Source organism: Lacerta agilis, chromosome 5, assembly GCF_009819535.1.
Source record: "Lacerta agilis isolate rLacAgi1 chromosome 5, rLacAgi1.pri, whole genome shotgun sequence".
Lineage (NCBI taxonomy): Eukaryota > Metazoa > Chordata > Lepidosauria > Squamata > Lacertidae > Lacerta > Lacerta agilis.
The window spans coordinates 86,586,312-86,730,490 of record NC_046316.1 but is presented as its reverse complement, the minus strand read 5'-3'; the positions used below and the strand labels follow the sequence as shown (position 1 = coordinate 86,730,490).

Sequence of the window (144,179 nt, the reverse complement as noted above, 5' to 3'; positions counted from 1 at the left end):
TGGCCATCCAACCTCTGCTTAAACACCTTCAAGGAAAGAGAGTCTACCACCTTAATCATGCTGGCCTCATGACCCGGAAGCTGTCTGCGGACAAACGCCGGCTCCCTCGGCCTATAGAGCGAGATGAGCGCTGCGACTCCAGAGTCGTCCGCGACTGGACCTAATGGTCAGGGGTACCTTTGTTGTTGTTCAGTCGTTCAGTCGCGTCCGACTCTTCGTGATCCCATGGACCAGAGCACGGGGTACCTTTACCTTTACCTTAAAGTTTATGGCTGCAGGCAAGAAGTGCATTGTGGCAGGGGTGCAGGGGCACATTGTATGGGAGCTCATGAATTTGGCTGCGATTGCCATAAACCAGGCAGCTACAGTTTTTCAGCTCTGTTGGCAAATCCCTTCATAAATAAATAAATAAAAAGTCCCTGTAATTCCTTATAAGCCCTGTCTTCACTCGAAGCACAGAGAACTGCTGTGCAGGACTAGTAATTATCAGTGGCTAAGACAGAGTGGCCGAAAAGAAGAAGAAAAAACAGAATGAAGATACACGATGCAATTATATATCCAAAGCTAATCAAATTCAGTCCCTGTAGGTGCAAACCATATATATATAAGCTGCTTGTTCTACACTCCCTGCAGGAGGAACAAGGCATAATTCTCATTAGCACTCTCTCCCATCTGCAATATGGGTACAATAATTGTGACCAACCTTGCAGGACTGGCTTTGGGATTATTGGGGTATGAAATGCTTTGAACACTTGAAATGCACTATATAAATGCTAGGCATTATGATGGTGTAGTTTCATCATAGTTTCAGTGTTGGCTATCTGACTGTGGAATGCTCGCTTCACATCAACATTATCAGCCTTTAGGCTCCAGGCAAAAACAGTATTTTTTTATCTTAATATGTTCATAATGTGGTGTGATTCTGGTGTGTTTGGGGGATAGTCTCTTTAGTGGGGTGGGCGAACACTTTGGATGAATGAGCCCCTTTATCATTATTGTGTTTTATTTTGCGTCTTCTGTTTTAAATGTTGGGTACGTTATTCTGCATTTTGGTATTTTGCAGATCACTTTGAGATGTCTTATAAAAAGCAATGAATAATAAGGTTGTTGCTGCTGCTGCTGCTGCCACCACTGTATTCCAAAGGGGGTGTACAGAAATTTCCTTCCCATTCCAGAATGCAGATCAGAAGGGAAACATTTTTCTCTTGAGAGCCACATTCCCTGGAGGTTAACCAGAACAGGTGGAGAGAGAGAGCCAAAAATGAGCAGGACCAAAGCAAAAGATGAGTGGTGCTTTCTCTGCCACCCTTTTCTCTCCACCCCCCTCTTTCTGACACCCCTTTTCCACCTTGTTGCTAGATGCATGAAATACGCAAGTTAATTAGAGAGCTAAGAGGCATGAATATGAGTGAATGTGTGTAATTCTGTAAATAGGAGGGGTGATGCAGAAATCTGCCTTGTGCTAAGCTGTGCCATTGTTCTATCTAGTTCAGTAATGTTTACACTGACCAGTAGCAGCTAGAGATGTCAGGGATTCAACCTGGGACCTTCTGCATGCAAAGGAGCTGATCTATCCCTGAGCTACAGCCTTTGCCCATCATCGCCATGTGCTGTGCTTTCAAAGGTACAGTTATCACCCCCACTTAGGGCAGTGCTTGCCCAGCCACTTATCCTTAACCCCACCCCCGGCAAGGATTTACTTACGGAAACAAAACAACTTAAGCATAATTATTACAGACCACGGAGAACCTATTTTATGTGCATTAATGCTCTTCGAGGTGTGTGATCTGATTATGTACCCAAGAGGTCCCACTCATCGTAAATGTAGGTCTGATTATTCACAACACCTGTTAATGCCCACTCACCCCCTTTTCTTATTTCTTCGGGGGATATTTTTCATTTTTGATGAGCACCGCTAACCACGTTACTTTCTGCGATGCTCCTGGCTTCTGTCTGTACTGTTTCATAAAACCTGCTGATTGATTTACTTCAAGCATTTGTCTTTTAGCAGGCTTTTGGTTAGCAGGTGCACAGTGGTGGAACAACCAAAGAGACAGACAGACAGACAGACAGACAGACAGACAGACAGACAGACAGACAGACAGACAGACCTGGCTGCTAAAGAGTTCAATGGGAGCCCCCTTCCAGTCCCATAAAAAACTGCAGGAGTCATAGAACTGTAAGCAATCTTGGTAAACAACCATTGGTAGACCAATCTTCCATGAATTTAATGCACATGAACAACAGGCTTGATTCAAACAGAAATCCAAGCACTGTAGCCCTCAATATACCTGTTCCCTGGGGGTTGCAGTGGCTCCCTATTTAATACTGGGCTCAATTCAGTTTATACAATTCATACGTTAGTTTGACCTTGAACCAACTTCATGCTGAACTTTAGCTTTGCTGATCTCATCCCGGCAAGTCTTAAATTACTCATCTTCTCCTCATCCTGCTGGGACCTGCTGGGGAAGGGCAAGAGCAAAGCGCAGGTCATGTGACTCACCTGGGAGCATGTCCTGGAAGATGTGCATCCCAATTTTGGCTGTCCAAAAATTGAATGGTATCAGACCCTGCAAGTGTCCCTATTTTCCAGGGACAGTCCTGGATTTACAGAAACCGTCCCAGATTCTGATTTAACCCCAGAATGTTCTGTTTTTCCTTAGGACATCCCTATTTTCATCAGAGAAATGTTGGAGGGTTTGGAGTTATGCGACCCCTGAACCAAGGAGATAAGTATATACAACCTTTAGAAGACATCTGAAGGCGGCCCTGTATAGGTTTTTTAACATTTAATGTTTTATTATGTTTTATATATGTTGGAAGCCGCCCAGTGTGGCTGGAGCAACCCAGTCAAAGGGGTGAGGTATAAGAATAATGAAGAAGGCTGATCGCCGAAGAATTGATGCTTTTGAATTACGGTGCTGGAGGAGACTCTTGAGATTCCCATGGACTGCAAGAAGATCAAACCTATCCATTCTGAAGGAAATCACCCCTGAGTCCTGGAAGGACAGATCCTGAAGTTGAGGCTCCAGTACTTTGGCCACCTCATGAGAAGAGAAGACTCCCTGCAAAAGACCCTGATGTTGGGAAAGATGGAGGGCACAAGGAGAAGGGGACGGCAGAGGACGAGATGGATGGACAGTGTTCTCGAAGCTACCAACATGAGTCTGACCAAACTGCGGGAGGAAGTGGAAGTCAGAAGTGCCTGGCGTGCTCTGGTCCATGGGGTCATGAAAAGTCAGACACGACTAAACGACTAAACAACAACAACAACAACAACAACAACATAATAATAATAATAATAATAATAATAATAATAATAATAATAATAATACCTGAAGGAGCGTCTCCACCCCACCCCACCCCCATCGTTCAACCCAGACACTGAGATCCAGCTCCAAGGGCCTCCTGACGGTTCCATCACTGTGAGAAGTGAGGTTACAGGGAACCAGGCAGTGGGCCTTCTGGGTAGTGGAGCCTGCCCTGTGGAACGCCCTCCCATCAGATGTCAAGGAAATAAACAACTATCTGGCTTTTATAAGACATCTGAAGGCAACCCTGTTTAAGGAAGCTTTTAATGTCTGGTGTTTTATCGTGTTTTTAATATTCTGTTGGAAGCCGCCCAGAGTGGCTGGGGAAACCCAACCAGATGGGCGGGGTATAAATAATAAAATTGTTGTTGTTGTTGCTGCTGCTGCTGCTGTTGAATAGGGTGTCCCTATTTTCATTGGAGAAAAATTGGAGGGTGTGCAGTATGCAAAACATAATTTAAAACCTCAATAAAGCAGCAAAATATATGGGCTGCTTAAAAAGTAAAATGCACGTTGCAAAGGTGCCATCTTCAAGAGACATCTGAAGGAAGCCAGTGATGGTTCCTGCTAAACCTCCAGAGGCAGGGACTTCCACAGGGCAGGGCCTGTCACCCTAAAGGCTCGGTTCCTATTGAAGGCCAAATGAACCTCAGGGTTGTGGGCAGCCAGCGACAGTCCCCCATCAGAGGATCTCAGTGATTTAGGTGGAGTATAAGGGATCAGGCAGTCCTTAAGGTATTTTGTGCCCAAGTTATTTATACAGGATCAGGCCTCTGTTGAAATGTGCATCTGGCTAAGTCCTTGAAAATAACCACCAAAGCACACCCACAAATGCACATTTTACAAACGTCTTACCCCTCTGATTTTTTGTTCACTTCCAAAACCTGATTACCTGAACTTCTGAATTTTGATAACTTCGTCAGCTTAAGGAGGACTAGTGCTTATATTTCCGTGAATTGTTTTGCCCGGGGCTGCAAGCTGCATCATGCTGGAGCCGGGAGATCCTTTTAGATATTATAAATGTTCAGACACTTAAATTCCTAAAGCAAACATTGCCAGTGAACATGGCAGCCCACACACCTGAAGGACACCTACGTTACTGTCTTCTAAACATGTCAAAAAAGGTTTAAGGGGGGATCAGATAAATAGGCACAGGTTTCAAACCTAACATGTTTTTCCTCTTTCCCATTACTTTGAAAAACAACTTCGGGGAAAGGGGGGGTGCAGTCATGAGAGGCATTTTCCACAAGCCAAAGACTGAGGGTGATTTACAAACCGTGAATCAACCTAATTCTACAAGTCGTTTGCAAGTTATTCTTTGTTCACTTAATATTGTGGATGTGTACTGTGTAATTGGGCCTTTAACAAGTCAGATGGCTTGGATTTGATGGGCAGTACCAGGCCCAAATGGTTGATCCTAGCTCAGGGGAACCTGTGCCCACCCTGCAACAATGTCGTTAGACTCCAGCTCCCATCAAGCCCAGCCAGTTGTCAGGGATGATGGGAGTTCAAATCCAACAGTGTCTGGTTCTACACCCCTCTTCTAAAGGCTTTGAAATCGGGTCCTCCCTCAAAGAGGGCACGTGTTGCGGTGCAACCTGGCAACCAATCCCTGTGTTGTGGGTGGGATCATTTGGATAGCCACAACACCCTATTGGTAGGTTCCTCGATGCTGGGAGCAATCTGACCAATGAGACGCAAGAAAAGGACATTGAGGGACCTATTTAAGCCTATGCACATGTACCTGAGCTTCCTCTTTGGGCTAGTGCATTGGAACACCCACCCACCTCTCCCTATATTTAGGGCTTGTGCTTGACCTTGCTATGCCATCGTGTGTCGCCTGTCATTGGGACAGGGGCACAGCAGGAATTTTCCCCACTTGGCTGATTGGCTGTTGCCACTTGGGTTTCGCCTGCTGCGTAGCAAATCGTCATAACTTGTAAGGTTGCGGATAGGTGATGGGGTGGCAGAAGGGTCTTGCCATCCCTATGTGAAGGGTATTCCGTTAAAGGAATCCAGGGACTCAATGGTTTGGTCAACCCTGAGAGGGGTTGTGCCCGTGCCCAAGTCCAGGGGACATCAGGGTGGGGTCCCGCTTTCCGCTGTCCCTGGTGTTCACCTTTGGCTGACCTACGATAGAGCTCTGGGTCAGCGCTGCCTGCAAGGGTGCAGGGAGCTAGGCAAACCAGAGCTCACTTGATTGTAATCAATAAAGTTGTGGCCTAAATTCTGCCAAAAACCAAATATCTGAGTCATGTGTGAATTTATTTAGGGGGTGGGTAAAAGGTCTAAACACACAAATCTTCCCCCAATCACACGCACACACACACACACAGAGAGAGAGAGAGAGAGAGAGAGAGAGAGAGAGAACAAAATGGTCTCCATGGCCTCTCACTGCGTTCAGTATACATAAAAGTCATCAGTCTAGCACACATCAAGTTTCTTCATATAATCCCAAAACCAAACACACTATATATATATATATATATATATATATATATATATATATATATATATATATATATATATATATATATATATATATATATATATATATATATTACACATAATCACAGACCCTCCAAGAGTCCCTATTTCCCAGGGACAGTCCTGGATTTACAGAAGCCATCCCGGTTTCTGATTTGATCCTGGAATGTCCTGCTTTTCCTTAGGACGTCCCTATTTTCATTGGAGAAGTGTTGCAGGGCATGGAATCCGTTTCAAACATTATCCTTATACGCAGATGTCTGCCAGGACAGGCATGCCCTCACATCCCCACCACGCATAAGACAAAATTGGGGAGAAAGTACCACCTGATCCAGATCTCAGTGATGGGAACAAGTGACATATATAGCAAGAAATGCCTTAGGTTAATACAATGGCATATGAAAAACATCATAGAACGGTTTGACTGTATTAGAGGTGATGCTTAATGCTTGCCAAGAAAAGCATGGGTTTGCTCCAACTACTCAATCAGCAGACATTCAGTCATCTATATGGATGATTAAGTGGATCTCCCGCAAAATCCCGATCTCCACCCCACTTTTCTTCCTGGAAAATTGTGGGCGAGGCATTTCTTACAGCAGACTTCTGCTTTCTTTTAGTATGCATGTCTGAACTTAAACATAGTGTGGGTCAGCATGGCATCACCCTTCAGGTTTGGCAATATCTTTTAAACCCCAAAAATTTTTATTTATCCTGTTTGGACATACGAACCTGCCTTTGATCTATCTAGCGCTGCACTATTTATACCAGGGTTCACCATCCTGGCTGGAGCTGATGGAAGTTGCTGGTCAAGACATCTGCAGGGCACTAGGTTGGTGAATCCTGATCTGTACCTACGCTCTCCAGTTGAAGGACCCCAACTTGGGGCAGGCTGCCCTGCTCTGATAAGCAACAGCCTGAGGTACAGCAGTCCCAAGCATGCCTCCTGAGATCTCTTCAACAGAAAACAGGCACCTTCTGCATGCAAAGCTACCAGTATTCAATGTCATGCATGCTTGTTTAATGGCGCAACGAGAAATAAGCAAACAAAACTAACAAGCAGCCCCCGAAAATTTGGAGTGATTTTTTATTATTATTGGAAACTTTGAGTTCCTTAAAGCACGTCAATGTCCATGTCTACGGATGAGAAAGAAGTCCAGTCCCCTCCAGGATTAGCTGTTCCAGTTCTCAGAAAACTCCGTAATGATTGGAAATCTGAAGCTGTACTTGAACTTTTCTACTAATTCAGTAATTACTGCTCTGCCTGAAATGGGCCCCTTTCCTGCAATTACTCAACAGGCGCTTTCAGTCAAAGAGGTTAGCACCTGAATCTAGATTCTAATTAACACCTCAGGTAGACTTTTTTTTTTTTTTGGTTTTTGTTTATAGCTTAATGGAACGAGGACTTTTCTGGGCATAAGATTTCACCTGCTGCCCCAGGTAAACACCAGGCCTCTTCCCTTCACCTTGAAATGTGGCAAAGATCCAATGTGAGGCGCTCCAAGTGACACATCCATTTGATTATAAACTGTCATCCAGGTGATAACACTTTCACAAGCAGCTCGAGATTTCTGCTGTCCGTTCAGGTTCATGTTTCTTATGAATGGGACATACTTTCCTTTTCCCAATGGAAAACACATTGCCAATTGAGAATTAAAATGCACAGGAGCACCGGTGTGGGCCCTGCTGCCTGTACATGCTCATTCCATACATGTGAGAGCATTCTTAAAACAACATTGACCTATTATCTAGGCCAGGGAAACTCTGCTTAAATCAGGGGTGGGGAGTCTCAGCTTCCAAATGAGCTGTGATAGCTAGGAAAGAAACAGTTCAATGCTCAACAAACATCCACTTACGCAAATGGGACTTCCCCCGTCTCTCCTCCATAGCCCTCCATGCACCTCCAAAATCTGCCTGGGAGGTTGGGGGACCCCCTGGAACAGATTGGGGGGTGCTGGGGCTGCAGGAAGGGGGAGAGGGAAAGGAATTTGTAGTGTCTGCTGATGGATTAGGACAGTGATGGCCAAACTTGTCCCTCCAGCTGTTTTGGGACTACAATACCCATCATCCCTGACCACTGGTCCTGTTAGCTAGGGATGGTGGGAGTTGTAGTCCCAAAACAGCTGGAGGGTCAAGTTTGGCCATCACTGGATTAGGAGGTGGCACAATGGGTCTGTGCATCTGGCTGTTGACCAGAAGTGTTGGTGGTTTGAGCCCACCCAGGGACAGCTGTGGGCAGGATTCTTGCATTGCAGGGGGCTGGACTAGATGACACTTGGGTCCCTTCCAACTCTATGATTCTATTATTCTATCTCAACACATCCACTGAGTCTACTGAACACCATCTAAATTCAAAGAAAGCCTCTTTTAGAAGAGACAGAAATGTAGGCAGGTGCCTTATTAAACTATTTCTCCATACGCTCCAAAACGTTTAATTACGGCTTGACCATGTTCTCTCATCGGAAGCTGGTGAAGACATTTTAAAAAATAAAATCCTACTGATTTTACTTGGGAATCAGATGCAAGAGCATTTCATAAATGCAAAAATGGTGTGTTGCATCCAACAAAGACCTACTCAGAGAAAACCCATTGAAATTAATGCACCTAAGTTAGCCCTGTCCATTAATTTCAATGGCTTCTACTGTGAGTAGGGATAAGTTCAGATACCACCCCATTGCTTCAATTGTTTGCTGACTGGATTTATTCTACATTATTTACAAAGATTATCTGTGAACATTTTTGCTGGAAGACACACTGAAATATTGCTCATTGATAAATGAGAGGCATTTTATGTAAGCCGCTTAGAGATATTTCTTTGATCAGGCATTATATAAATCTTGTTAAATAAATAAATACTAAATCTATGGAAGCTGTCGTAGGACCATACACTATTGGGCAAGGGTATTACTGGAAGGTGGGTGAGTTCCCCATATTTCATTGGAATAAGCCATCAGTCTTTGGCTGTGGTTTCTAATAAGTCTTAATTTGCTGAAGCTTAGCTGTGATGTTTTTGAGTCAGCCAGAAGCAACGTAATCATCTGCTCCCAGAAACAGAGCCTTTTGGAATGATGGTGCTGGACGGAACTATGCAAACTTTTTTTGGAAACAAATAAAAGGAAAAAAACATCTTCTGGAATCATGCAGGTCACATGTTTACAACGCTGTTAGACCACTTTAACAGAATCCTGGGAAGTGTAGTATGTTATGGGTGCTGAGAGTTGTTAGGAATCACCTATACAATTCTCAATCAACCCATCTCCCCCAGGGAAGTTTGGAAGTTGTGGCCCTGTGAGGGGAATATCGGACTCAATACGACTCTCAGTCAGCACCCTTAACAAACTACAGTTCCCAGAATTCTTGGCGGAGGGGAGCTACGGCTGTTGAAGTGGTCATAATAGTGCTTTAAATGGATGGTGTGGGTGTGGCCTCAGCATCGAGGTAGCAATCAGATTGTTGCAAAAAGAAATATTATATCCATACTGAATGGGATGCACCACCCAATGGGATTGGAAAGGACTAATTGACAGCTGTCTGCATTGCATGCTTATGTAAAAGAGGCTGGTTTTCAGCTGGGTTGCGTGTGTTTTAAAATGGGATGCAGAAACATGAAGGGGAAAGACAAGAGGAGGGTAAACCAATTCCCAGAGAGCTGACACAGTGGCAGCTCAGGATGAAATTTAAACTCACTTAGCACTAATTGTCAGGAAATGGATGAGATCCGTTTATGAACCGAGAGTCAAAAGTTACAATCCTGAGTTGTTGCCACAGAGTAGCTGAAAGGCTTTTCTTTTCAAAAGATTAAGACTTCAAAGAATTGTAGAATAAGATACACAAGAGGTGGCATGTGCTTTGGCTTGATACCGTTTGATTTCTATTCTCCCCCCCCCCTTTTCTTTTTTTTTAAAGAGTAACCGCTCTGCACCCTCCCCACTTTCACCCCCGTCTTGCTTCCTTCATTTCCCATCCATCTCAGGGCAAATTCTTAACACTAAAGTTGCGACTAAGTAGCTGTTGTAGAAGATAAATGGGTCGGGTATGAAAGATTTTGCACACATACAAAAAATTTGGGGGGGGGCGCAAAGAAAAGAAAAGGGGAGGCCGGCATAAAATGGATTGAAATAAACATGAATAGCAGCGAGCATTAACCCATCTTTTCAGTTATTTTTCAGAACACCAACTTGACCAGAGAAGGTAAAACACACATGTCTGAGCTCTGTTTGGTCATAGCAGCCATGCAGAAGCCTACAAGGTTCCATCAAAGGGGGGGGGGAATAACAAAATATAAAACGAAAGGGGGTTTATCAGAAAATTATAACCTATTGATGGATATGAGATGGGGGGGAAATGACTAGCATTTTTGGTCGTAAAACTGGAGGACGGACAGGATGCAAACAAAATACTATCTAACAGGGCAGAGATCTGTGCACATCATTTTGGGTGGCAAGCAAACATTCGGCCATTGGCTATAAACAATAAAACCTACTGACTAATTTGACTCTAAGCAACCTAGCTCCTGCCAACCTAGCAGTTCAAAAGCATGCCAGTGCAAGTAGATAAATAGGTAACACTGCGGCAGGAAGGTAAACAGTGTTTCCATGCAGTAGAAGCAGGTTAGTCATGCAGGTCACATGACCCAGAAAAGCTGTCTGTGGACAAACGTCGGCTCCCTCGGCCAAAGGGTCCATCAAGGCCAGGGTTTCCCAAACTTTGGTCTCCAGCTGTTTTTGGACTACAATTCCCATCAACCCTGACCACTTGTCCTGTTAGCTAGGGATGATGGGAGTTGTAGTCCAAAAGCAGCTGGAGACCCAAGTTTGGGAAACCCTGATGTAGTCCAACACTTCCTTCTCACACTGATCAACCAGGTACCTGTGGAAAGTCTGCAAGCATGACGGACAGCTAGGGCACCAAAGAGTTGTTGCCAGTTTTGTGACTGTGCTGTGGTTTTTGAAATTCTAATGTTGTTATATGTGTGTTTTATTTATTTCGGTTGAAATCTATTGTTTTGAATTTTTATTGTATACCACTCTCAGCTCCTTTTAGTGAAAGAGAGAAACAACAATGTGATAAATAAATCCCACACTTTTTATTGAAATCATTCTTCCACTTTATTGATAATATGAACAGCAAACATGTTCTAAGGCCAGATGATAAGATACTTAGCTGTGGAAGAAGGATTAATAGATGGTTGGATCTGGCTGAGATTAAAAAACATGGTATGGATAAATTGAAAAGACAACACAAGCCTTCCAGGCTGCAACTCAGATCTGCAGAGAACAAGGTCAGAATGAGATTTTATTTCTTTTCGGGAGAACTGGTCCAAACAGGATTACAGTAGATATCTTCCCATATACATAATAATGTAAGGTTGTCATCATGCTGCAGTTCAGGCTCTTTGACCTTCTAGCTCGGAATTCTCAACACTAAGGAGCAGCGGCTCTCCAGGTTATCGAATAGGCAACATCCCAAGCCCAACCAGGAGACCTTCTTCATGCAAATGCAAAATTCAACTGTGAATTTAAAATTTTGCCTTCAGAAACTGAATAGTGAGTTTGAACACTTTTGAAAATCCTGAATATTTGTTAACATTTATTTAACTCTTGCCAACTTTACCAATTAATTAAAAAGAGTGCTAAAACTTCCCAGGGTGATTTTAGCTCTACAAGGGATATTAAAAAAAAACATATTTAATTGTCACTTGAAGTATTCCAATATCATAGTGATGGGTGTGGTATGAAGCTTTTGATAATCAGGCAGTTTCAAATTACCAGTGACAATTGCAAATGATAAAATGTGTCTGAGGTGGGATAGGGAGCTGGAGTGAAATACAATTAAAAATTATTATTATGCAGTATAAGATTGCAATTAGACATAGGTATCATTTCAATACCTAATTTCACCCATGGAGAATTTGGAAAATTAAATACTCTTGTTACCCAAAAAATAATAATAATAAAATTCCCCTCACTTTTTAGAATCATGATAACTACTTAAGGTTTCAGATGCTGCACTGAGTTTTCATCATGGAAAGGGTTCGAAGTGAACACGACTTGCTACAACGTATCTTTGCAAAATGACAGATTGAAGGGCAGGTTTTCATGGAGCTGGTAAAACTGGGCAGCTCACTTCATTGAGTAATAAACCCTGTACCTAGAAAAAAAGCGTGTCAGGGAACTAATTTCCTATGTGCATAGAACCTGTTTAGACTGCAGCATGAAGGCTCTGGCAGAATCTTATCTGAGTCCTCACGCTCTGGTTCATGGTGATGATGTCACAGCTTGGACAATAGCCTAAGGCACTCCAGAGTTGCACAGAGGCCTAATTCACTTCTAATTCAGAGACCAATTAAATCATGGACACCCTGTGAAATAAATACAGATTATTTCCAAAATGGATGTTGAGTAGACTGCTTAATTGTCAGATTGGCTTCCTTGTGGTTAACTAATAATAATAATAATAATAATAATAATAATAATAATAATAATAATTTATTATTTATACCCCAGCCACTCTGGGCGGCTTCCCAAAAAAAATTAAAATACAATAGTCTGTTAAACATTAAAAGTTTCCATAAACAAGGCTGCCTTCAGATGTCTTCTAAAAGTCTGGTAGTTGTTTTTCTCTTTGACATCTGGTGGGAGGGTGTTCCACAGGGTGGGTGCCCCCACCGAGAAGGCCCTCTGCCTGGTTCCCTGTAACTTGGCTTCTCGCAGTGAGGGAAGTGCCAGAAGGCCCTCGGAGCTGGACCTCAGTGTCCAGCAGAACGATGGGGGTGGAGATGCTCCTTCAGGTATACTGGGCTGTTTAGGGCTTTAAAGGTCAGCACCAACACTTTGAATTGTGCTCGGAAACATACTGGGAGCCAATGTAGATCTTCCAAGACCGGTGTTATGTGGTCTCGGTGGCCGCTCCCAGTCACCAGTCTAGCTGCCACATTCTGGATTAGTTGTAGTTTCCGGGTCACCTTCAAAGGTAAGCCCCACATAGAGCGCATTGCAGTAGTCCAAGTTTAAATCAGATTGCAAAGATGAAAACACATGTAATTGAAATGCACGACAATATAATTCCACAGAAATATTAAAATAAACACTTGCCATTAGCATGTGCAATAAAACAAGCCTGTTAAAATGCAACAACAATTAAAACAGTTCAAACAGCAATTAAAGGAGCAATCGTATAGCAAGTTCTGCCAGGATGATAGGGTTAGGATCCAGCAGATCACTAGCTGAGCCGGAAAGTTCCCTGTGTAGCCTGGCTACTCCCATTTAACTCATCCTTGGTGCAGTAGGAGTTAGGACAACAGTCGTATGACCCAGCAACTTGGCATGAATTAAGCTGCCAAATTGGGTGGTGTAATTCAAGGCTTGTTTTCCCTGCCAAGCTCTGGCTGAGTGGCGTATCATACCTTCCAACTTTTCTGATCCAAAATTGGGATGCGCGTCTTCTAGGATATGCTCCTGGGCAAATCATATGAGCCCCGCCTGGCGAAATTTCACGCGGCACCCAAAAAGTGCTTTTTGGGGTCAATAGTGCAGCGCACGAGAGCGCAACACCCAAAATGGCCCCCGAGATCTCGTGAGATAACACAGGATGTCTCATTTTTTCCAGGGCACTTGGAAGTTATGGAGTATGGATCTGGCCTAACATTATGGCAGCTTAATTTACACCAGCATGCTTTGCACCAGATTGTTGTGCATCGGATTACTCTTTTGAACGGGAGCTTCAGGTCAGGAGATCAGGGGCCTCTCCTATTTTGGAAGAGAGAACATTCTGCAACACTGGTGTCACCAGTGCAAACATCAACTTCTGTATCAACTGGCCATGCCATGGCAAAATCAACTGGCTTCCATTTGCTGGTGTGTGGATGGGGCTTGTTTGGCCAGCCTTAATGGCTGCAGCAGAATAATTATGAGAAAGTGTTTTGTTGAAATAAAAATTCAGCATGAATTTTGCAGGAGAAAATCTGGGAAATCCACTTGGCTGTTTGTGGTGGAATTGGCCCAAAAACATCATTTTAACTCATTTGCACATGAACAGGACCATCATATCCCCAGTGTGAAGAGCAGGAGAAGCTCCTTAATGAATGAAAAAAATTAGTTATTAAGCAATGGAAGAAATAATTGCATAGCAATTAAGTTATGATCAGGACCTATTAGTCATAAGGAAGCTGAGGAACATCCAGGGCTTAGAAAGTGGCTTACACATTCAGGGTATTTTTTTTTTTTTTTGTTGACAGACTGCCATTCCTCATCTCCAGTTCTGCATCCTGGCTCCAAAGGAAATTATGACAAGTTTGTTTCTGATCCACACATCAAATGTGAATATTCATGTACCTGCAAGTATGTGTCAGTAATCAATGCGCTTCATTTACAATATTATTATTTTTACCCAAATGATCTGGAATTCAAAAAGAATCTACAAACACTCATTTGAAGTAATTCAATCTGGGGGCAGAAGTGATGGAATATACATAATATTTTATGAATTTGGGTTTGTGGGGGGCCCGATTCTCCTAAATTCCTGAGTGTCAGATCCTCTCCATAATTCCTGGATTTAGTAAAAGTTTGAATTCATCAGTGTTTGATTAAACTTCACCAAACATGGAACCCCCCTGGATTTAGTTATACTAAGAAGCCAAGCCAGTTAAGCATAGGATGTGAATTATCTGTAAAAGCCTGCATCTAGCTTCAGGTTGCCTATATGTGTAAATAAAACCATACATCATAAAGACACCACAGTCTCTGTTGTGTTTTTATATTTTGCTGGAAGCTGCCCAGAGCTCAATGAGGATCCACAGGAGTTAATGGGCATCTGTGCTGACCCCAGTTACAATCTCTGTATAGTTGTACCCTAGTAGCACAACCAGTAACCCATAATGCAATTTTTTTGTAATTGTTTAAACACTAAATTGGAGTCATTATCGAATCCTATTTTTAAAGAAAGATTATAACAAAATTGATGTCTATTTGACCTCAGCGTCTGATTAGCTGAGTGCCAGGGTTAATTCAATATATAGCATTTGTGCAAAATGGCATTTAGAGTGGATACACTTAGAAAAATGTGAGGTGTGGTTAGATTCCTGCCTGGGGCACAACTCATGAATCACCATGTTGAACACAGTGTGGTTATGGAATATGGCACCTATCAGGGCTCATTAAACCTGTTTTTTCAGCCTAGTCGAGATTGAAAAACAAATGGTGGGGGAGACTGCCAAGCATCTGGGAACCTAAAATAGATATCTGGTGGTCTACCTCTGGGATGGTGACCTCCTTGGACATCAGTGTGCCTCTCTGGTGGCAGCCATTTTTTCAAATTTCCAACAGTGCAAAGAATGACAAATACAACATCACTCGTGGACATTGCAGGAAATTCAAAATGGTGTCTCATAGGCCATACTCACACCATACATTTAAAGCACTAGGATACCACTTCATGGCTTCCTCCCACAAATAATGCTGGGAGCTGTAGTTTGTTATGGGTGTTGAGAGTTGTTAGGAGACCAAAATTCCTTACACAGGGTGACAGTTCAGAGTGGTTTAACAGTCAATCCCTCTTTACAGGAATTGTAGTTCTGCGAGGGGAACCCTGAAATCTGAGGAGCCACCACTGAGAAGGCCCTTTCCTGGGCCTTCACAACATGTGCCTCACACTGAGGGAGGGACCACCAGGAGGGCCCCATCCACTGGGTTCCAAGCTGTCTAGGTCTGCATAATTTTATTTGTTTATTTATTAAAATATTTATATACCACTGGTTCATAAGAAAAATACTTTTTTTTTTAGAAAAAGGACAGGCAACTCCCCATATGCAAACTTTTGAGTCATGTGCAACCGCTGATGCAGGCACCATTTTCAGCACCGGAAGGGAGTAGGGTGGGCTTTTGTTCATCCCGCCAACATGTGTGGTGCCTTAGAACGCAACCAACATGCAAATAGGGAATTGCCTGTACAATAGAAACCACGTTTACAAGTTAAAAATCAGGTTGCTATTGTGGGAAGATGCATCCTTAGCTGCCCGCATAAGTGTGACAGAATGGAAAAGTCTTCAGCAGGCATTTAGAAGTTGAAACAGAAGACACCTACTGAATCTCTATTGGCAGATACTGGGTCAATAACACTAAAGGCTCAGTCTCTTGTTATGGTCAAGTGAGCCTCACCAACCCTGGGAACGACCAGCGGTGCTCCTGCAGATGATCTCAGTGATCCAGCTGGAATATAAGGGTCCAGGCAGTCCCTGAACCCAAGAACGCCCAAGGGATAGGATAGAAAACATAATACAGGCCATAGAACAGTATTAAAAGGTTAAAAACCAGCAAGAATTAAAAACTGCATAAATAAAAATAACTACCAGAGCAATCCAAACATACTTTACACCGGAACAAGGTGTGCATGGAGTATTCTCTGCTCCAGCCCTGCCAGCTTCCATCCACTGGGCACTGCCTGCGGAGGGATATCAGCAGCAACCAGAACTCCATCTGTCCCCATCTTCCACCTCAGCTGCATCTTTGACTGCTCTCTATAGCCCTGCTGGGCTGGTGGGGAGATAAACTATAACTATAACCTTGCAACCTGAATTTGACGGTATCAAATGGAATGCCACCCGGAAACAGCAAGAGTCTGGAGGCTCCCCATCTTTCTTGCACACAATTTGGCCTTCTCTATTACGAGGCATGTGCGTGCACGATCAAATGAATACACACACAAATGAAGAAAAACAAAAAGACACATATACTAAGCTTGGTGTAAGAAAGAAGATCTTGCTTTGAGAGAGGCAGAAATCAACCTGACTTTCTGAACTTGCCAGACGCATGAAAGCTTGCATGAAATTTAGCAATTTTAAGCCACTGTCTTCATGGATCATGTTGGAGCATCATTGCAGAAGTGAAATCTTTGTGGACCACGCCTCCCCATTAAAGACTCGGGTGGCCTTGGCTACAATTTCGAGATCTCCGTGGGCTGCTTCTGGCTCCCTCCATCATCTGACGTGGCCTTCTTAATACACTTTTAATTCCGACCTGTTAATTTCTACGGTTAGCTTTGCTGGTGGTGCTTGCCAAACGCAGCTCAAGTTCGTTCTTGTCTCAGAACTAAGCACCCCATCCAGGTGTGGCCTTGGCAAAGCTGATAATAATTATACACTTTCCCTGACCTTTTCCCCAAACCCTTCCTGTAAATAAGTCTGATGCTCATTCAGTCTGCCCACCCCTCTCCCCAAGAAAAAAAAAATGGGTAACATAATACACTTCCAGTTTTGTGGGGGTGGTTGTTGTGCTGGTCCTTCGTGTCGCTAGGAATGCTGTCTATTATTACCGCCTTGTTTTGGCATCCAAGAAAAAGACTGTAACTCCCAGCCTGTAAGAACCAAGAGTGGGGACTGCAGCTCTCCCTGTGATCGGAAGAGCAGAACTCAACAGTGTCTCTGCTCCTTTCCCCATTTGTTCAGTTCTCTAATCATAGAAAGTTTGGAAGCGGATGGTTTAAACCAGTGCTTTTCCCTCCTCTCATTTTCCTACTCATATATAAATATTGCCTCTCAATGAGGCCAAACTTAGATTCACAAAATGTTTAGGGGTATGTGTACCCCTGCGTACCCCCAGTGGGGGAAAAAGCACTGGTTTAAACATTTTTTTAAACCATGTGAAAAATTAAACAGCAAATTGGCTCAGGTTGTTGCACACAGATGTACAGTCCGTGCTCTGTAGCGACAAGCGAAGGTGCATAAATGAGCCATTAAACATCAAATAGCACTTCTGGGCATTCCCCCCCTCTCCCCACCCTAGATGTAATTCTCTTCAATGGAGTTGGTCCATATAATAGATCCCTTAAGGATGGAATAATTGTGGTTTTTATTCATGCTTGTGTGAGCGGGCTCTCATTTGTTCTTCAGCATTTCTAACCAAGCCACTGTTGGCTGGAACATCTGAGAACTGAGGTGGGGGAGGAGGTTGTATCATTTATGTGCTTATATAAGAAAGTACTTACACAGCACATAGTTGAACTATGGAACTCACTTCCACAGGAGGTCATGATGACCACCAACTTGAATGGCTTTAAGAGAGGACTGGACAGATTCATGGAAGAGAAGGCTCTCAGTGACTACTAGCCATGATGACATTGATCCACCTCCATGTTTGAAGGCAGTAACACTTCTGAATACCAGTTGCTGCAAGCCGCAGGACTTTCGTCTGAGTCCTGCTTGAAGGTCTCCCACCGGTATCTGGTTGGCCGCTGCAAGAACAGGATGTTGGAGGCCATTGGCTGCTTCGAGGCCCTTCAACAATCCGTTCTAGGCCTAAAACTAGCACGGGGACAAACAGGAGAAGATACCTTCACCCCCATATGGTCCCCCTTCATCACAAACACAGCTCAACAAGATAATGACAAAAATCTACTGGCAGCATACAAATCAATATGGCTAACCTGATCCAAAACACCCACCCACCCCACTCACACAGAAAACCAAAGATCACCACAGCCAACCACAAAGGAACAAGCACACCCTACGCCAATCGCGACCTCTCACCGCCAAGAAAACACAAGCGAACAACAGAGAACCAACACAAACGATGCTGACACCAAATCCTACATATACTAAGGAAAAAAGAAACATCACCCCCCACCCCACCCTCCCCCCTATCCCACCCACCTCCTCCCCCCCCTCTCTGCCTAATGTCTCAACAACCAAAATTGATCTGTAAAAATGTTACATGGAAAAATGTGAGAGACATTGTACACTTGTAAACCAAGAAAATCTCTAATAAAAAAAAAAATCCGTTCTAGGCTGAGGGACACAGTGGCAGAATGACAGTTGTTGGAACATCACAGAACAAGGGGTGGTAGGGAAACCAATCTACGCCTTTGCCCTGCTGTAGTAATTAATGTATTGTTGTCTATTTAACATATTTAAAATATATTGCAAGCTGCCATGAGAACTTTGCTGAATAGGTAAGGTATAAACACTCCCAAATAAAGTAGCTTTGTGGTCCTTAATTTGTTTTTGTTTTTCTCCTGCCATTACCTGGCCTGGGAAGGGTCATAGCAAACAGAGATGCCGTTAGGGCTTCTCTCAGCAGAATGAGCAGGAGAGCCCCTAAACGCTCCTCTGTAGTTTCAAGACCCGCCTTATTTCTGTAATTTAAAGTCGTTTTAAACTTTTTAAAAAAAATATTGTGTAAATACCATGTTTTAACGTTAATGTTGTATTTTGTATCCCCCTGGGACCTTAGGGTGAAGGGAAGGTGATTAACAACAACAGTAATATCACCAACCACATAAAATGCCTGTGGGGGATTTTAGCCCACCCTTCTCCCTGCTGTAACTTTCAGTGGAAAAGAAATCTCTTGTTGCAAGGTGGATAATTCAGTCATTGAAACATTGTCTGTTCAGTGCAGAGAGTGAGACACAATTTTGCCACTACCCTATTGAGAACTACCCTCAGAACTATCAAGAAGGGCAGCCACAGATGCGTTGACCAAAAAGAGGAGCGTTGGTTTGCATAAAATCTACATGTGTTGATTTGTACCTAGAGATGCAGGCTTAGAAACAATTGCTATAATGTAAATAGAAACACATCTCACCCTGCTGAGGAAGACCGCAACCAGGTGTGCTGTGTGCCTGCCTTCCCAGTTGGATGTCTGGTGATGAGTCACTTCAAGGTTCTGTTGCTTGCCCTTCTTGGGGTTATTTGTCTTTAAACTGGACAAAAAGAAGTCTTTGTCTAATAGAGGACTGTCCTCTGTAAAGTAGGATGCAGTGCATCATGTCACAGACTGAAATTCAGACTAGTACAATTCACACTATTCACAGAGGTTATCAGAATGCACTCTTTTTGTTATTAAAAACCCATTTTGATAAGGGGATAGATGTTAGATGATAGATAGAAAGATGATGATATAGATGATAGATAGATAGATAGATAGATAGATAGATAGATAGATAATAGATAGATGATAGATAGATAGATAGATAGATAGATAGATAGATAGATAGATAGATAGATAGATAGATAATAGATAGATAATAGATAGATATTTGTTGCAAACAAACACATCAAAAAAGTTATAGGGGCAAAATAGCTCCACTGCCAGGGAGGTGGGGGGGTGAGCTTGCTCCTCTCGTCCAGTCTCAGGGGGTTGTCTTAGATGCTGCAACCCAGACCACCTGAGGATCCCCTGCCTTTAGCCCAGCTGTGTGCTGCAAGGTGCACCGAAGAAAGAGCTCCATTGTGAGAAAGTAATAGGGCATAGCCCAATCTTGCCACAGAAATGAGCAAAATCAAAAGTGAGCCATTGCAAAAGGCCATCCTCTGATGTGCTCAATTTTTCCCCCTGTGGATCCAGACGCTACAGCTGGCAGGCAGAATCACTCACTTCATTGATCCCTGATGGCGCCACAGCCAGGGGCGAATCCTGTTTTGGAACATCCAGGACTAAAGAGGCATTGGCCCCGCATGAAATGATCAAGGAAAACATTTTGGTTTTATTTCATTGACATCTATTTTATTTTTTCATCTCAGCTGCATTTAAGTGTATGTGGAGCAGCAGGCAAGGAAGGTGCCGGATTCATAACAGGGAAAACTGGAGTCTTCCAGGAAGAAAAAGTATAACTCAAGCAGGGCTGTGTGTGTGTGTGTGTGTGTGTGTGTGTGTGTTGCGATATATTCCACACAAGCACAGCAGCACAGTGCTGGGTGGACTATTCACCTTCCAAGGAATCAGAGGCATTGGCCACAGAACTTGGCGCTCCCTTGGCAAGTTAGACACCTCCAGCTGTAGCAGTACAGCAGAGGCTTCACATTGTGAAAAGAGAAACCCAGATTCAATCACAGGCAGATAAAGTTGCAGAGAACTCAAGCAGTGGAGCCAGAAAAGGCTACCGGTGGAAGGTTTGGAGAGCTGCTACCAGTCAGTGCGCCATGGCACCAAGCTAGGGGAACCAATAGAGATAGTACGGCTCATTACAAAGCAGCTGTAGCTACAATTCTGCAGATGAGGAAAATGCCATTACAGAATAAATTTCACATAGTAGTGAATGCCAACTTTGGCAGGGAACTCCCTCAGTGATGATCGCTGAGTCATGCTGTCAGATCTGTTCCCTCAGGAAAAGACCACATTCCCTCAGAATAACCTGATCAGGCCCAGCGGTGGATCTGCTATGAAACTAACGAAGCTTAAGTTTAGGGGCCTCTAATCCCAGAGGGGCCCCAGAAGTTACGTTAGTCCACATTGCTTTAAATAAATTGTGTCTAGCAGACCCAATTTGAGTCACACAACTCAAACTGAATTTTTTGTTGTTGCATGTATTTCAACAATCCCAGAGTTTGAGAGTCAGTAAAAGTGTAGAACAATCCTGGTTCTGAGGTGGGGCCCATGACAGTTCAAGCTCCAGGGACCCAAAAATGTAGTTCCACCACTGCTCATGTCGAAGTGGGTGGGGCTGCCCCCCTTTCCTCTAGCCGCAACCAACAACCATAAAAACAAGGTAGATCCACTCACCTGGAACACACATTTTTCAGGGCTTATTCTGGGTTAAGTTCCACAGGGCTCAGGTCAACCAGGAACCAAAGTTGGGGCTTCAGACAGTGTAGCCCAGATGAGCTGGAGACCTGGCAGACCCTAACTTACCCATCCTGGCAGATCTAGAGTTAAGATTGCACGCTTATCCCACAAAGTAAGAAATTGTAGCTGATTAATCCAGTAGGTTAAGAACTATGGACAGCAAGCACCCATATTAGAATTGGTGTGTCCCTTTCTCATATTCAAGGGATGGCTTCTTGACATATATCTGTCTGCTTGACATATATCTGTCCGTGCGCTCTAGTTTCCATCATGGTGTTCTGTTGTGCCGGAAGCAGTTTAGTCATGCTGGCCACATGACCCAGAAAGCTGTCTGTGGACAAACGCCGGCTCTCTTGGACTGAAGCGAGATGAGTGCCACAACCCCATAGTCGCCTTTGACTGGACTTAACCGTCCAGGAGTCCTTTACCTTTTTACATTTACCTCTATCTATGCACATCATCTTAAAATAAATGTTGTGCTACTTATGCAAATTTATGCAGCTATGCAGCACAATCCTAGTTGTGCTTACTAGTTGTGCTTACTCCTAGAATCATAGAATCATAGAGTTGGAAGAGACCACAAGGGCCATCCAGTCCAACCCCCTGCCAAGCAGGAAACACCATCAAAGCATTCCTGACAGATGGCTGTCAAGAAGAACTTAGTGAGGCTTATGCCCAAGAACGTGTGCATAATGCTGGGACCTTAATTAATCAAGCAATGGAAATATAATTAATAATAATAATAATAATCCTTTAATTTTTGAGACAGCCCTAAAATTTTGTACTGAAGCCTCAATACTGAAACCTTTTTGAAATGCTGAAAAACCTGTTGGATAATTTACAGTTTAATCAACAAAAGCTGCTACTTGTTTTCAGAAAAGAAAGCCTTCCTTTATACTTTCAGCTTTGTTCCCTACTGTATTAACACGACAGAACTGCAAAATACACACACACACACACGAGCTTGTCTATAACTCACAGCACTGCTGATTAAACTTCACCTTCTCCAATTCAAATTGGCTTCCAGCGATTAATCAAGTTAAACTGCAATTTGATTGATTTTCTGATTAAAGCTTACAGCCCTAATTTTTAAGGCCACAAAGTTCAGTACCGACTTAAACTCAATCATTCCCTCAATTTCCGGTGTTCAGGGGTGCACAGTTACTTTGCATAGCCAAAACAGCACAAGCCAACACACAAAAGGGAGGTCTCTGTAGACTTGGAGAAATCTCAAGGTTTGCGAAAGTACACCCCCCCCAAAAAAAAAAAAATCTTTAGGAGAAACAGCCCTAAGGGATTGGTAACCCCAAAACCACCAATAAGAACTGAGAATGCTTAGTGCCCAGCGAATGCTGATTGGCTTTGCAGGGGCGTGAGGCCACAGAAAACTGGGGGGGGGGGGCATCATGGCAGAAAGTGCCTGACTGGCACCATGAAGAGAAGCATCTCACAGCGCAACCTTTGCACTTTTTAACCCTCTAAATTCACCAGCATTCAGAAACAGGCATGTGGAGCAGGGCAGAGGGCAGAAAACCAGGAATGTGTTTTACTTTTCTTTTTGCAAACAACCAAGGGCAGGAAAATTCACTTGAGAGTCCCTCCCATGCAAACCAACATTGCTGGTGCAGATAGGGACACTCTTCCAGCTCCCCTCCCCGCCTAAATAATTTTATTGGATTATCGATTTCAAATATCGGACTCACAACGTTGTTAATAGTAATAAAAATAGTATTAAAATGCATGACAAAGGCAACAACAATACTAACAAAATAACTACAGTGGGAGGGGGAACCAGAGCTTGAAACAAAGAAAAAGCAAGCGGGTGAGTGTTGCCCCATCCCATAATTCTATGTGGAATTGGATTTGAAAGAATCAGATTTCTCCAAAGTGAGATGTGGGTGACAGGACAATTTATTGATCCTAAGGGACCCCCCAGGATCATCTAGTACACCACCCCCTGCAACCAGAACTAAATAATCCATGGTAGATGGTGATCAAAACTTTATTTAAAAACTTCCAGTGAAGGAGAGTCCATCACCTTCATTCCTGTTGGTGCAAAAATATATATAGGAAGGATAATTCCTGGATGCCAGGTACCAAGTTTGGGGCAAGTATTATTTGGTGAGAGCAGAGTTTTAAAGTCACAAAATATGTGGCAAAGTAAAGTAAAATATAGGCTATTAGACTTTTAAAATATGCCTTTCCAAGTGCGTTTTAAAATTGTCCCCTTTAAAAGTTTATTTCCAAAGTTTCCCTGTTTCCCCCAGCATAGGAAGAAGACCACACATTTGGCAAGTTAAATAATGGTTTACTTACAAACTCCCCAAAGGTCAGATTCATGTGCTTTTTCCATACATCAGTCAAAAAAGTTTCATAGGCAGTAAAACTTAGCGTAGTTATCTAATTTTAGTGGTAAAATTTCCTAGATTATTGGTATAGGTACTCAAGAGTGGCTGGTGAGAGCCATGTGGTTGAGCTGGAGCAACCAGTTCAAACCTCTTCACACTCTGAGCTTCTCAGGTAGACTGAGGGGGGAAATTGATTACCTATTTCCTCCAAAGGTAAGGGAAGTAACATAGCTAAGCCTGGCAGGACAGCTTACTCTATTGCATTAACCCCTTTGCACATTAATTAGACTTAAGTATATAGGTTATATTAAGCTGATTATTCCACAGCTCTCATCATCAGGAAATTATTTCAGATGTTTAATTGGAATCTCCTTTCTTGTAATTTGAAACCATTGGTTCAGGTCCTACCCACTGGAGCATCAGAAAACAAGCTTGCTCCATCTCCATGTGACAGCCCTTCGGGTATTTGAAGTTGGCTATCAGGTCATCTTTCAGTCTTCATTTCTCCAGGTTAAACCTACCCAGCTCCTTCAACTGTTTCTCATAAGGTCTGGCTCCCAGATTACATCAATAGGTTGAAGCTTGGATTGACATTAGTCACATTTGAATCCTCCTTATAATTTTGCACCACACATCTCTACACTAATGAAGAATTTCCTTAAGGACTTTTGGGGGGGGGAATGTAATTTCTGCAGAAAGTGGAAAACTAAGATTGTGTGTGTGTGTGTGTGTGTGAGAGAGAGAGAGAGAGAGAGAGAGAGAGAGAGAGAGAGAGAGATTAGTAACCAAAATTGACAGATCCTTCCATCCCTAAAAATAGTAGGTGAATGTAACCATAAATACATGATTTGAAGCACCTGCATGACCCAGATTTAGATGATGCTGAACAAGGGTTGTAGTTCTCATTCACTATATATATATATATATATATATATATATATATATATATATATATATCTTCTGTTTTACAATTTAAAATACTCATTCAAAAATCCTTTATATATTTAAGACTTCCCTTCTTCTCTTTCCATGGTTCATTTTGCATATCATAAATCCCTGCATATTTTACAAAAACTAAACCATTCAGTATTTCATTATTGCATCCATCAAAACTTATTTACACTATTGAATTTATCTTAATGCTGCCAACGTTTTCAGGTGTACACGATTTCCCCCCCCCCCCATATATTCAATAAACATTTTCCAATCTTCTCTATGGTTCTTGGTGGTGGTTCTTGATTTTAACGCATCGGCAGTTGGGTTGCTAATCATGAATAGTAAGCTACAGGTCTCTGAAGTATCTCTTCCCTCATTTTTCCTGAGACATGTTGATTTCCTCCACAAGCAAACCGGTTATAAGGGAAGCATCCTTTCTCTCCACCAGACAGTAGCTGTCAGAAAGATAAAATCTTCCAATGAGCTCAAGAGGAGGAAAGGCCAATCCTTCCTACTTATCCGGCTGTGATTTACATCAGGATAATTATATCTTCATTGCTGTGGGAAATTGACTCCCCCTCCTGGGAAATGTTACATGAGCATCAGAAGTTTCTTTCTTAGTTGTGCGCGTGGTTGTGTTGTGTGTGTGTTTTTAATTACTGTAAAATCTGCTGCTATAGCAGCAGGCCAATTGCTTCAGACTGGGACCAATCATGATTAATTCAAAAGAAAAGTTCCACTGCAGTTTGGGGTTTCAGAAATGAAATTCATTATGCAAAAGTAATCTCACCAATTTTGATGGGCTTCTTCTAGGAATGGGATGGAGACTCTCCTTTTTTCCCCCTTTTTTCTTTTTTGCACAAATGGAATGCCATTCTGACATTTTATCCCACTTCAGTACAAAATCCCTTTAATACACAAAAATCAAATGAAAAGCAGTACAATCTGATTGGGTCATAGTCAACATAGTTCCAAGCAGATTGTCCTATCGGCACAAGGATTTCTCCTCGCCCAATGGAACCATATTCCACCAAATGCTCTCTAGTTCTACTTTGGAGCTTCCCCCAATCCTCTGGAGAATATCTAGGGCCTGTGCAGGTGGAGGAAAGTGGATAAACTTCTTGCAGTTCCCAGGAACCCTTGTCTCTCCACTATCCACATCATTCAAAAGGATCCACACGAAAAAGAACATAGCTAGCTATAGCAATGAGTGTATTATTACCACTATGGTAATGGTGATGATTAAAAAGTAGCCCCTTATTTAACTGTCGAGTATATGTTCTACAATCAAATAGCCAGTACAGTTAGTACTGCTTTGCAGGAGATGGCAGTATTCAATTTCATGACATTTCTGTATCACAATAGTTGAGGAACGTACTCAGCCAAGTGTTTTCGTGAAACTTGAGTGTTCTCCAGGACCAGATAAGTTATTATATGTTCCCACCTTTCTTAAAGTCAAAATATCACCCATCATGCCTCCAAACTACTCAGCGATACCTGCTTTCAGGTGCAAGAGGAGGCTGGTCTGCTGACCCATTCTAAAGCAGATCTTCATCAGATGATAGCAAGTATTAGATATGATTATCTGAACCTCCAAATAGACCTGTTAAGCACGGTCAGTATTACCTGGGAATCATCTTCATGTCAGAACAGAACATGTGTACTGAATGTGTGTGCTCTGTATTGAAACCCACAATGAATTTCCCCGTGCAGTCTTAAGGGAATGCCATATGGCCAGCATCTCTTGCAGCAAGAAAACAAAATACTAACGGAATAAATTAGACTGCATAAGAAATGTGCAGCTGATTCACTGGGAAACAGTTTTATCTTTAATGCCAATCAGTGCTGGGATTGGCCCTTTGGGTCGCTGGGATTTCCCAGATTCAATCAATCAAGTCAGAGCTGCAATCGTCCGAAGGGAAATGTAATGTATTAACTCCCCATGAGTAGGCTATGAGCCGCTGCAATGGGGAAATGAAAGAAACTACTTTGGTTTTACCAAACTGAATATAAGGACACCGTCCATGCATGCAAATACAGCTCAGTTGGAAATTAGTTTTATTACAATGAAATCCATTAAAGTCAATTAAACAATGCTGGACTTTTCAAGGAAAGGAAGTCAAAGTAGCAATTCACATGTTGCTTTTTGACACAGTAAAGAGAGTCATCAGAGGAGATGATTTTGCTTTGTCAGTGCCACATGGCAAGTGTTCCTTAATAGTATGCCCCGAGGTGGTGGGAGCTGGTATTTAACTCAGAGCAGAGCCTGTTAGTTCTCCTCAAGCCTATCCTGGTGTGTCAAACTCCAACTGCTGCCATGTAGGGGCAAATACATCAGAAATATTCCCTGCATGGAAGCAAAATGCTGAAAGCATCTCGTGATGGCTCTGCCATACCAAAATATAACAAATGAGTCAGCCCACCCTTCTCAAAAGGCAAGCAGTTGGGTGCAAAAATTCAATGAAGGACACAAACAGACAAATTCAAAAAGGCCACTGTTTATTTCTGTTGACACATTACACAGGGGTGTATGCACAGGAGTTTATTTATTGGTTAATTTTTTTTAGTTGCTTTTTATTTATTTATTTTTAAAAAGTCTCCAAGTGACTTGACAAGATATAATACCAACAGATCAAATCAATTAAATGCCAAAAAAGGCAAAGATTTCAATGTACAATGCAAATGGACAATACTAAATTCCTAAAATGTTCATCCAACAACACAGTAAGGAGAAGTCCTGCTCATCGGGAAGAAGTACAGGGAAATAAATTTACAAAATCAAAAATGGCCCATGCAAAGCAACTTTTGGTACTTAAGTATTTTTGGTACAACCAAATACCTCTTACCTTCATGTCCAGCTCTTCTTCTAATGAAAAAACAGAGGCTTGCAAGATGTTTTCCATCAGGCCAGACTCATAGCTGGTTTGATTCAGAATCCAAAATCCTGCACCTTCAGACTATGCCCCTTCTATATCTGGAAAGGGGTCTCAAGCCAGGTACGTCTCGGTCTATACCAAGGATTAGTAAATGAATGGCCATGATTTTTAAAAAATTTCAGTTATTTTTAAAAATAATGGGTTCTTCCAAACTAAGGCCTGTTCAGAGTAGACCCACTGAAATCAATGAACCTAAGTTAGTCAGGTCCACTAATTTCAGTGGTTCTACTCTGCAATAGAACTAACATTGCATACAACCCAATTTTTATCATTATCCTACTATTTGTATCCCATCCTTCATCTGCTACTATTTGTATCCCACTATTTGTATCCCATCCTTCAGCTCAGGCTAACATATGTGGATGTGGGTTATTAATATATAAGCTCTCAGAACAAGTTACCCTATTTTATCTTCTTCATAGCATGGGAGGGAGAGAGAGGGAGAGGGGGGGGGAGAGAAGAGAAGAAGAGAGCAAGCCATCATGGAGTAATCAGTTGGCTTGAATAGTGGTTAACATGTTAGCCTTTGGCTAGTGAGACCTCTGTTCACATCTCAGAATACAACCCCCAAAAGGTTACATCAATGGTTCCCAAAGTGGGTGGTACCTCCCCCAAGAGATGGTGGGGTTACCTAGGGGGATGCTAACAGGCGCAGGATGTATAAATGACTATCAGACTTTAAGAACTACTCTCACTGGATCAAGTTAATCCAGTGGTTTTCAACCAGTGTGTCATGGCACCCTGGGGTGCCTTGACTGATGGTCAGGAGTTCCGCGGAGAACACTGACCTCTGTCCCTCCTTCATACACCTACTGGTATAGTGGTTAAGAGCGGTAGACTCGTAATCTGGGGAACCGGGTTCGCGTCTCCGCTCCTCCACATGCAGCTGCTGGGTGACCTTGGGCTAGTCTCCCAGCCCCACACACCTCACAGATTGTTTGTTGTGGGGGAGGAAGGGAAAGGAGAATGTTAGCCACTTTGAGACTCCTTTGGGTAGTGGTAAAGCGGGATATCAAATCCAAACTCTTCTTCTTCTTCCTTCACAAAGGCTTGCAGAGCTGTTTGTCGCAGCAGCTCTGGCTACAAGCTCCCCAGGAAAATGCTGCCTCTGGGGCTGGCCAGGGGATGCTGGTTGCCAGGAGCTGAGATGGCTCAGACACCGGGGGTGGGGAGCTGCGGCGGCTGCCTGGAATAGAGCGGAGAGGAGAGGAGGCTGAGGGAACCCTCCACAAGGGAGTGTGTTCAAAAAGGGTGAGAGGCTGCCAGCTCTGCAGGCAAGGGGTGACATAACTGGGCCCCTGGGCCCCACAGGGGTGCCGCAGAAAGAATGTAGTTGGTCAAGGGAACCATGGACTCAAAACGGTTGAGTTAATCAATTATGTTGAATTAAGTAAACAAAATAGTTTTAATTCGATTTTGAGTATTTGTGCAATTAATTGTTACTGTTTTGAATTTTATCGTGCTATTAACTTCCTCAGTGAGTTATGCAAACTGCTATTCCGAATAATGCTTTTTATAGGGTGGAATAGGTGTCACTGGGGATGAGTTTGAGAACCGCTGGATTACATCCTCACTCCTTCGATGAAGAAAAGTTCCAGATCTGCACTCCATTAGCATCCACCTCCACTAGACCACCAGCAAAAATAACCCAGCAAATTTCCTGGCAGACTGGAGATTTGAACTCTGATCACCTTGGTTGAAGTTTGGTTCTCTAAACACTAGGCCACACTGACCCTCCTTATGCTACTGTTGATTTGTGGCTATTAAGCAGTGGGTGGACATAGCAGACAACACAGTGATTCTCCAAGCAGCTCTCTTTATTCTCAGGCTGGAACAGAACTGGACTGAAGGGCTGAGCCAGCCTGCTTATATAGTACTCAGTAACATGCAACAGTAACAACTCTCTCTAGCTACCCAATCCGTGAACGGCACTCTCAATCCTTCATTTGCATGTTGTGGACCTGAGTGAGAACTGCAGTCACGGTGGGCAGAGGGAAACTATATACGCAACACCCCTAGTGGCCTAGGGTGAGAACTTCAATACATAACAGTGGCTCATCTTGCAAACAAGTTAATTTAGATTGTACATGATTTGGATTTAAAGAGGTCACTTATCAGCCACTTGTTGGTGTGAATGAGAAGGGTTGTGTTTTTTTTTAACAAACAAACAAACCTTAAACACTTCTCTCTGCAGTCCAAAATGTCCCAAGGATGAACTAACACAGTCACAGAACTCTCTGTATAAGGAACAAAGAATGATAGCTCATTAAAGGCTGGACTGTGCTCCCCCATCCATCGCTGCAGTGAGGAATTGCCCACACATTCATTACTCACCATAGAGGCATGCCTAACTGCTCACCTCTCTGCAATTCCTTGATTAAACCTTGCAAATCATGTCAGTTACTATGGTAATGATCTTCCTTGCCCCTTAAACAGTGCTTAGAGCCTTCCCCCATTTACGTTGTTTTTTGCCAAGGGGTAGTTGGTCAGAATGGACAATAAACACACCAAAACCAACCCCCTCCCTCAATCTCTCAGGACATTTCACCACCTCTTGCCCCCAACCCCAACCCATCAACCTGTTTTTGTTTGATGAGCCAAGGCTGCAATCCTAAACACAAACTTACTGGCAATCGTCTTTTTCTGCTTTTGGTTTTATTGTATGAAACTGATTTTCGTAATTTCACTGTGTGCTATGTATACTTTTATCATTATATTATTTTATTTTATATGACAATTGATCCTGGCCGCCTACAAGAAATAAAACACAATTAAGAACAGTGTCATAAAATAATAATTTCCAGCATTTTTTTAACAAGATGCTTTGAGTTTACTTTTGAAAGAAAAACAGGATAAACATTTCTGAATGTATGAATGAATGTATAAACAAATAAATAAAAACAGTCCCCAGTGGGCACAGTTGGACTTACTTCTGAGTAAACAGGCACAGGACTGCAAGACATGAGAAGTTCTTGAACCTAGTACAGAAAGAAATCTGATATTGCTGTTGTTGTTGTTGTTCCCCCCAAACCACTGTCCTGTTTATTAAGAGAACAACAGCTTTCTCAGGATAAAGGTTCACTGCCGATACCAAGCAAATGCTTCTCTTTTGTATGGGAGAAGATCAAAAACTCACTCAGTCTCAGGCAGAATCCTGGTTTGCTCTCAAGATTATTATGGCAACTAATGAAAGAAGCTGATTTCCTGCCTTAAACAATTAAGAAATCAGCTGCCTTTGGTTACCCCTAACAACTTACAGAGCCAAGGAGATTACTAAGCAAACAGCCTGCCCAGCTTCAGACACCACAGCCAAGGGGAATGCTAGATATGACCTCAATTCCCAGGGAGTCACTTCCCCTGCAGTTTTAAGGGCTGCTGGGAATTTAATGTTAAAAAGATCTTTAAAGATGGGTTTGGCTAATTGGGGTTCAATTCACATGGAGTATCACCTGCACCAGTCCATTTAGACTGGCCACAGTGTCCTGTTTTTCAGAGCAGTCCGTCCGTCTGAAGGGCTGCCCAGTTCAAGTCTGGTTTAAAGATAAAAGAGCCAGTAGGAGAGGCTTTAGGGGGACGCGGGTGGCGCTGTGGGTTAAACCACAGAGCCTAGGGCTTGCCAATCAGAAGGTCGGCGGTTTGAATCCCCACGATGGGGTGAGCTCCTGTTGCTCGGTCCCAGCTCCTGCCCACCTAGCAGTTCGAAAGCACATCAAAGTGCAAGTAGATAAATAGGTATCGCTCCAGCGGGAAGGTAAACGGCGTTTCCGTGCACTGCTCTGGTTCGCCAGAAGCGGCTTAGTCATGCTGGCCACATGATCCGGAAGCTATACGCCGGCTCCCTCAGCCAGTAACGCAAGATGAGCGCCGCAACCCCAGAGTCGGACACGACTGGACCTAATGGTCAGGGGTCCCTTTACCTTTTTAGAAGAGGCTTTGCAGCTGCCCACCCGGAGTTGGCACCTGGACAGTAGATGGTGAGATGTTCTGTGGCCGCATATGCACTATACCTTTAAATCACATTCAAAGTACATTCTCTCCCTCAAATAATTCTGGGCACTGTACAGAGTTTGTTGAGGGTTGCTAGGAATTGTTAACTCTGTTGGGGGTACAATGCCCAGAACTATTTATGGGGAAATGTACTTTGAATGTGCTTTAAAGGTAATGTATAGTGTGTACGCAGCCATTATTTCTATTTAAATGATAACGATTAGTTCTAAAGTTTGCAAGTTTTATGCAAATCTCTCCCGGTTTTTTTTTTTTTTTTTTTTTGGAGATGCATTTCTGCTGCGAGGAAGGTGCTGCAACATGTGGGCAACCTAGTCCTGTTCAAAAGAAGGGGACACACACAAGAGACCTGCTTCCCCCCTGCCGCCCCCCGGCCGGTCTGCAAATTGATGGCATTTGTCTAAATTTAGATTGCAAACTATGCTTGGCAGTAACTTTTCTGCTTCAGGTATGCCATAAAGTGCCCTCTATACTGCACTGATGGCTTGACCAGCACTCACCTGTGTTGTGAATGGGATGGATGCAAGAAATGGGGAGCTGAAAATCAGCTGGTGCTCAAAGGAGTCAGCAGAGTGGGGGGGCAAAACATCAGTACTAATGCTCAGCATTTGTACAGCATGTTTGAAGCACTTCACACATATTATTGAGACAGGGTACAGGGAACCCCAGAGTACAGACCTGTAAGGTTGGCCAATGTTATTCTCTAGTCACATTATGTGCAGTGAGACTGCAGAGCATCCTTCAGGAGACCTGGGTTCAAATGTCATATCAAACCTGTCGCTCGTCGGAAGACCTTGGACCAGTTGTTCTCCCTTAGTCAAAGCCCACTTTACAGAGTTGCTGTGAGGATTTAAACATTGGGATGTGGGAAGCTCCATGCAAGAACAGCAAGATATAAATGTACAAAGCAAATCTACTGTACATTTTGGAAGTGTTTTTTTGTTTATTTGCAATGCATTTGGACACCCCTTGAAATATACTCATACTGTATTTTGCATGGGGGTTTCTGAGACCAATGAGCAATGTTTTTTTTTTTTTTTTGTCTGTGTCTGGATACAAGTGCATCCCATTTTGAACCAAAACAGGGTACTGAACCTTTCAAAGCTGTACTGGTTTTAACCACTGATTTCAAAACTGAAATGGATTTTTTGTTTGTTTGTTTCCTTAGCATTCCTGAGCAACAGCAGTACAAGACTGCTACTCAGTAATAATCCCACTTGTGATTTGGTGTTGCATGTGTTTTCTACATAATAAACCTGCTTGCCCGCTTTCCCATGTGCTCCTTTGGCCCATCTTAACTCTTTCTCTCCTCTGCATCTTCTTGGGAACATTTTCAGCATTGCTCAGCTGTTTATTTAGCCAGCCTTTAGTGCTTTAGTGGATACCATTTGGAATGGATATTTACCTTCTTTCTCAAGTCCTGACTCAAGAGAACAGTGGATCATTTTACCTTGTCTTTACTTTGGGTGTTCTGTCAGTTTGGGGCAAGACCAAAACTGATGTTTTCTCTCACCCACTCCTCTAAATAGCTTTGTTACCCTGCTGCTCCCGCAAATGCACCAACATTCAAATTTCGGTTGGACACATTTGACTGACAACTTTTAAAAAAAAAACCCAAAACCCTCTGTAAGTACTTTCAAAAAGGGCTACAGAATGCTGAGCAAGACTGGAGGGTGTTGTTACAACGTCTGACATGGATTCCTGACGTCACGCAGACCCTTGCTCCCGTTACTGGTAATCCCTATCGTCCGAAAAATGGGCGCCTGCACCTGTTAGCAGATGAAATGCAACTGCACTGTTCTCAAAGGATTACGTAGTGGAAATAATAATTCCAAAAGTGTTGTTTGCTTTGCTGTGGTATCTGAAGAAGTGTGCATGCACATGAAAGCTCATACCAAGAACAAACTTAGTTGGTCTCTAAGGTGCTACTGGAAGGATTTTTTAAATTTTATTTTGTTTTGACTATGACAGACCAACACAGCTACCTACCTGTAACTTGCTTTGCTGTGTTATGGCAGCCTTTCAGGTGGCAGTGAATGCTCTTTAGCCAACTTGCCCACCACGTTTGTGAATGTATGCCTTTCTGACTGTTCCTCTTGTGCGACTGGTTGGATAGGATAAGCCCTGCATGGGAATGATCTGGTACAGATATGGCACTTACAGGAAAACTTCTACCTCACCTCAAAGCAACATGCTTTGTTTCAATGATGGCAGCCACTGCCACTCATTAAATGTATGGAAACAAGACTATGCCTACAGAAGGGATAATGAACAAGTGAAAGGGGCCATGGGCAATGGGGGCTGGTTGGTCCATTGGGGCTATTAGGGTGCTGCCCCACCAACCTCAGTCTATTCTCACCTAGCCCCCACTTATTAACTATTGGGGCTAATATTAGAACCTGGTATACTAAAGTTTGGAATATTGCTCTTCTGGAGAAATTAATGGGCAAATTAAGAGTTACCAGGGGCCATTACAGTTCATTTTTATTTTAAAGAGGAACACAGTCTAGAACCCCCTCTTGCTTATGAGTGGATTTGGTTAATGAGTTACATATAGCATAAACTTGATGTTGTGATTATGTGGCCACCTTGCAGCCCTCAGAACTACTATACACCTGTGGTTTTTGTGTTCTTACATATGCTTCACAGTTTATTTTGTGTATGGGACACGACTAAACGACAACAACAAAGGACAATTGCTGGTTTGACGATACCCTGGGGCTGAGAACTGTTTTGTAGATTCGAAAAGCTCATAACAAGTATACCGAAACCAGGTGATGCCTGCAGAAGGAATAGAGAACCAGCAGGAGGAGACCTCAACGTGGAGGAGGGTGGGGACAAAATCAGAGTTAGTTGACTCTGCCTGTCATTGGCTCCGGCTCCACGTACCGTTTGGTCTCCCCAACTTCTGCCCAATCATTCTCATTGCTCAACAGCCACCGCTGGCCATAGGTCTGTGGTGGAACATCTGTTCTGCATACATAAGGCCCCAGGTTAAACCCTCGACATCTCCAGGTAGGGTGCCTGGAGCCTTGGGGAGCTGCTGCCTATCAGGTGGATTATTCTGGTCTGATTTCTTAAGTTTCTAAGCCCCTGGTGTTCTCTAAGAAAGCCTATCCAATCTCACTAGCCCCTGGAGAAGGGCAGACTTGTGACCCAGGAAGGAGAGCTAGCTGAGGGAAGCAGTGGTTGCCCGAGACTTGCAAAGCAAAGCAAAACCTTTCAGAGGCTGCCCTGCTTCGAACCCGGAGCAGATGCAAACAGACTGTCAGAAAATGATTGATCAACCTCGTGTGCAATTCACCCGACAGGGATCAGAAGGAGAAAAACTTCAGCAGAGCCACGTAATGTGAGTTAATGAAATCATATTTAACTAAGGGTGTGTATTTAGACTTGATCTTACCTTGGTGACTTAGCCATTAGTAGGAATTCATTGTTTACTTTCAGGATTCTTATCAGGACTTAGCCTGTATTTGCACGTGATCCCTCCTCCTCCTCCTCCTCCTCCAGCTCCCACCACCCCCTGCAAAAAAAAAAAGAGGGAGGGAAGAAGAGAAGAAAGTATTGCTCAACATGCTTCATCTACTCTAGCTCAGAAATAAATGAAAACACAGCACGATCACGGCAGGCAGCAAAGCACAATTATCTAATCTGTTTAAAATGGTTATGATTTCTTTGCTGTTTGAAGCCTGCTTCGTGGTTCCCTCCTTAGGAAAAGTGATAACAACCGTAGTCAAAGCGGAGTGTTTGGCGAGTCCCCGCAAATGACAAAGGGGCATGGGAGGCAGGCTAGAAATTTAGAGGATGTTATGACTTATGCAGACCAATTTGTCTACCCTGTTGGGTTTTGCCCTTCATTTGGATCTCTTAGATTCTAATGGATCACAAAAAGGGCAAAATCACAGAGAACTGTACCCTTCAAAGGAGGTTTGGGGGCAAATTTCTGCAACAGAGGTCTGCCTCTAGTGAGTGGAGATGGACAAATCTGACACTTTTGGTTTCTCCTGAACTTCTTACTCCTCCCGACTTGAGTTTAACTGGCCACATTTCTGCACTAGTTTGTTTTTAAAACTTGTCATTAAAATTTGTTAGTATTTTGGTGCAATTTTCTCCCATTTTCCCCATTGCAATACACTTTGTATCCCATTTTCACCAACTTTTATGAACACTTTCCCTCCAGTATATATGCTGCTGCTTTTCATAGGCACATTTTGGTTGGGGAACCTGCATCAGAAGGTTTGGAGAAGTTTGCGAATTTCAAAGGGAATCTGCATTTCAATCCGCACATTTTTTCTGGAGGTGTGAATTAGGGAGGTTTGCATTGAAATGTGAACTAAATTGAATTCTTCTCCTCGCTACCCCTCACCCCAATCCATACTGGCTACTAGCCAAGGTAGCTTTATGCAGGCCCTGGGATCACAGGCAATATGCCAATGAAGACCAGTTACTAGGGAGCTGCAGGTGGAGAAGCTGTGGTCTTCAGGCCCTGCATGTGGACTTTCCAAAGACAATCGTTTGACTGCTGAGTGAAATAGGGTAGGAGACTACGGGGGGGGGGGGCTGTTGATCTGTCCCAGCAGGGTTCTTGTGGTCTTAAAACAGAAATTTTGAAATATTGGCGACTAAAGAGGCTTGGGGAAAATAGAAAAGCCTTCATCCAGTTCACCAGTCAAAGCTCCCTGGGGAATGAATGCTTGCGGTGTAGGGCAACCCCTAGTGGCAACCAGCACCAATCAGAGCAGCACACTGCTGTCACATGGGTTAAAATATGGCCAACCAAAGGATACTATACCATGGGCTCCCTCAAAGGGGCTAGAGAGTTGAATGGTTTTGTGTTATATATATATATAGAAACGAATAACCCCAGGTAACATATTGTGCTTATTAACAGGGTTCCATACAGCTCCCTGGCCAGGTTATAAAAATGCAAGTCTGCAGCCAGACCCCTAGTCAAGGAAGGGAAACAGGGAAGGGGAAGTCTGAAGGTTCCCATGTTGTTAAACGTGGGGGTAGCACACTTGTACACCCCCAGATCACAACACACAGGGCCTGAGCCTCGGCATGTGTGACGAGCATGATGGAGCCATACTGGTCCACATAGGAACCAACTCCTAGGGCTGAGGTCCCTTCGGGCCCCCCAATAAAATATTTGAGGGGGCTGGGCCCTTCCAAAATTGATGGAAATTGCCATTCAAATGGTATGCATGCACCGTGTATTGTGATCGATTATGCAAGGTGGGGTTTACCTTCCCTCCCCACACACACACACACAAATATTCTGCACCCTTGCTGGTACAGCAGCTGTTTTGAGTGCAGAAGGTTCAACCCCCAGCTTCTCCAGGTAGGGCTAGAAGGGACTTATGCCTTAAACCCTAGAGAGCTGCCAGTGTAGACAATGGTATGATCCATCAGTATTAGGCAGCATGCACAGAATTTCCCTGTTTTCTGAGTCACCCACCCAGTCTCAAGCAGGATCTCGATGAAGAGCTGGAAATCTGTGGAAATCCTACTGGCAGCAGGGATTTCGGACACAATTCTCATGGGTTTCATGTTGCCTGTCCTTTGTGCATGCTCAATTACACCTGAGTTTCGTGCTGAAGAGTCTCGCTCGTAAGTCTGCGGCTGGTCCCCAGAGAATTGTATGATCCTGTTTCTTTTGCTTGAAATGTCAGGGCAGTGTGTTCATAGTTCACATCTCCTTTGCTAACAAACCTCTTGGATGTGGAGTCGTGCGCTGCACAAACGATACAAACAAGAGTCCACGATGATACACACAAACACAGAGGATAAAGGAAACTCAAACACAAAACACGAGGAAAAGAATCTTTTCTCTGCCAACAATGAATGGACGGCCTGACCTATGCAAGGGGACATGTAGAGGAAAACTCCAGCAGATGGCTTAGGAAAACGGACTCAGCAGCAGAGTTTTGTTCATAACTTCTTGATTCTAACTCCTCCAAACACTTGAATTCTAAGCTTCATCCTCTTCAAGTTGCTTTGAAATTCTGAGATGATTCTAATTTTTGTAGCCTAACCCAGCCAAAGGTATGTCTTTCAGATGTGACATATCTGGAATTCAGGTTTTTAATGAGATGCTTTGATATATATATTTAATTGCTTTAGGTTTACTGGCATCTTTCTGCAGTTGGAGAGGCATCAAATATGAAAACTCACAGGCTGTCCCCTATCAAAGACAGCATATAGTGTGACATACCAAGTGTACTAAATACCATTGCATATCATCTATCAATCAATGTCAAGTGGAATGATGTACGTGTTTACTCAGAGGTAAGCCCCATGGAGTGTAAAGGGACCTAATTTCCCAGTTGAGTGGAGAATAGGGCAACAGCTTAAATGCTATGGTATGTTAGTTCTCAGCAAGCAGATGATAAACCATCAGCTTATGAAATAAAATATAACTATAAAATATTCTGTGAGTGCCTGGCTAATATTTATTTCTTCATTTATTTCCCTTTCCTTCCTAACCCGATCGCTCATCCCAGTTGGGTTCCCAAGCTGGCTATCCTCTGAGTACCTGAACACAGAGATGCTATTGATTAGAATTCACAGAGGAGAACTTTCGGGAACAAATCTGCTTCACTTCAAGTAGAAATCCTTGAATAATGGGGTGGTAGTCAACTGTAGACTACTTGTTGTTGTTGTTGTGCAGTCGTTCAGTCGTGTCCGACTCTTCGTGACTCCATGGACCAGAGCACGCCAGGCACGCCTATCCTTCACTGCTTCTCGTAGTTTGGCCAAACTCATGTTAGTAGCTTCGAGAACACTGTCCAACCATCTCATCCTCTGTCGTCCCCTTCTCCTTGTGCCCTCCATCTTTCCCAACATCAGGGTCTTTTCTAGGGAGTCTTCTCTTCTCATGAGGTGGCCAAAGTACTGGAGCCTCAACTACTTAGAGTAGACCCATTGAAATGAATGTATGTGATTACTGCCTCTGACTGTGGAGGCAGAGCAGAGGTGTACTTACTGAACTCAAGGGAGCCTGCTCTTCAGAATAGGCATAGGATTGCACTCATAGCTCTTTGGGATCTTTGAATGATATACGACAAACAGCAGCAGCAGCAGCGAATAGAGCATATACTTCAGAAGGATCGCAAAAACAAGGCAGAATGATGTTACCTGACAAAGGAAAAGATGAATATTGTCTTTAGGCAGACACGCCCTCGAGGGTGTTATCACTCATAAATCAGAAGATAAATCAAATGAACTGCGTGTGCCAGAAGCTGTCAATCACTGCCAGCGAAAATTCTACAGTTACTTGCCAAGTGAAATTCAGAAAGCCAAGGCAGAGAAAAAGAGAGGGGGAAAGAAGGGGCGGATATTCATGCCACCATGCTGAACACAGCTTGCAGTTTGAATCGTCAGTGGTAATGCTTCTACATTGCCAGGGTTTGCCCTTGCTTGGTGGCAGTTCAGTATGCATTTTGTACTGTGTTTGTCTGCTTTTCTTGCTTGTTTTGAAAACTTTTTAATGGTTATTTTAATTGCACTGCTCACCCCTCGAAGGACATCAGTATACAAATGTATTAAATGGAATGAAATGAGCTGGAAGTTCACCTGTGCTGGGAAAGGGGGAGTGGCTCAGGAAGGCAGGTGTGTGAAGTGACAGGCGAATCAATCACACCCCCATATAATTGGCTTTTTAAAAAGGTAAAATGTGAATAAATTGAGGATTCATCTCTTGGAGGTGGGCTCGCTGTGATAACTGGAAGTGCAACCCCCATTTTCTGAGGCATATTCTTTTATCAAATTGTGTTGGTAACAGACAGGTGAGGCTGCATTAATTTTGCGGTGCGTTTTTCAAACTTGTACTGAGGTAATTTAGATCCTGCTGTAAAAGCTAGATTCTGTGCACTGAATAAATTCTGTGCAGTGAATAAATTATGCAGATTAGATGACACTTGCCTATTCATCTTTCCTTCGCATAACGTATTCTGCTTCTGGGCATCATGAAGAGATGGAACAACAGCTTACAGAGCACGGAAACCACACAGGGTGATCCCCCAGAAGTCTAGGAAGTGCAGGGGTGCAGTAGCTTTTTCAGACCAGGGGCCTCATTCCTTTCTGAGCAGCCTCCCAGGGGCCGCATGTGAGTGGTGGGCAGGGCCAAAGAAAAAGAGGAAGGAACAACTGGTGTAAATTTCACCTTTGCACAGTAGGCTAGTTTCTATCTGCACTCAGATGCCCCTCTCTATCCTCTACACAGGCAAGAAAGAGTGCTAGGGTGCATTCCAGCCAAGCAAATATATATATATACACAGGAGGGTGCAAAGCAGGTTCGGTGAGACGATTAGCTTGGAGAAAGTGGGTGTGGCTAAGAAGGAGGTGTGGCCTGGGGAGAGTCGTGAGACCCAGGTGGAGAGGCCTGAAAGGTAGAATTTGGCTCCTGGACCTCGGGTCACACACCTGAGGTTAAAGCCTATTTCTGCAGCCATATGGGCTAGAAACCTATTTCCTAGAAACAAATAGAAGCCGGGATCCTCAGGATGTTGAGTGTCAGATCCAGCGATAAACTGCTGCACCTGCAGATTTCCTGTGGTTGCCAGTCCTGGCAAGAGCGGTTGTATGTCACGACCGTGTCCTGTCAGTGAATGTTCCTGCAAATGACCTCCAATTGCTCAGTATCTACGGTTGAAATGCTGAGTCACTCACCCCATCCGGGCCACTGGTCTCACCCATTCATCCTGGCAAACTAGCACTAGAGATCTAACTTCAGCATCTAATTTATTTACACATGCTCTCCCCCCCCCCCGCAATTTAGCCATCAAAGAGCCATTATCCAAGGCTAGTCAAACAAATTGTCAGGTCATTGATGTACCTGACTTTGTGGAACATCTGCGAATGTGTATTTGGGAAGAGATACAAGCGCCTTTAGGAGTATTTTGAAGTTAGCTGGCAAATCAGCTACCCCAGCCAAAGATATCTCCCATTACAGATGATATAATGACTTTTGGTTTGCTTAAAGCCAAGGAAACATTGACACAGCGATTAAGAGGGGGGAGGGGGGAATAAGTTGTGGAGGGGCAAGGGGGGGAGGAAGCGAGAGGGGGGAGGGAGTTACTTTATACCACCTGAATTCTGGTTGTTCCTGGGGCCTAGACCCTCGTCTTATTTGAGGAAAGATTAGCTTGACAAATTGGATAAACATTTTATGCATGACAGGACGCTGATGGAGAGCCCGTTCTGCAAGCACACCTGTTGGTAGTTTGCTTAGCGTGTGACCAAGGTGTTCAGCTAGCCCTAAGTCCTCCCATGTTGCTCTGTTTACTGTTGGACAGGTATGGGCAGATCCGAGCTCTAGGCCTTAGTAACAGTTGCTGCAATCTTTTGCCAGTGACTTAAAAAAAAAAAACCCACCTCATTTTTAAAAACTAGACTATGCCACAGAAGTTTTCATTTAAGGAGGACTGCTGTCTGATAAGCAGAGAAAATTGCAAATATAATAATAATCATAATGCAATGACATTTGCCACCTCCCAGGGGCCAGGGGGGTTGGCTGCTCGCATGTATATTATCCTCCTTTGGCGCTTGGCCATTCTGCTCAAGAGACACTTAACAAAAGAATGATTCCGTAATTAATTTATGGGATTCACTGCCGCAAGATGTGGCGATATCCACTAATTGAGATGGCTTTAAAAGGGGATTAAAGTAAAATGAGGAGTATAAAGCTAACCATGACTACCCCTCATGATGGCTCCAGAATTCAAAGCATTACCCCTCTGAATACAGTGGTGCCCCGCTAGACGAAAATAATTCGTTCTGCGAAAATTTTCGTCTAGCGGGTTTTTCGTCTTGCGGAGCGGCAATGACAGCCGTGCTCCGCAAAACGGAAAAAAAAGACAAACATTTTTCGTCTTGCGAGGCAGCCCCATAGACTTTTTCGTCTAGCGGGGCAGCCTTCCGCTAGACGAATGCCTTCGTCTAGCGAGGCATTCGTCTAGCGGGGCACCACTGCACTTGGAAAACACCAGTCTGACAAGGCTGTTACTCTCATTTCTTCTCTGCTTACTTCCCGGAGGCATCTGATTGGCCACTGTAGGGAAAAGGATGCTGGACTAGGTGGACCACTGCACTGCTTGGATCCATTGGGGATCTTCTTATATTCTTACAAACTGGATGGAGTGGTTTCATTGATTTCTTTGAGTGACTTTGATGCTGCTTTTCAAGATCATATCCTTCCAAATAAATGCTCTCCCTGTGGAGTTTTGCTCGGTGCCAACCGTTTGGTTTAACATGTTGAGTTAAGGACCTTCCATGTTCACTCAAGCTCCAAAATGCTGGACAATTACATCTGTCAAGGGTCACACCCTTCACAGATGCATTAATTAGACACTAATGATATGATAGGGTGTACAGTCATACCTCTGGTTACGATAGCTGCAGGTTGCGTTCGGCACGGGTTACGAATGCGCCGAACCCAGTAGTACCAGAACGGGTTACTTCCGGGTTCGGCGCTTCATGCATGCGCAGAAGCACCGAATCGCGCCGTGTGCATGTATTAGGTGCTTCATGTTGCATTCTGCTCATGTTGCGAACAGGGATCCAGAACGGATCCCCGTTCGCAACCAGAGGTACTACTGTACTGTGGCTAATTCTACCTTCCCTGCTACCTTGAAGCTGGACAGACGTCAATGTAAGAGTCGTGGACCTAAATCCCAGATTTTTCTATTCACTGTCATACATACTTACCTGCAGTCTGTGCAACTGAAGCTATTGTTTATTTACGCTAGCCCTAGTGATCAGAAAGTGCAAAAAGACTGCCCAGGCAAGAGCAGGAATGGGATGCTATCAAAGAGGTTCATCAGCTTTCAGAAGTAGTTGGCCTCTTACATCCTGGCCTCCAGGCATGATTAGGCACAGCGAGTTGTTCCTACAATATAATCCCCCGACCTTGTGTTTCATTAGTTGAGTGTGCAGTCACTCAATATTCTGCTGGGTGGATTTAAATTTGACTGAACCATTTTACAGAGCTAGATTAGTTCTGCTTTTTAAGAAAAGGCACTGATTTTGTTGTGCTTTTTTGAAATTGCTTTTAATATTTAGGTGGGAAAGTTTCCTGCTTGCATTCCTGTCTCTTTGAAAGATGAGCACAACTCAATGCCAGGCACAATATATATATTTTAATCTGGTACACTCAAGTTGCCCATTTAGTATGAATCTGACCTATGCCATTGGTAGTCCAAATGTTTCACAATGGGTCAGTATGGAAATATTCAGCCCATATGGAAATATTCAGCATGTCCTAGGAAACATTTCATGAATGGAGGGGAGGATCAAGTTGGTGTTGAGTTGTGCTCAGGGACTATTATGGATGAGTTAAGCGGTAAGAACTGCTAAATAAAACAGAGAAATCCAAATCTGCTGTCGAGTCCCAAAATTCATGATTAAAATTTAGCACAGAGTAAAGCCACCTTTCAATGCTAAGTCCCCTTTCAGAAAATTATTTGAAAGTCTGCAATTTCCCTTCAAGATTATATCCATGTTCATCCTTATCAACAGCCTGTGCTGTGAAATCCTGTCCTCAGGTAATGAATGGGGGAGGTGTCAGCCATGCTACACAAGGGGTAGACTTGTGGTGAACACATGGCTGCTTGCCTTTAAAAAAAAATGTAAAAAAGTAGGGTAGACAGCATCCATAGAGGATATCACTCACCAAAAGAGGACAGCAATGTTTTGACAAGAAAAGGATTTACCTAACCAGCACTAGAGTTGTTTTTAAGATCTTGCCAGAGCAGTCTTATAAGTGAGCTCTGTTCAGTTCAGTGGCACAAACTCCCAAGTAAGTGGTGTATAGGTCTACAACCTCAACTCTGGCTGCCCAGGCTACTGATCTGAAACAGTCCCATCAAAGAAGTTAACCTGATGATGGTAAAAAATAATTTTAAAAAATCCTTCCAGTAGCACCTTAGAGACCAACTAAGTAAAGAAGACTGATCACCGAAGAATTGATGCTTTTGAATTATGGTGCTGGAGGAGACTCTTGAGAGTCCCATGGACTGCAAAAAGATCAAACTTATCCATTCTTAAAGAAATCAGCCCTGAGTGCTCACTGGAAGGACAGATCCTGAAGTTGAGGCTCCAGTACCTTGGCCACCTCAATGGAGGGCACAAGGAGAAGGGGACGACAGAGGATGAGATGGTTGGACAGTGTTCTTGAAGTAACTAGCATGAGTTTGACCAAACTGCGGGAGGCAGTGAAAGATAGGCGTGCCTGGCGTGCTCTGGTCCATGGGGTCACGAAGAGTCGGACATGACTGAACGACTGAACAACAAAGTTTGTTTTTGGTATGAGCTTTCACATGTACACGAAAGCTCATACCAAGAACAAACTTAGTTGGTCTCTAAGGTGCTACTGGAAGGATTTTTTTTTGATTTTTTGTTTTGTTTTGACTACGGCAGACCAACACGACTACCTACCTGTAACTGATGATGTTAATTTCCCTGGCCTATCACCCAGGAAAGCTTCAGTGTGCAAACCACTGGTGAGATGATTCGTAGAATGAAATAAAGGAAATATCACACCCATCAGAGACCTCAAAGGTAAGGTAGATGCAGCAGAGACCCTGCACCCCATCCTTGAGGAGCTCATCTATTTTTTCTCTCTCCGTTTCCTTAATTTTTGAATGCAATTTCTTGCCTCATTAGTTGATGGAGAATGGTGAAATAATAGTTTAGTTTTTCTTTCTAGAAACTATCTGTATGTATATATATATATATATATATATATACATACGAAACGGAAAATAAGATGTAATAATATTTTGTGTAAATAATATGTTTACTTGGAAATTTAATTTAAAAAATTCAATAAAAAGAAATATTTTTTCAGGATGAATTTTCAACACAGCACTGTTCAAAACCGTACTGAGCGATTTTGCTGCTGTTATCAGAATTCTTCCTCCTCCCCTTGAAACTCCTCAAATGTTCCACCTGAACAGGAATTGCTTGCATTCACCTCAAAATTTGATTTCAAGTGCAATATGGCTGCATCTCTATTTTATACCTAGGCATGAAATGAACCACTGGAGTCCTGTGGCAACCCAAATCCACACAATTAAATGTCAAACTGTGGATTTGTGGCAAAAGGAAACTCACAAAAAGGCAATGTTTCCATCCCACCTCCAGATAGAAACACTCCTTTTAAAGCACATGTCCTAAAAAAAAATCGTTTAACCAAAGTTTGATGTAATCAACGAAATCACTTCACTTTTTAAAAAATTGTTTTTCTTGTGCATAAGGCTGTGTCTTTCAAATAATCCACAAGCAAATAGCTCTACTCCGTAGATGAGAAATTATAAAAGACCATGTAATCAGCTGACAAAGACACTGAAAACAACTCCAGAGGAAACGCTTAGCTGTTCTTACAAAGTCACAATGCTCCGTTCTGTTTTCTCCGCCTACTCTTTAAGTGTACACTCCTGACATTTCTTGCCTCACAACTGGACTTTATGAATGAGACCCGGGGGATGTTTTCTGGTAAAGAATCATAAAGGGAAGGAATTATAGTATTACTGAGGAGTGAGCTGGTTTTCCAGATCTGAATGAATAAGAAGAGCGTTGGTTTTCTCCCAGTGGCAACAAACGCATGAATCAGTTTCCTAACGCCGAATTGTTACAGAAAGCTTGGATGAGCCAGCCAGCTAAGCTGAAGGAGCTATCAACACCCAAATAAATTGCAGTGTTATATTTAGTGACGCTTTGATGGTTTTTCTGAAGTCCTGTTACGTGCAGCTGAAGGTTTGGGAATTTATCCAAAGTCTATAGAAGCTACTTCAGGCCCAACAATTGATCTGGGAAAATGACAAAATAGGCAGCCTTTGGTTTCCACTTCCAGGTTTGCCAAAGCGGCTGGAACAATCAGCCCTGGTCTATTTGTATTTATGTGAGTATACATGAAGTTTTAAATGTCTCCCTTTTCTTATCCATGTAGCTGCACATATATGAGCATAAAGCAAAATCACATTCTGTTTCTTTAAGATATTTGTTCAAGTATAACATTTTTTTTCCATTTTGAAAAATGTCTAAACTACATAATACAGACAAACCCTTGCATCAATGTACATAAAACAAAATAAAATTACCCATAGCACAGATCAGAAAACAAGCACAGCTAAATTATCCATGTGGATAGGCTTTGCTGAAATGAGAAACACTTTAAAATAGGTTCCTAAAACAACATGGCAAGGGTAGGTTCTCTGGCGGTGTGAATACTTAGACAATATTCAAGCTTCAGCAGCAGCAATTGCCACCATCTGATCTATAGCAGTCAGTATTTTATGATATTGTTAAGTATGAGATGGCATGAAATGTTGACAGTATCTGACAGAAGGGCATTCTGAATCAGCATCCAGCAGCTAGCACAATAGACTTCATTTGTTTGTTTGTTTGTTCGTTCATTCGTAGAAACCAGCAAATAGAGATTTGGGCTTTTCATGTTAAATTTCAGTTCAAAATTTCTGACATCAAAAATCTGGATTTCAAAATCTGGAAAATGCATCTGATTTTTAAGTTTGACCAAAAAAAAAAAAAAAATCATTACAGCTACCCTCTGTTGTGTAAACCAGACCTCAGGGACCAATTTGAGTCACCCTTAATCTATTTTGTGTAGCTGTTTAAATGATGAATTTGGGAGGGGGGTTCCCTAATTTGAATTCTACAGATTCTCAAAGAAGTGGGGGGGAGACCTTACCAAAGATTTCTTCTACAAATCTTCTCAGCAGGGGACACCTTGGGGGGAATTTGCCCTACACACAAAAGATCTCCCACAGTTAAGGAAATCATGCAAATTATTTCTTCTTTTTCACCTCTGTGTGCTGACCTTTTGACCCTCAAACAGAGCACATCTTTGCAAAGCTGCTCTTGTAGATTTACTTATGCTGACTGTTGGTAAAGAGTGGCAATGAAAAAGAGAAAGGGGAGACAGGCACAAAATGCAGTGTGAACATATTATTTCTGGGGGGGGGGACGTGGGAAGACCTAGGAGAAGGTCTCGCACTCTACACAGTCATGGATAATTTGCAGGCAAGTAGACAGGAGATGAGAAAGGCAGGGGATATTCTGTTCTGAGTAATGGCCACTGTACAGTGAAGCCGAAGAAGGAAGAGGGTTGTGCTGATTCCTGTGCGGATCACTTCTCCTGTGCTCAAACATGCTCAAACAGGGAAGGGCTGGAGCTTGGTGGTAGAGCATCTGTTTTGCATGCAGAAGGTCCCAGGTTCAACCCTGAGCATCTCCAGGTAGGGCTGGGAATTACTTGCACCTGAAACCCTAGAGACAACCCTGCCGTCAGTCAGTGTAGACAATGGCCTGACTTGTGTAAGTCCTACATTGCTATGCCCTTAGGAGAATGGATCATACCCATCAAAGATGCTTTTATTGTCATCTGTGAAAACTCTCCCAGACTTGCAAACTGAAAGTGTGCCTAGCGCCATTACTCTCTGGCTTTACAATAATCCCACAAACTTGCTGGATCACTTTGGCAGTGACGAAAGAGAGGGTAAGAGGATCTGGGTTGGCCCTGGTGGTTTGATCAAGGCTTCTGCAGCTGCCGTTGGTGACTCATTCAAATGCTGTGCAGCAGTAACAAAGAGGATAGGAAACTAAAGGGGAACTCTCCGAAAAGCAAGGAATATTTGGAAGGGCAGTTTTTATTCTAAAAAAAATCAGGAGTTCTCCTGCCATATCGCTGCCTTTTTGCTACCTTCCTCTGATGTGCTATTCATCAACACTGTGCACACATGTAGGCGTGCATGTTTAGCCTGTTCCTAGTCCACAAATACATGCCTGTGCACCTGGATGCCTTCAGAGAAGCAGGTGAACCCTTTCCAAACATTTGGCACAGAAGTTAAGCTTATCGTGGTTATCATCATGACCCTGAATAGGTGTTCAAACACTGAGGCTTTGGGTGTCTCCACAGTGATGTGCGACTCAGCGTGCGGAGGGAGACACAGCTGTAATCAAGAACCAAGCAAAGCCCTGTCATTGCAACGTGTTTAATGAAAATGATCCTAAACCATATCTATACATAACAGTGGCAGCGAGGCTTCTGGTAGCAAAGAACTGGAAGAGTGTCCTGATACCAACTAAAATGGAATGGTTAGCGAACTTAATAGAATATTATAATATGGTGAGATTGATGGAGAAGGTTGGAAGGATCACAGAGGGAAAAGTGGAGACGGAATGGAAGGCATTTAGAGAATATTTTAAAAACTATATTGAAAAACCAGAATTGATATCAGATTAAGGTGAGTTCCAGAATTGGTATAAGGAAGAAATGAAAAATGAAATACTTAATGATAATTAGCTATCATATTTTATATATATAATATTGGAATTTGGAGGAATAAGAAATATATAAGGTTATTAATATGCAAGGGAAATTAACAGAGACTAAAAGATACCACAATTTACGTGATTGGAAGTCTATCACAACAGGGGGGCAAGGTGGAGGGTGGCGGTGGGTATTGAAGATATGTAAGATGTGTTATTGTAAAGTTGATAATGTAAGTGTATGTGTATATATGAATGTATGTAAGAATGTATGTAAGAATTAGTATGTAAGCGTGTCAAATTTTTCAATAAAAAAATGATTCTAAACCAAATATAAGATACAGTACATAGGCTCTGAAGATGACCATTCCTTAAATCTGGCATGAATTAGGCATTACAAGAATAAACCAATTGCCTTTCAGAATCCATGTTAACAGCCAAATCGATGGTTAGAGAAGAAAGCTGGACTGGGAAGACCTGGTGTCAAGTCCCTGCTCAAGTAGAAAATGCCAGGGCCAGCTCAATTATTGGGTAGAATAAATCAGTGCCTCAAGCAGTTGATACTGGCACCCTTAAAGGTTCTCAGTTATTGAATTCAATTTATATATGTGTGTGTTGGAAGCCACTGAGAGTGGCTGGGGCAACCCAGTCAGATGGGAGGCATTTAAATAATAAACTATTAATGTTGTTGTGTGCACATGCATGCACACACACATTTGGGTGTGCATGCAGAGACAACTCAATAAATTTTCATGCTTTAGGCAGACTATTCGAATGGCATCCCACTTCTTCATATTGGTGATATTAAAACTCTATTCCAGGGATGTGGACTCTCAAGCCTGGGGATGAAATGCGGCCCTCTGTGTCTCTCCATCTGGCCCTTGGAATGCTCCCCAAGCCACATGCCTCCATAGCCCTGTTTCGCAGCCCAAACAGTGTAGTCTGGCTGAAATTTCTCTTTGATCTCTAATAATGCCTCTTGCTTGCCTGGATGGAAGCTTTGGGCAGGGAGGGGGTGCAAGAGCATGTGTAGAAACTAGCCTATACTACAAAAGTGAAATTTGCATTCATCGCTCCTCCCATTTTTCGTCTTGCCCTGCCTGCCACCGGCTTGTGGCCACTGGAAGGTTGCTCAGAAGGGAATACGGACCCATTCAGTCACTCATTCCCTCCTCACAGTACCACTGCTTACTGCCCCTGACCCACCTCTCATCGCCCTCTCTGCTCTTCACACGTTAGAGGAGCTCTGGAGCTCTGCTGCCTTCATGCCAATCGGTGTAGACAATACTGAGCAAGGTGAACCCACAGCCTGTTGCAGGACAGAGAACTTCCTGTGCTTGCACCAGTGTTCCAGTTCTGAAGTTGATGTGACAGCTATTCATTCATTCAATGAAATTTATATGCCACAAGTTTGGGGGGCGGGGACTGTTCTTAAAGCACTAAAAATGTGTTTGGGTTCAATAAGAAAGTAAGTATTGTAGTATATATATATTTCACATTTCCCCCAAATTTCCATTTATTGATTTCTTTCTGGGGGGGGGGAGGAATGAGTTGGGTTTTTTGCTTGCATAGCGTCAGAATGCCTGGAAATTCTACCTCTCCAAGTTCTGAGGCTAGTCCTGGGTAGTTCACTACCCTCCCTAGTACCACCCTTCTGAGTAATACCCCCCTCACTCTCTCTCACTATATATAAGGGTCTGTCTGGTGACTTCTATTTCAGTGTATCTGAAGAAGTGTGCATGCACACAAAAGCTCATACCAAGAACAAACTTAGTTGGTCTCTAAGGTGCTACTGGAAGGAATTTTATTATTATTATTGTGTTTTTACCCTCCCTAGTGCCAGGCTTGCAACTAGACTGGTTGGCAACTTCAGCCTGTGATAGCTCCAACAAAGCAGGACAATGGTCGGGAGTAAGGGGAGTGGTGGCCCAAAATATCTGGTTGAGGAAGGCTGGCCTAGGAGGGTCCTTGATCAAGTCTTGGAGCCCCTTCTATGGGCACAATATCAATGGGTTGTGCTCAGACGTGACATGTCTGAAGTTCATTTCACGAGGTTTTCATCCACCCAAAATTAGGCAGTGCATTGTTACTTCGTTTTTATTTTTATTTTTTTTATTAAAGATTTTCAAAGGTAGTACAATGTCTCTCTCAGGTTTTTCCATATAACAATTTTATAAGTCAGTGTTGGTGAGACATTAGAAAAGAAAGGGGGGAAGGGGGGAAGAAGTGGGTGGGATGGGGAGGTAGGTGGGGTGGGGTGACTGTGCTTCTTTTTTACTTGATATGAGTAGGGTTTGGTGTCAGCATTGTTTATGTAGGTTCTCTGTTGTTTGCTTGTGCTCGTTTGGCGGTGAGAGAGGTCGGAGTTGGCTTGGGATGTGTTTGTTCGTTTGTGGTTGGCTGTGGTGATCTTTGGTTTCCTGTGTGAGTGGGGTTGGTGGGTATTTTGGGTCAGGTTAGCCATATTGATTTGTATGCTGTCAGTAGATTTTTTTCGTTGTCTTGTTGGGCTGTGTATGTGATGAAGGAGAACCATACCGGGGTGAAGGTGTCTTCTTCACTTTGTCCCCGTGTCAGTTTCAGCTTACTGGTTAGTTTTTCTAGTAGGGCTGTTTCCCATACTGCTTGGTACCATTGGTCCATGTTTACTCCTGACAGGTCTTTCCAGTGTCTGGTTATGATGTTTTTGGATGCTGAGAGTAGATGGATTATGAGTTCTTTGTGTTGTAAGTGGCCATTATTGTCTTGGAAGATGTTTAGTAAGATCAATTCTGGGGTGATTTCTAACACTTGCTTGGTTATTTTACATATTTCTCGTGTGGTTGTTGTCCAGAATGTTTGGATTTTGGGGCACTCCCACCACATGTGGAAGTATGTGCCTGTGGAGGTGCACCCTCTCCAGCATTTTGGTGAGGTTCCTGGGCGTATTAGCACTAGTTTTCTAGGCGTTAGATACCACCTGTAGGTTAGTTTTAGGGTGAGTTCTCTTCTTTTTGTTGATATGGATTTGAAGGGGGGTTTAGACCACATTCTGGTCCATTGGGTGGGGTTGATTTCGTATCCTATGTCATCCTCCCACAGTGCATTGTTACTTAATCCATTTATATGCCTCTTGATTGCAGGAAAGCCTCTATGCGGTTTACGAGAAATATTAACATTATCGATAAAAAAACCAGTTCAAAACAATGAGAAGCATTTAGAATTAACAGCAAAAGAGATTGAAACAATGTCAGCACCTACATATCTGGATAGCCTCGCCAAAGCAAAAATGTTTCAAGCAGGCGCCAAAAGGAGTACATTGAAGGGTCCTGCCTGAACTCAATAGGCAGGGAGTTCCAAAGTTTAGGGGCCATTTGAAGAAAAGATTGATTTTGTACAGCTGCGGAACGCATGGCTCCTGTAACAGGGCTATTTCCTCAGACCAAAGCAGTCAAGTGGGCACATATGGAATTAGGCCAGGCATGCCCAAAGTCCATCTCGGGGGCCTAATCCAGCCCACTGGTCAATTTAATCCGGCCTCCATGGCAGTATATGTCCTGGGCTCAACAATTTCGGTCAGTCCTCATGCATGTTCACTTCATCAAATCTGGCCTTCTTTGAAAAAAGTTTGGGCACCCCTGAATTAGGCAATGTTTGCTCAGAAAAATGGCCAATTGCTCCCAATAAGTGTATGTACAGTTGCAGGTTTAGCATATAGAAGTCATTCAAATCACCCTGCAGATATCTGTTTTTAAAAAATAAATTTCATTAATGTTTGAAAAGGAATACAAAAATTAATATCAGAAACCTTTTTCTCAAGGATAAAAAAAAAACTAATCTAAAGAAAAACACAGACCCAAAAGGAAAAAAGAGGGGGGAAAGAACCCTACAAGTATCTCAAGGGAGTTCCCCTGCCTGCTCTTGCTCTCTTCTTGTGAATATAATTGTGGGCCAGGTGGTGCAAGTTCCTCAGAAATGGGTTGATCATTATATACCTCTCCAGAGTTCAAGTGTTGGGGGGTGGGGGTGGCTTCAGGTAGCACCTGAAAGGGGTAGGAGATGAGCTGAAAGATTACACATCAAAAGTTGGATGCCTTTCGTACAGCAAATGGTTGAAACTATATGTAGTTACATGTCAAGTGTGGAATGTTTTGTTTGGCTATCCTTTAGGAAAAGGGAGGGGGGAGGGAAGGAAGGAAGGAAGGAAGGAAGGAAGGAAGGAAGGAAGGAAGGAAAAGAAGAAGAAGAAGAAGAAGAAGAAGAAGAAGAAGAAGAAGAAGAAGAAGAAGAAGAAGAAGAAGAAGAACTTCCCCTGCAGAAGTCAGGCTGGGATCAATAAAAAGCACTCATTTCTTTTTTTGTAACCAGCCTGTTCATATCTTGTTTAGTTTGAGGTCAGTGACCAGAGGCATCTGACCTACAGAAGTTAATTCTACAGAACAATAGGCAAGAGTTTCCGAGGCCTTATCCTATTACCTTTTGATACCAAATTAATTGTGTTTTTTCCACTCTCACAATGATTCCCTGACCCTCTCAGCTATGTGTGCTGCTGGCAAAGAATGGCAGATTAAATTTAAGTGAGGAGAGAGAGAGAGATCAGTTTTTCATCTGCTGGAGTTCCTTTATTATTAAAGGGATCTGGAAACCAGCTATTAATAGCAGGAATCTAGGCTTGAGCAATAGGCTCTGGCGCAGCTATCAGAATTCTAAGGATCTCCTGTCTATTTTAGAAATAAATGAACTTAAGTTTTGTCTGTAGGCTACTATAAACCTGAATTGGTCATGGCTTCCCCTGCCAGGGATCCTGGGGGCTGCAGTTCCATTTCACACATGCATAGTTGGAGTAGCAGGATCAATGTTAGGCAAAAGAGATCAGATCTCATGAAGGACTAAAGTGAGGAGAGAGAGAGAGAAAGAGAGAGAGAAATGGAGGAGGGTTGAGCAATATGTAGGCTCCATCCCTTCCTTGTTTAGTCTTTCACCCTGTACTAAATTTTAGACTGGGCCTGTCTTTGTAGCTTTGTATAGAATCTAGCTTGATAAAACAATTTGTTTGTGCTTATGTTTCCATTGACATCCCATCTTGCCACCTATCAGATCAGGATCTTCAAGCCAGCTTGCAGGAGAAGCACATCATATCACACCAGTATGGATAACTACCCTGACCCCAAGTTCAATCCCTGGTAGGTTTGTATCTAAAACCCTGGGGAGCTTCTACCAATCAGTGTAGACAATATCAAGCTAGATGGGTTGATGGGCTGGCTTGATATAAGGAAGCTTCCTGTGTTCCTATAAATGGCATCATTTTTTTTTCGAAGCAGTCCTTAAATCTTGAAGGACTGTCCTCTGGACTGAGCAGTATCCAGATGCTCTCTAGGAGAATACAGAAACAAATAGGGACGGTGCTTCCACACAGCAGCTTATAGTGGACTTAGTGCTGCTAAAATTTATACACCACTTGATTGTAAAACAAACCAACCAACCACCCGAAAAGCTGAGAGCAGTTCACATATGACAGCAACTTCCTTGAAATGCCATCTCATTATTCCCCCATGTAATCTGGATTTACCAGTTCTGTAGAAAATCCATTTTTTAAAAAACCAGAATCAGTAATCTCTATTTCCGGGTGGGATAGGGCGGGGAAAAGGGCAGCATTTTGAGGAGGATGGTGATGTGCAGATGCTAATTATCACCCTGGAGTCTACAATAAACTACCATGTAGAAGCACCCCTACCATAGAATCCTAAACAGTTTTGTCAGATCCGATGGGCTTTATTCCCTAGTAAGTACTTGAAGGACTGTCCTCTGGACTGAGCAGCATGCAGTACTTTGGCCACCTCATGAGAAGAGAAGAGTCTCTGGAAAAGACCCTGATGTGGGAAGATGGAGGGCACAAGGAGAAGGGGACGACAGAGGATGAGATGGTTGGACAGTGTTCTCAAAGCGATTGGTATGAATTTGGCCGAAATGCAGGAGGCAGTGGAGGATAGGAGTGCTGGTGTGCTCTGGTCTATGGGGTCACGAAGAGTCGGACACGACTGAATGACTGAACAACAAAGTGTGTTCAGTGTTGCAACCTTTGGTCAGTCGGTAAATCAGCTGTGACATCTCTTCTTGCAACAGTTAAAGAGGAGTCCTACAGAAGATTGCTGATGTGGCATTTTTTATTTTTTTGAAAGGTCAGAACGCAAGGCGACTGCTTGGGCACCTTGGAGGATAATGGCCTCCAGTCTTTGTGTCTTCCTGCAGATACAGAGTCCTAGATCTAAATTGCTACTTTGTGGCATTTGCTGCCTTTGATCCATCTGTGCAGCTTGCCGTTTCTCTATGAAGTTGTTACGACCTCCCTTTCCGAGGCCTGGAGAAGCTCTGGCATATTGCTGGTTATCTCTGCAGAGTCGCCCTTCTGGGCAAAACAATAGCTTTCTTTATACTATGATTAAGTCCAGAAATGTCTTTAAACTCCAGGCAATCAAATGTAAGTGGTATCCCTGCTTTAAGAAAATAAAATAAAACTTGAACCAGAAACAATGAAAAGGCAGAAGTTCAATGGGCAAAGGATTCTTGTATGCCCACAATGTGGTACGAGTTGTGATGGTGCTCCGGCAGAAACACACGTGATTAAAAGGCTACGTGTGCTGGAATGAAACAAGGAAGTCTTTAACTCACAGGAAGGCTTTTAAAATCTTTTATTCAATGCCTCCAGAGATTTAGGCTTCCCCTGATTTCTCACTGCGGAGGACAGTTTGAGCCTTGGTCATACCTTGAAAGACTTTAAACAGCTTGATGCTTGTACTTTGCTACAGGATCTAACAGCAAAGCCATGTGTCTAGGTATTTCAAACCACAAACTGGAGTCTACAGAAGGTTGTTCAAGGAGTCTCAGATGGTGTGGATAAAGGTATTTCAGGGTCATTGTAAACCCTATATATTGAGGCCATACCTTTAAAGTTGATGATGGATTTAATTGAAAGCAGAGGGCTCAGAAAGGCAGCCAGGGAGCAATGGTGGGCGATTTATTTTAAACTGCGTAAGAAGTCATGCCACGAATGTCAAAGGGAGATGCCGTGCTAATAAAATGGCACTGGACAAGCCAGCCAGAAAGACCGAGGAACAGCTCAGATGAAAGAGCTAAGCTACAGATAGTGTGCCTGCCGACAAGCATTTTGGGGTGGTCTAAGGGTGGGGGAGAAATTCAATTCAGTTTGCATTTAAGGGCGAATCTGCCTAAGTTGCATTCAGTGATTCTGCAACCCATAATTTCCATTTCTGGGAATTTCCACCCATAATTTCCATCCTTGGAAATTCACACTTCTCCAAATTTTGCAATGATGTTCTCCAACCAAATAAGCATTTACTGTAGAAAGTGTGGCTAAACAAATATATCATATGTGGAATTCAGTTCTGACAGAGGTCCTTACAGGGTTTTTGGCAAATGCTGATGATGAACCCTGTTCGCTTTGGCTTTTGACACTTGAGATGTATGTTTTTAGAACCCGCCTTATTTTTGCAGTTTTAAGTTATCTTAAGTTTTTAGTACTGTGTGATACTGTATTTTAATTGTTGTAACCCGCACTGAGACCTTAGTGTGAAGGGCAGGTAAATAATAATAATAATAATAATAATAATAATAATATAATAATATGCTTAAATTAACACAAAAAGGCGTTAGAGGACATTGCTTACAAATCTATGCGTATTGGAGAAAATTGCATGCTAACACATGTATATTAGCAGAAAATGCTGACAACCTTGAGGATCTTTAAAAAAAAGTGCAAACATAGGGAAATGTGAAGAATTGAAAATTCGCAAAACGAGAAACTTCCACACAGACTTCTGAAAATGATAGAAAAGGTATGCATGAGTGTTCATCAGATACAATGATGGTTAACAAGTCTTCCAGTTGCTTACAAGGGCTGTAGGGAAAGCTCCATCCAGCTCTATCACTAAGAATGGGAAGAGGTACTTTGAGAATGCAGCTGAGCAATTGTTACCTGCCCACCAGCACTTTGCCTCTGCTATCTTGCTGGGGCTACAATACCTCACCTTTACTCCCATAATTTGAGGATTGCCAAGAACCTTGGATCAATGAGAGCCTCTGATAGGGCAGGTCTGGTGGTTCCCCAGGTCCCTGAAGTTCAGCTGAGCTTAACTAGGGACCAATGGCAACACTCTCCATTCACAGTTCCCAGCAGGTGGTAGACAGAGGCACACTGCCTCTGATCCAAGAGAGAGGCAACATAAAACAAAAGAGCCCTGCTGGAGGAGCCCAAAGACTTCTTCCCATATATACTCAACCTCTTCGATCTGTGGAACTGGCACTGGTACAGGCACCACATAGGTCTTGTTCCACATATGAAAGAAATTGATCTTTTAGTGTGGCAGCACACTTTGGAACTCCTTGCCTATTGAGATCAGGCAGGTACCTTCATTGTACACTCACTAAAAACATTTTAGGCGAGGCTATCTAAACATGTAGAATGGTGGCATGTGTTTTTCAGTTTATGTTTGATCATTCTTTGAACATGTTGAATACCGGTAGCTGTTCTTAACTGTGTTTTTACTGATAATTTGGTTTTAATCTTTTCGTAAACTGCTTGAGGTTGTATTACAATCAAGTGTTATATAAATCTTGTAAAATAAAAAGATTTTTTTAGAAAGAAGAGAGAAAGAAAGAAAGAAAGAAAGAAAGAAAAGAAAGAAAGAAAAGAAAGAAAAGAAAGACAAGAAAGAAAGAAAGGCTCTCCAGTGTGCCCCGACTGAATTAATTCATTGAAACATTTGATATCAAGGAGGCAAAATCAACTTAGGTCCCAAGTGGCTCGCAGACTTCAGCCTAATAACCCCCTGCGAAGGAAGGTAGTTTTGTTTTGTTTTTAAAGCAAGTTCTTCTGACGGTATCAGTAGGGAATAAATCACCAACGATTTCTCTTTGGCTGCGAACACTATACGTTTCCCTTATCCATCAAAACGTTTCTTTCTAACGCATTAGATCCTTGCTCTTTCTTCCGCTAAAGAAAACGTTGCCTTGCAAAATGTTTAATATGTTATCAGCCTTTAGAAGAGAGTGACGGGGTGGTGGTGGGGAGCCCTGCAAACTGATGGGAAAGGAGCCCAGTGGCTCTTGGGTTACCGTTCTCTAAGTCCTGCACTCTGTTCTGTTTGGGGCCTTTGTTCGGAGTCAATCACCCATTGAAAAGCAAGCCCTTCAGCTTATTATGCATTCTGTGTCTGAGGTGACCAGAACTATTTCCTGCATCTGGCTCTGGGTGCTAATTACCAGCTCAGGCACCTTGCAAATACCTCCGAAAACCTGTCACCCAGGAGGAAGAAGCTACCTTCTCAGGCTTACACACTTATTACCTGTTCTCTTTTCAACTTCCTAAGTTTGAGCTGTCTAAAGACAGCATTTTTGTGGTGTTTGCAAGTGACTCTCTCTTTTTTCCTCTCTCTCCTCCATTTATGTCTCCCGCCCCCCCCCCAACCATGCAGAGCACTTTTCTTACCAGCCACACTGGTTGGTAGGCAAAAGAGAAACAAGGGCAGGGAGTGGGGTGGGGGGACTACGCAGTAAACCCGTTTCTCCAGGAGAGGGATTTCATCAACTGAAATTTCCCCGCCCCTTTGTTGCTGGTATTTTCTCTCCTGCACCACAAACCACCCAGCACATATGTATATCTAAACTTTATCTCAAGTTCTGATCTGTTTCTAATGGCTGAGCTTGAGTGATTGCACCCTAAAGCAGCAGCAGCAGCAGCGACAACAGCGACAACAACCACACACACACACACACACACAATTTATTGTACAATAGGATACAATAACCGTTAATTTATTCCTGAGGAATAAAACAGGGTGAAATGGCTTTGCCCCTTCTCAACTTTGCCCCTTAAAGCTATCACACAACCAAGATCTTAACAGTGCTTTCAGATGAACTAGAAGTCAAAATGCCACTGTATATATTCAGAATCACATGGCGAAAGACAGGATCGGGATATCCAGTGGGTTCTTTGTATTTAGTATTAAAATGGGGGGTGGCGGCTACCTGAGGCATGATGAGAGATGGGTTCCCCCCCCCCAAAAGTAATTCCATCCCAATTAAAAACACACATTCAAACACAAAAGCTGCTTTAGGAAAGCAGACATATAGGTACCATATGGCGGGCCACATGTTTAGTGGGGAATGGGTTCAGTTGAGGAAATGTTGCAAGGAAATGGGTTTAAAATTATAATCCTCCATCAGGCAGCATACACGGTATGCAAGTCGCAATGTACCTCCATTTTATCCCCACAGCAACCCTGTGAGGTAGGCTAGACTGAGAAAGAGTGACTGGCTCAAAACACCAAACAAGTTTTCATGGCACAGTGAAAATCTGAACGTGGGTGTTGCCGGTCCTAGTCAGAGGCTATGACCCATGGGTAGGCAAACTAAGGCCTGGGGGCGGATCCGACCCAATCGCCTTCTAAACTGGGCCCACAGCCCGTCCAAGAATCAGCATGTTTTTACATGAGTAGACTGTGTTCTTTATTTAAAGCATCTCTGGGTTATTTGTAGGGCATAGGAATTCGTTCATCCCCCCCCAAATATAGTCTGCCCCCCACAAGGCCTGAGGGACAGTGGACCGGACCCCTTGCTGAAAAGGTTTGCTGACCCCTGCTATGACCACTGTACCACACTGTCTCAGTATCTAACCCAGTGTAGTCTTCTGACCAACAGGGGTATCTGGGATCTCCGAAATGGTTTTTCCCATTACCTAGCACTTGATGGAGATGCCAGGAATTGAACCAGGAACCTTCTATATGCAAAGCAAATGCCATATCGCTAAGCTATCCCCACCCCCACCCCAAGAATGCATTGTTGTTGCTGTTGCTGCTGCTACTGGTGCTTACTGTTATTTCAAACAAATATTCCACCTTGTCCACCCTTGCTGCCCAGGGCAGCAAACACCTGATACTATTTTTTTAAAGTAATTGAAAAACAGTTTAAAACATTCTGAGCTGTATCCAATGGCAGTCCTACTCTGATTATAGTGTAGTGGTTAAGAGCGGTCGACTCGTAATCTGGTGAACCGGGTTCGCGTCTCTGCTCCTCCACATGCAGCTGCTGGGTGACCTTGGGCTAGTCACACTTCTTTGAAGTCTCTCAGCTCCACTCACCTCACAGAGTGTTTGTTGTGGGGGAGGAAGGGAAAGGAGAATGTTACCGATTTGAGACTCCTTCGGGTAGTGATAAAGTTAGAGTAGACCCATCAATTTCAATGGGTCTACTCTAAGTAGGGCCAGCACTGACTACAATCCACTAAAAAGTTTAAAACACTGTCTCAACCAGGGTTTACACTATCCATTAGTAGCTGAATCCCAATTTTCCTCCAATTATACTTTCAGTGGAATTTGGCAACTGCCTTAATTTGCTCAACACAAAAGTCTGCTTTCCAGCATTTGCACACGCAGAACTATGTGACCAACCTTCTAAAGCATGACCTCCTAGTGTATACATCACTTACTTATTGCCAATTTAGTCAGCTGTCATAGGTTCATAAGGCATAGACTAGGGATAAGGAACATGAGGCCTATCTGTTGTTGTTGGACTACAACTCCCAGCATGGCCATGGTCAGGGATGATGGGCATTGTAGTCCAACAAAATCTGGAAGGCCATGAGGGTTCCTCCATCCCTGTTCTAGGCCTTCTGCTCCAAAGAAAGACACATCAGCCCCAAACCGCAGCTCTGATGACACTATGCCACAATCAGGAAGCTAGAACAAAGGACTGATCATTTTCTTAAAACTCAAATCAAATTAATCTTATTAGTTGGGCACGAGGACAGGCAGCTCAAGTATAAACTAGCAACCTTCAAACACAGACTACAGGCATAATCATGCACACATCTAGCCAGAAGCTCATTGAATTCAAAGGGACTTGGTCCCAGGTTACCTTGTGCTGAATTGCTGCTTGAAGTGCACTTAGCTGATTTGAGAATTTTCAGTCACGGTGCTAAAAATAAACATTTATTAATACATAGGGCATGGTCTATCAAAGTTATGCATTCATATCTCATCCACTTCAGTGGAGAGTTAAACACATAGGGAGATGCCCAACTAAGTCTTACTCAGAGTAGACCCTCTGAAATTGAACCTCTGTTAATTTCAATGAGTATCACTAGCATGTTGATGACCTATGTTTGATTCTCTCCTATTGAAATCCAGGTGTTTTCAGTGTTTTATTACTGGCCAGACTATGCCCTCTCTTTTATTTATTTTACGGTATGTATAACAGCATTGAACGAATTAATGGGCAGCATCCAGCCAAGTTAAACCACTTTATACACCACTGATTTCAGTGGTGAAAATGCATTTGGTACTAACAATGCAAACCAATGCATGTTTAATCAGAAGGAAGCCCCTCTGCATTCAGTGGGGCTTACTTGAGCTTTAATCTCTCTTGCTGACATCAGCGGGAATCAGAATGCTTACATTTTGTTGGATTGTAGTTCTCAGGAAAAAAAACCGAAGCTGTAAATTTGTTTGCTGCTGTTGACTGTTAATCCACCATACTTTGGGGTGTCTGGTCTGTTTGCAGCAATTCCCATGTTACTTTCAGGATAGCAAAGTTTTCCATGTACATGTTGGAGAGGTATCTGAAGTTTAAAACAATTTTGAATATCACACCTTTGAAAGCCTGGTCCAAAGTGTTTCACAAGTGTTTGATTACTTTTAGTACAGCCTGCAAACCTGAAAGCATGTGCAAAATGTTGACCTGGATATCTGTGCATGCTTTTTTCTCTCTCTCTCTCTCCCCCATTCCCCCTTTCCTAATATAATTTCTAATTCATCCCTTTTCCCCTAGCTTTGGGGGGTCTTTTTTCCTCTGAACATTACTCGGTGCAAGTGGTACTCCACCACTCTGACGGGGTGCAAGGGAAGAAAAAGAATCCTGATCACAAAGCTTTAAAAAATTGTGCAAAGTGAAACAATCCTCCTGTGGACCCCAGTAAATAAAATAACAGCAGTGGAGTGATTTGCAAGCATGTAACAGGCTTTTTGTCTCTGTCTCTTTCCCGGTGCCTCAAGGGGGTTTCTGAGTTCCTTCTCCACAGGTTCACAATGTTTTGCCTCTTGGCTACAAAGACCCCAAGCTCAAACCCCTCTTTGGAGAGCTCACCTCCCCCTTCAAATCTTTCACATGCTGAGGATCACTAACAGCAGACTGAAATGTTCCAGTGGGGTGCAGGGCATTGGCAATTTAGGATTTCAGCATTGCAGGATGGATTTTCAGAGTGCATCAGTGGTGCTCATGCTGAAATTAAAAACAGCCTTTCATTGTATCTTTAACTCTTTCATCACCAACTCTTCATTAAAAAAAAAAGAATAGGGTATGTAGGGCTGCTCACCAAAGTTTCCTTTGGCAATGACAGAAATAGTGAGAATCTGATTTACAACTTAAATTCAAATCTTAATAGCTTGCCAGCGATATAACAGCTCTAGGAATGATTAGATTTGTTGAGTTTGCCCTGATTTTATTTTATTTTGTGTCTTGCATTTGCATTCTGGAGATCATTCAGTAACTGTGAACGGTTTGTGAAAAGCAAACTTTTAAATGTATGGTATATATTTTAATGTAGGGCCCCGTCTTTCTACAAAACAGCTTCCAGTTCACTCTTTCTGGGTGGCTTGTTAAATTGTTCTGCTGTGGATTCAGTCCACAATTGATTGATCCACAGTGGATTACTGTGAGATTCTGTGCAGTGTTAAGGACAAAGGAGGCAAAGTTTCAATTTCTGGCTCATTAGGAAGCACTCTGCCAGGGATTGAAATGTGGAAAATAGTTTAAAGTGTGTGTGTTTCATTATCAAACATTATCAAAAGAGCAGGCTACTCAAATCAGTTCATAACATGAACAAATGCTATAAAACGAGCTTGCATTTTAAGAAATAAACGCCCCCCCAAAAAATTGTTGTGAAGTTTGAACTATGAAAGATAGTTTTCAAATCCTGAAAGTGAGTTTATTTAGAGGACTTCCTTTTCTAGCAACCTTCTAAAGGCACCGAGTTCTATACACAACTTAATCCCAAGTAGACCAAGTTAGGTTTGTGCTGTAAGTCACACTGTTTGGAAGATCCATTCATCCAGAGCATTTATACCCCATAGTAGCTTACAAATTAATAATAAAAAGTCCCTGCTTTTCTACCTTCAATTTTAAAATGCATGGCACGAAACGTAAAAGGGATGGGAAGGGAAGAAGAACACAAGCAAATTCATCCTGTTCTCCTACTATCTGCTTTGATTCATGGGCATTTAGCAACCAACCCTTAAACTACTGCTTACACTTTCTGCTCATATTAAGTGAAACTTCAATTTGGGGCTTTGATTCTTGTACACACACACACACACACACATAGTATTCTTTGCTCCTCATATTCAATGCATAATCAAGTCATGGTCCCAGGGGCATAGTTAGAGGACACACTTTGCAGCCTTCTTGCTGAAGTTTAATAGATCTGGGCCTGGTCACCACCTGGCTGGGAAATGAGTGGGTCCTGGGAATCTCCCCATGTACACTGCCTTGTGGGATAAGGCCTCCCACTCAGCATGATTCCTCTACTCTCAGGAGAGCAGGCTGAGACGGACCATGCATACAGCCTGATCTCTCAGCATGCTAGGATAACAAAGCAGGCTGCTAGCTGATCACAACTATCTCCCCAAAACCAGGGAGAGAGATTCAATTATAATCTAACAAGGACTTTTACTGATTTATTTATTTTAAAAAAGCAGTGAAAAGAGTTTTGCTGATTGACTAAAGTTGCTCTCATTTGCTGTCCCGAAGAATGGGCTGCTCAGCTGTGTGCCCTGCACAGTGACTGGGCAGCCTTCTGGAGGCAACTTGCCAGTGGGGGGGGGATAGAGGCAATATGGGCAGAGCAATGAATGCAAATTTTCATTTTGTACAGGCTTCTGCACATAGTTGCACAGTCCTCTCTTTTCTCCATCTAGGGAAACATGAAGCACTATCAGAGTTCTAACCAGGCAAACAATGGGTGCAATGGCAGGGAAGTGAGGGCTGTAGCCTGGAGAGAGTCCCAATTGTCCGGAGAGCAGAATCTCAGGGCCTGAGATTCCCCATCCCTACTGTAGGGTCTGCTGTGCTGGGACTGTCTCTTGGGAGTGTTAGCTGACTAGGTATTCAGAGAAGTTGGTACTGATAGTGAGCTTGAATCCCAGAGACTCACATACCCCAGCGGCTTCCACGGCCAGCCAATCAAATGGCTTTTTCTCTTTAAGCCTGTATGCTCAATGATTGATCAACTGACTAATTAAAGAGTCAACTATAGATAAGTCTGCATATTGCTAAACCTCAATATATTTGAGGGTAGCGAAAGAAGCGTGAAGGAAGTTTATTTTCATAAAAGAAAAAGGGGGAGAGACAACCCAAACCCCTGCCATAATTCTCCAACGGAAAATCCATTTTGATCTTGTCTTCTCTGGTCCATATTATGCTAAAATGTGCTGGAGCTAAAAGGGTCTCTGGAAAAACACAAAAGTGTCCCTCAGCCCTGCCAATTAAATCCTCCCCCAAATTATCTGTGAGTGCTTTATTAGATTAATCTGCTGCTTATGTTGACGAAAACTTAGCGCTCTGGTTGATTTTTTTAATTAATCTTTTAAAAACATCTTGTCACCCACATTGAGTCAATGAGACAGCATGATATATTAATCCTCATAGTTTTTTTTAAATACACAGCCTAGATCATTCTCCCCTTCCCCAAAGGCAATTGTCACACTAAAAAGACAAATTGTTTGCAACTTTATTAGAAATCCTGCTACTACTGTGCAGCGTCCGCCAAAAAACAGAAGGCTGTCAGGAGTCATCCAGGATGGTTGGGGTCCAGTAAACTCCAGAGAACAGAGCTATTCTGTTGATGACCTTCGATCAACAGCTCTAGTCACTCCACGTCAGTCAGCCGGACAAACAAACAAACAGCCCGATCATATGCCCAAATGCACATGATGGATGCAGATGTGAGGCTCTGAAAGGACCCCTTTGCATTCAGAAACACCTGCAGGAATTCCAGAAGCACTGGAATGCCTTCTACCCTAATGCATCTGGGGGGGTGGGGATCCTCACACATATCTACACACACACAAAGCACCTCATCCCAGGGGATGCTGCTGAGCATCCCTTGCTCTCCCGTTGAGGTCAGCTGGGTCCAGGCTTGGCTGTGATAGAACAACTCCTGGAATTTGTGCTATCCCATCCCTGTGGTGAAGAACAGTGGGGAAGGGGGGGAGTTCTTCCTGTGGTATTCCCACAATGCCTTGCACCTGCTTGGGAAACCAAGAATGAAAGGATTCTTTTCTAATCTCTCGGCCTAATCCTCAAACCGTGGTTACAGCAGCAATGTCTCCCTCGCCAGAGAGAAAGAAAAGGCCATCCCTGATGTCAGTTTTGTGTGGGCAGTGCATCCAACTAAAAAGTCCGTGAAAGGTGGCGGAGGAGGGTGAAATCGACGAGGGAATTTTACACACCTCCTTTCTGGAAGAGCCCCTGCTTTTTAGGCTGAACAAAAGTGCTGGCATGAAATGGGTGTCCATTGCCACTAACGTCATTGCACAAGCAGTTGCTTGTGGCACCTGCACACTACCATAGCTGTCAACTTTTTTTTTCTTGCGAGGAATCCTATTCGGAATAAGGGAATTTCCCTTAAAAGGGGGGGAAAGTTGACAGCCATGCACTACTGCATATTTCAAGTGTCCTCCTGCTGTTAAAATAACTGCCTTAGTCCAAGCTAGTACATTTTGCTATTTGAGGGTTGGGTACAATGCAATATCTCAAAACTTGCAAGAAACATATTCTCCAGAGGGAAGTCGTCAGGACCCTGAGCTTCACTGAACAATGACTACATGAGCCAATGGTCTGGAATTGCAACCTGTGTCAGTGTTCATGCCATCTGCTCTCTTATAAATCACTAAGCGGTTGCAGAACACATACCTAACTTCAGTAACATAGCAAGGATGGGGAGATGGCAGGACCTGCCCCAGGTGCAACCTGGCTGAGGCACAAAATGGGCATTAAAGGTTATTCATGTAAATATTAATAGTTATCAAAACAAATCTGAATTCTGTTGCATTTTCCCCCTCTTGAGATTGGAATAATGAGGCATGGTGATGGGTGAAAAGCGAGATAATTGCTTTTTCTGAAAAGTTTGGTGCAAGAAACAAAATCTACAATTACTTTTTAACTCACTCCAAATTTTACCAATCACTCTCATTGTGGATCAGTCCAAAGGTAAATCCGGTTTTGGTTTTTACTTTACTCATCACATATAATCCATTGGCTATTTATTTTCAATTTGTGTGGAACTTGGTCCTGGAAAATAAGGACTGTAGGCAGAGGCATAGGAAGGTGAGGTGGTACCCAGTGCAGAAAATTTCTTGTCCCCCCCCCACACATTATTTATTTATTTAAAAAAAATTTAAAAATTGCCTGCAAAAATGGTTTTACGTTATTTCATATTTTCTTACAAAGGAATGTGGATTCTGGGCCTCTGATAACAAGTAGGTGACTATGGACAGATACTTAAATCTACAGGATGGCTTGTGTTTTGGCTTGTGTTATTTATATTTATTTATTGTTTGTTGTTTGTTTGTTTGTTTGTTTTACTAAAATTTATTTTAAAAAACCTGCAAAGTGTTTACCAAAACAAAAAACAAAAAAACCACAGCAGTAAAATCAAGAAAAATTAACAATCCTACTTTAAAACATACAAAAGCTAAAATATTAAGATTAAAATTACTTCAACTTCCTAAGCATCTAGATATGCTTGCCTAAAGAAGAATGCTTTTAGCAGGTGCCTGAAAAGAGTCTAGCAAAGGAACGTGCTTCGTTGCAATAGGCAGGGAGTTCCAAAGTGCAGGTGCTGTCACAGTAAACAATGCAGTACAGATATTATGTGGAACCTGTAGTAGTGCTTGAAACTACTGAAGGGGAGGTTTTATTTATTGTGATTTCACCATGCTCTGTATTACAGTGGTACCTCGGGTTACAGACACTTCAGGTTAGATGCTTCAGGTTACAGACTCTGCTAACCTAGAAATAGTACCACAGGTTAAGAACTTTGCTTCAGGATGAGAACAGAAATCATGCGGCGGTAGTGCTGCAGCAGTGGGAGGCCCCATTAGCTAAAGTGGTACCTCAGGTTAAGAACAGTTTCAGGTTAAGAACAGACCTCCAGACCGAATTACAGCAAGTTCTTAACACGAGGTACCACTGTATCTGAAAAGGAAAACATTTATTTAAAAAACAGGACTGCACAGCAGCAATCTAGTCTCATCATGATCAGTGTGACTTATTCCTGAGCCGACGGTGCATAAGATGGGCTGCAATCCTATGCATCCAACTTGTACCTAAAACTCTGCACAAGCCTGCACCAGAGAATTGTAGAGTTGGAAGGGACCCCTGAGGGTCATCTAGCCAAACCCCTGGGGCAATGCAGGAATCTCAACTAGACCATCCCTGACCTGTGGCCATCCGTCTTCTGTTTTTCCCCTCAGCCAGGACACACAACAACTGAGACTGGAGGTGGGGGGGAAGATAAATTTTGACAATGGGGCAGATTTGTCAGGCATGCGCAGGAACAGCTTGAAGACTTTACACAGAGAGGAACCCCACAAGGGTTTCCCCGCATGTAACATAACAGGCAGGGAGCCATCTCAGATAGAGAGAAAGACATTGGGGGAAGACAGGACGATTCCCAAAGTCTACCCATTTTATCCTCTTTGGGATGGTGGCACTAGGGCTCTGGGACCACCCTCCCCAAAATATTTACTTGTCTTCAATGTATTGTTACCACTGTTATTCTATAGTACAGATCCTTTTTAAATTAAAGACTTTCTCTAAAATTAAAATGGCAGAAGTAATCAGTAGCATAGATATCAAAGGAAAGGCGAGAGAATAGATACAAGGGAGACACAGATACACAAGCACACAGAAGTAAATATTCCAACCTTGGGGAGAGGGGTGGGAATGTACAGTTTGCTGTACTTAGCCTCGAGATGGGAGACTGAAGGGGCTTAAAAAATAAAAAATAAAAGTCTTGTGTCTAGGAATATTTTTCTGCAAAAGCATCAGACTGGTTGTCAAAAGTGTGAACTTCATTAATAGACCCTATTTAAAGGAATTGTTCAATTAGCCACAGAATTGCTTTGCTGATTTTTCTCATCTTCTTTTAATTACACAACTGCTTTTGGGGGGGTCCTAGCTTCATGCATGGTTTTCCCAGTAGTAATGTACGGAAGTGAGAGCTGGACCATAAAGAAGGCTGATCGCCGTAGAATTGATGCTTTTGAATTATGGTGCTGGAGGAGACTCTTGAGAGTCCCATGGACTGCAAGAAAATCAAACCTATCCATTCTCAAAGAAATCAGCCCTGAGTGCTCACTAGAAGGACAGATCCTGAAGTTGAGGCTCCAGTACTTTGGCCACCTCATGAGAAGAGAAGACTCCCTGGAAAAGACCCTGATGTTGGGAAAGATGGAGGGCACAAGGAGAAGGGGACGACAGAGGATGAGATGGTTGGACAGTGTTCTCAAAGCTACTAACATGAGTTTGGCCAAACTGTGAGAGGCAGTGAAGGATAGGCGTGCCTGGCGTGCTCTGGTCCATGGGGTCACGAAGAGTCGGACACGACTGAACGACTGAACAACAACAACAACAAGCTTCATGCAGGGGAGACTGGGGGCAAAGGGGAGGCCGGCCTGCCAAATGCCCAGCGCGAGCGCTGAGCTGCTCCTCCCAGCGCCATGCGGGCAAAATGGGGCAGCAGCACTGCCATTGTCCCATGTGCTCCACCTTCGAGGGCAGCAGAGGCTTTTCGGAGGGGGATTGGGGCCCAAAGGTGGTGTGCAAGACAGGCAGTGGCCTTAGCAGGCTTCCCCAGCAGCCCAGAAAGTCAGCCTATGTGAAGAAAAGGAGACGAGGCCGAGTAGATTCGGCCTTGCCTTGCCTTCGCCCACCCCCTGCCCACAGCCAATTGGCCAGCTAGGTTGGGGGCGGGGTGAAGGCAAGGCAAGGCCGAATCTACTTGGCCTCGTCTCATTTTCTTCACATAGGCTGACTTTCCAGGACCCAGGAAGCTCAGCGGAGAGTAGGGTAGTACAGTGGTGCCCCGCTAGACGAATGGCATTCGCTAGTGGAAGGCTGCCCAACAAGACGAAAAAGTCAATGGGGGCTGCCTCGCAAGACGTAAAAAAAAAAAATCGGCGCGAAAACCTCCACGCTGCATTGCCGCTTCGCTAGACGAAAAATTCGCTCTACGAAGACACTCGTAGAACGAATTATTTTCGTCTAGCGGGGCACCACTGTAGAGCGGTTCATAATTTAAAAAAAAAAAATTTTTTAATGCCTGCTCCAAAGGTCTTATCTTACTAAACTAGGGATTATATAGCTATATCTGAAATTTCATGCATATCAGTTAATATCTTGACCCTGCTCCACTGAATTGAAATTTCAGCCTTCATGACATAGGAAAACGGCCAAGTAAACAGCTATTTTTGTGGAGGAGGGTCAAGATATTAACTGATATGCATGAAATTTCTTATACTGTATAGCTATATAATCCCAAGTGTAGTAAGATAAGACCTTTGGAGCAGGCATTTTTTTTTAATAAAAAGGTTTTTTATGAACCGCCCTAAAAAGGTAAAGGGACCCCTGACCATTAGGTCCAGTTGCGGACGACTCTGGGGTTGCAGCGCTCATCTCGCTTTACTGGCCGAGGGAGCTGGCATAGTAGGGCAGTAATTGTTCCTTGATAATTTGTCACCCCACTCCATGATGGCACCTGGGGCGTGCGGCCCCTGCCCCTCCCTTTCCTACGCCCCTGACTGTAGGAAGCACCGGTTTATTTTGCAATTTCCGCTTTCCTTCTGGGTTCTTTTATAGGAGAGGTGGTGTCACATGACATTTTCCAACCTGACTGTGAGGCCCCTTAATGCAAGCCAAGATCAAATATTTCTTAACCCTTTGACACCCATCTCTTCTCCTTCCTTTTCTATATGCTTTTTATCAAAGTATTTCACTTTTAAAATTTTGGAAACTTGCATTTTTAGCAACCAGACATATGGCTGGCTGTGCAATTTGAAGCTGGGGGAAATATCTAGCCTGCTCCTGAAAAAAGCAGCACCCAGTGGTCTCAGCTGCTCCAGAATATCTCACCCCCCCAAAAAAAAACTTATACATCCATCAGACTCCCTTTCCTCTCTCACTGCTCACATGATGCTTTGTTATAATTGCCTCCAGAGACAAGGCCAAGTACCATTTCACCCCCTACCCCCAGTAGGTCGGCTAGATTCAGGGCCCCCACACAGCGAAACTTTAAACTTTTCTGATGTCCCTGAGTGGTGCTTTTCTTTCTCTATTCAACTTGTGCCTACATTTTGGGTTCCAAACAAAGCTGTTCCCTGGACCTCAGAACTTCTAGGAGCAGAACTGGGTGCAAGCAAGTGCCAGACATTGTCCGCTCCTAAAGGATGCCAGGGAGCTGAGCCGCCAGCAGCAAATTAGAAACTTTTGGCTCCTAAAGAATGAGCTGGGTTGTTTGTTCCTGCTCTCTGCAGCTGCTTCCCCCCTTCTCTTCCTCCCTCCCCCTCCCCCCTTTTTGTGGTTTATTACACACAGGGTCCTTGATGAATGGGAGCCCCTGTTTTACAGTACACCCCACTTACAGGACTTCTCTCCAGGCCCACCACAGATCTGACTCATCAGCAGCAGGGCACCGCCATCATAATTCTTCCTAGAAACCAGAGGATAAAAAGGGGTTTGTTGGAGGTTGGCTGGCCTGCCGGGAGTCCTGCCTGCAGGCCCTGCTAATGCCATAGCTAGTTGTTCAGGTCTTTGGCCGAATAAGGTAACAGAAACAAAGATTGTTCCCTTGTTGGAAAAGGCGACTGTGCCCAAGTTGGTGTGGTGTGTGTGTGTGTGTGTGAGAGAGAGAGAGAGAGAGAGAGGAAGAGGAGAGAGGAGAGGGAGAGGGGGGAGAGGAGACGAGAGGGAGGGCAGGCACCCATCCAAGTGGGATTAAGCCTGTGAGTGCAACTTTATGAGTCTGGCTGGGTGGCGGAGAGACTCTCCAGAGTGGAAGGAGCCAGTTCAAAATAATTTATGACATGTCACTCATAGTTAGAGGCGGCTGTCGTTAAGAGTTAATTGTTGCATTGTGCTCAGCGTCTACTGATAAGAATTCTATAAGCTGCTTACATGTTATCATAACTCATGGGTAACGAGAGAGAGAGAGAGAGAGAGAGAGAGAGAGAGAGAGAGAGAGAGAGGAGAGAGATGTAGTAAAGGGAAAATGAAAGTGATTACTCACCAGTCATCATCAGCAAGTGAGTGAGTGAGAGGCTGTTGTGGGATCAGTGCCCCAGGGTAACTCAGGGGCACCTGAGGTTAAACTCCCCTTGGCCAAGGACTCATTGTGGGCCACTGATTTAGTCATGCTCTGTCTACGTCAATTCCCCACCTGTACCTTGAGAATATTTATCCTCAGAGTGTGAGGATAACTGGACCTGCACCATAATTGCTACTGGCCACCGAATCATGTTCATCCCAAGAACCTCAGTTTTCACTTATTATTTTAAAAGTTTCAAGCCCTCAAGCACTCATAGACTGGCTTGAAAGTGCATGGTTGTTGTTGTGTTCCTTTTTACAATTTTACAATTTTTACAATTACTACTTGCCTTTATAATCTCGTCTTTCCTCCGCAGAACTCAGAGCAATAAAGAATATTTCTCCTCTCTCCTTTTATCCTCACAACAACCCTGTGAGTCAGGCCATGCTGATACAGAATCATTGCAATTTAAAACTGCGGTTGAAATGAATCTTGGAGGTCATCCAGACTAACCTACTGCTTAATTGGAATATTCAACATAGGATGCATCAACAGCATTCATGAGAAATGGCTATAAAACTTCTGTTTAAATGCCTGCAGTAAAGCAGAGGAGGAAGTCTGTTCCATGTTGAACCGTTTTTCTTGTCAGCAAGTTTATATGAGTGTTTTAGCAAACTCTGCTTCAGATGCTCTGCCAGTGCGCCCACATCACACCATCCTCCCCACTGCAAATTATCTAGCATGAAAGGCAGAATTTGTGCATCCCTCCTGCACAAATTCTAAATGTACAAGAACTCTTTAGAGGGTGTGGCATATAAATTTATCAAATTAAAAAAAGAGAAAGATGCCAGTTTCACCCCTTCCAAGTTACACAAACAAGAGTCACATCCCACTTTTTCCTCCTGCTGATCTGGATGCACAAAACAGTTCTTCATTCATTCTGAGCTACTGCTTCTTGTTGCCTCACAGAGCCAAACTAGTTGTGCCCCATTTGTTCAACCACCTGTTCGCTCTGTTCACAGATAAAGCAAGGAGGTAAGTGATTTTAACATCAATAGAGGCACGTGGTGTCATTCCAAATTCAACATCCTCTCTGCAGATCCATGTTGGCTCTCAGAAGCAGGGGCCTTGGCGCGGGCTCTGCCTTCAACAGCAACCCACGCCCTGGTTATTCTGACAGTTGATTGCTGACAAGGCTTCTCTGATGTGCCTGGCTTCAGAATGCAGCTGCGTGTTTGTTCATGGCCTTGCACTGCCACGATCATATTACGCCCACCATGGTTGTCTCTAAAGAGAAGGATTGGCTTTAAGCCTGCGCTGTTCCTTTTAAAGCTCTTAATGGAGTAGGCCTTGGATGTCTTAAAGACCTCACCCATCAGGCCCAGGCTTAAGGAGATATTGGCCGAGACATTATCTACTGTTTCAAAAATCCACCATTCCTTCGCCGGCACATATACACCGTGTGGGTCTCGCCTTCCATTATTTCACCCCTTAATTTCCTGCATGCATGCAGTTTGCAGCAGGAAGGAGATGCACCTTTGTGAAGGCGAGTCTGCTGCTAGATGACATGTCGACCAAAGGGTATTGGGGAAACTAGAGTTCAAATCTGCATGCTGACATGGAGTTTCTGGGTCTTCAGGAAGTCAGCAGGGCCGTCTTAAGCATATCCGGCACTGTGGTGCAAAGCGCCCTCCGGCAACCCCCCCCCATTTCCCAGAGTTTTTTTTAGGGAGGACGGTGCTGCCAGGGGTGCTGGAGGAGGCGGGCAGTGGCTGGAGGGCGGCTCCTTCGGCTGGGAAGAGGCGGAGGCAGGACACGGTGCCTCCCAGCTCAGCTGGCTGCTTCATGCCACGGTGACCACAGCAAACGCAGGCTTGGGGCGTGGCACTACTTTGGCGCGGCATAGCGGAGGCAGGCGAGTGTGGCGAGCTGATGCGGAGGCGCCACATCCAGCCTCTGCCTCTTCCCTGGTGCCCTCCAGAACTTGGCACCCCGGCGTCCCGCACCTCTATGGGTAAGACACCCCTGGAAGTCAGCCCTATTTTCTAGTTAGTTTAGCTGAAATAGCTGTTGCCAACCACCACACAACACTGCTTTAAGAAATAAGGACCAATGTTCCAGTTACAGGTGGGTAGCCGTGTTGGTCTGCCATAGTCAAAACAAAATCGAAAAGTTCTGAAGAAGTGTGCATGCACACGAAAGCTCATACCAGGAACAAACTCAGTTGGTCTCTAAGGTGCTACTAGAAAGAATTTTCGATTTTGTAAGGACCAATGGATTGACGAGGCACATTGCACTGGTAAACTGCTATATAGATTTAACACACACACAATCAATCAAAACCCCAACAACCATCCATTAAATAATAAGCTGAAGACAGGGACAAGATACAAAACAGGCCAACTGCCACTGTTGGTAGCTAGCTGAATGGCCTTAACACAATGCTGTGATATGAAGTTGTAGAAAAAACAAAGCTTTCTAAAACTAGCCCTGTTAAACTCTCATTTACTGAGTGCCACATTTAAGATTCAGAGATGATCAAATTTTATTGACTAGCTTTATTTTGCTTAGGTAAACTTTTTAAAATTCCCTTGACTGCCTCTCATGACAAGACAGATTGATGGCTTGAGAGGAACTGAGGAAGCTCCCTCATACAGAGTTACACTGGTCCATGTAGCTCACTATTGTCCACATCAACTGGGTGCAACTTTTCATGATTGTAGGCAGAGGACATTCTTATCCTTCCTGGATATGCCAGGGAGCAATGTTTGTTGTGCTGATGGATACATTGTGTAGCATAGCTGCTTTCAGTTCCTTGCACTCAGTATGCCTCCAGACTTGTTGCTATTTTGCAGGTGGGATTCAGTGACATACCAACAAATTCAGGTCACCCCAACACCGTTGGTCACTCTTATACGCTCCCCCTCCCCACAAGGAATCATGGGCGTTGTCTATGGGCGTTAAAGCTGCTGAGAGCTGTTAGGAGGCTCTTAACAAACCAGTTAATCATGATTCTTGGGGTCACAGGGAGGAATCCATGATAGTTAAAGTGATATAGGAGTGGGCTGCACTGCTAAAATGGATTTGGACTCCTGTGCAATGAGCCCACTCCCAAAACAAACCTGGCCATTCTGCAAAAATGAAAGTTATGGGAAAGTGCACTGGAAAGGGTGGGATCACCATTGTGTGACACAGTGTCATATCAAACCTCCCCACGAACAAATCCAAATGAATGCCCATTTGCATGCAGATGGATAACATTGAATGTTCAATAAACACAGGGCCAGCCCACCCATGAGGCAGACTGAGGCAGCTGCCTCAGGCGGTGGAACCCCAAGAGGTGGTGCCCCCATGGGCACTCTGCCTCTTTCACCACTCGAAACAAAATAGGAAATTCTTTCCAGTAGCACCTTAGAGACCAACTGAGTTTGTTCTTGGTATGAGCTTTCGTGTGCATGCACACTTCTTCACGAAAGCTCATACCAAGAACAAACTCAGTTGGTCTCTAAGGTGCTACTGGACCTCTAAGGTGCTACTGGAAAGAATTTCCTATTTTGTTTCGACTATGGCAGACCAACACAGCTACCCACCTGTAATCTTTCACCACTGGCAGAGAAGCATTGAGACGGCACCTCTCCTTTTGCCTCAGGCAGCGAAGCAGGACGTGCCATGCCTGAATAAGCAGGTCACCTGGGGGCAACCTTTGTGGCCTGGGCTTGTGGGTTGATTCAATGTGGTGGGAGCAGTGCCGAGTCATCCCTAGCAGCAGTGGACACTGAACTGGTTCCTTGCAGCACTTATGCTTACTATGGACCTTCTTTTGAGGCAGATGTGTCTGTATTTAATGAAGGACAGATGTGTAGTTATTTTGGTACCCAGATGAGATGCTTCAGGGTTGAGAAAGACATTTTACTTACCTGAAATCTTCAGAAGAAAGGTGGGCTCCCTGCACCAAGGCCAAAGACAAAGCTGAAGAACTATGAGGTGATTGTTCCCCAAGAACACACCTTTGGGAAGAAAATCAGTGGGAAGGTTTGGCTTAACAGTTAGGCTCCAGACATAGTTGCATATACCTAGCCTGTGGCAGGCTTTTCTGTGCAGGTGGACATGTACACACACCCACATCCTGACAGCATGGGGACCAAAGCGCGCCAGGCCTAGCACCTCAGTCATATTTGACTGCACATCCTGACACATCTGTGGTGTAGTGACCAGGAAGCCTCTGATTCACATCTTGCTTCTCCATTGAACTCACACTTCCTCAGTCTTTATGCTACTCCATCTGCATATGGAATGTGAAAAGCACTGTTACAAGGAGTACAAGATACCGTAGGTGGAACTTTTTTTTCTTTCCTTTTTTAATGCTTTGAAGTGCCATATAAATCTAAGTAGTCCTTTCATAAAGTTTCCTTTCCAGCAAGGAAAATTATAACCAGCATTCAGCACACTCGTTCCATCAACACAAAGACTTTTGACTGCGCAGCAGAACTCCCCTCCCCCCACCCTCTGCTATGGGATTTTCTCCAACCCTGCAAAACAGATTGGGGGAGGATGCAGACCACAATGGGAAGAGGGGGGGGGGTAGTTCTGCTGTGCAAATGGAAATCCTTGCACTAACAGAACGAGTACATTGGCTACTACTCCCATGTCTGGGAACAGTTTCTCTGCTTTGCTGGATCATGGAGAAAAGAAGAGTCCTCACTTTAAAGTAGCGTGTGAATAGAAGGACTGCAAATGCCATTGAATGCAGCGTTTGGCAGATGGGCTTCTGCAATCTCTCATTTCACTTGGGAAGCTGTCTCCCAAAATACATGCTTCAGATGGTAGGACTACTCATGGAAGAAAAAGATGTTTGAGCCACTTCTGAAGAAGTAACAGGTGTACATACATATTGGGGAAAGGAAGGGCCTCTCTCCAGTACCAAATTGGTCAGTCACCAGGGATGCGGAAGAGACGTTGTCTTTTCTTAGGCATTTCAGTCTTATACACGTTTACACAGAAACAAGCACTTCTGAGTTCACTGTGTCTTGCTCCCAAGTAAGTGTACATAGGATTGCAGCTTTAGCACATGATGGCAGTAAATAAAGTTGTTCTGCAGGTATTTCAAGGTGGGTCCCCCTGGCTGTTCCTGTTCTCTTTATCCACAGACTTGTATTCTAGGTGATGCGAGTCCAGCAGTAAGGAATGATCATTACAGATAATTTCTACAGCTCTGTTCAGCATGCAGTGCTCAATTTTTCATTCAACATTGTAAGAATTACTTGATCCAATATAGATTACATCATGCCCAATAAGAGACTCAAATTTACATTGATATTACATTACTCTAATAGAAACCCTTCATGTCTGTTGACAAACAACCCAGATCTTCCCTCCAGACCAGTCCAAACAACAGCAATGCAAGTTCATTAAGCCATAATTTTATTTCAACTGAATGTCTCACCTGTGGTATTTTAGGTTTTCATTTAAGGCCCTGAAGCTGTCTTTTTAGACAGTTCCTCTTTTGGACAGCTCATCAGATTCCCAAGTCCTTGCTGTAGCCCAGCACTTAAGAGTGAAAGGGTCACCCAATCCCACAGGAAGCTGAGTGATCCCTGATAAATCTGATTAGCTGCAAACATTTCCACATCAGCTATCAAGGCTTAACTGAACAACAGGAAACTTTTTTTGCTGCATCTGTCCTGACTTCCGCCGTCTTCACTGAAATTTGTCTCCATTGACCCTCCTGTTCTGTGCTCATCTAAACTCCAGATCCTGCTCCTGGTCCTGACAAAACTTTGCATGGATAAGGAAAGCCTGATGGATTAAGCTAATGACCCATCTAGTCCAGTATCCTGTTCTCACAGTGGCTAACGAGATAACCAAGGAAAGCCCACAAGCAAGACCTGGGTGCAACAGCACTCTTCCCTCCTGCAATTTCCAGCAACTGGCATTCAGAAGCATTACACAGTGGAGGTGAACATAGCCAGCATGGCTACTGGCCACTGATATCCTTTTCCTCCAGAATTTGTCCAATCCTATTTTAAAACCATCCAAGTTGGTGGCCATCACCGCCTCTTGTGAGAGCAAATCCCATAGTTTAATGATGCACTGCATGAAGTACAGATTTTTGTCTGTCCTGAATCTTCTAACATTCAGCTTCATTGGAGGTCCACATGTTCTAGTGTGGTGAGGGCGAAAAACTTTTCTGTCCATTTTCTCTATGCCATGCATTATTTTATACATCTCTATAATGTCTCACATCTTCTAAACCAAAAAAAACTGAAAATGTTGGATTCTCTAGCAACAACAACCCAAATGTACAAGGTGTAACATCTCCCCCCTTTCATAAATTAAATATTAAATTATAGGGGCAGAGTAGTTCTCAGGACAGTGTCTCATAGTGGAACAAATTTAATCCAGTTTGAAACCCATTTAATTGTAAGACTCTTCCCTTCCCAGCTCCAAATGCTGGGGCTTAAGTAGCCTTTGTCAATGCTCTGTAGCCTCTTCTCAGAACTGCAGTTCCCAGGGCTCCTTGGGTGACAGCTAAATCAGTACAAGAGACTTGATAAATTGGTTCAGATTTATAGAGTCCCAAGAAGACGCTGGGTGTTATTCGCACCAACCAGAGTGTCATGGTTCTGCTTTTTGAAGTTCCTCTCAGCAATGCCCAATGGGGAACTGCACAGGGAAGTGGGTTCTCCTTTGAGTTTCGTATAAGGAACTCATGAATTCACTTGTGGAGCGATTCTAATAGCCTCTGAAACTGCTGGTTATGTTCTTTGTTATCCACATCCAGAACATGCCTTCTCCCCTGCAAAATTATTTCTAAAATTCAGCATCAAAGTAATGCAAGCACAACAAAGTTGAACATATTAAACTGCTTATGTCAGGCCATGGGTCCACCTACCTCACTATATTCTGCTAATCTGACTCCAGGTGGCTCCATGAGATTTCAAGCAGTGGCCTTTTCCTGCCCCTACCCAAGTTCCTTTAACTCAGAGGTGGGGAACCTCAGGCCAGGGGTCTCCCATGCGGCCCTCTATGTTTCCTTATCTGGCCCTCAGGACTCTCCTGGACCATGCCTCTTCCCCAGGTGGCACCCTGCATCAGTTCTCCTCTGTGTCTTCTTGGCTGCTTTTGCCTGGCTAGAATATGATGCTTTGTACTGGCCTAGATAGAAGATGGAGAATGTGGGTGATGAGACACCTCTGATGTTCATAAGGCTGGAATGTAGCCTTTTGTATGCAGTATGAGTCACATCCATTAAAGCTCTGCCCACTTTGCCTGCCCCTGCCCACTGCTGACATGCGGCCCCTAGAAGGTTGCCTATGAGGTCGTATGGCCCTCAAACTGAAAAAACGCTCCCCCCTTGGCTTTTAGTTAATGATGGCAAGAGTTGTACATTGAGTTTTCCCATGCATGTTAGGGTTGTTGCTACCTTTGAGCTGCGATCCCATCCCAATATATGTGAACATTCTGATAACGAGAAAAGCACATGTTCATGTGTATGTCATGTTAATTGTATGCCAGGTCATCTCAATGGAGCTTATTGGAGAGAATCTCCTGGTGGATTATGCTCTGTGGGGTGCCAGGGTCTGGCAGAGCTCTGATGAGTGTGCGACGGAGGCAATGGGGCCAGAGGAGGACCCAGGAAAGGGGGGCAGCAATTTATGGGGTTTAGGAGAAAGGTCCCAGCAGTCAGAGAAGGAGGTGGGGGCACAGGGCAGGTTGGAAGCAGAGGACGAGGCTGATCAGGTGAGGGATGGGCCAGTCAAACTGCTGCCGCCATCTACCCTGCTGTCTCCTAAGACCAGGAGGGGCTTGAATAGGGAAGCACAGCAACAGCTTCCAGGCAGAAGTCTCAGGTTGCATGTGCACACTCTGTCAGGCAAGGGTACATAAACCTGGGGGGGCATGGTCCCACTGTTGTGTCAAATGCTCCATCAGGCACGGACCTGGAAAATAGCTATGTAGGCACTAGAAGTGTGCGTGCTTTTGTCAATAAAGTATTAACTAGCCGCATGCATTTGCCTTCCTTGGCTGGGTGTGCATAGCACATGGGTTAGCTCTCCCTCCCATTCTTCCCGGTGCCCACACTCTACTGCCTGAAGTATCCTTCTCACCTTGCTCTGTGGCAAGAGTGTCTCTATACATGAGGACTACATGAGTAATGGTGTAGCATTGGATCTATTTTTGTAAATAAAGCTGAACAAGAATCCACTTGCTAAGGAATTCAGAGTTCAACTGATTTGTTAGCAAACTCCTGGCACTGATAAACACTTACATAAAATTACCTATGAATATTTGTTATCTTGTGCAGATTACATTTCTTCCCCACATTAGAACTGGATCCCATGGAATCAAATGTGTGCTTAACTATTTGTTTTACAAAGCAGAAGTGGAACAAGCCAGTTAAACTAGCTCACCTTCATTCCAGAGCATTTTTTGCATACCATGTAATTTCCTTGTCTTAATTTTTTTAAGCACCTGTTTACTTGGGCACAATCCAAACAAAGTTAAGCACTTGTCAGTCCCAGGAAAATCAATGGGATTAGAATGTGCTTACCTTTGGCTGGACTATGCCCTTAATGTTTTGTTAAATCTCAGGATGGTTGCATATATTCAAAAGTTACTCTTTTGAATAAAGAACTTTCTTTAACAATTCCTGGACTATTCCTGGCAAGAAAAGCAGAAGAGGCATTTTAATACATACATTTTTAGCAATTCTAGGAAGATACATAGACTGTGAAGGAAAATGACTATTGTGTTTTGAATCTATCCATTTTATTTACCCATCTGTTATTTACCGGTACATGTGATGCAAAACGAGTTTGACTTGGCACAAAGGAAAAGCCCCCTTTCTACACCAAAAATCCAGGATGTCCTTAATGTTAAAAGCAAGATCTGAAGACAAGGATGGAAGCAGCCCTCTGCAAAGATTTACAAACAAACAAAACAATAAATAAATGCTAACCAGAAAGTAACCACTAACAAGGATTGTTCCTCCCGCCCCACCCCCGGCCCCATCTCAACCCACTGCAATTGTTTTTTAATATGCTTTTAATGACCTGGTCTCCTCATACCTACCTCCTTGCTTCCCAAACTGTTGTACTGTCCCCAATAACACTCAGTGGAAAGCTGTCATTCCTGCCTAAATCCTTCCTTAGGTTGGATGCGATGCCGACGTTAGACAGGGTCAAGAGGTCACCATCGATTTGGAGGCCACCTGGAGAGTCCAGGCCGTGAACTGACTCAAAAAATTATATCAGAGCTGGAATGGCCCACCTCCCAGGGTTAGGCCTTGGCGAACATTCTGCCAGCAGGATGGGGCCTGCCTGCCCCCAGCTCAGAAAGAGGCCAGAGTTGTTGACCCTGTTAGCTGACCTCTTCAAACTTCTGGAGAATTTTTCTGGCAGTTACCACGGCGACTGGGCACTCCAAGCTGATCCTTCTTACTGGAAGGGGGGCGGAATTAAGAAGAAAAATGTTAAATTCTATCTTGCAGAGATGCCTATCAGAGATCAAATACATAAAATGTTTTAATTGTTTGCTTTTGTGCTGTCTGCTCTGCCATTAAGTTCAAAATTCTAACATCAAGAAGACAATTAATATAAAAAAGATGTTTTGAGTTTCCCATTAAAAGTGAGGAGCAGTGCTTAGAACAAGTGGCATTGCCTCTTCCACCACAACAGCTATTTCAAGATGTGCTGGTTAAAAACCAGAGCCAAGCATGTAAATACAGTCCAACCAATAATTTCACCACCAACAGCAACAACTAAAAGCCCACACATCAAAATTTTATTGGCTTCTCCTTTTTTAAATGGTCCGATATAAACACAATTTTTAAAAAAGGAAAGAAAAAAGAAAAAATCCTGTCTGGTATAAATGCTAATTGTCTCCTTCTTAAAATTATCCAAAGTAAATATTATACTATAAAATGATAGCTGCATGCACAGGAGTAGAGGTACCTACTGGCTTTCAGGAAAGGGTGTCAATTACTGGATGTAAGCAAAGTCGAAAAGAAAGTTTGTGTGCCTTAGCAAGTGCTCCAAATGATATGAGGAGCAACCCTAAGCATGCGTTCTCATAATAAATCTCACTGAATTCAGTGGGATTTTGAGTCTCTTCACAGAACTAAGTTCATAAAGTTTCTTGGTGTCTGGAAATTAAACAGAGAGAAAAGTGGTTCAATGAGTCATGTAGCCTCCGTAAGAGACCTCTTCAGGATTCTCTCCCTGCCCCTCAATTCTTTATTTAGGAACTAACACAGTACTGCAAAATCACCCTTATATGACAAGATATATCAAATAATGTTTTGGTGAAAGAGTGAACAATGGGAATAATGGAGTACAGCAGAATATCAAATACATAAAAATGAATCAATGAGCTAATTATATTTAATCAAGAAAATAAGTTCAAGAGGCTAATGGAAATGGGAAAAAACCAAAAAAGTATGGGTAGAGGAGGCAATAAGAAGAATATTCTGCAAAACAATAGCTGTAGAGATATATTGTTATAAGAAGACAACAATCTCTAAGCAAAATTGTTAAGAATAGTCTGAATGTTGAGGCTTTAACTTCCAATGTGCAAGAGTGCGTTCAAAAGGAGTCCTTTTGCTCTTTGCGTCAGACCAATCCACATTGCAGTAAGCTAACTGAACTTTAAATTCAAGCATAGATTCATAGAATTTTAGAGTTGGAAGGGACCATGGAGGCCTATTTGTCATGTTTACTTTGGGCCAATCAGTGCACATAGCAAATGGCCATGATGCAGAATTCAGAATCCTCGCAACTCAGTTCACAATCCAAGACATGAATCCCATGCCTCTGCAAAGCATCCAAGGCTGGATTGTGTCCAGCAGAAGATTGGCATGCCTGGATCAGGTTCCCGGTAGATAGCCATGTTAGCCAGCTGCAGCAACAATGTTAAGGAGGCAACTTAAAGATGAATGAATTTGCAATAAAAAATAACTTTTAAGAAGACTAACAAATTTAGAAAGAAGGCTGATCGCCGAAGAATTGATGCTTTTGAATTATGGTGCTGGAGGAGACTCTTGAGAGTCCCATGGACTGCAAGAAGATCAAACATATCCATCCTTAAAGAAATCAGCCCTGAGTGCTCACTAGAAGGACAGATCCTGAAGTTGAGGCTCCAGTACTTTGGCCACCTCATGAGAAGAGAAGACTCCCTGGAAAAGACCCTGATGTTGGGAAAGATGGAGGGCACAAGGAGAAGGGGACGACAGAGGATGAGATGGTTGGACAGTGTTCTCGAAGCTACTAACATGAGTTTGGCCAAACTGCGAGAGGCAGTGAAGGATAGGCGTGCCTGGCGTGCTCTGGTCCATGGGGTCACGAAGAGTCGGACACGACTGAACGACTGAACAACAACAACAAATTTATTGCAATGCAAGCTTTTGTTAGCTAGAGTCCATTTCATCAGATGCATGGCATATGGGCACTTTTGTAAGGTTGGTGCAAGCTGAAGCAATCACATCGTGATTTGAAATGTGAATAGATACACCCAGTCCACATTCTCAACATTTGGCTTTCTCTTTGAAAACAGAAGTACATACATGCAGCTGCAATTGGAGACTGGTGAAGAAAGATCTTCTCCGAACCCCTCCAACCTCAAGTCTTCCGTTTATCAAGGCCAAACACACCACACCCGCAACCTTTCTATGAATTTTGCCAGGCAGGGTGGACAATGCTGGCTTAGATGGACCATTAGTCTGACATTATAAGGCAGCTTCTTCTGCCTTGTACAGAAACTGGCCCCAAATCTCAGGCCTCTACAACAGAATTATGTCATTCAGAGAGGGGTGGATGTGTTATAGTGAACACTGAATGTAGCAGCTCACTGGGTTCATTGAGTGATCAGTTGGGACAGTGAAGCTTTTCTTTTGACATTTTCTGTCACATTCTTGTGGAACAGCTCTGTCCATCCGAGAGCGTGCCCTTCCTGGTTGCTGATGAACTCATGCTGTGGGTTGGTGATTCACATGAGAACCATGGTGCCAACTCATTCCAGGTGACATGGTAAAATGCTGACTTCTGCCCACAGCCAAGCACCCCCTTGGCGAGATTACAAAAAAAAAAGGCCTTGTGGCTGGTAGAGCAGTGAGCTCCTCAGACCGGAAATGAAATCTCAGTCTAGTTTGAAAGCAGAAAAGCCTGAAGCGGTGGGATTTCATCAAGAAAGCCTGCAGCTCCTGAGTCACACACTTCATGGGGAGGAGATCTGCTGGATGCTGGTAGGCCAATAAACAATCAAGGCACTAATTCATTAAATGTAACAAACAACCCATAATACAGGACCACATAAAAAGTATGTGGTCCCTTATTATGGGTTGTTTGTTACATTTAATGAACTAGTGCCTTGATTGTTTATTGGTCTACGTGTTGCCTTTCATTGTTACAGATGCTGGTAGGATGCAGAGATATAATGAGAGCTGAAAAGAAGACTGGACTTCTGAATCATTAATAGTTGTGTAGCAGAGGGAGGTTGGAGAAGTACACATTTTCCTAGGTCTACAACATTGTGACAGTGATAAACAGTACCGTCAGAAGACTCTTGTCTGCATTTATTAGATGCACAGAAGTGCTGGCTTCCACTTCACTTCCATATCTAATTTCAACCTATGCTTGGGATGGGAGTAAGCCAAGGCTATCACAGACCTACCTCCATTGATTCCACCATTTGCTGCCTGCTAAGGCTCAATATGCATGTGCTGGTGTTACTTATAGGAGGGGAAGATTCACAGGCTGGTGGCTCAGAAGTGACATGTCCCTGTCCCACAACCTGCTTTGGTTTACGGGGGGAAGGTGTCCTAACCTGCCTTCCTTTTGTTACAGTCAGGGCCACCAGCTTTTCCCCTCCATACCCAAAAACCCTTCATGGCTATCTATGGAGAAACATTTTGCAAAAAGCTCGGATGTATTCTCACAATATCTGCTCCCACACTGGCCAAAACTAGTCTTGTCTCCTGCTCATTTTCTCCTTTGTCTGTTCCTTTTGCCACCTGCTAAATGTTTACCATCCTGCCACCAACCCTGCAAGCATACTCATTTTCCCCCAGGTAAGAAAGTGAACAAAAGAAGTTTGTGCAAAATCTTGCTTGCATTGTCCACATCCTGCCTGTTCATTGTCTCTGTGAATCCACTACCATGCTTCTGAGGCATAAGACCCCTGCAGGATTCTAAATAAAAGCAGACATACTCAATGGATTAATAATATAAAAAATAAGCATTCATACTGGATGGTTTTAGGCAAGTCATTATATCTTGACCTGCACACCTCTGGCATGAGCAATGCCACCTCACATTATAATACATTTTGTACTTCAGAAGTGGAAATAGACCACCACCAAGCATGTTGTATAGATGACCCTTTTGCTCCAAACATGTTTGTGGGCATACATCAATGAGAATCATTTCTAGGGCCATCCAGTAAATAGAAGACAATATTCCAAAACTAAATTCAAAACTCTCTCTTTCCTCATGTGCTGATGGGTAGGATGGAGCAGAGGGTGAATGTGACCTGAAAAACCAAACATATGCCAAAACAAGCCAAAATTTGCAAGGGTCTACGCTGGTCAACCAAAATCAGCAAGGATATACTGTATGTCTGCAGCCACCCCACTGTTCCCTGTTGGATGAGGACTGAAGACCACATCAAGAGAAGCAGCAGGAATGGGTATGATGGAGTGCTTAAGTTACAGGAGCCCACAAATCATCTTTGTGATGTCCCCATAACTACTGTTTTTCATAGCTTCTGGGAGTGGAGTTTGTGGGCTTTCTTAAGGACTGACCATTTTCCCCACACACATTAATCCAAGCACTGATCAGGTGGTGAATCTCCTTTGCCCAAACTTGGCCAACTTTTCCCTACTGACCCCAAATGAGTGGTAGTGCAGTAGACGAGAGGTTCCAAAGGGGGAAGGAACAGCTGAGTACTCAAATGCATAGTGTTATGGCATCCCAATAGAACTCTTTCCTCTTCTGGTTTCTTGCAACTGGTATTCATAAATATTACTGCCTCTGATTGGCTAGTAGCCACTTATATCCTAATTCAAATTCCATAATTCAACTGTGAGATGTGTGATTAAGTACTTCCATTTGTCAATCCTGAACCTTCCAACTTTCAGCTTCATTGTTCTAATACTATGAGAGAGGCTGGAAAACTACTCTTTAAGCATTTTCTCCATGCCATGCATAATTTTCACTAACTACTGCAACCACACAGGTTCTTAACTTCTGCTACACACATAAAGAAAATTTCAAATCTTAATATTCCAAGTGTTCAAGAACCAATTAAATGGAACAAAAAACAAAAACAAAAAGCAAGGTCAGGAATTCACTTGAATATTACTCAGATTCCAGCACTTCATCCCAATTCCTGAGAAAGAATGAGTCAGGTTTTATTTGCATTGCCATGAATCCCTAGGCAAGGTACAGATGGGGAACAGGGTTGAGGACCAAACAGGATGGTTTGTTTTTTTTTTAAATCGTGAGATTAGCAACTACAGTACAGGAGTCAATAATCATCTATACCACATTTACTAAAGATTTTTTTCAGAATATTTCCACGGTGTCCTGATGTGGACACAAGTGAAAGGATTCACAGGGATTTGTGAGTCAACATCCCATCTGTTGAAGTGTGTGTAAGCACTATGATGTCATGAATTGTCCCATTGTGATCTGGCTTGCATGGGTTATTCTGCCAGCGGTTGTGATATATGTGTGTGAAGTGAGTGAGTCAGTCTTGAATTTTTTTGGCTAATACAGGCTTCACCAACCTGGTGCCCCCCCATAAGCCCCAGCCAGCAGGTTGGCAAAGCCTGGTCTAATACATAGTCTCTTGGAAGAAGGTGGCAGCTTGTCCCCATAATTGCATGGCTTATTTGTGTGGTATAGTATTTTTAACCTCAATACCCTCCCTGTGATTAAAAACAACAATAATATGTTTGCCCTCATAAATGGTGTGCTTTTTAATTTTTATTTGCACATTGTGACAGGGATGCCTGCAATTGATTTTTTCACCCTCCTCTTGCTAATCAGCCTGGAGAACCCTCTCAGCTGTAATTAAAGCCCATATTACAGGCCTCTTGGTGTTCACTTGTCTCTTAGCTTACTGTGCCATGAAATACCGTACATCAAATGAAGTACTACTGTACAAGATAGGCTCCCTGCCAACTCCCGGGGCTATTATACAAGCTTGCCTTTCGCATCCACACAAGATGCTAGCATCATCTCAGGCACAACATCAAGAAAAAGAATGGAAGCAATCTTTGGAGAAGGGGAGATAGAAAGAGGGGCATTGGTTGTGGGGAAGGGGGGCAGCGGGTGGCCCCCTACTGTTTGTACTTCATGAGGCTGCAACCAGTGGCGGACCCACATTTTGGGGAACCTGAATTGTTATGCGGACCCCTTCATAACCAGCAACAAGTTCTGGGTAACCACTGTTATCTTCTTCAATGGGGTTGTTCTATTATTATTATTATTATTATTATTATTATTATTATTATTATTACCCTGCCCTTCTGGCTGGGTTTCCCCAGCCACTGTGGGCGGCTTCCAAAAAAGATTAAAAATACATTAAAACAGTCATTTAAAAACTTCCCTAAACAGGGCTGCCTTCAGATGGTCTTCTAAACATCAGATAGTTGTTTATCTCTTTGACATCTGATGGGAGGGCGTTCCACAGGGAGGGCGCCATTACTGAGAAGGCCCTCTGCCTGGTTCCCTCTAGCTTGGCTTCTCGCAGTAAGGGAACCACCAGAAGGCCCTCAGCACTGGATCTGAGTGTCTAGGCATGACAGATCACCACCATTTAAAAAAGAAATTTAACTATTGCATCTCAGATTTTGATTTGAAATGTTGTACTGGATTATCCCACGTGTCAAAGTCACTGGTGTGAACAAAAAATTCCTATGCCTTATGGTTTTCAAGTTATGAGGAGCAGAATGAGGGGAAATGAGGGAAATATTATATATATGCATAATGCTCTATTTAAAGCTTTAGAAAAAAAGCAATGTGGACTAAAGTTACTTATGGAGCCCCTCTGGTATTAGGGGCCCTGAAGTTTGAGCTGTGAGCCTCCCTGGGACTTGCAGGTATATAAATTCAATAATAAATAAGCTTTGGCCACCTCATGAGAAGAGAAGACTCCCTGGAAAAGACCCTGATGCTGGGAAAGATTGAGGGCACAAGGAGAAGGGGACAACAGAGGACGAGATGGTTGGACAGTGTTCTCGAAGCTACCAACATGAGTTTGACCGAACTGCAGGAGGCAGTGGAAGACAGGAGTGCCTGGCGTGCTCTGGTCCATGGGGTCACGAAGAGTCGGACACGACTGAACAACATCATATATATATATAACTTCTATACTGCTTTATATTTTTAAGAAAAAAACTCAAAGTGGTTTACAGCATATTAATTCAATAAAACATAAATAAAACAAACTGAAGAAAGTCAAATATAGAGTATATAGTCAAAGCAACATAAAAGAAAACCAAAATATTATCTTAAAGATTTCAAAATAAAACTTGCTTCTGTCTCTCATGGAAATCTATGGGAATTTGAGATCAGACTGCAATGAAATCTCATCCAAACTCACATTACAATGATATATACTCTCAATGATTTTTTTCTGAAAACTATGTTGGCTCAGGTAGCCTAACAGCATAGTACAAACATTGGAACTGACCTGAGTTAGCTGTGCTGATGCCAACCCACAGAGCAGCAGCATCTACAACAGAATTAAATCAAATTTACTGGATTATACATGACTTTCCTGGCAACTCAGCTCAAACTAGTTCAGATTATGTAGATTTTGAAAACAATTTAGTGCCATTTGGGGACTAAAACTTCTTTCAAGAATTGGACCTATGTGCGCTGTGAATCAGAATGCTTTCACTTTGAATCCAACTTTAAATCCAACCCAATCCTTGGAAATACTACCTGCTGTATTTAATAGGCCTTACTATCCAGCGTCCTTAGAAAGAGCTGCAGACTTGCTTTGGGTTGGGGAACCTATGGTCTGCTGGGTGTTGCTGAACTTCAGTTCCCATCAGCCCCAGCCAACCTGGCCAATGGTGATGGGAGCCGCAGTCCAGCAATATCTAGAGGGCCGCATCCCTGGTATACAGCTAGAGGGCTGCATCCCTGGTATACAGTTATACATTTACCTGGGGGAATGTCCTAATGAATAGAGGGGCTTACTTTCCAACACAGTCAGAGACTGGTTTGTTGGCAAATTTCTCAAGAGCATGAAATTATCTCTCTCTTCCACCTCCCCCAGGGGGTGAGGAGGAATCACTTAAACAAACTGGATTTGATCCAATTGCAAACTACAGGAGAGTAACACTTTATATTCTTATGTGGCAGAACTAGAACTACTAGAATTACTACTACTACTAATTATGCTAATGCTGATGATATTAATAGTAGCCATCCCAAGGACAATTTTTATTTTTCATGTGAAGGCAGTTTCCTGACACTGCAAACCTATACACCTTTACCCGGAAGTAAGACTCACTGAGTGGCGCTCACTTTTCAGTGGACACGCATACAGTTGTTCATGCATTTATAGAATAAACTCTTTGGAAAGGGTTTTTGTATGATTTGCCAAGCGTGGGGGTCATAGGAACCAACTCCTAGGGGCCAAGGTCCCTTCACACACACCCATAAAATATTTGATTGGGCCAGGACCACCACCCACCCCCCAAGTTGAAAGCCATTGCTATTTGAATGGTGTGCATGTGTTGCATCTTGTGATTGATTCTGCAGGGTGGGGCTTACCTGGGCCTCCCCAATATTTAATTCAAGTTGGCATAAGGTTACCGGATGTCTCAATTTCCCAGGGACAGTCCCCAGAATTACAAATCAGTCCCCATACAAAATCCATTGAAGTTGAAAAGTGTCCCAGGATTCATTGAAAAAAATCTGGTAACCTTAAGTGTCCCAGGATTCATTGAAAAAAATCTGGTAACCTTAAATTGGCACCCCTGCACGGGATAAGGGGGCCTCAAGCATTTGTTTTCATGGGGCCACTTAACCTCCCAGTTCCAAAGTCTCCCACTTTTGAAAGATATACAGGCAACTGAAGGCGTGATCAAAACCTAGACACTAGAGCCAAACAGGCCCTGAGAGAAAACCATACTGAGTAATGCCCTGTAGGGCTACAGAGAATAAACTGACCAGTCGCTGGGCAAAGTAGCAAACGCCTCTTGGTCGCGCTTGGGTATTATTTTTTCAAGGCAGGGTCAAACTCCTTTCGGCTCCGCAATCCTCCGCTTTTGAGTGAGGACCGATTAACGCTTCTGTACATTAATGCCTGCGCCTACCTCGATTCCCCTCCCCTTGTTTCTCACCACTCTCCTGTTCTCTCGGGAGGGGGAAGCAGGCCAGAGGATAATTGCAACCCCCTCCCTTCAATCCTCAGAGCTGCGCTAATCCGAAAACTCAAGTGCCCGTAAGTAAAACTTCAGGGGGGGAAAGTGATTGAAACTGACAAATACAGGGTGACAAATAATCAATAAAAGCCCAGTTCGACATCCTTCATTGTTTTCAGGCACTAACGGCAAGTAATGAAACCTCTGCTGGAAAGGAGAAGGAGAAGGCGGCGGGCAGGCAGGGGGGCGCACCCCACTTGGAGACCTTCTGCGGGGGAGCCCCCGGCTCCAGAAGCCGGATTAATGGCCTCACCTCATAGGCAGATCTGGTCTTCTCATCAACCTTAATTAAAATCATTTTTAAAATGTCGGGGCTCTGCCTTCAGTGTGGGGGGAAACGGAGAGAGGCTGGCTGCGGGCTTCCTTTGGGTAACGAATCGCTTTTTAATTGGGGTGGGTCACTCCCCTCCCCTCCCTCAAATTTCTTGTTGACTAACAAGCAGGTGATTCGTAACATCCTAAAGCTGGTCACCTTGTAGCAGAGCGCGGAAGTGTGGAAATACGCTTTTTAAACAAAAAAGCAATCGGGTCAGTTCTGCGCAAACGAAAAGGAGCAGCGAAAAAGTCCCCACGCCGTTGTGTTTAGGGTTAGGAGTCGACTCTCAGCTTGGTTGACTGCTTATTTGTTTCGTTTGAGCCCCCGGCTTTTCAAGCAAGATGGGTTTACAGTGAAAATCTGCGCAGAGGTATAATATCATTGGGGACACGTGTTGGAGGGAGGAGAGAGGTGGGAGAGGCTCTCCCTTCCAGCCCCAGGGAGTTGGCGCTGCAAAGCAGACTCCGGGCACTTCCCTCCCAAGCTGGAGGGGGCCGAGGAAGCCCCAGCTGAGCTCGGGGACTGTCTGATGGGTAAGGATGCCAGCCGACAGAAGCAACCCTAAAAGTCATGCTCGGAGAAGACCTCCCTGAAATTAATGGGTTTAAGTTAGTCGTGGGTGTACTCTGAGCAGAATTAACAAGACACACACACACACACACACACACACACACACACACCCTCCCTCCCTCCCTCCCTATGCCCATTACAGTTTCACTGAAATAATTGAATTGCTTTTAAGAGTACTGTATAGGATTTAGGATCCAAGTGTCACCGATTCTCTGTCCCGAAGGGTGCGATCCCTCCTAAAGCGCCTTACTAAGGAGTTAAAAAGCATATTTAGCAATTCCGCGACGTGAGTGGAACACGGATGAAACGTAAAACGTGCAAGTGCACAAACAATTCGTATGCGAACACACGTGTTGTATAACATCGCTAATGCCACACGCCATGTTTATCCAGAAGGATAGGAAAGGCAGTTTTGCACGTCCTTTACGCCCTTTTCTAAATGCTATTGCATTAGAAGAAGATCTTACTGAGTCAACGAAACTTCTTTGGAAATAATAAGCGCTTGTATATGGATGCTTCAGGCTGCGACACAGAATATAGCTCTCTCTCCCTTCTTCTCTCACACACACGCGAATAGGGCGTTAGACAAAAATGACGCCATAATCCTATACACGAATCTTCCCTATATTTACTCGGGAACAAACCCCACGAGACTGGAACCCAACCAGCTCAGCAAACGTAGGCCGGACATGTTAGCATCTTAAAGCCGAGGTCTTAAATACACCTGAAGGAGCTATGGCTTGCAATAAGGTGTAGTTCAGGATTCTGCTGCAAAAGCGGCTGGCCATCTAAGCTTTTCGCTTTGCCGGGACTGTTGTAAGTCAATTCCTTGTTTAACACCAACTCGGAATGTCCTGCAGTCCTGAAACAACTCGCTTCGACTTTGCTTGGCCCTAGTCAGTGGATTGTGAGTCCCCACCCCAGGGACTTATAGGGTTTCGCCTGCTTTTCGCAACTCTTTTTAAAAGTGCGTGCAGGTGTGTGTCCCATTTTCTCAATCATATTTGTCAACCCATGTCCCATTATCTAGCTGAAATCTTCCTCCGTCCATCTTGTCCGCGGTATCGCCAGGAAGGCCTTGAGAAACAAGATACTGTAGAGCAGGCATGTCCAACAGGTAGATTGTGATCTACCGGTAGATCACTGGACATCTGCGGTAGATCACTGGTAGATCATTGGCTCCCCCCAAAGAAGCTAAACAATTGTAGCTCACCTAAAAAAACCCCAACATTTTACCTCCTCTCTGAAAAAACTCAACAACTTTGACCTGAACCCCCCCAAAAGGGGTAGATCACTGCCAGTTTTTAACTCTGTGAGTAGATCCCAGTCTCTTGGGAGTTGGCCACCCCTGCTGTAGAGCAAGGAGGAGAGAGCCATTGCGAGTGCTTGGTCCCTCTGTCTGCCCATCCTATGGAAAGGGACAGGCAGAAGCACACCTGCGCACAGGGATGCCCACAGGTTCCCTTCAGCGAATGTATCAACCGGATATAAGTCATTGAGCTGAGCTCCACACGTGTACAGCGATTCACACGTAACGTTAAAGAGTGCATAGTCTGTGTACATGTGGACACAAGAGCGGAACCCTACAGATCAACAACTGAGCGTTCTTTCACACAAATACTTGTACGTGTCTACAGACCACTTGCATCTGTGTTCAGTGTGATGCGGGAACAGGCCTCATACAAACCTTAGAAACTTATCAGGCTTGGAAAAGGCAAGTTCCAGAAAAGCAGCCTTCCTGCTCAGATGCGCTGCTCTTCGGAATGTTACTGGAAACCAATTGCTGGGGTGCGATTAGATCAGGCATAGGCAAACTCGACTCTCCAGATGTTTTGGGACTACAATTCCCATCATCCCTGACCACTGTTCCCGTTAGCAAGGGATGATGCGAGTTGTAGTCCCAAAACATCTGGAGGGACGAGTTTGCCTATGCCTGGATTAGATGCTAGGAGATGAGATTTATTTCCGCATCAACCTTATCGAATGGAGCAGCCAGCGCCAGCCTGCTCTCAAAATATGGCCAATGCCACCTTGTAGGCGACTGAGGCCTGCGCAACCATCTTCAGCCCTCGGGGACGCGTATTATGGGTGGTGCCCAGGCCCACTCAAGCCACAGAGAATATTCCCCTTCACACCTATGGGGTCCCGATTGGTCCTACAGCCTCCCCACCCACACCCCCTGGGCAGCGCTTAGTCGAGACGGTTTTTGTCTTTCCGGGCGCCTGCTCGCCTTGACCTCTTGCTTCAAGGCGGTTGTCTGGCCAGGTTAGGCGGGAAGCAGGCGCAGCCTGGACCCGTTCGGCGACCGGCTCGGGAGTGTCTCTCCGCATTAAAATCTGATCGATCAGGTTCCAGGGCCTACAGGAAGTGAAGTCGCTTCTCTGGGAGGCTTCCTTGTCCAAACGGGAGCTTCTGGGGCTGCGCCGATGAAGCGCTCTGTCACATAATCGATAAGAAGAGCTCAGCTGTCACGGATCCGAAAGGGGCTTCCGACGCCAGCAGTAACGTGATTTGGCACCTTCGAGTTTGAGGATGGGCAGCCTGGGCTACTAAGACGATGCGAGGGAAGAGAGGGGCGGGGGCCAGAGGAGTGGGTGGGTGGCGGCAGCAACCCAGGAGTCTGAAGGGCTCCTGTTTGGCACTTTTGTTCAGATTCCTCTCCCTCGGGCGCACATTTTCAGCTCCACGATTTGGGGAAGAGGGTGAGGGGGAGAGAGAGCTGATCCCTTACCGCCAACAGTTTGCTGTTGTCATCCTGCCCCACTGTTCTCCAGGCCATCTCCAATACGTCTCGATTCAATTCCATGCCGAAGGCTGGAGAGCTGCTTGCATCTCCAAATGGTTTGGCAACCTGGACAGAAAGTTCAACGGGGAGTATTGTGAGACCACCACTTAAAATAAAAACTGATCCTCCCCCTCCTCCTTCTCTCGCAATGGCAAATGCATGTTCTCGGAAGTGATTCTGATGGAACTTACTTCCAAGTAAGGCTGTGATTCTAACACAGTTACAAGAACAAAGTCAAAGAAGATTCCTAAGGATCGAAGCAGTCCGTGGGCCACACCTGGATCCTAGAACCAGTGATCCAGTAGACGGAGCTTCCAGGAACGTGTGTGTAAAAAGGACCTCATGGGGGCGTGTTAAAATAAGATGCAACTCCCCACCTTGCGCATCAGTCCAGGGGGGAACATATAACCACCATTTGCAAAAGAGCAGAGATTCTATGGCTTAGTTTTTTTAAACAACGCTAGAGCTACAGTAGTGAAGTCTGCACCTGTTGGATTTATCTCTGTCACGCAGCAGTTAAAGGTATAAAAACCCTGCGAAGTAGTGGAGAAATTCTTTAAAGAATGTGGAGGTGTAGTTCCCGTTGGTTTTAGCCTTGCCCCCGGTCCCAAGATTTAGGGGAGACGCTGACCGCTTGACCTACAATTGAATTAAACCGAAGCCTTAGCTAAAAATCAGTGGGCCTTCAAGAGAGTAAATGTGCAGCGCCCAATCAATCTACTTCGTAATAAGTTCCGCCGACTTTAAACTTCCAGAATAAATATTGTTGGAGAGATGCGAAAATATTTGGATTTGAGCTAATGACTCTTGGATGATTTGTCAACGTCACCTGCAGTGACTTTTTTCTGAACTTTATTTTGAATAAGAAACCGGCAATAGCGTGTTCATGTATAGGGCTTAGCAAGGGAATGTTTCAGCTTCGGTGTAAGGTTGCTGCCTTTGAAATCGTGATCCGGTTAGCTTGTGGAAAGGGATCTTAGTTAATTCATAGTTAATGCGCAGCGTTCAGCGGGCACCTGGCTGTTGTTGTTCTCTGAATATTTAAAAGCACCCGTGTTCGATGATAAATTTATGAAAAACGAAGTGAACCCGGGGCTAGAAAAGAAGGCTGCCAGGAAAGCCGAGTTTCTGATTGGTCGGGGAAGGGACTTCCGGGACTGGATTGGCTAATGCGGATGCTGGGAGTTACAACTATTGGATAATAGTTCTGCTCCATAGAGCAGAAGGCAACGTTCTCCTGAAGGAGGGTGGGCTGCTCACGGGAGGGTATTTCCCCAATAGTTCAGCATCTGCGCTGGATCTGTTGAGTATTTTCCCGACAAAGTGTCAAATGCTCCTATATAGCACTAAAAATGATTAGACGCCGGGGCTTAAAATATCTGATTGAGGGGTCCTACTATTATGCACTTGTCTAAGGCTGGCTTCTTAAAGACGCCCGCCGTGAGCTCCATTAGAACCTTGGATCAGTGCTTCCTTCCGTCCTTTCTGCGGGAGACTCGCCAAAGGCCGAGCCCGAGAGGTTTCACACATCCATGCGCAGGAGCTCTGCCCCAGCGTCGCATCACTGACTGACTGACTCAATAGAAGAAGAAAAAAATACAACCATTGCGTTTTGAAGTTATGTGTGGTGTTTGATCTAAGACGGTCCTTTCACGCGTGCTGGCTGTCACTTGATGTTGCAAAGGAGGCGTCGACTTATCCTGAGTTGCCACCGGTGGCACAATCTTTGTCTCTCGCGTCACATGGAGGGGAAGGGACCGAATGTCTCTTATATTGTTCGTCAGTTTAGCGTTTCCCTGCTGTGTTTTCTGGATGGATGGGCTGAGGAGGCTAAAGCTCCAAATAAATATGAAATACCCTCATATTAATATTTTTTTAAAGGATCCAAGCACGTTGTGCCTGAAGAGAAATCTTGCAAAGGATACATGGCTGCACTTCCCTTTTTAACTTCAAATTAGGAAACTCTGTCAGATGAAAGGGCAGCTTCCCTTTGGTGGAACTGCAGCTTCATTTGATCATATCTTTATTTGAGTGTTGCCTGAACAATAGGAACCTGAAGGGAAAGAATGAAGAAATTGCGTTGCAGTTGATCCTTTGATTCTGACAGAGGGAAACTGTTGCGCGTTTATCAGATTAGAACTGTCCAGAAGTGTGTGTGCGCGCACGCGCATGCGCGCATTATATATATACTGTATAACATATAGGAAAACTAATCAGGCGACTGGGGGTTGTGTGCACTCACGTCCACGAGCGCGCGGAAGAGTGTTCTTAAGTACCACAGCTCCTTCAATCCCCATCTGGATAAGATTCAAGTCTCTCCCTCGGCTTACAGTAATATACTCTGCCAACCTTGAGGCTCTGAGGCTCTTCCCCCCCTCCCCCCCTACAAAAAAAGAAAAAGAGGGATTTAATGAGGCCGAGCTTAGACCCTTCTATAATTTAGAGGATTCGCCAGAGCTGTAAAATGACAATGGGGACATGTGTAGTGCAAGAGAGGTGAAATCCCATCCAGGGACAAAGTTGCTTATTTCTGAAGGAGCTGTCATTTCCAGCAGGGGGGACACAATGGCAGGGCCAGGAGGGACGGAGCTCTGATCTCCACCTCGGAGAGAGATAACCACCTGATTAAAATGGGCCTCTTGTTCTCTCGGTTACTCGATCGTCGTGTGAACTTGCCTTACTTACTATTCTGGGCAAAGACGACTCAGTCTCCCCAGATTTCAATGCCCTGAGAACTCCCCTCCCTCCTCTTTCTCTCTCTCTCGCCGCTTCGCTTCGCTTTTCCTTGGAGCATCATCACGGCCAGTTCTTAGGCAGCTGACACTTAGGTCTAGAAGGATTCACGGGTCACGAAAAACACCGGGGGCTTTAGGAGCACATAAAAGTTTCGCACAACTATGGCGCATCTATTATCACACACACACACAAAATAGCACAGGAAAGACCCGCCCCTTTGCCATACTTTGACGGTTTGGGTCACACATAAGGCTGCCTGTTCACATGCTACTTAAATCTGTGCACTTGCATGGGAGAGGTATGTACAGTTGAATTTTGAGCGTATTTATCGAGTTTGGTGGGGATTTACTCCCTAATAAGTGTGTTCAGAGTTGCAGCCTTGCACTGGGACACCCCATACAAAAACTTCACCATACATTTCAAGGGCACCCTGGATAAATGACGGGAGCATTGCTCCTGAGTTGCTCCGAGGTTCTTGGCTTATTTCACCTATAGAAGGATGGTCATCTGTCATGTATGATCTAGGAGGTTGGACTAGATGACCCTTGGGGTTCCTTCCAACTCCACAATTCTATGATTCTAGTTATTTCAGATATCTGGGTTCCTAACCACGCTTACTTGGAAGTAGGCTTCATTGGATTTAACGGTTGTAACTTCCAAGTAGCCTAAACACATTTATAGCCAACGCCTCTGCCTAATTATTCCTATCAGTCCTATGCGTATTTACGCAGAAGATCAACCCCATTGAGTCTCAAGTAAAGGCGCGCGGGATTGTGGCCTTCTTAACTAGGAAGAAAGTACCACAAGTTCCCTATTGACATATTTAGGATCGGATTTTTCCTTGAAAAGAAGTGGGACTGACTTCAGCAGCAGTACCGTTTGTAGAACTGCGTCCATACAGGCCAATTCTAAACACGTTTCTACAGCACTATATCCCGTTGACTATGACTCAGTTATAATTCAAGTGCTTCTGTTGAATAGGATTGGAGGTCTATCTACAAACTTGCTATTCAAGTATTAAGCGCTGTCCACTGCTTTGTAGATAAGCATTTTATCTGAAATTTGCTGATCAAAGCAGATCCCACCCCCCGGTACTTTTAATAGATTCGGATCCCACTCCAGTTCAGGCAATTAATTCAGAAAAAGAGATTGAAATATGCACCCTGATCTCTTCTGCCTCGCCTCTATTTAAAGGATTCTGGTGCTCGCTTGTTTCTCATTCCCGTCACCCTAAAGGGCTAAATTTTCTGTAAAGATGGGAAATAATAATAATAATTTATTATTTATACCTCGTCCATCTGGCTGGGTTTCCCCACAATTTTCCCACCGACGGCTGTGCTAGCCAAATTAGCAAGAAATCCCTATAGATCCCAAATGGTTATTTGGTTTCGGATCTCAGGTCTTCCCTTTGCAAGGAAGCCAGCCACACTCGCCCAGTACGGGGCAGGAGAACTGGTTGGCCCGGGCGGGGCGGGAGGAAAGAACACCCCGCCCGTATCAACAAGTTCCCAAAGGAATAAAATATTATTTCCCTACGGGGACATTTTCCCGTCCCTCTCCCAGCTCCCCCCGTCTCTTTTCCTCTCGACTAGCTTATCTGACCGAATTATTTGACAACCAGACCCTAAACACAACGTTTCCTGTGGAAGGAAGCTCCTTGATTTCAGTAAAAGTTAATTTCAGCTAAAGGCGTTTAGGATCACCGTTTTAGCCGCCGATCTTTCTCTTCCCCTCTCCACAACAGGTGTCTCTGAAAGCCGCAACTAGCATTTTCGCCTCTTTTTCCTTTGGAGGCTCTTATTTAAACAGGCCGGGGGCAAATAGATGGCAACATTTCAGACCGTTTCTTTTGAAAAAAAATATATATACTTTTGCGCATTAAAGTTAAAAAGTAGGGGGAGTGGAAAAACTTAATCCACTCTGTCAGCCTTGATGGTGAAGCTATGATGGTGAAGCGGAAGGATTTATCTGGTTGGTCTTCTTTCTCCATCTACCCCCAAATCAGTGAGCGCTTAAAGACATTTCCTTGAGAAACCAGCCTGTTGGTTCTCAGTGGGGTTTTCTTGCAAGTAAAAGGTTTGTAAGATTTGGGCATAAATCGGCTTAAATTCTAATATTGCATGTGTGGTGGTGGGGCTCTTTTCGTTGGACTGACCTGTGTTTGAGCAGGAGAGGAAAATACTTTTGACAAAAGCAAGAGTGTTGTATAAACGGTATATTTTTTTATAAAAAAATAACAAATTAATCTAGGCAATATCCCAAAGATTTATGGCAGAATCTAGATAGAAAGATCTTCTGCCCCCTTGAATGCATTTTGCGCAACTAGCGTTTATTTCAGTGGGCCTATACTGGGCAGGAGAATTTCCAAAGGAAAGTCCTTTCACAGAAAATCTGCAAGGCTAATATAATTCTGTCTGTCTGAATAAATGGACGATCAACTGAATCTCTCTCACACATTCTATTATGTCCATCTTTTGTGAAGGCAGGAATTGCACAAAGTGCAAATCTGTTTCCTGCTCTTATTTTTATTCTCTGATTATTGACAGTCTATTCTCCGACTATTTATTTGAATGTTCCAAGTTAGGATATCTGATCTCCTAAATGCCAGTTAATTGCCAGGAGATTATCTTGAAATCAGCGGGGTTTGCTGCCGTGTAAACTGCGTTTTGGATCGGGATGTCGGCGAGATTAGAGAGAGACTGATTAGAAGATAATTATCTTCGTATAAAAACACGTATATTGTAGCTATCTCTGTAAAGAATACCTCGGGCGGATAGAGAGATAGCATCTTCATAAACAGGAACGAAAATTTCCTTTTATTGCCACGTCAGTCTGCTAATCGATCAACCTGAAGCAGAATCCAGATCTGGCTCCAGGGTAAATAAAACCAAATAGAAATACATGCCAAACATTATGGGATAGATTGATCTCTAGGAACAGCTCTCCCTGAGAGCTTTTCCCTTATCATAGCTGTCAACTTTTCCCTTTTTTAAAAAAGGGAAATTTCCTTATTCCGAATAGAATTCCTCGCAAGAAAAGGGAAAAGTTGACAGCTATGATAAGGGAAAAGCTCCCATAAGATCCCTTATGCATCAGACAGATTAGGGATTGTCTGTGTTTTCCTATCTAGACGGACAACCCTCGAAGTTTTGATACTCTCTACTAAAATGGATTTACTGAAATAGATTTTGTTTTTAAAATGTCAAAAGACACCACCCGTCCCATCGCAGTGAATCCAGAGTAGCTCGGCCACTCAGAATCGCTTAAAGAAACCAAGGAGGCCCATAGTTGAGGAGTTATGGCGACAACTTTGGTCGCCCGCTTGCAACTTTTCCATTATTCCGCCTGGATCAATCTGTAAATAGTGTTTTCCCACGGCCCGATTCGCTTGTTAGACACCGGACTAAAATCCTCGGAGAGGTTGCATCGCCCTCCTTATATGCCTTCTCCAGGCGATTATCGCTGACTCCCGCTTGGTGTTTGTGTCTCTGTTTGTTTGGAATTATTTCCGGTTTGGTTTATTTTTCTCCCCCTGCTATTTTCCCTACTTTAACACTAAATTGACACACCTACAGAGACAGCTAGCTACCTCTCCGGGTCAACATCGGAAAGATAATTCCAAGCCCCGCACCCTCGTTCCCTCCCTCCCTCTTCGGCTGCATTCCACCACTCTCTCTCCCCTCCTGGCTCAAAGTAAATAGTAAAAGACCCATTCAGGTCCGTGGACCACACGGAAAGCCTTAATTAGGCTGATGAAATCCCCAGAAATGTATAGATTCGCTATAATCGAGGGTGTCCCAACCCTACCCCCGCCGCTCCTCTGGTGTCTATAGTCAAGGAATACGGGAGCAGCTGGGAGAATAGAAAGACCCGTCGGGGGTGGGGTGGAGGAAGTCATGCATGTAATTGAGTATATTTAACATAACTATTTTAATGATTAGTGATTAAAAGTGCACCCTCCTGGAAGTTGGGGACCTCCGCAATTTGTTATGAACAACTCAGAGGACATATCTATCTATCTATCTATCTCACACTTAAAGAAACAAAATATGCACAAAGCGTTTTTGACTTGTTGGTTCCAGAAGGGAGGGTCTCACCCTGGCCTTAATCGTGTTGGCATGGGGTGGGGACCTACCTTTCAGCAGGTACTCCAAGTTTCATTGAATAATAATAATAATAATAATAATAATTCCTGCCTCAATTTCCTCCGCCTTTCTTGGGCGTCCTCCTATATCAAATTTCAGGCCCAACCCCGCCCCCCGTCGTCTCAATTTTATTTTATTTTATTTTATTTTTTACTGTAATGGACATGTCCTTTCCTTTTTTGTAAAAATAAAATAAAATAAATCATGCAGACGGGTGCCGCTATATTAATAAGCAAACGCTAGTCCCGGGAAGCTGGGAAATAATATGATCATTTGAGCATGTGCAGAGTGTATTTGCCTCTTTATTGAGAATCTGCCGCCAGCCTTCAGACTAGCCGGTCCATGGCATCTTCCCAATTAGGTATTATGTTTGGAGAAATCGTATGCATTTAGACATCAATTCCTTCACCTTTTTGAAGAAAAGCAAATCAGTGGTAACACTAAAGTTTACATGAACTTGCACCAATAAAAGACAGTATGACATTTATTTTATAATCAGTTCTGTATAGCGGTGAACTGGGTTGTTTACAACAGCGTGACTGATTGCTTTTGCCCAGGGAATATGCAGACTTTTGAGTTACTCAGCATTCTTTGTCAGTGGAAAAGGAAAAGGCAGCTATTTCTCAAATGAGTGTTTTGTGTCAGTTCAGACAGATGATAACACAAGCAGGCAACTAGCTAAGTCTGCTGCCCATTGAAGAGAACTTTTGGGGGGATTTGCCTCCACTCTTTTCCTGGAGTGCCTAAAAGATGTGCCTTTGTCATTAGCAGTTCTTTCTCTTCGCATCTCCCATTCCCCTCCGAAAAGAATTCTGTGTAATTCCAAAGCTTACATGCTCTGGTTTTAGGGAAAGTTGAGCTCGACATTTACTTTATAATCTATGAGGGGGTATTTGCACGCAGTAAAAGAAGCATCCTTTGCAAGGAAACAGCTTACTCCAGTGTTACATTAATTAATCACTGCTTAAGGGCTCCCTTTCCCTAGCTGGGTCACACCGTTAGAAACGCAGACTGAAGTGAGTGCGTTTTCTTAATTATTTATATCAGATGAATTGTGGAGGAGGCTGGGGTATATATGTGCGCGCGTGCGTATGTGCGCGTGCCTGCACAATCCTCGCGTTTATTCCTTGAATTCTCAAAGGGCTGCTTTCTTTTCTTTGGCTGCTCTTTGGGGAAACAGTGGGAGGAGGGAGATTCTCTCTTACCCATCAGCCACTCAGCATGGAAATAATAATATTTAGTGCATATTATCCTAACTTATTTCTGACAGTGCTTACACAAGGGGACGATGGAGCGGCGGCTGTGGCAAGGAGGGGGGGTGTCTTTGCAGCAGATTGTAGAGGAATCTAGCGCAGAAGCCTGACAGAGAAAGCGGGGTGGTGGTAGAGGGGCGATATACTCCACAAAGCCTGCCTTGCAATGCAGTAATCCTGTCATGGGCGTAGCCAAGGGGGAGGCAGTTGCTGCCCCCCCTAAGATCAAGTAAAACAATATAAATACTTAACTGGCCGACCAATCACGTCGGTTCTGCCCCCTAACAAAAGTCCTGCTCCCCCCTAACCAAGTCCTGCCCCCCACCCTCAACAAAAATCCTGGCTACGCCCATGAACCCTGTTAAACAGAAGCGCATTCTGTTTCAAATTTAACACCGCCGGATTGATTCGGAATGAAACCCGGCGGAAACCCCACGGAACTTTTCTTCCAGAGTAAACCCCTTCGGATCCTAGCCTTGGTAGTTTTGAATTGAAATGGTTGGACTTCCTCGGGGGCTGCTGGGAGATTAGGTTCCTTCCTGGCCTTTTCTTTCACTCGGGTTGGAGGCAGTGAATAAACTGGTCATTGTGGAACCGCGACACAAGCCAACTTCTCCCTCGCTCGCTCGCTTCCCCCGCCCCAACCCTTTTATTCTCTAAAAGCACACACTTGCCTTAGTTTAGAAAAGGCCGGGGGAAGCTCAAACTTTGTCGGATCATGCCTGGAGGAAAGGTGCACCCAGTGTCCTCGCTTAAAGGAAGTAGCCCCAAAAGGGGAACATGTGGCCTGAGAAGCGCATCACGGAGAACTTTGGGGGATAACTGAAGGATTCGTATCCCTAGGCATCCTGGAATCTGCTTCCCAATAGGTTGGAAAGGGCAGAATCCGGGGTGGAGGGATGGAGAAAGGAACTGAAGTGTAAACATCAGAGGGTGGATGAACACCTGTCAATAATCCTTTAGATGTGATTGCTGCATTGCAAGGTGGCTGGACTAGATGACCCTGGGTGTGCCTTCCAGAGCTGCAATTCTACGGTCCTGTGATTAATCCCACTATAACCGGATTCGAACGAGTGAAGTGCCATCGCTGCACACTACCTGCTCCGTTTCTTTCCTCAACCGGAATCCCACAGAGTCTTAGATCACACGGGGGGAGGGGTACTGAAAAAATCCTCCAGGGCGGTGCTGAGAGTTGTTTCTTTGGCGTCGTTTTGGTTTGGATGTGAAATTGGCAGACTCCTTTATAGGGGCAGGTGGTGACATTACTTGGCCCCGACTTGAGACCATACTGAAGAATTCGCAGCCTTGAGAGCGCATTTTTCTTCTGGCTATAGTAGTACTTAAACGATAATGGGCGGCGGAGGCGGGAGGGGGAAGAGAATTAAACTTTTTTTTTTAAAGAGGGGGGGATGGAGAGTAATGGGGGAAGGGGAGAGGCGAAGATTTATATCTTCTGGAAAGTAGGACGAGCCAGATGGTAATCGCGTCATTAACAAACAAACGTGGGATGGACAAGTGAAGTTTAAAATTGGGGAAGAGATCTGGCGAACAAAGACGGTTGCTGTTGACCAAATAGAGGAAAGTGGGAGGAGGGTCTCCTTCCATTCTGCCTACAGCTGGATAATAAACGAGGGTCCATCTCCCCGCCCCCGGCTTCCCCCTGTTGTGCGCCAGAAAGGGCCAGAGATAAACTTTTTGCAATAGGCAAATGTGGCATTTATTTATGTGTAACCCTTTGTCGCCTCAAGTGTCCCCAATGGGCCTTTAATTCAAATCCCTGGTTTGATAGGGAGAGATTGATTCGCCCGAGTTTATTTTGATGGAAACAAAGCGCCGCTTGTGCAAGTTTGGAAGGGGCAAAGAGTTCAATGGTTATTGGGGGGAGGGGGCTGGTAAGCCGGATCAAGCAAATCTGAAGGGGTGGGGCGCAGTCAGCTCCTCGGGCAGAAGAGAGGACGGGGCATTCCAGGCTTCCTGAAGCCCTGCTGTTCCTCTTGCGTAGCTTTATGTGGCAACATTCCTTCGATTTTGTTGCTACGAACGTCCCGGCTATAAAAATCTAACCCGATCCTGTCCGTGTTCACTGATCTAAGTGGCTTAGTTCTGGGTAAGCACACCTGAGATCGCAGCCTCACCCTTCAGTCGGCCACACCTCCCTTAGTCCCGGGAAACATCAAGAAGACAGAATGCGGCAATTTTACACACACCAGTTCCAGCCCCCATGAAATCTGTGGGGCTTTCGATCGAGTAAGGATGCAGAGGTCCCTTGCTCCACGAGTCACACAGTGAAACGTACCTTTTTATTCAGACTAATGTCTGAGTTACTTTTCTCCCAGTTGTGATGACGTCATTGAATTTAAGCAGGGGTGCCAACTTGAATAAAATATTGTGGGGGCCCAAGTAAGCCGCACCCACGTAATCGATCACATGACGCAGTGCACACACCTCATTTGAATGGGAATGCCCATCAACTTTGTGGGGGCCCGGCCCCCGCAAATACTTTATTGTGGGGGCCGAAGCCCCCACGGTCCCTAGGAGTTGGCTCCTATGAATGAAAGTGAGCTGGCACCGGGATCATACACTACACTGGATTCGACTATGCAAGTGGGATTCTGCTGTTTTACTCCGAGTAGACCCACTGAAATTAATGAACATGAGCAAGTGAGCGTCATCAACTTCAAGGGGTCTCCTCCGAGTAAAACGTAACTTCGATGCCACCGGAAGTTCCCTGTTGCTGCCACATCCATGTGTTCAATAGGGTCGCAATCTCTATAGGTTGAATCCCAAATCCTTCAGCCTAAATAGCTTTGTGGATCATGCTGTGTTTGCAGTTTATTTCAGTTTAGCCTCCATCAACTTGTAAAAACTGGCATTACGCACTCGGCGTTAGCCCTACAGTCTGACTTAACTCCTGCGTTTCATTCCGGAGTCGGTGGTGCCCCAAGACACCCGCTTGTCTCACAGCAACGAATGGGTCTGGGTGGGGGAGGGGCTCGACAGAATTAAACAGAAGTTTTTACATTTTTAGCAGATTTACCTTAGTGGGACGAAATAAATTTAAAACCAGGACAACAGCTTAAAATGACTTATATAGCACAATAAGGACCTTCCGGTTTCGATTCCCAAGCAGATGCCGATTCCTAACTAATCTGGTTGTGGATTCGAATTTAGTCCCGTGGACATCAAATCCACTTAAATACGAACACTGCAGTGTGAATGGCTTGTGGATTGCGATACATGTTATATCCCGTACATGCTTCCTATGTTAAAATTTGGTCCACAAGTACTTGAAGAAAATTAACTCCGTTTTCATTAAAATAAGTGATCTCACGCTACCTACAGCTCCTGGAAGCCAACATGCAATGGGGTTGGAGAAATGTCTGAATGCACTACGTAAGTACCATGTGAAGTAAAAGCTCATTTAAGGCGGTGACATGAAGCTGACTACAGAGAAAGAGACAGTACTGTGCATGTAGCAGCAGCAACAACAACAAGAAGAAGGTTGTGGCGCCTAACTCTATGATTGCACCTGCTGCCCCCACATCCGTTATGACTGCAGCGTGTTACTTCCACGTAGTCGGTTTAGGAATAGAAGGCACTTGTGTATCTGGAAGCTGTCCTCCAACCCAACTTCGTTTCCCAGGTAAAAAAAATGTTCAGGTGCAAGTAGCCCCATCTGAGCAAGCGTCACGGCCCGTTTATTCCAAGGGAACTTGTTTCCAAATAAACACCCAAACGCAGCAGCTTTTATCCAAATACGTAATCCTGCATTGTGGATAGGACACATTCCCTCACGAAGGAAAGGTTCCTTCTATACAGTTTCTTCTTGTGGTCTAAGTAAAGATGGGGTCTCCCAGTATCCCTAGCGGCTAGAGGCTACAACCCAAATTCACTCTTACATGAGAATTTTGCATGTGAAATAGACCCACAAAAGGTTCTCCAGCCGTCCATTGTAGTGTCGCAGCCCGATCCTACGTATGCTGATTCTGAAGTGCGCCCCACTGAGTTCAAGGGTTGTTCCTCTTCCCCAAAGCTGCAGCCTTCATATACTAGTGTTTGTGCCCTTATTCCCCAGTGATAAGTGTACTTATATGGAAATCAATTGCATTGAAATTAGTTCCAGTTACAGGTAGGTAGCCGTGTTGGTCTGCCATAGTCAAAACAAAATAAAAAATAAAAAAGTCCTTCCAGTAGCACCTTAGAGACCAACTAAGTTTGTTCTTGGTATGAGCTTTCGTGTGCATGCGAAAGCTCATACCAAGAACATATCATACCAGATACATATTTATACATGTATCTGAAGAAGTGTGCATGCACACGAAAGCTCATACCAAGAACAAACTTAGTTGGTCTCAAAGGTGCTACCGGAAGGAATTTTTTTATTTTTTATTTTGTATTGAAATTAGTGTAGGCTTTAGCTCCATTGAAATGCATTTGGGATGGGGTTAATTTTGACCAAGGGCGAGGAAGGGGTCTTAAGAGAGGAAAGTTTTTGGGGCTTAAATAAAGTTGCAGGCTGAGGAACGATCTTCGCTTGAAAATATGCCCTTTGAAGACTCAAAAGTGACAGACGGACCTAGGTTCTAAAGTTGAGCAGAGTTTGGGTTGGGGGAGTTAATCTAACTTTAAAAAAGGAGGGGGGGACTGGAAATCTTTCAAAGCCCTGAGGACTTACCCTCAAGGCCTTATTCAAAGAAAGAGAGAGGAGGGAGGGGGGGAGAACCAGCCTGGCGTTTCGTCACAGGCAATTGTAAAGGGGGTTCAAAGGACCGATCAAACAAGTTGCAGAGTAATCTACATTAAAAGTCCGGATGGCGATGTTACAGCTTGCACCTGCAGGGTGTTTGCTCGCCGAGCCCCTCGCCGAGCTACAAATCATCAGGCGAAAAAGCCGCTTATGCTTCCTCTTTGCTTCTCCCAAGAGTTACAGGGCTTCTTTCCTTTGATGATATTTATACATCTTGTTACAGATAAGAGATTTTTTTTTTGAAAAGGAAAAAGAAAGAAAGAAGAATCTCTGAACACACACACACCAATACGTTTCTGCAAATGGACTCTGTGGGAGTAATCCCGTTGCTCAGTGTCCTTGAAATAACTGGCCAAGCCCCCCCGGGTGAAACAGCGCCCCAGGAGTCCCAACCGGAGGAACCCCATCTCCAATCTTCTGCTGAATTTATCAGGGCCAGAGAGAATTAGGGGCTGAGCCCATATTGCTCCATTGATTTAATGAGGCTGTGTGGTCTGCAGACCTCAGACCGCTTACACCGAAGTAAGCCCGATGATGTCATAGCCGGAGGAAGTCTTTTGGAGAGCTGAAGCTCAGCTCAGCTTAAAAGGGAAAGCTGCTGCTTAACTGCGTGTGCTGATGGGAAACCCCTTTGGACTGCTAGCCTAAGGTTGATATAGACGAGGCGGTTCGCTTTTCCTGGGCTCAGTCTATAGTGAGCCTCCCCACTGAAACAGTCCTACGGAAATGTTTGGAAGGACGACAGTGGCAAACGTCACCTAACCGCAGAACTGCATAACTGACTTAAAAGTTGCCCTGAGTACCACAGAAAGTAGTTGGCTCAATTCTCATACGCAATGCTTTATTAAGTCCTAGATGTAAACCGGCCCAAACCCAAGCAATTTAAATTAACTGGGGATCGAATTATATAGAATACGTGGGACCTTTCCCCGCCTGTGTCTCTCTAGTGGCGGGATACAAATCTTCAAGATCAGGGATCTCCAACAGGTAGATCTCGGGACCCTCCCCCCACCCAAAAAAACTAAACAACTTTGACATCTCAATAAAAGCTCAACAACTTTGGTAGATCACTGCCAGTTTTTTTATAGTGGGACGGGAGCAGATCTCAGTCTCTTGAAAGTTGGACATGCCTGTTCTAGATAAATAAACCTATTCATCTGAAGCCAGATCTAGCAGAAGTGAAGCATTTTTTTCACCTTTCACGAATTTCAGGCGGGCAACTGTCCCATGGAAGATAAATGCGCACGTAGGCTTCACTTTGGATTATTGCATTTTCCTTTTATAATGCCTTTGCTTTTAAACCCAACTACGTATAGTTGTATATATGCACGGCCCCCCAACCCCCCCCCCCAATAATCCTGCTATGCTAATGGAAAGAAGGGGGGAGAAGCTGTCCCTCTGGAGTTTCGCCCTCGATTCTAAACCAGTGGGGCTCGCTTGAAAGTGAAGTTATGGTTTCGGTGCCTGCCAGGTTACTCGGTAGTAAGCGCCAGTGTTCAGTGGGACCTCCATCCAAGTAAGGTTGCCGCCTGAGATCATAGCAATGCAATTCTGGAGTGCCCCCTTTCCTTTCCTAACTCAAGCTGAGCCCCATTTTTGCAAGTCACCCAAAGACCCACCCACCACTCCAAGGGTGATCCCGGTCTTTTTGTTTCCTGTTGTGGGGGAGCGGCTGATTTGCTTCTTTTGAACACACTTTGGGGAGATGAAATCAGGAAAGGAGAGGGAGGAAGGAAGGGAAGGGAAGGGGGAGAATAGGAAATACGAAAACCTCAAAGACCCTGGGAAAAGTTCACGCGAGTTTGGCAATCCAGGAAGGCAGAGAAGAGTTATTTCCTTGCGTGCGGCTCTGTTTGGTTTCTCCCCACTCCAAACCCCAGCAGCAGCTTGCGACATGCCAGCCAAGATCAACATATATCTTTTCCCCTTTGAGCGTCAGCGGAGCGATCAGTAGATCGGTTACTTCTCCTCCGAGTTGCCACCGTAACCGGGGAGACGGAAGGAGAGCTGGGACGTATCGGAACGTTTAAAAGTCCCTGCAAAGATTTTCTCACAGCTGCGGGAGGCGCAAATATGGAAATGAGCTCATTATATGGAGGGAGGGGCAGCAGGCAGTGCCCCTGCTCTCCCTCCTGCTTCCACTACTCCCAATCCTGGGATCATCTGAACACGAAATCAGCCAAAACAAGTCCTCGCCAAGAAGCTACCAACTGCAGTTTCGCCTGTACAAATATGTCAATTTCAACGATTATGTAGCGTTTTGTTTAGCTCGCGCTGAGCGGCTTCTCTCTCTCTCTCCCTGTGTGTGTGTGTCCCTTCGCAGACAGCCGTACCTGTTGTGTTATCATTAACCCTTCGAACGGCGGCAGAGACCTCACAACAATTTAGGGAAAGTGGCAGGGGGGAGATAAGAGACGGCTGGGAGGGAAGTCCTCTTCAGCGAGCGCAAAAAAGAAATGTCATGCAAATTTGCAATTTGCATACCTATTTGCAACGACGCCTTTGCCACCTCCTCCGAAGCAAGTCCGGCTGATTTCAGTGAAATTTACTTTCAAGTAAACGACGAGCCTAATCTATGTGTCTCCAGTCTGACTCACCAATCCTGAATATATTACTTGGAAGAGAGTTGCATTTAAATCAATAGGAGTTGCTTCCAAAAAACTTGCGAGTGGGTTAGTTTAGCCGTGTCTCCACAAATCCAAATGCCTGAAAAAGGGGCAACCGAAAACTTCCTACCTTCCATAAAAGTATTGACAAGTACGGTATAAACGGGAAGATGCGCCATACCAGGAAGGGGGGAAGTCCGTTTGTGTGGAACAACCCAGTCTACACTTGGCGGTTTTTGCAAATTAAAATGGAGACTAGGGAGCCTTGCGAAAACTGGCACAGTGTCCCACCAACCCCCGGGTAAAACTCTGTGTGTGCTTGGAAGTGGTAAGCAAAACACTAAGGCAATCCAATGGATTTGCTCGGTAGAGAGCTCTATCTGGCGCTTCTGGCCGCTTGTTTAGCTCAGCTCTTTACACCCTTGGAGAAGAAGAATGCTATACATCACCCTTTAATCTCCTACTGAGTGAACTCCGGAGCGCATCAAAGCGCGCATTGTTGAACGCTTGGGGGAGAACCAACAAGACTAGGCGGAGGATCGGCATTGTTCCCAAGGCTTGTTGGGGAAAAGTTTTCTAAATAAACTCCTTTCAGCACAGTTAAATTTAAAGGGGTGGCAGTGGATGGGAATTGGGGGAGGGGTGCTGGTCTATTGCCCTCCGTCGCTACTTTCCCAAACAGGTTGGCCGTTGGCGATCCAAGCACGCACTGCCCTGTCCAAAACGTGCACCCAGACTAGGATATATTTGGAGGTCGATGGGAAAGTCAAACCCACAAGCAATTTGGGACTCCATCTTAACCCTCCTGACTGTGGGGTTTAGTGCAATATACTTCTTCAAAATTTGTGTATAATCGATCCTGATGTACTCATCCTTACTCCGAAGTAAACCCCGTTTTAGTGGGGCAATTCCCAAGTATACGAGTTTAGGGATGCAACCTTGAATCTGCAGATATTTCTTTAGGTAGGTCTATCCTATAGGTTTACTAGGAAGTAAACCCTACTGGGATGTTTGGGACATGATTGCAGCTTTATCTGGACCGTGGCATTTTATTGCATAGGCTCAAGCCTGAGACTGGGTTTTGGAGAGGGCTGGACCGAATTCTCTAGCTAAGTATTTCGGAGTCCCTCTCAGATCCACCTTCCCTTTTAATATAAAAGGGCAGCTATACCGGAGTGAGGAGCGTCAGAGATGGGGTTTTTAAAAACCGGGATCCTGTTGCATTGTATGTGTCACTGCGTGTAAACACTGAGGGTCGCCCTAGTGGCAGAAAGCAGGTGTTTTGTTTCTCTGTTGACGGCCCATTAGTATCTCGCATCTTGCTGAGAGTTTGATCAGTTTCACACGAACTGAGAAAAGAGGGGCGGGGGGAGAGAGAGAGATTGAGAGAAGGGCAGCCGCTGCTGCTCCCAGATGAGAAATTGACTAACAGGTAGTTTAATGAACAAAAGGGAGAACAGAAGGCTAAATTCCCCCAGTAAGCAGCAGCCGAACAGACCTGGATATGTTTTCAGGCTGTTCCATTGCTGCAGCGGAACCCGAACTCAACTGGAGCAAAAAGTCTTGCAGTTGCTGCGAAACTGAAGCTTTCTCCGAGTTTGAGGCTGAGCCTCTCGTGCTTATAAACAAAATGAGGCTGAATAAAACAGAAGAAAACAGAAGCACTCACACTGAAGGGGGGAGAGAGAGAGAGAGAGAGAGAGAGAGAGAGAGAGAGAGAGAGAGAGAGAGAGAGAGAGATGGGTAAGGGAAAATCTCTACGAGAGGAAACCATGAGCGCAGTTGTGTGTGAGAGTTTTAAGGACCCGGCATTAATTTGCTGTGTAGTGTGTCCCTTTCTCCTTTCCTGTGAAACCTACCATATAAACAGGCTGTATAGCAACCAGGCACAAGGGGAAAGGGAGGGGGGCTGTTTGTATTTGTTTCTGGAATATTTAGGTTGTTGCTAGGATGTCAGAACAAAACAACAACAACAAAACCCAACCCGAGAGATCTCCCAAAAGTCGGGATGCAGAGGAGGGGCAGAGGGTTTGTGGCAGGGGGAAAGTGCAGACATCTGCTGAAGCTTCCATCTCTAAGCTGGTCATTTCCAGGAGGCAACTTTCTGAAAATCTCCACAATTAGATCTGCATTGTTCTTTCCCAACAACACGGCGCGGAAAGAAAAGGTCCTCTCTGTCGGGGCCAATCCAAGGAAGCGTTTGAGGTTATTAAATAATAAAGCGATTGTGATTTACATTGTGGTGCTGGAAAAAAGGGCCAATTAACCACTGTTATGTTGCCATAAAGATCATATTAACTCGAATTAGTAATCTAACAATACGCTGTTTTAAAAAAGAAAAAAAGGAAAAGGAAAGAGTACAGAAGGGGTGACAATACGGATGTTACTGTTGCATACCGGGTGTGTTGTCTTCCCTGAATTCTTCCTTCCTTTTAAATTCCTTAATAATAATAATAATAATAACAATGATAGTAATAATCAGAAACACGGAAATGCACTTGAAAGATGAATTGAAGCTTCCTGCTAAAAAGATAACAAACAAAACACAGAAGGAAGAAAATTAAAATTAAAATTGGGGGGGGGGGTTATAGGGTATAACCGCGCGTGCGAATATAGGAAGCTCTCCAGCAACGATTGTTTTCAATTAATTCTGAGCCCACCCAAATCTGATTCCCGAGTTCCCGTTTGCAAATGTTTTAGGAATTAATTAATCCTCTAAAGAGGGGGAGGGGAGAGCGGGAGAAATAGGGCTCCTTTATTGCTGTGACTTTTGCAGCTGTGGTATAGTGTGTGTGTGTGTGTGTGTGTTATGCACGCGCACGCACATATAGTTTGCAAGCCCCACATGCAACCCTCGACTTAAATCTACGTGAGAGAAAGCCCAACCCAAACCTAAACCCTCGCCTTAGTGTTCTCCGCCATAATCAAATAATTTTTTTTTTGCTTTAAAGCAGTTATTAGGTTTATAACTCGTTTCCCACTTAAATTTGTGCAACCAACCAAGGCAATCTAAATAGGCTGCAGCAGCCTCGTGGGTACCGCAAGCAGGCATTAATAAGAAGGATTAATTATGGGTGTGTACATCAATGGGGCACAAAGACTATCAAGTAGCGGGGGGGGGGGGAGAGGGGAAAGTCACAGGCAGCCAGTGAGGAGTTGCATTTCGTCTAAGGCAGGCAATCCCCAAACTCGGCCCTCCAGATGTTTTGGGACTACAACTCCCATCATCCCTAGCTAACAGGACCAGTGGTCAGGGATGATGGGAATTGTAGTCCCAAAACATCTGGAGGGCCGAGTTTGGGGATACCTGGTCTAAGGGATGGCGCAGGTTCTCCACGCTGAGGGCAGGCTCTCATCCTAAAGGCATATTTTAGGAGGTAAAATATGCACGGAAGTCAATGCGACTTTATCCCAAGTGGGTATATTTTTAAGGTGTGCCTGCAAAGTGTCCTATTTCCATCGACTGCTTTTAGACTCCGATCCATGACTCAGTTAAGCCGAAATCCTTGAGATGACTGAAGTAATTAACTCTACTGTCTCGATCCACAATTAGTAAAGCCGAAGTCTTTGCGTCAAAACCCTTTTATAAGTCTCTAAATGATTTCATCTTAACTGTGAAGGATTCGGTTTAGTTGAAGTCGATCCGCAGGTCAGTTAAGCCATTTAGGCGGAAGCTTATCAATGGAACTATTAACCCCCTCCACCACAACGTGCCTCTGCCGAAATCGGATCCTTCGTGTTAAGAGCTGAACACTCCTTATTAGCGATTTATCGATAGTGTGGTTAGTGATCAGTCTCTACGTGTCGGTCAGCTTCGCCCGCCCCATCTTTCGACAAGATCTGGGCCTGGTTGGGTTGTGTGCTGAATAGACCCAGCGAGTTTATACGGATAAAGAAAATACGAAATTGGTCGGGTTATGGCCTCGATCCTCAGTCACTTGCGAGGAGGGAGCATCCTTGAAGTCAATGAGGCCACTCTCGAGAAGTGGCGTCAGGTCAGCAATTTATAATGCACCCACTTGTGGGCTGTTGCACTTCGAATGGGTCTCGCTGAAGCTGAGCAGAACACTATTTAATATTTTGTGCCTCTAAAAAAGGGAAAGAACCACGTGAACATGCGCATAACGCTTCCTCAGGGCTTTTTCTTTATGTCTCCCCTAGAAACACAATGCTGGAAAGGGCATTGAAACCGGAGGAGGGAGGGGAAGGAGGGGGTTGTTGCATCTTTCTGGCCCTGTTGATTGTCTCTGGTACCCGGGTTCTCTCTGTTGACATGGAGACGCTCCGAGACCCAGCCTCTCCGTCCTCTGAACAGGAAGAGTCAGCAGAAGAGAACTGCTTTGCCAACCGCTCCAGAAGTTGATGCTATTTGTTACCATAATTCTCCACACACACACACACCCCAAGCCCCTTTTCCGGTTACATGGTTTTTCATAAGCAAACACTTAGCCATTTCCTCGGCGCAATGCATCACCAAGCCCATCCAAAAGGGTCTAATCTGCTTCGCGCAGAAACCAAGCAGTAACAGCCTGGTAGGCTGCCCTTGTGAAGCTAGGAAAATACCTTCTCAGTAACATGCCCCTCCCGCAATAGGAAGAATAGAAGAAGAGAGACGCGAGGGTAGGGTGGGGAGGGGGGTGGACGGGGATCGTCTTTTGCCTTGTTGCGTCTTAATACCCTGATCGTCTCCAAATAAGCCATCAACACTTGCACAAAATGCAAACTTTTCAAGCTCTACCTTCATTCTCTCCCCCTCCCCATCCCGAAATTATGATACGCTGCTCAACTGTAGCCCAACAAAGCAACAACTCGATTATACTGGAATACAAGGCGTTTATTTTCCCGCATATAAGGCTTCAGGTTCCTGGGATTAATTGAGTCACGAAGGAACTGGTCCAAGTTTACTAGTGGATCCATATATCTGGGTTGGGTACACAGATCCAGCCAAAGTGATGCAGGAATCCTTCATTCATGGAAGTCCGCGCGCCTTAAAAGGTTAGCTTAAGTCCCGACTCTGTATATAGATGTAGATATATAGATGTCTTCTAAACATGAGAAGGACATCAGGCTGAAATGAATGAAATTTGCTTCCCTTGTAAGCCTGACACGGTAAGGGGATCTCAGATGCCAGAGACCAACCAACAAACAAGTTAAGATATTCTTCTTGGGGTTCAACTCACAACTGCCTGTGCAATTTTCAGATCACGTAAGCCAAAGTAGACAGGTAGCAGTTACTAAAAAGCCGAGAGTTTGACGAATGCAGCTGTCGATACAGCAACCCTTAATGTATGCAAGTAGATCTAAATCTTACTGAAATCAGTGGGATGACTTTTATCTCAATGTGCTTAACAGCTTAAGTGAAAGCATGTTCCATGGCAGGAACTTGTTCTATTATTTAAACAATTTATATACAGCTTAGCTACAATAGTCCCCAAGCAGTATATAAACACATTTGCATCTATGTGCACTAGACTTTGGGTTCTCAGTCGGCCGAGGCTGAGAGACAGCCCAGCCTGGTCCTTACAGGTAAATGAGCCCCACTGTAGTAGGAGACAGAGTTTCCTATTTCAAAAAGTAGACATATGATTGCAGGCCTCAGCACAAATATTCAAGAGTAAGTCCTGCTTAATTTAGCAGCCCAAGCCTAAACATGCTTATTCAGACCTAAGTCATGTTGAATTTAATGGAGTTTACTCCCAGGTAGATGGGGTTAGGATTGCAAGCCTGAGTATGACTTACTTTAGAGTAAGCATGCACAGCATCAGGCTGCAACTCACACTTTGTTAGACAGAGCTTATATTCAGGTATAGATGTGCAGACTGACCAGGGTGGAAGTCCCATTAAAATTAGTTAATTAAAGGTATCAATAAAATGTGTTTTATGATCAAGACCACAGCGAAATCCATGGAATTTCAAGCAAATTTAAACGTTCATTTGTATACACGGGGCGGGGTGTACAGACTTCCGCCTGCTGGAGCGGATGGGACTGAAAAGGGGGAATGGGCGCCTCTAACGGCAGAATCCGTGCGTGTATGTGTGCGTGTCTACAACCAAAGTTGGAAAATCTCCATTCAGCGTGACAGTTTAAACAACTAAATCAAAATGCTGGTAATGCCCCGTGATTGTAGAGCGACTTCATCCAAGAACTGGGCCTAAGTGAGCCCTGCCTTAAGTCGCGCCTATTGATTTCGACAGGGCAGGTTGCCATCCTAAGCACTTTGAACTGCTGAATTAAAGAAAACACACAAAGAAATATTTGTCTAGTCCTGATCTTTACTTGCCCTGTTGTTCTGAAAGCTTGATATAAATGGCTATAACACCCCCCCCCTTTTGCAATACTGAAGGAAGTTTTTATTAACAGAGTTTTATGCAATCTTTGTAGGCTCGCGTACTCCTGAGGCGTCTAGTTTCATAAACTGGTGATACTTTTAAAGGCTGCGATTTACTTATTTTTAAGTGCCTACCTACGGAGAAAAGGCATCAGATTTTGTGTTAGTGGGAGGAGGGGGGAAGGCCCAAATGTTCATTAAATGAATAACTCCAGCTAGCGTCACCGCATAGACACTTTCTGAACTGAGAACTGTGGAGAAGAGGAGGGGAGGGGGTTAAAGGGGGTGAGAGCCTGAACGTGTTAGCTGATGCCCTGCCGGCTGACAGTGTGTGGTCTATTGTAGGGAATATGCCTCTTCCACTGAACAGAACCTTCTCCCCCTTCCCCCCCTCACGCTTTCCACCCTAGCATTACTGCACCTGCACTGGCTGAGGGAACTGCATCCATTCACCACATCAGCGCAGAAGACATCTTTGACAGCACTCAATTCATTACATTTCTTCCTGCTTTTCAAACCAACCAACCAACACATGCACACGCACTCACCAAATGAGCCTTGCCAGTGAGTGGCAGTCCTCTCCCCTCCCTCCCTCTCTCCCCGCCCTCCCCAAAATCGTACAATAAAGTTGTATGTATGGTGGTGGTGGTGCTCCTTTGGCGATTGCATTAAAAAGTGAAGTAGCTTACGTTAACAACTGGTCTCTCCTTAAAGGCAGCAAGGAAATGAGTTAGGTTTTGTTAGGAGGGGTAACACTTCATAAATGTTCTGTGGTCCAGAAAGAAATTATCACACACACACACACACACACACACACAGTGTGGAGTGGAGAAACTAGAAGTCCAGTATTCTGGTTCTCTTGCAAGTAAGTCCCAGTGACTTGAAAGATAGGGAGGGATTTGTCTTCTGGGGGGGGGGGAGAGAGAATGTGCAACCCCCACTTAAAGACACCCATAAATCAGTAGGGCTAGGTTTATCTCACAAATCAGCCCTCGATACATGTGCGTGAGAATGAGGCGCGGTTTGTGCCCAGGATTAGGAGTAGAGGTTAAATCTCTCCCCTCAAGTTGAGTTGGGATGCGGCTGGAGTGGACACCCAAGAATCCACGCGAGATTAAACACATGTTAACTGGTCGTAAGCGGGTTTTGTTTTATTTACTTAACAGAATGTATATATTTATAACTCGGTTGTAATAAAACCTCTATGCGGCTTACAAGAAATATTAAAAGTATCAGTACAATTCTGGCAAGAGTTCTTCCTGAGCTGGTTGCTCAGAGTCCAGAATGGTATCACCATAAATTCTGCTTCCAAATATCAAGGTCTAGTGTCGTGAGAAAACACACACACCCCACTAAAAAGGGGGGGTATTTCACCAGGGAATGAAAAGTGAAATCTTAAACCAGTGAAGAGGCCCAGAGCTTGCCCGACCCTACACCGGAAGTCAAAGCCACTGAAATCTAAGAAGCTTCCTTTCAAATTTAGCAATAATCGGGGAGCTGAGCTTTGATACAAGTACTCCGGCTCAAGTAGCTTGTGGATTAGGCTGACAAAACCTCTTTTCAAGATCACTTTTAGAGCCCCATTAGGACTGGAAGCTAAGCTTGCATTGTATGCGGTGATCGGACCTAGTGGGTTCCACTGAACAGTTTTCGGCGTCGAAAATTGAAACCAGATTCTGCCCTGCACGTTCAAAAGACCCCGTTAAGCAGATTTGTTCATTTAAAACTAACACAACATAATACCATTCTAAATAAACTCTCTTCCTCCCTTCCCATTTCGTTTCAAAATATCTCAGAGCACACGTCTCCCATAATTAATTCCCCCTCCTCTCCAGAGTAGATCGTGAAAGTTAACGGGACTTATTGAGACAAATGGTTTTGTGGAGCGTAGCCCAAGCTGATTTGAAATGGAAAGCGAGCCTGTATCTCAGGGTCACCAGGAAAGGTGCATGTGTGAGAGAGAAACATTTCAGTTTCCTATACATGGACAGATCCTGAAGCTGAGGCTCCAATGCTTTGGCCACCTCATGAGAAGAGAAGACTCCCTGGAAAAGACCCTGATGTTGGGAAAGAGAAGGGGAAGGGGACGACAGAGGACGAGATGGTTGGACAGTGTTCTCGAAGCTACCAACATGAGTCTGACCAAACTGCGGGAGGCAGTGGAAGTCAGGAGTGCCTGGCGTGCTCTGGTCCATGGAGTCACGAAGAGTCGGACACGACTAAACGAATAAACAACAACAAATACATGGTATATAGACAAACCGCAGTATCGTTTAGAAATATTTAACGGAATCGTTTTTTACTTAAATACTTGATCACTGGACTGAGAAAGATGGAGATGAGGTGTGAGAGAAACCATCTCCAACATCTCCAGCATGGAGATTTCCATGAATATCTCCAACAACTCCCAAATAATCATTGCTTGTGCGAGGGAATTGTATACTGTATAAAATACGGGCTTTGTATGTAAGTGTATTGTGTATGTTTAACTGTCAGCTGCTCTTAGTGGGGAGTCGAAGATTGCGGGTCGCCTGGCAAAAAAAAGAAAAGAAAAACCCTAATAATTTCAAAACATTCAATGGAGCGGCGGTGACGTCACGGGGGTATTAGCATACGAGGAGGGGATAAAGTCAGTGTGGCTGAGGGTGATAAGGCCCCTCCTGAGGAATTCTCCGCTTGTTTTAATACATTAATTATTTCGCCGCTGTCCGCAAGTTTTTGCCATTTATAAGAGCTTAAGCCTTCTAGTGGAGAAAGGACTGGGCGGGTTAAGGGTGCAAAGAATCCCTTTGCAGAATGTCTTATAGGTCGGCGAGCGGGAGGAATTGCTCAGGGGAATATCACGCCCGTCCCCTCCTCTTAAAAAATAAGTGCGATTTTGGAGAAGGAAAGCCATAGGTTGCTATATTGCTCCTTTTGAAATATGGATGGGGTACTGAGTAGTAATCCGTACTATTTATGTACATACAGGCTACCTGCGACACATCCTACAGCCCGGGATATGTCCTGGGCTAGGGAAGTGGGGAGGACAGCTCTGCCTCACTGGGAGAGGTCTTTCCCCGGCTCTGGTATGGAGCCCTTGCAGGATCGCAGCCCGAAGATGCTTAAATGGGATGCAGCACAGGATAGGTGCTGTATTGCGCTGATGTAAATAAAGATGTTCCCTAGCGACAGGGGAAGTCTCAGCACCTCCGTCCTCTTCCCAGTCCCATCGGAAGGAAGCTGATTCTGCCGCTCGGTCACTTCTCAAGTGTTGTTATATAAAACTTACTTTTCACACACACACACACGTATGTGTATATAGATCTCGCCTTGTTCTTCCACTCTCAAAGGAACGCCCATTAATTTTAGGCAAATTTATTTGGAGTAAATCCTATTCCGGTCAGTGGGATTTACTTCTGGGTAAGCACGCTCAGGATTGAGATGCCCGTCTGATCAGATGCGGTTGGGAATAATAAGGGGGGGGGCGACTGGAGAGAGGATCTTCATGGGCTGATCCATTGCCCCGGTTAAGCTGCATGTCTCTTCGAATTCGGAGATCTCTCCTAAGCACATTTCTGGAGCAGTTGCAACGCTTCCCAGGGAACCTCCATCGCATAGCAATGCCTAACAGTTCAGCTTAACTGCGCGACGGATCCTGGCTGAACAGCTGGCAAGGAAACAAAAGACCCAAGAGGCGATAATGCAGAGCCAAATTCTGCCCCGCTTTATGAAGGGGCATCTCAAGGGGGAGGCAGTGAGATGGGCCCTTCACTGTCCGCCGGGGATTCCCTCAAATCATGTTCCGACAGCAAAGGGATTAGAACGCAGAGATATAATTTTGTACTGAGGGAATGAGAATGGCAGGTTCGCAGGGCCCTCTTAGCAGCAGCCCCGGGGTGTTCTCCGGAGCCTGCAGCGGTGATGGCCTCTGTCCTGAACTGGACTCGAACCCGCCTTGGCTGGTGACATCCGCGACAAGCGTCCCAAAAAATCCTTCCTAGTCTCATTACGCTCACATTAACACTTCTAAAAGAAGACCTGCGAAGACACGTGCTACAAATGCGAACGAAAAAACGCCCAGGAAACCGCGCGAACTATGGCATGCATTCCTGCATTTGACACCCTAGGCGCATAATGTTACTAAGGTCAATGGGACTTCTCCAGTGCGAAATGTTTTCTATTTGCCAAAGAGTTGTGACGTTGGTGCGTCTGTCCAGCGCACATACCGAACCCTCAAGATATCATATAGGCCTCACTAAAAACAACAGGAAGACTCCGATGGGTCTGGATTGCGACCTGGATCCACAACCTGGATCCACAAACCAACCACTTAACTGAAGCTCTAGGGTTTGAGCTGATGGGCTGTCCCTTCCTGAACATATACAATACTGCCCCAACCCTCCTGATCGCAGTCATATGCAAGTTTACTCAGAAGAAAATCCCATTGAAATCAATGATATTTCGTCACAGGCCTGGTTTGGAGCATAGCCCTAAAAGTGTTTAGGACTGTGTCGACAATCCTTCTTTACACAAGTGGTTTACAACTGGGACAAGTGCAATTATTTCTGTCTGTGATTATATATATACACATACAGACAGATACCTAAACCTAGATGTTGCCTTATTATCATAGCTGTACTATGTAAGTGAAAGTACAGGTGTAGGGAGAGGAAAGAATCAAAATCCATTCCAAGTAATGGGATGTGTGGATCGTATCGGCACAGCCCATCTTCACTTCCCACTTGACGCCAGTGGCAAAATTCCTACTAATTTAAATGGGTCTGCATTGCATTCACAAACAGCTTATAAGTATATGATAAACACAACACTGAAATACACAGAAGACAGGCAGGTGTTCACAAGCCAGTGCAACACAACTATTCTTTCTTGGTCAGGTTAGAAGAGCAGTTTCTAAATTTGAAACATGCCACCCCACTCCAAATCTCAGGAGTGTTTGAACGCGCAAACTCAGCCCTTTCCATACAAAGGATCATCGCAGACATTTGAAATGTACTTCCCTCTTATGTACCTAAAATCCGATAACTAAGGTTCTCTTCGCAGGTGAGGTGTTTTGCCTACAAACTATAATAGAAATGTGAAAGCCACAAATTCTGAAGAGTGGCGCAAATATAGGGCTCTGGAAACTAATTGTTTCAAGTAATCTATATTTTTAACAAGGGGAAATAAGTGAGAATTATTGGGGAAAAGAGGCTGGTTGGAGAGGCTTTTCATCGTTTAATCCGTCACCTTTTCAAATAAAGTAACGCAAACTAAGGGATGTAACAGCGAAAACTTAAAAGCTGAACACAGAATGCATTAGAGAGCGGGATAGCAGGTTCTGCAGCATGAGTTAACTAGCGGCTAGGCATTCCCATAATCTCTATTGCTCCTCACAAACACTGAAGTTATTATTCAGAGCTACTTCACGTTTGAGTACTTTAACTAAATCTCTCATTCATTCATTCATTCATTTTAAAAAGGGTTTTAACCCAGGTGTAGAAACTGTAAATTTCTCTCTACCGTTTTCTTCCCCACGATGACTAGATACAGTCGATGCGGCATGCCCATATGATAAATATGAGTAGTACAGTTTGGGGTTGAAATTATATATATAATATGTAACACACACACACACACACTTCTACCGCACGCCAGTTTCAACACAGTGTATAGTTTACCTGCATGTAAAACAATTAACCGCGTCAGCTTGTCACCTTCAGAACACCAGGGACACAAGTGAAATGTACGAGAGGGAAATTGACCGGGGTTGTTCCTCAGCTGCCAAGGTGACAACTTGAATTACATTCGTAATGGAAAGGGGCTACTTTCCCCTCGATGCTAATTTGACCTTCAGAGAAAACACGCTCTCTAGCATTTACTTAAGGGGGGAAAAACGAGGAAAGCAACATCAAAACGATATGTAGGCTAAAGAAGAAGACAACGTAAGATCGCATCTGGCCTTTTAACTCTTTGCAAATGGAACTTGTTTCCCCAGAAGTTAAAAAAATGAGCATCACATTGTCTATGGCTGAGTTTGTGGGAAATGGGGCGAGGGGAGTTAGTTTATATGTGTGGGTATAAAACTAATATTACTAACTTGCTGGCACAATCAAACTTCAATCTCGGAACTATTAGCTTAAAACTACCAGCAACTGAAAAGGAAACCCGAAACACACAAAGGATCTGTTTAATTTTCTTCCTCCAGTGGGCTAAAATGAGGACCCCATCACTATGCACTTAAATGTTATTCCTTGTCTCCCTGAGGCGTTTGATCAGTTCTTTTCCCACGTGAGGAAACTGGCAGTTCCAAGGCCGTCAGTGGAACTCTCATAACAAAAGTCCTTAAAAGCTGATTGAATTGGGCATATAATTACTGCTTACACACACACACCCTCCTATCCTTTGCAGCTTATCTCTTATTCATGCAACATATATTGTCACCTAATCTCACCCTCAATATTGCGCTCCGCCAGAACCCCAGAGTCGTCTGCGACTGGACTTAACTGTCAGGGGTCCTTTTACCTTTACCTTTACCACCACAACAACTACTATGACAAATTCCTTCCCGGCAGAAATTAGCCAAAGCCTCGTATCTGTCGCAAAGCAAAGAGCCAAGGTGAAAAAGTGTGGGAAATGGAAGGGGTTAGTTATTTAAAGGTGGATTTCTGATTACTCTTCCCCAGAGTTTAGGGAGTCATTGCAATCTGCGTCTTCCCCCAAGGAAGGATGCTTTGAATAAGTTTTGTTTTGTTTACTTACATCATGGGAACTATAAAGTATACACTTTGGTCTTAAGGTATTTACTTAGCCGGAAGTCCAGAATTGGCTTACTAGTAGGCTTAGCCAGAATTGACTTACTAGTAGGGCTGCAATATGGCCACATTTTCTTGGGAGTAAGTGTTACTGAATTCAGCAGGACTCCTCAGTAAATCTATATAGGACTGGGCTGTGTGATGAGGACCTCAGCTCTGATTATTTTAGTACCTGAAGACAATATCAAAACCTGATTCCATGCATGTGAGTCAAACTGAATTCAATAGGAGTAACGCCACATACCTAATCATTACTGATTAATCAAGAATGAATTAAAATACATCTAATCTTTCTGTCATAGTATATTATGTGTGTACATATCACACAAGTATACTCCAAAGTGCAATACAGATGCCTTAAACCGAGACTCACTTCATAATGTCTTTTCTGGGTACTTTGAATATCTACCTACCTAATACAGATACCCAATAAAAATGCTCTCTATACAATTGCCAGCTCTGGCTTTTATGCCCAGAATAGCTGTAGGATTTATATAGATATATCTGTATTTTCACATCTGTATTTAAAATAGGCAGATGCCTAGGAGGAGCTACCGCAGCCTATCCCACAGACCAAAAATAAAAATAAAAAATCAAACCACCTCCCGGCTCTATGCTCAATTGCACGGCCCTTGTTGGAAGAGAGAAGCCCGAAGTACCTTAAAAGCCGAAATCTGTTTGCCGTCCAGATTCAGGCAGCCATTCCCCAACCCCCCTTGAATCTTGGAGGCCAGCCTTGCTTGCTTCTGGGTTTGTGTTCAGAGCTGGATGGAGAAGCTTGGGAGGGGGTGGGGTGGAGAGAGATCCTCCAGAGATTGCTCTACCGCAAGAATTTGTCGCTTGGAGGAATAAGTACAGCTATTACAACCAAATCTACTAGCAGTCTAAATAATTAATTGAACCATTGCTCTTTGACCCTTGCAAAGTCCAATAGGGACCCGTTTGTAGTAATAATACCCCCCAAACGAGCCCTTGTCAAATATTCATTTAGTGGTTAATTCGAGCCATTTCCCCTTGGGACAGCCTGTAATACCAGCCTCTCCGGCTTGCCAAGAAACCCTGTTAATCTACCTCTCCAGGTCAGCAAAATATTTTAACACCCCGTCCTTAAAATGCTATCAAAACAACAACAACAATAATAATAATCCCCCCCCCCAAAAAATCACAGGGGATATCCTAATCTTTATCCATGGGTCTGTCTATTTGCTGGGGGTAGGCTTAAGGAAATGTGACACTCCATCTTCTGCCACCCCACATCCAAGCAACGTGCCTATTTTTAAAAGGAGAAGAAATATAGGTGGAGAGACCAGCCCTTAAAAAGGATCATGAGCTCCACTTAAAAGGGATCTGAGGAAAATATATTTCTACACACTGAAGGAGCAAAACAGGGGCGTTTAAACAACTGTTATTCCTATATTTCAGAGATAGGAGGGAAATCGAAAATGCTGCCTCATATTTGTTAAAGCGGCTGAATAAGGGGGGGGGGGAGCCCTTTCTAGATTTGCATGAATAACGTTTTTGCTCAGTTCATTTAACTGTGCCTATCACACGGCCTCAATCACTGCAAGAGAGCGGATTTCAAATGCGTTTTCTTAATCGCGCATACAAAAGCTCGTTATAATTTTAATAATAATAATAATTTTTGTCACCTCACAGTTTGGAATGGAGGGGGAAGGTGGCAGAATTCATTAAGCAAATTTTGTTTAAAAGCAAATGATATCTGTGGCCCTGGATGTATTTGCAAGCGTTCACCTAACAACCCCGCCACGTCGCCCAGTTCTTTGACGCCGGATTCAAACTAAACTCTCCGCTCTCCCTTCCAGATAATCAACTAAAATTAACAACAACAATAACAAGTGTCGAATTCGGTAGTAGGGGATGAGAGAATTATCGTGAAAAGTGTACTTTCAACAATTTGAAATGTGAGCGAAAGGGGAGGAGAGCTTTTTACCACGTGAAGAATCCCTCCTGGGCGCGTTTACCATCGCAAGCAAATCCTTCAAGACCGTTTTACATTCATAAATGTGGGGAGGAAATCGGGGCGGAGGACTTAGAATTCCAAATATTAATTTAACCCTTCTGTCCTATTCCTTTCTGGAAAGCGAGCAGATCGCTCCTGAGCGCCCAGTAGCCCAAAGAGGACTGAAATCCTGCGTGTGAGACTCTTTGTAGAGCGGCCTTCTAGAAAGCAAGGCCTGCAATCAAACCCACCGATTGTAGTTTGCAAATTGTGGAGTCACACAAAGGGCTGGTGGAGAGGGTTTCAAGAATTCAATAAAATGCCCCGGACTTTTGTAATTAAACACCTTGCTCCTAAGAACCCGAAATTAAGCACTTTTACGGGGAAGAACCTCACTCACATCAGTGGCACTTGATTCCGAGTGAACAGGTCCCTAAGAACACATTGCAAGGATGTACAGTCATGGGACTGACTTTCCAGCAAGCTGTGTCCTAATTCTTGCCTTGGAGCCCGGTTTGGAACAGATTTACTGGAAATTCCCTCCCAGTAAGTATTTTTAGGGTCTGTTAGGAAGCCGTCCAAGCACACGGTGCCACTTTCCCAAATAAATGGATTTCAGCTGAGATGCCAGTAAGCGGCCTAAGCTAGCAGCTAAGGAAGAATCTCTCAAATAAATGAATAAATTGAAACAGCTAACAATTGCCATTCGTTGAGAAATAATAGATTACTGAGGAATAATTAAACATTTGCTTCTTCAGCTTTTTAAAAACAATTGTACGATTTCCTCCAAAACGTTCTACTATGAAATAGCTTTCAGAAATCCTAAACAACAGTATTCATTTTTGGTTCGGGTGGTGAAATGTATAGGAAATTTGCTGTATGTAGGAAGGAAATGGCTCTATAGTGCCTGAAGGATTTCCAGAGTGAAATCTAGTCTGCGCCAGTGTCTTAAGCTTCTGGCGAGGGCTCTACCGTACAGGCCCGGATTTATTCCATTTTCACCCCAGATTTGGCATTAGTTTTTCCATTGATTACCATAGAACATACTTCTCTATAACATAGCTGTCAACTTTTTCCCCTTTTTAAGGGAAATTCCCTTATTCCGAATAGGATTCCTCGCAAGAAAAGGGAAAAGTTGACAGCTATGCTCTATAAGCCTGTTTAAAATGCAAACCACGATTTACAAAACTCTCACTTTCACGATCCTCAGGCATTTGTCTGCAAGAATAGCGGCCCAGTCCTAAATACCTATACTTGAAAATAAGCCCTATTGATTTTCATCGGGCTTTACTTCCGCATAAGTTATTTTAGGATTGCAAATAAAGTCCCATTGATTTCAGTAGAATTTACCCAACAAGCAGGTGCATTACAAACGGAGAGATGTGGGAAAGCAGATATCTTTAAAAACTAAGACTCGACATACTTTTTCTTACTTTTAAAAAAGTATATTAAAGAGTACAATGAAAATAACAGCATAAAGTTAAACAAGATATACCTCTCTGCCAGACGAAGTTGTCTTCTTTAATGTGCGTTTTGGAGGGGTGGGAGAGGGCTTGAGTTTCGCAGCTTTTTCCTGAAACTGACTGCTACACCTCGCTGGTGAATTATGAACTAGGAAGAGAGAGCTTTTTTGAAAGCCTATGGCATTACAAAATTGAATAGATTATTATTCTCAGTATTATGGCTTACATTTAAATCCACCCCACCCCACCCCCTCGCCCTGGCTTTCTCTTTCCCCACCTCCTCAAAGACCCCAAACTCCCTCCTCTGCAATGCAAAAACAAACCAGGGAAAGTTTAGAAAGGCACAAAGAGCTGCCCATTTTTGCGTTGTTGTGGTGCAATTGTCTTGAAACCGCGACTTTGCAATTTCCGCAAAACACACCAGCACACACGCACACCCCAGCCAACCAAACCTCAAGTCCATTTTCTCCCAAAGCACAGCGCTTCAAGCGGAGATCGCCCTGCTTACGAGGGAAGTTAAGAGAGCCACGCACCTCGATCGCTTCCTACTTCTGCTGGTTCTCCTCGCGTTAACAGTCCAGCCTCATCTGAACTCCGGGGGCTTTGGTCAGCTTTCAGGTGGCAACAAGTGGTCGTTTCTTCCAGCAGCGAAAATCGCCCAACCGACTTTCTATGCCATGTTAGTTTTCTCATTTATTATAGCAGAAGAAAAGTGTCACTTACAGTCGGCTGCATTTTCCCTTGTCGAAGGATTACTCACTTCATATAGTTATCTGGGTCACATCCAATTTCAGGCCTCGCATTATTTTAAGTAGAAACTAATTGGCATTGAAATTACCTTCTGAAAACAAAGCAGGAAAATATTTCCTCATTCCTAGAGTTTTATGCTACAATATTATTTATCACACCAGTTTATAACTGGTCCTTGAGCAGTACGGAATAAAAAAAACATATTCATCCTGCTTTCTGAAAATAAATCGAAGACTCAAGTGTTATTTCAGTGTCCATATTTCAAAAATTTATTTATCTCAAACTGCATAATGGAGTAAAAACTTAACTCAAATATGTACCTGTTTATAAGGACGGTATTAGTTAATATATATATGTGTGTATATATACATATCCATGTATATGTATATATACATGTATATATATATGTATGTATGTATATGTGTGTGTCTATATATATAATATACATATATGCACACCCACATACACATGGACTGCCGGCGGACTGATTTCAGATAATACACAGCCGAGTACAACTACGGGAAATGAGGAGGGACAAAAATTAAAAGAACTTAAGATAGCGTCACAATAAATTTACAGAAATATTACAAACCATAAGAAAATATTTCAAACACAAGAATTTCAGATTGTTTTGCTGTCGTTTTAGCTGAACAAGAGAAAGTTTGAAAACAAAAAAGCTATTTAAATTAACAAATGTGTGTGAACCTGCAAGACAATTTTGCTTTTTAAACAACGTGTAAAAAATGTAGTACACCCTAAACTTTTGCCCTTTTATATAAAAAAACAGTTCCAGTTCAATGGTATGCAAGTACTTATTCTATTTATTTTTTACCTTTTGTACAATTGCTAAAACAATTAAAACGTCCAGATTTTTGTTTTAAAATAAAATTCAGCTTCCTTTTTTGTGCAGCTGCTATAAATCCATCTATCCAATTATCAGAGCATCTTAAGTAGACTCTGATGTATTTTAAAAATAATTGGCAAATTCTCAAGGTCCCCCCCCCTCTTTTTAATATAAACAATGGGCTTTTCGATTGCCATGTTTATTTTGATAAATACTGTACAAAAGTTGCTTGCAAATATTAAAACATTTCCCCCCATTTCCCAGTCTCCTTCCCTTCCCCCCTCCCGCCTTCCTACGTCGCTTTCTGGAGTCTAGTTCTAAAGATTATGGGTCAAGACTTTATTTTTTACTTTTAAAAACCTTTTCTGCAAAGTACCATTTCCATAGGAACTTCGGGGGTGGGGGTGGGAGGGATGGGGGAAGAACAGGTTTGGTGGAGTCGGATCCCTTTCCAAAGGAGAGGGAGGGAGAAAACAAAAATAAAAAGATCTATACAAGTTCCTTGATGGGTTTGGATTTTTTCTTTTTTTGTATCTGATTGGTTTCTCCCTACCCAGTTATTCTCTGTACAAAAATAGTGTCCCCCCCAGAAAAAGAGGACAGGAAGGGGAGAAAGGGGGGGGGAGTCAGAAGTTCAGAATTTCTAATAAAAGTTTGTTGCTCGGTCTAGATTTCTCGCCCTCGCCTTCCTTGCGTCTCGCCCACCCCCCGTGGGTCTTACATATGGGAGAGCGGGAGCGTGCCGTTTATGGCCGTGCCGGGCACAGGTGCGTTCTGGTAATGCTGCGACATGTGCAGTCTGCTGGAGGCGGCCGGCTCCGCCACTTCAGGCCCGGGCAGGTACATGCTGATCATGTCCCGGAGGTCTCCGGTTTGGCACGGAGCCCTGGAATGGGAAGAAGACGTGACCACGGGGGGACTGGAGCTGGACTCCGTCTTGACCACGGATCCCATGGAGCCCAGGCTCATCCCCGGGGTCCCCTGCTGCGAATAGGACATGCTGCTGTAGGTGGGCGAGCCGTTCATGTAAGTCTGAGAGCCCGCCATGGAGTTGTACTGCAAGGCGCTCACGTCGTAGCGGTGCATGGGCTGCATTTGCGCGGCGGCGGCGGCGGCCGCGGCGTTGTGCGCGTTCAGGCCCGGGTGCTGCGGGTAGCCCAACTGCTCCTGCATCATCCCGTAGCCGCCGTTGGTCCAGCCGTTCATGTGCGCGTAGCTGTCCATCCGCTGGTTGACTCCGGCAGCGCCCAGCGTGGCCCCCACGCCGACCCCCGCGCCCATGGAGTTGGAGCCCGGCGCCAGCAACCCGCCCGGCAAAGTGTACTTATCCTTCTTCATCAGCGTCTTGGTTTTCCTCCGGGGTCGGTATTTATAATCCGGGTGTTCCTTCATGTGCAAGGCGCGCAGCCGCTTGGCTTCGTCGATGAAAGGTCTCTTCTCCGCCTCGGAGAGAAGTTTCCACTCGGCCCCGAGGCGCTTGCTGATCTCCGAGTTGTGCATCTTGGGGTTCTCCTGCGCCATCTTCCGCCGCTGGCCCCGGGACCACACCATGAAGGCGTTCATGGGTCTCTTGACCCGATCCGGGCTGTTCTTCTGGTTGTTGGCCCCGGAATTACTGTTGCCCCCCGCGCCTCCCCCCGCTGTCTGCTGGGGGGCGGGAGGCTTCAGTTCGGTTTCCATCATGTTGTACATTCAAACGGCTTTTTTCGGCCGAGGGGGCGCAGCAACGGGCGGCCGGGAGGTGTCGGAATGGTGGTGGGCAAACAAACCAACGCGGCTTCGAGGAACTCCGACTATTAAAAAGCACACCGGCGCATAGAGAGAGGGAGAGGGAGAGAGGAATCCGACAATCGCCCCCCAAAAAATAAAATGAAGGGGGTGTAGGTGAGACAAAAGCGAAGAGGAAAGACAGCCGACAGGAGCTCGAGAGTGTCCCAACCTGGACTTGTCTTCTCTGGGAGGGGGGAGGGAGGGGAGAGCTCCCCCTCCAAAACAGATCCTCCCCCGATCGGATCAACACCGGGATCTTCCTCCCTCTGCAAGCAGCCCACGGACGACTATTCAAGCAGGAGAAGCATAACAAAGAAGGCTTGGAGAGTCTTGATTGAGAAACTTCTTCCTGGTCCGTTTCCCCTCCTTTCTTTCTTGTGATTCTTTCCTTCTTTTCTCTCTCTTTCTGTATCTCTTTAAGACTAAAAGTCCCTTTCCCCCCTTTTTGTTGTTGTTGTTTTTGTGTGTGTGTGTGTTTTCCCCTCCTAAACACTCACTCTCACACTCTCTCCCTCTGTCTTTCTCTCTCTCTCTCTGCCTTGACAACTCCTGATACTTTTTTGAACAAGTTAATAGACAACCATCCATGTGATGGGGGGCTTGTCAGGGAATAAATGCGTTTGCCCCGGCCAATCAGCGCCCGCCGGCTCCTCCACTGAGCACAAGCCTCGACATGGAGTTTTGCATGAAAGGGGGCGGGGCTTCCCGCGCGCCAGCCGGGACAGCTCGGCTTGGGGAAGCGGGAAGAGAGAGAGAGACAGCGAAGGAGGGCGAGGAGGAGGACGAGGAGGCGGGTCTTCGAGGCAGCCACTGAAAGGGCCCCTTGGAGCTCCTCTTACAAGCAACAGGTCACACACGCCTTGAGGAGGAAGTGTGTAAATAACATTCTTGCGACATTAAAAACAAAACAACAAAAAGCCCCACTCCGCAACAACTTGATGTTGACTTGAGACTGAGTGAGGAAGGTTGCAACTCCCCCCTCTTTATTTTCATTTTTTGCGTGACAGATGGGGGGGGTGGGGAGAGAAGGAAAGGAAGCAATCCCGCTCCTGAAGGCTCCTTCTTAGGATTTTAGCAGGACAAGTGACCTGTTAATTTGGCTTCCTTTTCCCAATTGCTCAGCTCCCCCATAACAACGCCTCTACGACCAGCGCAGGCTGCTAACACGAAACGCAAGGAGCCCCCCCAAATAGTCCCCACTGCTTTTATAAGGACCTCGTTTGCTGCCCAAGACTGCTGACAGCCCCTCCTGCAAAATAAAGCCCCTCCGCTAGGCCTAGACGCCTTCTGCTCCAACCGACCTGACCCCTTATGCCTTCTCCGCTAAGGTTGCCATCGTTCTGTTGGCTGTGCAACCAAGTTTACTAGAAAATAAGGCCCATGGTGGCACCCAGCGCACTTAGGAGCAGATAACTGGGCAGAACTCAGCCTCGGCAAGAGCAGCAGACCTCTCCTGGTCCTGCTGATGCACAAGGCTGCGATGACCTCCCTGCACGCTCACATGAGGTACTCACACCGCAGGCAAGGGGACATATTTCTTAGTAAACTTGTGTATGGCTGGGTTCTTGGGCTATTACTGCGACCGAGGGCTACAGCGATTTGCCTGGCCTTCCGTGGCTTTTAATTTACACGAGGTTCCCTTGCATCCGTTTCATTGGCACCCGCGAGATTTACTTCCAGGCAAAGCATTTCGGTTTGGAGGGCTGTTTTCCTTTCTCGACCGACGCCAAGTTCCCTCCAGGCTCGTTGGCCTCTTTCTGCCCCTTCCCCCAATTCCACGCCTGAAAGCAACGCCAAGCTGGGCTCCCTCTCCCGCCCCCCTCAACATCTGATCCTCTCCAATATTCCTCTGGTGGCTGCTTTGCAGCAGACATTTCTATGCGAAATAAAGGAGTGCTGCTTGCCTGCCTGCCTTTCTCTCCCCTTACCCCGCACTCCTCTACTCTCTCAAAAGTCTAAGGTGAGATTGGGTAAAAAGCCCAGAAACCCTCCTAAAAACTGTCTCCCCCTCCTTGCGCCGCAATCGCTCCCCACAACCCTTTTCTCCACAGTTCCAAAGCATAGCCTTCCTCCTTCCCCTCCCTTGCCAGCCTCGCGAAGCAGGTGCGCAGGGACGAGAGGAAGTGGGGAAGGGACCGTGCAGGAGGGAGACCCACGGGCGCGCGCGCAGGAGGTGCTAGAGGGCAGCTTTTCGACCGGGGCCCTCAGGGAAGTGGGAATGGGGAGAGAGAGGTGAGATGAGGGAACCCCCCCCCCCGCCACGGCGAGGTGGCGACCCAGCCGTTACAAATAGGTAGCTCTTCTCTTCCCCGTCGCTACACGCTGCTCAACAAAGCGCCAGCTAAGTTTACTTCGAAGCTCTCATTAGGATCTTTCGGGCTAAAACGCACTTGAATACAAAGAAACGCACACACGCACGCACCCCTCCCCAGCGCGCCATTTCAGCTTTATATTCAGCTTTATAAAGTGCTTAAACATTGTTGCGGGGGCTCGCTCTCCCCACTCCCACCAGCGCCGCTTTAACCCCTGAAATTGAATAAGAAAAATGTAGAGATTTCTATTGCTGGGCACATTCCGTTTTGTTGGAAACTCCGGCAAATAGATCATTTTCTTCCCCACCTCATCCTCACTCGACATTGCCTTCACGCTTTTTCTGCGTGCACGTGAAGGACCCTTTTCAGACCACGTTCAGAAAATACAACAGCAGGCTACATCTAACTTAGAAAGAAAAGGCCCGTCACACATAACCGAAATAGAACGGGTTTTCCCGTTAGCCCCGATTTTTCTTTTTTCAGTTTGTTGGAAAACTTCAAAGGGATGCGACGGAAGGAAGGAGAGTGGGGAGGGGGCTGGGTGGGGAATGGCTTCCCTAATATGAACTATATTTTTATTTCTTCTTTGGGACTTGGAGAGAAACTGCACAAACTGAGAAAGTCTTGATAACATTTTAAAACTCTTAATCGGGTCAGTAAAAAGCAAAAAAGCTGAGAAGTGATTTTGAAACACAAAAGGCAAGGAGAAGCGTCTGGAAGGAAGCCTGGACTTTCAGCGCCGGGGGTTTTACGCATGGGGTTGGTGCGCCCCCTACTGGTCAATTCGCCTTTCCCCCTTTAAATCTCAATCTCTCTCTCTCTCTCTCTCTCTCTCACACACACACACACACACGCGCGCGCGCGCATATTTATTTTCCCTATAAACCAAATACTTAACAAGGCTTGAAATAATAAAGCAGGTAGCTGGGCAATGTGAATATCATCGCTACTCCACTTCCTTAGGCTCATGAATATTAGTTTATTTGTTTGTATATTTCCTTACTGAGACTTACAAATTAGGAAAAGAAGCCTGCGCCTGCAATCCTCAGACCGCTAGTTTTCACATAGCCTCCTTGATTTTATTCATTGCAATAGTAGTAAATAATATCCAACCGTGGCCCTTACATTTTCCCGTAAGTGGAAGAAAACAGTTAACGCTCAGCTCCTCTTCCACCAACTCCCCGCCCCACACATATATGGAGCACGCCTAGTTGTCCAGGCACCATATTTAACTTTGTTGTTGTTTATAATTTAGCCTAAATAGTTGATAACGTCCTTAAAAAAAATCTTATGGATAATTAAGTTCGAAGAAAAGGGGTGGGTGTGGGAGGCTGTGATTTTGTCTCTGTTAATACAATGATAACTGATGGCTGGTGAGGTATTTTTTAAAAAGGGGGGGCAGCACACACATCTTACTGTACATGGAGGCAGTCTCCTAGTGGATTGGGGAAGAGGAGAGGCTGGAAGTGATCTCCCCCCCCCCCCAATCCACACACACACGAACGAATAACTAGATGCTTTTTATTGGCACTGAACTCTATAATAACACAGTTAAGAGGTTAAAGTGGCTGGTTTCGCTCTTTGTTAATTGCATTTATCATCTAAATAAGGTATGGAGCTACCTAACAATTGCGTTATCACGAGTATTTACCGCTTTATTTTAATTAGCCGTGTTTTCCTTATCAGTGCAATGAACTGTCTCTGGCATATATACATAATAATGCGCTATAGAAAAATAAGATAAAAGCGATAGCGCATTGCATGCCCCCCAACCCGTGCCCAATCTTCACTTTTCCTTTTTCAGACCTAAGCATACACGTATATGTGTCGAGAGATCCTGGCTTCCCTCTTAAACAATATTTGTGCACACATAGGTAAAGATAAACTGAGATAGCGATGGAGTCACCCACGGTTTTATCTTCTGCTTCAGACCAACAGCACCTCATTCATTTCCCCCCTCCGCCAATGGTAGGATACAGACATTCTCTAAAGAGAGGCCTGGAGAGCGACGTTTTAATCTGAATGGATTTAAAATTCGTTGCCTTTGGTATAATTTATGGAAATGAAATAAACAGCCCCCTCCCAATGTTTCACAGCGACAGAGTGTTAAGGGGGGGGGGGAGAGTTACTGTTATGAGCTTATTAAGAAGAGGTGTTGAATGTTTTAATGCCTCGGATTTGTATTTACTTTCTTTCTGATCTAAACTACCACTTAAGTCAGCAAAGGCTGGCATATCCCGAAGTGTGTGTGTGTGTGTGTGTGTTCGGCTGCGGCGGGGGGGGGGATATATATTTTTATTAGTACGATTATTGGTTTGTCTTTGCTCATTCTTAATTTACCAAGTTATCTTGTCTTCAGGAGATGGAAAGATTACGGCCCCCTGTTTTATTTTATTTTATTTGGTCCTGAGCTGCAAATAGAGGTTTAACTTGCAGCAATTAGGCGGGAGCTAGCCAAGCATCTTACTATTATGATGCTCGTTAAAAACCCTTCTTTTCTACATCTGCATTTGAGTGTGTTCTCCTGTACTCTTAATCTTCTTATGGAAATGAAGGCGAGCGGCAGGGAACCAGCGGAGACTTAGAGAATGTCCTTGTTAGGATGGAATTTCTCAGCATTGTTAATTAGCAGAGTTTGACGACCACCAGTATTGGGGTGGGGTGGGGGTGGGGGCTCTGTTTAACCACTCACAGACCCTTTGGCTAGGAAGGACCGAGTTCTTTTCTTTATTTAATGTTGTAATTTGAAGGGGGAGGGGACTCTGAAAAGAGCCTCCTGTCTGACAGTTAGGGGCTAAGAGAATTTTTATCTCCCTGTGAAATAATTACTGCCTTGATAACTCAATTGTCTGCAAAATGTCAACCTGTGAACTCAAAAGTTTTTATTTTATTTCCCCCCAAAATTCTTTTTAAATAACAAACATAACGAGTACACAAATACTCTCCCTGTACTCTTTAACTTGCTTGAATACATTTTTTAAAAACCCTATTTTAACATGGTTCTTTAAAACAAAGTAGTCGCCAACTACTGTAAATTCTAGTTATTTCAAAAAGTCACACAAGAAAAATGAGTGTGCTGATGAATTTCGGTGGAGGGAGGGATAAGAAATAGTTCCAGGTCCAATAAATATGTTGGAAAGAAGGGTCCTCCATAGTAGATAGTACACTCAATAAAGAAATGTTTTGTTTTCACTTTTAAAACTATATTGACAGTTACATATTAAAACTCATCACTGACTGCCAAAAATTCAGAACACCACTCAAATAATGGAATGTCATGCTGTCTTTGAAAGCTAGACACCTTAAAAGCTAGATAAACAAGAATATTCATCCCTAGAGACTGCTCAGAACTAACTGTAATAAGAGCAGTATAGTAATTTAATATATCATGTAATATAGGATAATATAAATATTTGGTTCATCACTTGGGAATTATTGTACAATATTATTCATATTGTATGAACTACCATGTAAGTTAATAGCTATATATACAGTTATATTATATAGACATAACATTCTTAGGACAGCTATATCTTTTTTAAAAATTGAATTTATACACCGCCCTATACCCGGAGGTCTCATATTATATTCCACCACAGCCATATGCTAGTATGATCTTATCAATGCTATGCTAGACATAGGCTTATAATATGAGCAACACCAATACTTTTGTCTGTTTGTTTAGTGAAATTCTGAATATGCACCTAACATGTGGACTTCCCTTATGTTAAGAAACACTTCCATTGTAGAATAAAGGAGAATTCCACTGAAGACTGGTTTAAAGTAAAGTCGAAGTTTTCTCCTATATATTGGTTATGGATTCCTAGATAGCACAAATAACGCAACACACACACACACCAATAAATGTGAAAGTGGAACTTTTTGGGTAGTTGGAGAAAGAGAAAAGGGAGGTGGTGAAAAATGGTGTACGTTATTTTATTTTATTTCATTTCATTTTTAGAAACCCAGTCCACGGTGCTCACAGTGAATTAATAAGAAATCGTGTGTGTGTGAATACACATTTCAAAATATGTAAAGGAGTGGTTTCAGTCTTTAAAATTACTTTTATAATAGTTAAGAATCGCTTATTACTTTGAAATTGCTACCTGAAGGTGTTTAAACTGCTTTGGCTCTTTGTCCAGCAAGCCATCCGATTGCAGTATTATCTTTCTTAGGGGGAGGGGACGACAGTGATTCCTCACTAAACCCAACTCTGCCCCATAAGCCGTCAGACTCTCAGATTGTCTCCCCTCCTTTTACCTCCAACAACCGAAAGAAGGCAGGTCAAGGTTTTTGCAGATAATTATTTAGTCTTAACTACCATTAATGACATTATTATATAAGAAAGGAGTATTTCTTTTTTCTCGGTAGTGAGAGAGCCTTGACCGAACTGCCACCCGCGCTCTTCCAGGTTTCAGATGAAGGACCCAAAGACAAAATAAGATAATAAAAAGGTAACAAAAACAAAATCTCCTTAATGAATTCATCGTCCTCAATGGGTACGATGCGACCACCTCTCCCTCTAAAATAAAGGGGTTTTGTTTTTTTCTTGTTTTTAAAGAGGTTGTTGGGTATATCCGGGTAGTACTGAAAACAGCGGAGAAGATAGCAAACCACCTGTTAGAGTGATTGGATGAAATGTCACCGGGCTGCACAGTTTAGCAAACCAAACGGTCCCCTTAATTCCAGAGGGGCTACTCCAGAGTAAGGAGCTTGACGAGTGCGTCCTGTAGACTGGCCTGCAAGCGCTCCAATTGGAGAACAGCCTTTACCAAAGGTGTAATGGGTTTTGAAGACGCTCCAACTCAGGACGAAAGGGAGAAACGTGCTTGGCAAACCCTCACAGTGATCAACTCCCGCCCGGAAACCTATGTCCCCACTGTGGAAGGATGTGTGGATCCAGGATTGGCCTCCACAGTCACTTACGGACTCACTGTTAAGACTGTTTTCATGGAAGGCAATCTTACTGGCCACCAGTGATTGCCGAAGAAGAAGAAGGCCAGGAAACTAAGGCTTCCATTCCCAATGAATGAATTTGTAATAGCCACCAACCCTCAGCCCAGACCCCACAAACTAGGCGCATAAGATCGCATATCTGTATCCCGCCCCAAGTAACCCAAATTAAATTCCACCCTCAGTTGCCTATTCGCAAATACTGACCGGAATTTCCATTTCTCTTGCTGGTAAAGGTAGGCGTGATCACCCCTTCACTATCCTGATACTGAGCAAGATTTTTACCCCCAATTCTTCACACATTCTCTTTAAAGTAAATTGCACTATGTTGCAGTTGAGCATACTTTCAAATCAAGTAGCTTTAGGATCGCAGCCATGGAAAGTAAGTAAGTCCCATTCAGTTCGGTGGGATTTTAGAGGGAACGTGTTTAGGATTGGGCTCCTTAAGATACCTTGAGGAGCCCAATCCTAAACACGTTTCCTCTAAAGAATATTACTAATCTGCATCAGACGATCTCACAGTAAATGCTGCAAAGAGGATTACAATCCTCCCTCCACTCCTAAAAATGCAGATAGGCAGAGAACAAAGCTAACTCCTTTGCCCCTCTTTGACCACCCTGAATATGGGCAGGGTGGTTAATGCCTATTCAGGGGCACCTAAATCCTCCTTATCTTGTCTGCGCCTTTGCACCAAGATCCTAAATAGCCTTCCTGGAAATAAATTCCATAGGATCCAGCGGGGACTAACTTCAAAATGGTGTGTTTAGACGCAGCTGGCTTCTTTTAAAAAAACAACCTCGTAATTACACTTCTGCTTCAACACCCCACTCCAATACTACTCTATCCCCCATTCTCTCCTTCTTCCGAATAAATGTGATCACATCCTTGCTTTAAAATAAGCACCCCAGAATCTTGAAAAATAAACGCGACATTGGAGGACCACTAAATAAAGACACACACTCTTTCGGTGCGCTGCGCTCCACCTTTAATCAGAAGTCAAAGTCTCACAGCGCAGAGCAAAGCGTTTTTTCAAGGAAAGCGTGGAAAGCTTGCAAGTGACAGCGTCGACGCTATTCCACTTCATAAATACGTGTTTTCGTGCTTAAGATGCCACATGAATCTCGGCTGATTTTGCGGCAACAACCTAACAGGTCCCCCTTTGGGAAAGGGCACGCAGAGCGCAGCCTCAGTAATCTGCAGTCAGGATCACTTTTGCATGGCGATTTTTAACAAGCAAACTTTCTTCCCCACTGAAACTTGCTAAATTCCCGTTTAACAGGGTTGCAGTCCTATGCACACTCACGTGGCAATAAGGTCCCCTGATTCATTACTTGGAGGAAGTCCCCATTCCTTTCAACAACATGTCAAAAGTAAGATTGTACTAGCTGAGTCTGCATCCTCACACCCTCGCCAAGGAAACGCTTTATGGCGGCAACCCAGAGGAGTGTCAGTAAGTAAATTCTGTGGAATGCAGTTCTAGCTAATGTGCTTCAGACCAGAATATACTCGGAAGTAAATCCTATTGATGTCAATAAGCCATATCCAAGCAAATGCAGTTGAGGTCAAAGTACTTCTTCAGCGGAAATGCTTAAATCCGTTTCTAGAATGTTTCAATAATTATAATGGGACTTCTAGTCAAGCAGTACTGCCGAGTCCGGGTTTTAACTCAGTTTAAATCCATCTGGGTTGGGAAACAAGCTGCTGGTGTCACTGGAGTCAAGAGCTGCATTCCTGCAAAAATGCTGCGCAGATCCCATGGACTTCAATAGGATTTAAGCTGCCCAACTGTGCGCAGAGCTGCAACTAATGAAACAGAGATGGACGCGTGTCTCGGGGACAATGTCAACTCTACAAAACTGCCTCCAGCTTCCTGGGGGAAAGCTGCCGCAATCCGAAGCACATCCGTTGCGCAAAATAACCCCCACTTAACTTTATGGGGCTTCAAGAAACAGCTTTGGGCTGCTGTGTAACTCCAACTGAAAATTGTGGGACTCTGCTTTCCAGAAAAGCGTTCAGGGTCGTGGGGTATCTTAACTGGGCTGTGTCAGTTCTCCAGGGCCAGGGGTCCGCGGGGCGGGAAGGCAGAAACTCTCCTAGCAGTTCCGGAGCAGGACTTTTAAATAATTTTGTGTTTGTGTCTATGGAATGGACTTCCTTCCCATTTTAAGAAATGGCCTAGAGATCAGGGCACGTCGATCCGAATCCAAAGAGACACTTTTATTTCCGTATTCCAAACAGACAGGGCTGACATTGGGCAGGTTCTTGAAAGCTTCTTATTTTTTGCAACCTCGGAATGCGAATGGCGGACACTGGAAAGAAGGGGTCGGGAGTGCGTACTGAGACTACCAGCACACCTGATCTACAAGGGCTCAAGGCAGGCAGCGAATATTACCAAGTAAAAATATTGACATAAAGGAGAAAACGTGATATTCTCTGAGTAGGTTTTGTTGTGAAATACCTCCTAATTCATTTGCTTTACGATTCACTCTCGATATCAACCCTAATGAAGGGCTGATCTACACTCAATTCACTAAATAGTGTAATGTGAAGCTCACTGATTGATCTGGCAGACAAGAAGAGGCTTCTCCGGCCGTTATGATTCGCCGTGTCAATAATCCCCAGAGACAACCGACCTCATGTAAATGCGCCTAGCCTGCAGAAGGACTGGGGTGCTTATTTGAATATTTAGTGAGAGGTAACTTCATAAGTTTTTCAGCCTAGAAAACAAGGTGACAAGGCCAAGAGAAAATACTGGAAATCCATCCTCCTTGGAATCCCAGAGAATCTAATCTAGGAACCTTTATTTTAGTGTTATTTTGTATTTTTGCTTTCATATCCCACCTTCATTCCAAGGAGCTCAGGGTGACGTATATGGCTCTGCCCCTCTCCATATTACCTTCGCAACAATCCTGTGAGGTCCCTTTGGCTAAGCCGCTAAGGGATGGTGACTGGCCCACGGTCACCCAGTCAGCTTCATAGCTGAATGGGAATTTGAACCCTAGTCTCGTCCAGCACCCGAAGCACCACACCACACTGGCACATCTGCAAATGTGTTAAGGAAAAGTCCGCTGGACGAGGCCTTGGGAAGACTGAGCTCCCACATACGTTATTTTGAGTCATTGCTGTGGGGTGACTCTAGAGACATAACCGCGGCTACAGGTGTGCTTGCTCCGCGGTCTAAAAATGGCAAGCTCGAACCCCAGGGATTGGTTTTTAACAGAAACGCTTGTCTAGATGTGAACTTGCCCTCAACATCGTCATCTGAGGTCCTGCTCAAACAGGTGACACACCTTAGGGGGTTAGGCCAGTGGCGACCAGGAAAAGGTTTGTTATTCTGTAACTGTTGCCGTCTCATTATTGGATAGATCAGGTGGTTGCATGGTTTGTAGCTTGTTTTGATTCGGATGTTATCGTCTGAAAGCAGCCATGAAAGTTTAGCAGTGGGGTAGTGAAGTATATTTTAATTCTTCTATAACTATCCGCATATAATCTTAATGAAAGAAGAATTCACATTCGGGATGGAGACAGATGGATAGAGAAACAGGCAACGAACGCCTAGATGCATTTTTACTACAGGTCATCAGTAAGCCTGCCTATCTGAATGAGAATTTCATTGGAGTCATAACTAACACAAGCTACATTTGTTGCTTCCGCGTTAATTGCTTGGGTCAGGGTGGTAGGCTTAACTACTTTCAGTCGAAGTGTTCCTGCTTAACTGGTGTGCAATGGGACTCTTTGCAGCAGGGCCCTCCAGAGGGTGTGGATGGACTCTCCATCCTAAAGCTTTTAAAACGGTACATTTTACATGGAGGTTCAAGCAAATGTTAAGAAAGGTTCCGGACAGAAGCATCACGGGATCCGGGGGTTTATATATGGCATTCTGTATGAATAAAACTGATTTCTTCTTACATATAATACTGCATGTATGCTGCACTCGAATGTAGAGTGCGCACAGACCCTCAAATGCGTTGCTAGGAAGGGATCTCTTTGGGACGCAGCTCTTCCTTTCAGGCTCCTGCAGCTGCAAGGGCGTTTGGGGTATGGACTTCTGTTTCGCTTAAGGATTCTTAAGCCGTGTTGCTTGCCCTCTAAGATTCCTTTCCAAGGAGGAAAGCGTCCATACCTCGGTCGCGAATTGTCTTTGGCCGCTTCCTAGAGGACCTCTACAAGGGAAACCTTTTCGCTTCTCAAAGCAGAGCGTTTTCACAAGGGAGACAAAAGACTCCGGGTTGCGATGAAGAAGCTGCTCTGCTTCAGTGGCTTTGTTTGTTTGTTTTGACCGCGGCACCTCTGAAGAGCTCTGTCGAATCTTATCCTTGCCCGATTACCTTTCACACAGGAAACGGGCAAGGACCCTAGAAGTTGGGCCTAGGGCTTACCTAGGACGACCCTCTGGAGGTTTATTCAATCACACCCAATTCAGTGGGGTTGACAGTGTACATATGACCGCAGTCGAGGACGCAAGCCACGTTCCACGGCGATACTGCCATTGAACTGAATGAGTCTGGTTTGCCGCCGTTTGTTTAAGGCACTTCTTTCTCACTTGCCCCCTCCAAACTCGGTTCGGCTCATATCAAAAGAAATACATCTCCACACAAACCCCACCCCCCATGCACCTAACTCCCCACCCACCCCACACAGTACTTCTCACATTGACACATGGGAAACTTTGGGAAGCTGAGGGACGACAACTTTCCCGGATCATGAGATCGTACAGAGGTGCTTTCATTAAAAACCAGCAGCAAGATAATTTGATTTGGGAGGCGGCTTGAGACAGAACATGACGATGAACAATGAAATTTTAGGGATTCATTCCTACACATACCGTACTTCTCTGGGAGCAAGTTCCATGGAACTCAGTGGGTCCCACTTTCGAGAAGATATGGATAGGTTCATACAGCCAGCCTTATTGTTGGGATGTAGCTTCAACTGAAATAAAGAGGACCTGTTTTCAAGTAGCCAATATTTGAGGGTGGGGGATCAGATCCATTAGGATTAAGAAGCATTTATTCAGAAGCAAGTGCCAATGATGTTAACGGCCTTTACTCAGTAAAAGTTGTGACCCTGGGTTTGTACAACATCCTCCCTTTAGACGTTTAAGACTGTGATTGCAGGCTATTTGCTTGTTTTTGACTTTTTACTGACTGTAGTTTTAATTTTTACCCATCTGTGGCTGTCAGCAAATTTGAGCATGTGTTCAAAAGGCTGCACAATTTAAAACAAATGAGTAGGAGTTCTTAGGATTGTGACCTCTGTCTATTGACTAGAAGGTACAAACACAAATACCAGACGTCTAACTGTTCTAGATAATTTTACATGAGGGAAAGAGGTGAATCTGAACAATTTTATTTTGCATCATCATCATCATCATCATCATCATTATTATTATTATTATTATTAATTTTTACCAATGTGTTTCCAGATAATGTTGACAAGAAAATTCTCCGGGGGGGGGATGCTGAAACATTCTCTTCAGAAAGATATACAAAAATATTATTCTTTTAACTGGCAACTTGTTAAGTGTTGTTGTTTTATTACTCTAATATTTAAAATCTTATTTCAAAAGAAACCTGTTGCCAGGGATTCCCCACCCCCAGGAGGGTCTCCAAATATCAGCAAAGAAGTTTCATTACAACTGCAGCTTTTTAAACTATCTCCAGTTATGCTGATTCTGTTGTTTTAAAAGTCCAGCATATGGGCTTTTAATTATTTCCAAATTAAACTTATGCTACGATGCCATACTTTTCTCTCTCTCTTTTAAAAAAGCAGATACTTTAAAAAAGGGGGAGTTGGAATTCTTTTAAAATTTTATATATGTTACTTACTTTCTTCTTAAAAAAACACCTTATGAATTGAAGGAGGACTTTAAAAACTCAAGAAAGAAGCATTTCACCCCCTTTAAGTAGGGTCTGGGTTGGATCCTCGAAATGCTCACTGATGTTGAAAAGGAAACTTTTGCAAGCGCAGTGTGTGGTAGGTACGACCCTTTTCTATTCTTTGATTTTAATTGCTAGCCTATTTTATCTTGTTAAGTTTGCTAAACTGTATGTGCAAGACACAGAACCCAACACCCAAGAACAAGGTTATTGCTCTACGTAGGACTGGCGCTGTGGCCAACAGGGGGCGCTCAGACATCCAGCTCAACCCCCGCCTCTCATCTAAGCCCATCACAACCCCGGAAGAAGCGGGTACAAGCTTGCAAGCTTAGCAGGGTCGAGTACAGATCTTTAGTCCTCATGGATAAAAAGAGATTAAAGGCTAACTTCCGTCTCTCTCCCTCTCTTTCTCTCCCCCCCCCCTTGGTATCAATTTTAACCAACTACAAAAATGTAGAGCTTTTATCCTTTGATGTCTCTCTAGAAAGAAACTGTTACATCAGCTGAGAAATTACATCGTTTGCAGAGCCAACAAATCTAACATGAAGTGGGGAAATAATTTAATTAATAAAATGATCTTCCTTAGAGGCACTTAAAAAAAAGAAGAAGCCTGATCTTTGCCTCCCCTTTTTCTTTCCACCCCGCACCCCATGTTACCAGTGCAGCCCTTTCTCGCTGACTGTCGCTGCATCAGATTAAATGTATCAAACAAAAATAAATATCTGCACATTAAACTCTCTTCTCCTTCTGCATTTGTGGGCGATCCTTCTATTAAGGATTGCATTTATTTTCCATTCGAATCTATTTTATTTTATTTTTTAAAATACTAGAGAATGCCCGAGAGAAAAGTCAAATCATTAGAGAAGAGAGCAAAACAAGCTAAGAATTAAATACTAAATCACACATTGTAGCTGGACCCATTTATGATGGAAAGCCTAAATAAAATTGCAACAGCCCCCCTTTTTTCTTTTCTTTTTTTAAAGCCTCTTCACCTGTATTTAAATAGCACGTCTTTAATTACAGCGGTCGGGGATGTATGAGGCTGAAATGAAATTAGCAGTCATTACCAGGCCCTTTAACTCCGTGGTGCTTTTGATCAGCGCTAAATTAGCTTCCCAGTCCTAACAAAGGCTCTATAGCAAGCAGTGGGCTGTAAATAAGACAGCTCGACCTGCCCTCAACACCTTTCCTCTTGTCAATCACAGCTCCGTCATTCAACCCAAGATTAACCTTTATCTATCAAATGCTTTTTAAAAAAAAATAATGAAAAAGAAATAGAGGGAAAATCCAAAACACTCACAACTTCGTACAGGGAGCTATCTCCTTTTTAAAATTAAAGGGGGGGGGTTCTGGATTATAATTAGCCTTTTTTATTTTGCATTGTCAGGCGTTTGGTAAGGCTTTTTGTGAAGGCATTGCAGTGCCAGTGAGGGAGGAGGAAATCCCCCTTCCTTTTTCAAGGGGGCTGCAAATCGATAACGAAAGTTGGGGGTGGGGAAGAGAGGCAGAGAAACAGCTGACACTCCCCCTCCGTGTGCTTTAAACTAAAGGCTGATCTTCATTTTACCATTAGGGGGCGCGAGAGAGCAAGCGCGAGCCTCGGCAGCTGGTACCGTACAACACCTTGCAGATTTCAGGTAATGCATCTTCCCCGATTTTCCTCTTCCTTCCTTCTTTCCCTCCTCTCCTCCCACCCACGGCTCCTGCCTGCACATCTTCCTTCATTAACCCATTTCCCGGAAACTCAACGTGCACGGTGTCATAGATTCAGATAGGGCACGGGCAGATCGTCCCCGATAGTTTGGTGTCTTCCTAATTTTTTCATATATTTTTTTAAAATCAGTTTGGCTCAACTAGATCTCTTTTTTTCTTGCCAAATGGCGTTTACGGGGAAACACACACACAACAACAACAACGTTGCTTCGGACTTCCCGCTCTAATAGGGACAAACCTTTTTAAAGAACCCCACCCCCCCAATTAAGCAATACACTTCTCTTTCGCTCTCAAACCCAAACAAGAAAGGGGGGGGGAGAAGGAGGGATGGAAAGGAAAGAACAATTATTTTATTTTATTTTGCCTAGCCGGAAACCAAGATTTCCAGAAACTGTACTTTTCAGTCCAAAAACAGGGGGGGGGGGGGAGAGAGAGAGAGAGAGAGAGAGAGAGAGAAGCGGAAGGGAGAGAGTGAGAAATGTGAGTATTTGCAAAGTGTAACTCTCTTTTCCTGACGGCTGGAACACAGGAGGTGTGTATATTTTCCAGATCTAATTCCACCCCCCCCCCGCGCCCCTCAAGTCTCGCAGAAGGCAAGTAAAAGCAGAGACTGGCAGTGCATGTCAAAGTTGGTGCAAGTTACTTACAGGTTTCTGCCACTCCACTTTGGGCTCTTGGCTCGGAGGGCGTTTGATTGGCAGAAGGAAGACAAAGTCCGCGGGGGCTCCTCCGTCCCAGCTCGGCCTCCTCCGGGGCTTGGAGCACTTTCCCCCGGACGGCGGCACTTGCAGATGCTCGGAGGCTCCTCTCTCGCGCACCCCACCCCCGCCAGCCCCCGCGCTCCAGCCTTTCTCTTCTTCTCCAGCCAGAGTGAATCCAGTTCCGTTTTTCTTCCCCCGGCAACCCGGGTTGCCTACACATCCTTCAAATCCTAGTCCTAGCTTTAAACTGCAGCCCCTGGAACAAGGGTGGAGAGGGAGAAAGAGAGAGGGAGAGAGAGAGAGGGAGACAGGGAGAGAGGAAAATCGTTTATGGTATGGCTTAAAAAATCCAAATGGCTGATTTTGTGTGTGTGTGTGTGTGTTATAAGAATGCACCCACAACAACAAAAAAGTCAATTCTCCGTCTCTTTCTCTCTCTCCTCCTCTCTCTCCCTCAACCCCCCCTCCGTCCGCAGAGGAGAATAAGAATAAAGAATAAAAGCTTTATATTTTTGCAGTGGGTATTCAAAGATAATTTGATGCTATTGTTTCTGCTACAGATGGTTCTTTTTAATACAATAACAGTGCGCTTTGTGCATGCCACACACAATACAAATCGAAAAGCGTTTTCTTGAATAACCATTTTGTTCTCATTTGTATAGGGGCAACAAAAGGCGCCGTGAAGTAATGGGGATTCTGTTTATAGAAGCCACAGAATAGGGGCTTGATAAAGATTTAGGTTTGGTTGCCCCCCCTCCTGCCCAATGGAGGCACACAAATGGAAAAGGACTTCGCAAGACCTAGCCTCTCTCCTATTATTATTATTATTATTATTATTATTATTATTGCTATAGATCTATTTCTTTTTAAAGATGGGGGCTTCTGTCTCCCGCTCGGGTCTT

At 44.2% G+C, this 144,179-nt stretch overlaps 2 protein-coding genes and 2 long non-coding RNA genes across 4 annotated transcripts; all 4 read right to left on the bottom strand.

Annotated features, from left to right (window-relative positions):
• Positions 1-79,023: 79,023 nt before the first annotated feature.
• Positions 79,024-80,893, bottom strand: LOC117047505. Its single transcript, XR_004426690.1, has 3 exons — positions 80,173-80,893; positions 79,288-79,655; positions 79,024-79,130 (listed from the first exon to the last, which is right to left on the bottom strand). It is a non-coding gene; the product is annotated as an uncharacterized LOC117047505 (long non-coding RNA).
• A 13,064-nt stretch (positions 80,894-93,957) lies between these two features.
• Positions 93,958-124,590, bottom strand: LOC117047504. Its single transcript, XR_004426689.1, has 3 exons — positions 124,391-124,590; positions 121,595-121,774; positions 93,958-94,378 (listed from the first exon to the last, which is right to left on the bottom strand). It is a non-coding gene; the product is annotated as an uncharacterized LOC117047504 (long non-coding RNA).
• A 763-nt stretch (positions 124,591-125,353) lies between these two features.
• LOC117047501 (transcription factor SOX-2) lies at positions 125,354-127,785 on the bottom strand. The gene has a single exon (XM_033150720.1). The coding sequence runs from the start codon at positions 127,642-127,644 to the stop codon at positions 126,670-126,672; it is 975 nt and encodes a 324-aa protein (XP_033006611.1). The 5' UTR covers positions 127,645-127,785; the 3' UTR covers positions 125,354-126,669.
• Positions 126,670-127,635, bottom strand: SOX2 (SRY-box transcription factor 2). Its single transcript, XM_033148192.1, has one exon. The coding sequence runs from the start codon at positions 127,633-127,635 to the stop codon at positions 126,670-126,672; it is 966 nt and encodes a 321-aa protein (XP_033004083.1).
• Positions 127,786-144,179: the final 16,394 nt, after the last annotated feature.

Coding starts and splice junctions, on each gene's coding strand:
- SOX2 (XM_033148192.1), bottom strand. CDS start 127,635: ATGATGGAAACCGAACTGAAGCCTCCCGCCCCCCAGCAGACAGCGGGG.
- LOC117047501 (XM_033150720.1), bottom strand. CDS start 127,644: ATGTACAACATGATGGAAACCGAACTGAAGCCTCCCGCCCCCCAGCAG.